This window comes from Leptosomus discolor, chromosome 12 (assembly GCF_034619465.1).
Source record: "Leptosomus discolor isolate bLepDis1 chromosome 12, bLepDis1.hap2, whole genome shotgun sequence".
Taxonomy (NCBI): Eukaryota; Metazoa; Chordata; class Aves; order Leptosomiformes; family Leptosomidae; genus Leptosomus; species Leptosomus discolor.
The window spans coordinates 706646-843855 of NC_141402.1; the positions used below are offsets into that span (position 1 = coordinate 706646).

The 137210-nt window shown below is 53.5% G+C and overlaps 7 protein-coding genes, 1 non-coding gene and 1 pseudogene across 9 annotated transcripts; 4 read left to right on the forward strand and 5 right to left on the reverse strand.

The window, feature by feature from the left end:
- The first annotated feature begins 205 nt into the window (after positions 1 to 205).
- On the forward strand, positions 206 to 30760 carry RMDN3 (regulator of microtubule dynamics 3). 2 transcript variants are annotated; one of them, XM_086472400.1, is made up of 12 exons: positions 206 to 389; positions 2280 to 2475; positions 3339 to 3485; positions 7467 to 7734; positions 9299 to 9401; positions 10483 to 10543; positions 21159 to 21234; positions 21862 to 21939; positions 24145 to 24243; positions 26596 to 26649; positions 28479 to 28559; positions 30385 to 30760. In XM_086472400.1, exons 1-12 carry the CDS (start codon positions 206 to 208, stop codon positions 30436 to 30438), a joined length of 1401 nt encoding a protein of 466 aa, XP_086328526.1. In that variant the 3' UTR covers positions 30439 to 30760. The 2 variants fall into 2 exon arrangements, with proteins under 2 accessions (XP_086328526.1, XP_086328527.1); XM_086472401.1 differs by lacking the exon at positions 206 to 389 and having other exon boundaries at positions 2147 to 2475; positions 9257 to 9401.
- Positions 30761 to 37083: 6323 nt separating this feature from the next.
- Positions 37084 to 38619, reverse strand: LOC147414564 (cytochrome P450 1B1 pseudogene; annotated as a pseudogene).
- Positions 38620 to 47907: 9288 nt separating this feature from the next.
- RAD51 (RAD51 recombinase) lies at positions 47908 to 57294 on the reverse strand. Its single transcript, XM_086472120.1, has 10 exons — positions 57287 to 57294; positions 56151 to 56263; positions 55542 to 55679; positions 54322 to 54439; positions 53682 to 53773; positions 52721 to 52815; positions 50190 to 50303; positions 49349 to 49478; positions 48310 to 48431; positions 47908 to 48031 (listed from the first exon to the last, which is right to left on the reverse strand). Exons 2-10 carry the CDS (start codon positions 56235 to 56237, stop codon positions 47908 to 47910), a joined length of 1020 nt encoding a protein of 339 aa, XP_086328246.1. The 5' UTR covers positions 56238 to 56263; positions 57287 to 57294.
- Positions 57295 to 59432: 2138 nt separating this feature from the next.
- KNL1 (kinetochore scaffold 1) lies at positions 59433 to 83603 on the reverse strand. The gene is made up of 26 exons (XM_086472079.1): positions 83569 to 83603; positions 83103 to 83142; positions 82160 to 82219; positions 80549 to 80610; positions 80036 to 80085; positions 79534 to 79573; positions 78380 to 78417; positions 77982 to 78034; positions 74631 to 76520; positions 71271 to 73814; positions 70375 to 70519; positions 69498 to 69565; positions 69273 to 69371; positions 67882 to 67997; positions 67015 to 67105; positions 65404 to 65520; positions 64700 to 64787; positions 63955 to 64023; positions 63506 to 63545; positions 63290 to 63391; positions 62702 to 62802; positions 62341 to 62409; positions 62099 to 62208; positions 61448 to 61566; positions 60665 to 60787; positions 59433 to 60553 (listed from the first exon to the last, which is right to left on the reverse strand). Exons 1-26 carry the CDS (start codon positions 83601 to 83603, stop codon positions 60448 to 60450), a joined length of 6375 nt encoding a protein of 2124 aa, XP_086328205.1. The 3' UTR covers positions 59433 to 60447.
- A 3379-nt stretch (positions 83604 to 86982) lies between these two features.
- Positions 86983 to 87064, forward strand: TRNAS-GCU (transfer RNA serine (anticodon GCU)). The gene has a single exon. It is a non-coding gene; the product is annotated as a tRNA-Ser (tRNA).
- A 3859-nt stretch (positions 87065 to 90923) lies between these two features.
- On the reverse strand, positions 90924 to 92456 carry RPUSD2 (RNA pseudouridine synthase domain containing 2). Its single transcript, XM_009952011.2, has 2 exons — positions 92379 to 92456; positions 90924 to 91733 (listed from the first exon to the last, which is right to left on the reverse strand). Exons 1-2 carry the CDS (start codon positions 92454 to 92456, stop codon positions 90924 to 90926), a joined length of 888 nt encoding a protein of 295 aa, XP_009950313.2.
- CCDC32 (coiled-coil domain containing 32) lies at positions 92443 to 104898 on the forward strand. Its single transcript, XM_086472083.1, has 4 exons — positions 92443 to 92714; positions 100359 to 100608; positions 102752 to 102908; positions 104706 to 104898. Exons 1-4 carry the CDS (start codon positions 92478 to 92480, stop codon positions 104842 to 104844), a joined length of 783 nt encoding a protein of 260 aa, XP_086328209.1. The 5' UTR covers positions 92443 to 92477; the 3' UTR covers positions 104845 to 104898.
- LOC104341247 (protein-L-isoaspartate(D-aspartate) O-methyltransferase) lies at positions 94420 to 99700 on the reverse strand. The gene is made up of 8 exons (XM_086472114.1): positions 99678 to 99700; positions 98815 to 98942; positions 97806 to 97910; positions 97276 to 97307; positions 96687 to 96791; positions 95884 to 96004; positions 95218 to 95303; positions 94420 to 94998 (listed from the first exon to the last, which is right to left on the reverse strand). The coding sequence occupies exons 2-8, from the start codon at positions 98927 to 98929 to the stop codon at positions 94825 to 94827; spliced, it is 738 nt and encodes a 245-aa protein (XP_086328240.1). The 5' UTR covers positions 98930 to 98942; positions 99678 to 99700; the 3' UTR covers positions 94420 to 94824.
- Positions 104899 to 112613: 7715 nt separating the features above from the next.
- Positions 112614 to 113705, forward strand: LOC104345317 (prolactin-releasing peptide receptor-like). The gene has a single exon (XM_009949710.2). It carries the CDS (start codon positions 112614 to 112616, stop codon positions 113703 to 113705), a length of 1092 nt encoding a protein of 363 aa, XP_009948012.1.
- Positions 113706 to 137210: the final 23505 nt, after the last annotated feature.

Here is a 137210-nt window from a genome sequence, read left to right on the forward strand (position 1 = left end):
GCACACACGCACGCGCGCACGTACCGGTCCCGGTACCGCCGCGGCTCCCGCCCTGATGCCGCCCCGGGCCCCGCCCCGCCGCCGGGCCCCGCCCCTCTGTCGCTCGGCAATGACGCACTCGCCGGGCGCCTCTCCGGCGCGTCACCGCGCGCGCCGCCCGGGCCGCGGGCCGCCAGTGGCCGGTCGGGTTCCCGCCGGGGCGGCGATGGCGCGGCCCGGCCCCGGCCCCGGGCGGCTGGCGCTGGCGCTGGGCGCCGCGGCGGTAGCGGCGGCGGCGGCGGGCGCCGGCCTGGGCCTGCTCTGGGCGCTGCGGCGGCGGAGCGGCGGGCGGCCCTGGCGGCGGGGCAGCGGCCGGGAGGCGGAGGAGGCGGCGGGGCGGCGGAGCCAGGGTAGGGGGGCGCGGCGGGGCCGAGGGGGGCGGGGGGGGGCGCGGCGGGGCCGGGGGGGGGGGGGGGGATGAGGATGGGGATGGGGATGGGGATGGGGATGGGGATGGGGATGGGGATGGGGGGGGGCGCGGCGCCCCGTCCCGTCCCGTCCCGCCCTTCCCGGACCTCGGGCTGCGGGCAGGGCGCGCGGTCACCGCGCTGCGCCGGGCGGCGTAGCCCCCGGGGCGGGGAGGGGGCGCCCACCGGGCCGGGGCCTGGGCCTGGGCCTGGGTTGGGCCCCTGGAACCCTTGGGGCCCGGGGAACGGCTCTGCCCGCGCCGTGTTCCTTTAACCCCCAAGGCCGCCTTCAGCTGCGGAGCCGCCGTGGGGCCTTTGCCGGGGCGGTTCCGATTCACCCGCTCGGCGCCGAGCTCTGGCGGGTTCAAGTTTTGAGCTTTTAAAAAGGCCGATTTGGGAAACCCGAGGCTGCTTTTCTGTCCCCGAGTCTGTGCCCAGCGTCTGCGGGCAGTGGCCCCACGCTCGGGTCTCACAGCGAGGCGGGTGGCACAGGGCTGAGCAGGCCAGCGCCGGTGTCGCCCGTTAGTACGACGTACGGTCATGAAATAGGAAGAAAAATAAAATTGCATGTAAGGAGGAACTGCAGCATCTTTACGGGGGTATCCAAAGGCTTCTCCGCTCCTGTGCTGGGGCGGGAGTAGTTTGGGAACGGTATTTTAACCCGCGGCGTTGCAGCACCAGCTTTAGCTCCCTGTGCCTCGGTGTTTCCCCGCGTGTACAGCCCAAGCACCACGGCAGGAACGGGAGAGCGGCTCTGGCAGCTGGTAACTATCGCGGCAGTAAACGGCTGCCCCTGGTTGCCGGCCGTCTGGCTTAGAAGGAATTGGTTCCTCCAGTTTCACCAGTGTTGCGGGTCTCTGCCCTGGAGCAGCAGGTCCTGAGCAGAAGCAGGGAGGACGGGAGTATCGTCCGCTGCCGGTGGGACAACGGGAACAGCGACAAACGCTGCTGGAGCGGGGCAGGGGCTTGGAAACGCCACGTTGGGGTCCTGTCCAGCCCCTTCTTGGGAAGATAGCAAGGCAAACGGCGTGGTTTCGGAGGAGCAAAAGAAGAGTAGGGGAAAGGTCATGGTGCTGCTTCACTTTGGAGAATTTACATTTTTATCTCTGAGTTTGGGGGTAGCCTGGAAGATAAGCCCTTTGTTTCTGCGAATCTGGCTGCTTTTTTGAGAGTGATTGTCTTTTTTCACTTGTTAATATAAAAAGAGTGTTCCTTCTTAATTACTTAACTGGTAGTATATTTATTTATCATATTTATGAGCTTTCAAGAAAATATGTTTAAAATCCACGGGTGTAAATCTGTTCTTAATGCTGGTCGATGCCGCTGTGTCTACAGGAAAGCTCAATGGTCGGACTGGTGACGGTTCTAGACACTCGGTGGAAGGCAACGACACGGCAGTGACTCGAGTGCTGTTTCAAGGCTGCTGCCTCCTCTTTGGGTTTCTGTGGGGTTTTTTCCCCTGAAGGAGAATAGAGGTTTTTGGTGGTTTTGTTTTTTTTTTTAAAGAATAGGTCTTTTTTGGTCCAAATTAGCTTCCATCGCCCTTGTTCATTGCCACGTGTTCTCCTGGGAGCTGGTTGCTTTCCTGGCTGATGGCCTCCTGACTTGATTGCGATTCGGGAGAAAATCAGAGCTTTCAGCAAGATGTTCATACAGAAGTGCAGAGGGAGGGAGGGAGGGAGCAGTAAGGCAGCCGAAGAACCAACAGCCTCGGGCCAGGCCAGGCAGCAGGACCTGAGAAGGGAAGCCTCGGGCCCTCCGGCCTCTGAAAAGGAAATCCTCAGATTTCCCGTTGGCATCTAATGAACCTTTTCTCCTCTTGTCGTCTGCAAGTCGTGCCCGGAGCGCCGGTTCCTGCCGAGGTGGGGGATGGTGCCGTGTACACACCCCTCCTGACGCACGACGAGCCCGTGGATGTGCTGGAGCGCCTCGACTTCGTGTTGAGAAACATTTCAGAGCTCAGAAAAGAAGTGGAGGAGCTACGGAGCAGCCTGCAGCGCTTGGCTGCAGAAATCGTTGGGGAAGTCAGGTATCGACGTGCCCCTTTCTGCCGTCTTCTACGGTCGCGCGTGTTTACTCCATAGCCTGGTGGAACGGCCGTGACCCAGTGGGTTAAATTTAAAGTCCAAAAGCAGAAAGAGGGTGTCTGTGGTTTCCACGGGGGGTGAGGTCTCGGCCTCCGGTGAGAGCAATGCGAAACAAATGGTGTGTTTGGCCAGGGTTGGTGTTTTCTTGTGGAGTATCAAGTCGTGACGCTTGCTTCATGGTCGAGGCTGGAAGGTTGTTTGGGGCAACGGGTGCAAGCTGGAGCACAGGAGGTTCCACGGTAAATAAGGAAAAACTTTCCCTGTGAGGGTGGCAGAGCCCTGGAGCAGGCTGCCCAGGGAGGCTGTGGAGTCTCCTTCCCTGGAGATATCCAAGGCCCACGTGGGTGCAGTGCTGTGTGACCTGCTCCGGGTGGTCCTGCTCTGGCAGGGGGGTTGGACCAGATGATCTCCAGAGGTCCCTTCCCACCCCTGACATCCTGTGATTTGGTCTGTAAATGTTTGCCTCTTGCTGCTGCCGCATTCTCCCCGACTGCTTTTGGCACAGAAGGAAAGGCCTCTGTTCTGCCAGGGGTCTGAGGATCCCTGGTTGGCTGGGGGAAGGGGAGGGGTGCGTGCGGGGCCGTCGCCCCCCGGTGCGTGCACACCTCTGGGCTCAGACTCGCTTTAACGGGGCAGGAGGACGGTTGGTGTGTGGCAGCGGGAGGTTTGTGCAGGCAAGAGCCAGGCACCTGGTGGGCTCTCGGAGATGGAGCGAGTTGGACAGAAGCTGCTAGAGAGCAGGAGGGAAGGGGCAGACGTTTCGCTAATAAAAGGTTTATTTGCTTCTCTTTTGGCCGCCTCGAAGGTCCCACCTGGAAGAAACCCAGAAGGTAACTCGCCGGAGGCGGTTCCCGTTCCCGAGAGAAAGAAGCGATTCCACGGGCTCCAGCTCGATTTATTTCACAGCCAGCTCGGGAGCAGCCAACACGGACGACGGCGAGAGCGAAGGAGGGTGAGCAGAGCAGGGGGCTGCGAGCCGCTCTACGGCCGTCGCTGCCGGTTCCTTACGACCCAGCAGTTGATAACATAGCGGGGGGTTTTCCCCACCGGGTGTCCATCATCCCGGGTTTGTTTGCTCTTCTTACTGCAAGTCATCTGCTCCCAGGGCCAGACTGAGGGAAGTGCAACAATGCTGACTTTTAGAGAAAGGGGGGAAAGAAAATAGATAAATAAATTTATAGCTCTTAGGGGGTTTTTTGAGCAATAATTTGATTAGGGAACCTTGCAGGAAGAAGAGAAGTAGAAGTCCAGCCTGGGACTTGAGTGAGAGAGCTTATAAATGAAATTTTCATGCAATAATGTATTTAGAATGTCTGGAAAACTTGAGAAAGTTAAAAATACATTTCAGTCAGCTGAAACGCCTTTGGCTAGGGCGTCTCTTACAGGTTTTTGTCAGCGTGTTGCGCTGATCAGTTGTTGCTTGAGTTCTTACGGTTTAAAAACAGGTGAAAAGTACCCCGTAGTTTAAGAACATCAGTAAAAATGACACTGTGGATGCGGGTATTGTGATAGTAGATGGATTGTGAGAGTCTGCTGCCTGTCTGGTGAAACGCTTCTGAGCCTTCATGGGACAAATCCGATCGCTTGTGAGGTGTGTCCGTGCGTCCTGCAGCGGGCAGCGCTGGCCCCGTACGTTTTCCCAGGGAAGCTGAAACGAAAGGTGGTTTAAAGGGAGGAGTTAATGGCAGCGCCGAGAGCAAGGCAGGCGCTGGGCACGGCCCGCCGGTCGGTGGCGGCTCGGTGCGCAGTCGGCTGGCGCAGGCTGACACGGGCTTGTACGCGGGGCCAGAGCAGAGCCGGCCGTGTGCCTGCCCTGGCACCGCGCCCCGTGAGGCGCTTCTCTCCGGTAGCTGGAACAGGCGGTGCGGGAGGGGGCTGGTGCGATCCCACAGGTTACGGAGCTGCCTCGTCCGTCCGAAGCGGGTGTCCGCGTGAAAGCAGCACGAGGGCGTGAGTGACCCGCGGGGTGTCGTAGGGCACGAGGCTGCGGGACGCGCTCTGCTGGTCCTGAAGAGGAGACCTTGCTCTCGAGGTGGCAGCAGATGCGTTGAGCCATCAGGGTGCCCGTGCGTTCTGCAGAGCGCGCTGAAAAGGAGGGGTTGGCAGCAGACCCCAGCCCCGCGTGTCCTCTGGTCGTTGGGACGTTGCGAGTCGTGACAGAGGCCGACAGCAGTTCTGAGGTTTGGAGCAGGCGTCCTCCTTAGGGGACCTCAGGTGGCTGTGGAGCGGGGATGTGCTTTACTGCAAATCCTCCTTACTTTATTGGGAACCTAGTGATGGTTGGAGGAGTTCTTACATTTTATTTAAAGTCTGTAATTAGGTTTAGTGACTAGTGCGGAGGATTGTGAGTAAGCAGCTCCCATCTGGTTAAAAAAAAAATCAAATAGTGTAATTTCTCACTCTGGTATTGTTCCTGTACAGATAGGTGTGATATTAACCTCTTCAGGACCAGCTGCCTTTAGTATGGTGATGTTGTCTTTTAGAGATGTAAGTACTGACGTTTTCTGGAAGAATATCAGGGTAGGACATGCAAATTTTGCAAAAGACTATTAAAGCTCTTTAGCAGCCACTGGGAGGAAGAATGAGACTGTTCCCAACAGATAAGTTTCAGCTGTGTGTTCGTTTCTGGCAGTTGTGTTCTTCTAATGAAGCTCAGACAGAAGAACTCGCGTTTCAGCTTTAATTTGCAAACCACACGGACATCAGCATCTTCTCTGATTTCATGTACAATTCACAAAAATCGTCACGAGCTTTCAGGAGCCCAGAGGTCTTGGGCTGTGCAATTTCCCTATATTGCTTTGGCACTGCGTTGGTCTTTTGGGCTTCTTTGCCTCCTCTTTCCATGTGCTTTTTTGTTCCAGCTAGTCTGTTTTCATTTTCGTTCGGGATGTGGCGTGCCAGAGGCCTCACCATACTAAAGCATTTAAGAACTTTCCATCATTGTGAACTCGAGAAAACAGGCTGATAACATCTAAATCCCTTAATCTTTCTGAAAACTCGGAGTTTATGAGGTTATACATGGTATTGCTTTTCTTTTTTAAACTGGCAGCACCTTGTGTGAGCTGTCTTGGGGAAAACACATTTTTGTGGTGGAAGGAAAAGAAGTGCAGGGGAGCCATCCGTTGCGCCTGGTTTTAAGGACCGTGTTGTGTTTCCGGGGCCTTGCACGCGGGAAGCGTTTCTCAGCTGAAGTGCTGAAGCCTTCGCGGCTGCCAGTGAAGGGTGTAGTGGGACAGTGTCCCAGCGGCGTAGCCCACGGCGGTGCTGCGCAGGGGGTTAGGGCGGGAAATAGGAGAATTTGAGGAGGAGTTTGTGTTGAAGTACTGAAAAGGAGGTAGTCTGGAGAACGAATGGTATCGTTCATCTCAAGAGAACGTCAAGAAATGAAGCTTCTACTCTGAAACTGAGCCGTGCCAGGGTCGCCCACCACCGCGTTGCTGCGTTACCCGTTAACTGAGCGCTGCCTGCGTCATCTCGGGCGCGTCCTCGTGTGGTGCTTCTGTCCTGGCTCTGCGGTGACAAGGCTGACTCGTACGTCATTTCTTGTCTTAAAATGTTTCGGTACCAAGTGGCACGTTCTCAAACTCGGGGGTGAGGGCTGGAGGCTGTGGTGAGTGGGGGTGTTTGTTCACCCTCGACCAGCGGGGGAAACGCTCGAGCGTTACTGATGGCTCAGAAAGGCGAAGCTTCGATAGCCAAACGTGTCTCGTTATCTGCGCGCGGCCCGCTTGCGGCAGCTGCTGTCTTCAGATAGGGGCTCCGGTCCCGTATCTCTGCCTCCAAAGGCAGCTTCACCCGCAGAGCCACCCTCGGAACAGGGCTTCCACCGGAACAAAGGGAATTACCGCGGGCCCTCAGACTGCAGTGACGCCTAATTCCAGCAGAACTTGTGAAGCTGCCTTGGGCACAGATTAATTGGGTAACAATTGCAAACATCCCCTAGAAGTAGCGCTGCTGAAGTAGCTCGCTTCAGGAAGAGAGCTTTCCTTCAGAGAGACCAACAAAACCTGAATACAGAAGCGCAGACTCTTGAGTGACGGGCTGCCTCGCGCTCGTGCTTCAGTCAAGAGCTTGTGGACAAGTGTGAGGGGGACAAATAGAGAATCTTCTTTAAAAATAAACTACTTCTGCAGGTAGACACCCGCTGCAGTGTCACTGCTCAGTGTGTAGTGCTGTTTCACATTTCCAGCTTAGGCGCCTCTATATGATCTGAGGGAGCTTAATTTTAGCCATTTTCAGTGACTTTGATCTGAGCTTTATCCTGGTTCATTGGACTAAGTTAGCAGCTAATCATTGCCTGGGGTTTTGTACGTGTGGTGTCTTTTTGTGGCTCGTCTGCCGTCTCCTTGCTGCCCTTCTTGCTCACGTGCAGTCCTTCTGGTGGCTCTCCTGCTGCTTTGCACCTTTCCACATGTCAGTGTGAACAAGCTGGGTCGTGTTTAGCGCTCAGACAAGATGCTGGAGGTACCAGATACTGCCCAAACAGCTATTGTGTCTGAAATTTCCTGGAACAGGCTCAAGACCTCAGGTTCTATTTTCCACATGGATGAATGTGTCGGATTTTTTGTTGAAGTTCTCTTTCACAGTCTGTACCTTTAACTGAATTGTCCTGGCTCTGTGCTCAGTTGAAGGCAGAAGGCCTAAGAGAAGCTGTGAGGGTACGCAGGGGAGATGTGGACGCTCGTGGCTGGTTCTACTTAACTTTCGGGGGCCCTTCATTCTTCAGCTCCTTGAGGTTGTGTGCATGACGTGAGAATTAACAGTTGGTGGGTTGCCTGAGACGCTTGGATTGCGCGGTGTTCTCCAGGACAGACGAGATACTTCTCTTCCTCGATTAGGAAGGGCTGTTTTTCTGTACTCTGTGTATAAAGCTGTCGTAAGCTGCACAGCATCTCCTCCAACGGATTTCTCGTTGTGTTTTTCTTTCTCAAAGGTACACCACAGCCAACGCCGAGTCTGATTACGACCGGGAGTCCGAGAGAGAGAGCGAGGAAGGGGAAGATGAAGTGAGCTGTGAAACAGTGAGAACTGTGCGACGGGATTCCCTGGATCTCGTCAACGAGGATGAAACACATTTAATCTTGGATTCCTCGCTGGAGGAAGGGCTGGGTCAGCTACTGCAGCAGGCGGACCGCTTGCACAGCGGAGATGAGCAGGAGAAGAGAGAGGGCTTCCAGCTGCTGCTGAACAACAAACTGGCGGTAAAGGTTGCCTTTTTATATTTTCCAGCAGTGATTTGTGTTTTCAGCTAAATAGCTGGGGAAGAGGAAATTGTGTATCTTAGCAGGGCCCGGGTCCTGCACAACAGCCGGGCCAGCTTCCAGCAGCCCCTTCCTCGGGAGCAGCTTGGGAGCGGGCCGAAGGCCAAAACTGTTGGGGCTACAGCCAGTTCCCGGTCGCGCTCTGACTTGGAGCGCTGTGTCTCGTCGTGTCATCGCCTGGCCTGAGCGAGCACACTGTCCGTGTGTGAGGTGACAGCGGGGGGGAGTGTGCAGGGAACTCAGCAGGCGTTTTGCAGATGGCTCGAGCTGTGCTGGGGAGACGCGGTGCTCCCGCGGGCTGCCCGGTGCGCGGGGGTGGTGGCTCCCAACGCGCTGCAGGTTCGAGGGTGAGGCAGCGCTTCCGTGCGGGTTAGCTGCTGAGGTGAAAACCCTGGGTGCTGCAGGGGTTTGGCCACCCTAGCGGATGTGTCTCGTTATGTGGTATAGGCGTGTGACTCGATCCCCCGATCCGGTGAGCGTCGGTGCTGCCGTGGGGGCGCAGCGAGGGGCAGGGACAGCTCTCCTCTGGCTGTTGCAGGTCGCTGGCCGATACCTCCGGCCACACGCAGCGGTGCAGCCGGCACTGGAACGTGTCTTGCTGCAGCTGTGGTGACCTCCAGCCGCCAGTGCAGGCGTGCCTGGGCCTGCTGCAGCTGCACCGGCAGCCTCTGCGGTGTCGCCGAAGGGCTGCAGAGCCAGCACGGAAAATGTTCTCCATTACCTGCCTTCTAAAGAGCAAAACCTTTTTGGCTCCTGGGTTTCCAGGAGAAACAGAAGGAAAGAAGTGACACATAACTTGACCAGTTCTAATTTCAAGTCGGCTGGGCTTTTTTCCTTCTCCTGGGAGAAATGACAGGCCTGTCAGCTTCCGAAATTCTCTTGCGTGCTTCTTCCTCGTGATTCTCCCGCTTCCTTGCAGTTACAGTACTGTCACAAAAGAAACCAGACTGTTGGGTGGTTGTGTTTTAATTTCCTACTTTTTTTTTATTTTTAAAGTAAGATTGTCAGAACATAACCTACTTCAAATTCAGCAGCACACCTACGGTACTGCCGCAGGCTTAAGAAGGAGGCAGGCTGTGAAGCTGTTTGAACGTGGACTGGAGTATGAAAAAAGTAAAATTCGGTTTGTGAATTTTAATGGAAGTGGTGAGGTTTAGGGTCATTTCCCACACCCCCCCCACACCCCCCCCCAGGGTTTTGAGGTTAGTGGAGACTGCTGAAGAACTGACCCCAGTGTGGCCACTGAAGTGGAGGGGTTCCTTGTTAGAAGGTGGCAACTATCAGACCCGTACCGGTAGCGTAGCATTGTAAGCTCGATTCCACATTTGGCCACCGAGTTTGCTCTCCTGTGGTTCTGCTTCCGTTCTTGCAGAGTTGGGGCCTTTTAAGGTGTCAGAAAATAACCTGTGTGACTTCTAGTGTATGCCCCCGGGTGATTGGTCTTTCTCATGCCCTTCGTCAGCGGCAGAACAGTCTCATACAGAACATCTGTGTTTCGCTGCAGTACGCGGACCAGCAGGACTTCCTCTGGCGCCTGGCCCGAGCCCACGGCGACATGTGCGAGGTCACGGACGACGCGGATGAGAAGAGATCCTACGCGGCCGGCGGTAAGGGGGAGCTGGATGGTGGAGGCGATGGCGGGGGGGTGCTCAAAGCTGACAGTGCTCGTCAGATTTATAAACCCTACACTTGCAAACAATCTGGTGGGTTCTTTTTTTTCCCCTTGTAATCTTTTTTTTCAGGTGAGTAGCTAGCAGTGCCGTGGGGGTATGTGTTTGAAATTTTGACTTTCTGAAGGGTAGTATAGGTAGACCAAGGGCTAGTTAAAAGTGTAAAAGTTTGGTTCTCAAACCTGTTGTTCATATCCTGTGTGGCGTTAAGGTAAGTAAGTTTTGGCTGTAACGCATTGAATTTTTTGTGTTGCTAACACAAAAAAGAAATGTATTTTTAAATGTGCATTTACTCAGAGGAAACAGTTTAGTTTCGTTCCCTCATTGTTCTTCACTGTCCCAAGTGTGGTTCGTTTGCAAGATTGCAGGTGGGTCAGAATAAGATAAAAAAATCATCTTTGTCACAGTTAAGGTGTGCGACAGAAGATACTCTTCTGAATAATTTCTGTCCTGTTTATTATGCACATAACTAGATATAGTTAGTTAATACTCTAATATAATTATTCTTTTCTGGAAAACAGTGTAGCTGTCCAGAACATGAAATTTTAAGTTTTGTTTTATAGTCCTTTGAGCCTTCAGAGGGCACTTAGTGTTCAGGTTTTTGAGACTGCAGGTCCTTGGAGGAGTGAGGGGGAGGTGGGGCCGGTCCTAGATCTGAGGCTGTGAAACGCCTCAGAACAAACCCACTGAAAGCTCCGGTTCCCTTTTCTTACCTTGGTGCGGAAGGTGTTTTCATTGCTGAGAACTGCGCTTCCAAACGAGGTGAAGCCACGTTGACAGGTCAGCACAATCTGCTGCCGTACCACAACGTTGTGTGATCTCCTCGAGTGGTCTTGGATGTTCCCTGTCACTGCAAGAGCTTGAAATTATTTACCAGACATTTTCAAGCCAAATGTATTATAAAATGAACAAACATATGACTTCTGTGCCGTTCCATTATTGTACTCTTAACAGCCTCAAAGAAAGAAGTTAAGAGAGAAAGCGGCTGAATTTCTTACCTCTGACCCCTTGTTTGCAGGGAAAGACGAGATGGAAACTGCCTTACAGAAGTGGGACCAAAGTGCTGAGTGCCATCAATGGTATGTAACTTCTCACTTCTTGCTTTACAAGCATGGGAAAAGGACTCGAGAGTGTTGTGAGCTGAGCTCCATTTAAAAAAGGGAAAAAAGGCTTACTTGCTTTTGCTGGGCATGTACTACATTTGTGTTATTTTCGGTAAAAAGCCATTTTTAACAGCATTGGTGAACTGGCATAAGTAATGGCCTGTCAGACAGTAGGTTTGGTTGTGATGATGACAATAAACGTTGCCTTGCTTACGCCAGTTTAATTATGAATTTCTCCCGGAGACGAGATGGCCAGAAGCGTTCGTGAGCGAAAGCTCCCGGGTAGAATAGTGAACTTCTCTGGCTGCTCGGAACAGGTTGTATCAAGGCTTCTGAGAGTCTGCACCTGACAGGCCGGTGAACTTCGGTGGTGGTAGTGAAGGACGAACTTCCCGACGAGGCCTGGACAAACCAGCTGTTGCCAAAAGGAGTTTGAGACGGAGGAGGGCAGTGAGCTCCGTTGGGTGTCCGCCAGGCCAAATGTAGCAGACCAGGCTGCGTGTCCTTTGGGCTACGCACGGCTTAAGCGCGTATACTTGGAAAGGGTGAAGTGAAGGAAAGTTTATTTAGAAGATTTCCTGGGAATTGTGCAATTTCCCTTTCCGAAAGCGGCAGTAATTCGCTCAGCAGCTGCCTTTCGGCCCCACGTGTGCGCCTGGGCGGGATGCTGCGAGCCTCTTGGCACGGGAACGAGCCGAGCGCCGTCGGCCGCGCGCTCGATTGTGCCGACCCTGGGAAAGTGTGTGTCGGGGCGCCCGCTCCATGCTGGGGGGGGGTGGGCTGCGAAAGAACGCGTCTCACGCCGATAACGTGCAGAAAGCTCGTTCCTGAGTTGGAGAGCTCCGGGGGGTGAGGCTGTCTCTGTTTTCTTTCGCGAGCCCTCTCCTGCCTTTGGCCCCCTCGGCCCCCTGTAGAGCCGAGCTCGCAGCCGTGGGGGTGAGGTCTTAGGAGGGATGTACTGAACATGAACGAGGTTTTTCCTGTGCGTCCCTCCAGCGCTCTGGGGTTAATGGTTGGGTTTTGCTCTGTTGCTGACATTTCGATACCGCCCTGCTGCGCAGAGATGCTTGCTTTGTGTCACGGGGCGATACATTTGCCTGTCAGCTAGGCCTGTGAGCGTGGGCTTGGTGCTGGGCCAATGTTCTTATGTTCATCCTAATTCTGGAGTAAGTAGAAACGTCATTCTTACCAGACAGCCTTTTACAGCCTTCTGGAGAGTGTCTTCTGGCCTGGCACTGCTGTCTTCTGCCCGTGATGCTGCCTGTCATGCTGCAAAGCACTCTGGCTTTGAAATGACTTGAGATAGCAGCATAGGGCTTTTTTTTTTTTTTTTTTAATAACAGAGATATTTTATATATTTTCATGATAACAGATGAAATGATCTGCAGTTTAGCCGAGCGAGGGGAGCCGTGTTTGTGTAAATCCTACAGCTGGTTAGGATGTCAGTGAGGAGGCTGGCGGGAGGGAAGGTACCTGCTCTCTTCAGCAGCCTGAATGGACAGGCTTTGGTGGCAGCTCATGTGTGGGACTGAAAGGATGGCTCTCCTGTTTCAAAAGCACACCAAGAGGGTTTGTAGAGTGGTACGGGTGTTTGTAGGGGTACAGGAGTGCGCTTTTCTGGTGTTCTGGGGAATCCCGTGATGGACAGTGTTTATCAGCAGGTACTCTGAGGGACTGACAACATGTAAAATAGAATGAAAGAGAAATGCTTTTTTAAATGGAAGTTACTGGGAAAACAGGATGCTGAATATCTTTACTGAATAAATAAATTTATTTTACTCTGGTGCCCTAGCTCTTGATTTGTGGAGAATTGAACAGAGAATTATTCACACTTCCTTTGTAAATTCTGGTTTTATTCTGCTGTGCTTCTCTCTTCAGTGCCTGTTTCCCTCGCTGAAGAACCCTGATCTTTTGTTATCTCTTTTCATAGGCAATCATTTCGCTAGCTCTTGTCACCCATGTTGTCTTTCCCGTGTTATTCTCTTTCTACCAGATCTCTCTTCAGACAAAAGTGCAGGAATTCCCTGCAGAACTCCAGTTGTGGCAGCAGCATGGATTTGTGTCGTACTAACCTGATGATCCTTTTCATTCTCTCGTCCATGTACAGTAGCCAACATGGTCTTTCTCTTTTCCACAGCATGCTAAATGGACATTTTCATAGAAATATTCCCAAGGATTTTAATGTCTCTTATGTGTGGTACAGGCTGTGCGAGGCTGTGACTGTGCAGGTATCATCAGGGCCGCATTTTTTCCTGTGTGCATTGTTTCATGTTGACCGTAATTTTATGTTTTATCAACTGCTACTTCATGCTTATGGGTGGCTTAAGATGCAGTTGTGCTGGTTTTCAGTGCTCATTCCTTGTTCTCTGTGCTGTATTATCTCCTTCTGTTGCACAAATCATTCCCAGTTTTGTTGGCTTTAAGGGGCAATGCTTGTCAAGCAGGACAGAAGGTACTTTGCATACAATTGTTGCTGCAGGGAAAACGTTTTTTCCCCTCTCTCAGTGCCTCATCGTTACTGCAGTCGTGAAGTCATGACTGGCATTTTGAAGCCACAAACAAAGAAAATAACTTTGTGAAGGAGAAGGGGTTTCTGAGTGCCGGCGCAGGCAGCACTGAGCGGAGCGTGACTGGCTGCAGCTTCGGAGCGTTTTGTGGGTGGGTGGTTTGGAGGCTTTGGCAGCGGGACAGTAAGTGGTTTCTCAAGAATGGCAGAGAAAGCAGCGAGTGTCTGGGACTGTGTCTGGACTAGCTTTGGGATCGGCCCAAGTGTGGAGGAGAGGCCTTTCATGGATCTCTTGGGTCTTCCCCACGTTGGATTTGGTTACAAAGCTGCTGCTGTAGTCACTTGCTCTTGGAAGTGCTGGTCCCGAGGGAGCCGTCTCCGCAGAGCTGGTTGAAAGGGCGCTGGGGTTTGATGAGGGCCACAGACGAGCCAGCCCTTGTGCCGCGGGGCCGATCCCCGGCTGCGCTCTCCTTGTCGGCACCGCTGAGGAGTACGGGAACGTGTGAGGGTTGGGGGGGGGGTTGGTGTCTTTAGTACCTTTGGGGTAGATCTGTGCGTTGTACCAGGAGTGCTTAGTGCCGTATACTCCTGTCTTCTAACTGCCCCATTCTTCCTCTTGATGCAGACCTCAAGCTCTGCTTTCATTGTCGAAGATCTCTGAACAGATCGGTACTGTGTCCAGCTGAATTCCTTGCTCCTCAGCTGGTTTGGGCTCGTGAGTAGGAGGACAGAGCAAGTCCGTAGCTCTGTTCTTGCTCGCTTTTAGGGGTGGATGGAAGAGGCATCGATCCTTGCACAAACCTGTTCCGTTTGCTGCTTAGACGTGGGTATGTGACATCCTCACAAATGAAGGAGAGGAACAATCGTGGCCTTGTTAGAGTCCCCTGTCCGTTTCGGTGGGGCTGGCTGCAGCGCAGCTGCAGGCACGTAAGAGCAGCGCTCGGGACCGGGGCAGGACAGCGAGCTGTCTGTTTGCCTTGGCTTCCGCTCCTCTGGTTAAAAGGAATATTGGCCGTACCGCCAGAGCAGCGAGGGGTTTCAGAGGTCTCTCTGGGGAAAGGTTTGCAGGTGCTGTGTTAGCAGCTGTTGTTTGGGTTGAGTGTTTCACGTTGGAAAGGAAATACTGTTTGCTGGCTGCTGAAAGCTGTCGCTGCAGGGGAGGCAATAAGCTTTGGCCCTCTGGGAGATACTGTCCATGTTGCAGGGAAGCGGGAGGAGGGGGCGTTCTCGGGCTGGGTGAGCCTCCGAAACGTGCCCTCTCTTCTCGAGTCTGTCACTTCGGTGGAGCACCTTGCGCTGGTGTGTGGCAGCCCTTTCTGGTGCTGTCGGTACCGCTGGCTGCTGGGGGTAGGTACAGCTTTTTGAAAAGCGACAGCCTTCTGGCTGGGACTCGATGGTAGCTTTCATCTCAACACCCGGCGGTATTTCAGCACTTAACGCGGCACGGATTGCTGCCCAGGCCTGGCCAGGCTTGAGCTGTGTCTGGATTTGTGAGCCAGGCGGGAGTCAGAAAGTCAGAAAGTCACCTCGCCCATCTCGCCGTGGTGCGTGCCGGGTGTACCGAAACTGTCCCTGCTGCCTAGAAACTTCTAGGGGTGGGGTTCGTCCTGTCCCCATCCCTCCCCTGCGCCTGTTTTATCAAGTAGTGTCTTTAAGTATGGAGGTATAATCTATATAGTAGTACATATGATATATATAACTGTATGGATTTTTCCCAATACCAACCTAAGCCTTGTTTTTACTTCTGTCCTCTCTAGACAAAAGTTTAAGATGAGGAACCATTTGTCAGAGAACACGATAGCTGTTGTATTCATCCAGTGTTTTGAGAGAAAGCAGACCCACTTGTCACAGCCCTTCAGTGTGGTGGTGTTCTGCAAACCTCCTGTTCTCAGTGCGGTCTTGGGGACTCTATCCAGTCTTTTTTTTTTCTTTCTTTCCTTTTTAATGTGTTACTCCAAGATTGTATATAGTACTTTAGCTGAGGCTTGCTAGTACAGCGTCATGTCATTGCCTTGGGCTGCTTATGATGTACTGTAACCTTTAAATTCAATTCTCTGCAGTCACCCCCTGGTAACTGATGAATTTCCTAGCATATCCTAGTCTGCAGCCTATTTACATTTAATCTCTACTAAGTTACCCAACTTAATGGAGTTATTTAATAGCATCAGTGTTGTGGACGGGGGATTTTTTTGCCACTCCATTCAATGTCCTTTCGTTCACAGGAATTTTCAGAGAACAGTTAATCGTGGAAGAATTAGGGTAAGGGAGATTCGGGTAATTTACTCGCTGCAAAACAAGGTCATGTTCTTCCTGACGGGTACTTTTCAGAGCAGACCAGACCGACCTCCAGCGGTGAACCTCCCACGTTCACCCTTCCGTGAACTGCAAACCAGCTTTCTCCCGGTTGCAGCTGCAGCTCATTGCCCTTTGTTTGCTTACAGGAGTTTCACAAAAAGGTTGTGAGCGATCCTGAAACTTAATACACATCACTCTGTCTCTTTCGTCCTCGTTCCCTTCTCCAAAAGCAGGAGATTTAGGTTATTTTGGCGTTTTGTTCTTGTCCCTCTTGTTGGCGAGGCTGGGAATTCAGGTTGCTAGAAATGCCGGCATCCCCTCTGTTGCGAAGGCTTCTGCCTGAAGCCCGTAAAGCGGTGTAGGAATTACTCGTTTGAGCGTGTTGGGCTCCTGCTTTCATCTTGCTGTGACTTGGTCAGATAAAGTAGTCTTTGTGGAGCCTCTGGCCCTTGGGAAGGGTGAGGCTTTGCTCGTAGCAGGCTCTGGCTGCTTCCGCAGAGGGACGAGAGTCGTCGTGAGTTGCTTCGGTGGTCATGTGTCCTTGTTGGCTCCAGTGGAGCGAAGCTGAGACGTTTGTTACTTGGCAGACATGAGCCATAATCTGCCTCGACTGTGCAACAAGTAACAAAAATAAAAAGAAAAAATCCAGTATTGTCTCAATTTTAAAAATTACAGTTGTTTTCACAGAAAATATGAAGACTTTCATACAAATGTCTGGGCGTTCAGGAATTTTATGGCTTGGCAATGGGTTAATGTTCGTGTTGCCATAACCATGGCTCTTGTGGATTCTACTAATGAGTCAAACTCATATGAGGTCTCCTGCAGTTGTGTAAGTAACGCTGAAGTCGTTCCCAAACTCATCCCGAGCAGTCACGAGAAGCCTGCAGAGAGCTTTTTGCATAGTTTTGCTCCCAGTTGCCATATCACTTCAGCTAGAACTGTGTATCCTCTTGCTGTTTCCACCAAGTTGTGCAAGCCCGTGGTGGAGGACAGCTGCTTAAAGGTAAAAGCTTTGCAGCAGGTCTGTGGCAGTTTTAAGAAATGAGAATTTCTTGTTTTCACTTGCGTACCTGTGTGCACACCTGCGGCTAAAATCGAGGTACCAGTCTCTGGATTAGGAGTTAAACAGTTTAATTATAGTCGGTTGAGGAAAAAGTTCCCACATGCAAGTAAAATAATTTTAAAAACCCCCAAACAAACAACCTGCAGACACAAGTCTGGGGCTTAGGAAGTGGCTTTTTTTAAGCCATATATTAGTCAACTTACTTGGCATTATGCAGTTTTAAAACTCCGTAAGGGGAATTAACAGGCGGAAAGCTGTCAGTTTTGTTGTTTCACCAGAGCTGATGGTCTGCAGCTAAACCAGTAAGTGTTCCTGTATACATCCTTGGTTACTTTTTTCCACAATTTAAGAGCAGCTGCAAATGTTTTTGTGAGTTGGAGCAGGGATGAAGCCGATGTTCATCACTTCAGGTTTTTGATGTGATCCCCTAGTGTGAAAATACACATATAAAATCTTAATCCCCATGGAAAACTGAGACAGTGACAGTAGAAAATTAGTGGTGCTTTAATCCAGATTATGATTTATTGTGCTTCAATTTCTAGCATCCAGGCCTTCATCCTCGAGTACCCTTTTCAGGTAGTCTGTACGTACAGATTTGTTATCTCCACGTAAATCTTGGCTTTTTTTCGGGCCTCGTGCTGGGCTTTTGTCTCCCCTGTCAAGCCAGCAGGGCTCCTGATGGATTCTCACCCTTATCTGGGAAGGCGTGTGACCAGCAGTGACATGGCTTTCTGCAGAGCAGGTGGCATTGTTCAGCGCGGAGCTGGCCCGCAGCCCGCAGCCTTCTGCTGCTGGAGGGGCAACGCCAGGCTGAGCTCGGGGCTCGCGCGCACTGGGAGCTTAATGGGGCGACTGGGTGGTACGTCGGGGTGTGGAAACCCTCCTGCGTGGGCGCTGGTGGCCTGTAAGGAAGGGGCATCTGCTGGCAGTGCTGCGAAGTCCATCCCGATGGGGAATTATTTCAGCCTACCTGGTGCTCTGTGAATTTGCACCCCGACCTCCTCGCTGAGCTCTCTGGGCAGGCAAGCCAGGAGGAGGCTTCTACTTCTGCCTTCCTCGTTTGTCCCTTCGACCTTGTCTCCCCTTAGAAAAGCCAAAGCTTTTTCCCCAAGCTCTCTGTGACCAGCCGGTCATTAATTTCAGGTTAAGTCACTGGGAATTCTGCTGTCTCTCCCAAGGTACTAATTCCTAAATTAATGATGATTTTCATCTTTGGCGTGGCACCCTAAATACCTGCTAATTATCTGTCTCCTTCCCTTACTCAAGTGAAGAGACTGACCTATATCTACTCAGTGCACAGGAAGGTGCAACACTGGTAATGCTCATAAAATAGTGGGAAAACTTCTAAATTCTTTATCAAGATGGATATTTTGGAGCTCTGTTTCTCCGTATTGTTTACCTGGTTAGAAAAGTGTGTATTCTTCTAGCTTTTGTCTGACTCTGGTAACTGCAAGTTGAGCTCTGACGAGGATTTTATCTCCTTGGCTGTGTGTGACGAGACCTCTCTTGATTTAGTAGCGACGCTGCTTGAATGGCGCTGAAGGATTTGTGCAGGCGAGCCTTGCGGTGTGCAGCTCACGGCTAATGCTGGCTGAAGAGGGATATGTGGGAGCTCAGTCATTTGTTGGGTGATGCGAGGAAATGGTAGTTAAATTCGTACAGAGCAAATTTTGATGTCAATAAAAGGAAAGAACTCCCATGTCTTCCCGCTGTTGTCGCTGGTCAGACCTTCCTGTTTGCCTCGTCTCCGGCGATATTAAACACTCCGTTTCACTTTTATCGGTTGGCTGCAAAGTAGCTGCTTCTCCCCACTTCTTTCCCCTTCTCCTTTCACTCCCCCTTGCCTCACCATTTCTTTTTGATTTACTGGCTGCCTTATGCAGAAGGGAGGACCAGCACACTCGGCTGGCGCGTCTTCGAAACGGTTAAAAGAGATAAGAGATGTGTTTGGGTTGGCAAACCCCCCGGGCCGTGGAGCCGAGGTGCTGGGCCGCGCAGAGCTGTGTATTCTGTGTTCAGAGGCCAAAAGTCCTGCTGCCATGGGAGTCAGCCAGAGTGCAGCATCGAAAATGAAGTTTCTTCAAAGCTGCCTGTTCCGAGCTCGGGGATTTAAGCTGGAAGAACAGAGGGTCTCTCATCTGGTGGTATCTGCTTGCACAGAGCCTACGTTCTAATAAAGGGGAAATCCTTACTGAGCTGAGATTCCTGTGGGAACTTGCAGTTTGACCAGCGTCAGCAGCTTGATGAGCAGTTCTGGTTAATAATTAGTCAAGCGATATCCTAATATGAGCTTTCGGTAACTGCTGAGGCATCGATCTGAGCAGTGCTTCAGAGGTTGCGTGCTGTTTACAGCAGATGAAAATCCCTTTCCCCAACTCATTATTTTTAATCTATCCCGTTACTGCTAGTCAGTCAGTCCTGCGACTCGGCACTGCCCCTCGTGGCATTCGCCCCGAGGCGTTTCGCGGAATGAACGGCTCCAACCGGCCAAGGCAAACAAGCGGGAGAGACAACAGCAGAAAGCCGTGTCGGCGCTGCCGAGTGAGGAAGGGAAGTCGGGATCCGAAGAACCTCCAGAGCCTAAAATCCCAGAACTGCAGAGTCTCGCGTATGAAAGTCACCAACCGGCACCTGGCCCTGGCCCTCGGGGCGCGAGCTGGGAAGGGAGGTTCACGCAAAGGGCTGAGACCAGCAAAGCCGGCTCGGGTAGAGCCGTCTTTTCCTGGGACTGCAGTGAAAAACCAGTTCAGGCGTCTCTTACCTGGGTGTTTTTGACCCTTTGTTTCATGACACACAGGCAGCATACCTATTTGATGCACCGTTGCACCAGGCTGTTAAAAGATCTCTGGTATCGCAGGGCTTGACGTGCTGCTGGAGGGATCGGACTGAACGAGGTTGGTGTCCCGTCGGACTGACGGCTGCTCTGAAGGGGCTCGTCAGGCGTCCCTGGGAAGGACGGGGTAGCACGAAGGGAGGACGTGCAGCCGGTTAGCTTCCATGTTAAAAAGGCACAGCGTTTCCGTGGTTTGTGGCAAAACCTTAGACTTGACCTCGCTGTGTTTAATGCCTGACCGCGTATTCGGGAGCCTAAACAATGCGGTTATAGGAGCTGCGTTCTGGCAAGCTCCTACGCGTTAGACTACAGAGTACATGATTTATTGTATAGGAATATTTCATCTTGTGATCTTGGCCAATAAGCCTTTTATTGGCTTGTATTTCTAAACCCTAGTCGTTGTGGTTAGGGATATTTAGCGCAGGCTGATGTTTGTTGTGAAACAAACTGGGGGAGATCGCAAAAACACTTACTTCATCCTCTGCACGTCACAGATCGTGGCAGTGCAGCTGGCAGCTTTTTCAACTGGGGGAAAAGGGTTTTACCCAATTAAGGCATCACTCTGGCAATCTTTTCCATTATCGCAAAAAATAAAGATTTTAGAACTGAACCACAGGGTTTTTTTCACAGGAAAATTAACATGTTAAAGACATGAGATTTAATGAAAAACTTGTAATATTCAGGAGACTCAACTTTGTATTGTCACACATTGAGAATTCAGTTTGGGCGAGAGCAATGAGGTGTGAAATGTTTTGTGGGGCTTTTCGTGACACTGAAGCAAGTGTACTTGGAGATTCAAAAGACTTCCGACAGATTCCCACGCAAACGTCTGCTGTGGTTAACCATGACCAGGGGTGCTGTGGGATATCGTCTGGCGAGATGAGACGGGGTATCCCGCAGTGCTGAGCTGCAGTGAAAGGCGCCTCAGGGCAGATTTATTTGCGTCTTTCTTCTGTCCAGGTTTGTTTTTTGAAAGAACGAGGCCTGTATTACTCGTTTGTCCGTCCGCTCCACCTGACATTTTGGAGCCAAACTCAAGGAAGAGGGAGAAGCCTCTTTCCCTCCACAGCTCTTGCCTCGGCAGGGGGTGGAGGTCAGAGACCGAATCGGGGCGGGCTGAAGCTTGAATCCCCGTGTGCTGTTTGGCAGCGGTGCCCTTGCACGCCGCTGCGATTTGGGGTGTCTTGGGAAGCAGTGCGGGGGGGGGGGGAGGGGGTCTGCACCGCTGTGGTGCGGGGAGGTGAGACGGGAGGGTGCGAATCCGTGGGTCATTAACCTTCCTTGACTTTCACAGCTCATGGGAGACCTGGTTTGGCTAGGTCCTGGGCTGCTTGGGGTCAGACTTGACGATCTCTTGCCAGACAAAACCCAATGGCTTTGCACGTGCCACCCTGAAACCGTGTTGTTTTGTTTCCCGAGTTCGGTGGCCGTGCGGGGCTGCAGGACGTAGGTAGGTTTTCCCCACGTTTTCCCTCGAAGTAGACAGCGCTGTGCTCCGGGCTGGGGGTTGGCGCGGAGGGTGGCTGCGCGCCGTGGCGGGTTAGCGCTCCCCGTAGTGCGGGCTCCCGCCGCAGCAGCGGTTCCTCCCCCCTGCTGCGAGCTGAGTGCAGCCGTGTGGGGCGTAGGGCGCTACGTAGAAGGCAGGCTTTCCAGCCGGCAGGGCCCTGCGCTTTTGTGGCACATCGAACCGCGCCTGCTGACTCGCCGGCACCCTTCGAGCAAACGCCTTCTCCACGGGATTTTTCCTGCGGGTAACGGGTGTACGGTATTCCTTGTTTTCCCCAGTAAGCTGTGAAGCTTTAGTGCACCTATATAAATACACATATATCTCTTCCTTCTGAAGAGACCCACGGGATGTAAATGGTTTGGTTTCATGCCAGTCTCCTCCGTGCAGGTACGCTATTCTCTGCGGGCATTTGGCGGAACATGAGAGCATTCAGAAGCGCATTCAAACCGGGTATGTTTTTAAGGTGAGTAGAACGGGCGTGCTGGCTTCTGTGTAAGTATGGAACAGTTCTTATTTCTGCAAGTCAGGAAGGTTGGCTCCAGCTCTTGTTAGGGAAGCGGTAGGTCTGAGAGATGTCCGAGGGGGTGGTTTGGGCTGAGGAGGGTGGTTCTAGTGACGTGTGATGAGGGTGACTGGTCTGGCTTTGCGCTTTTGCTGACTATAATCTCAGAAAAAAGAAGAAGAAAAGTCTTGCAAATGAATTGTGTGTGTGTGATGAGACCGAGAACTTGAAACATGGAATTACCCTGTGGTGATAAGAGGCAGCACCAGCTCTTTTTCAGTAACTGCCTGCGAGGACGCTTGCGCCCTCCCGTAAATGCAAAGCAGTTATTTTTCAGAGAGGGATTCATCTGCCTCAGGTTCCTTTATTTGCCTTCCATCCACAGCGGGGATGCTGCAGGGTACGGGGCTGCACCTGGGACGGTTACTGCGGCACAGGCCATGTGTAGCTATTACCTCCCGTGAGCTGGTTGTGTCAAAGCTCTGAAGAGGTGTTAGAGTGAAATGAATGTCAGCTGTATTTTTGTGTGGGGGTGTTGTGTTTGCTTGTAACAGACATGTGATGGGTGTTGGTGCTGGTTCTCCGTAGGAACACATTGATAAAGCGATTGAACTGAAACCAGAGGATCCAAAGTCTTACTACCTTTTGGGCAGGTGGTGTTACCAGGTAAGACAGTTTATTACAGCTTGTTGCTGTTTTCTTCCTGCTTGGAATTTAACATCCTGTTGGAATGAAAGACAGGTGGATTCAAACCACCAGCTGTGGGGACTGAGGACACTCTTTAGTGGCTGAGCTCAGGTGTTGTATCAGGAAGCGCTGGCGTGGAGATGTCCTGGTTGCTTGAAGAAGTAGTTTAAAGGTTGCACTTGCACGGGGTCTAGAAACTCTCCAGCTCTGTCCTGAAGCAGTGCCGAGAAGAGCGCTCCACGGAGGAGACCGTAAGCGTGTTGCGTTCAGAAACCTCGTCTGAGGTAGAAGCTCGTGTTCCCGTCCGGGCAGCACCTCGGTGCTTTTATGAAAGCACTGCTGGAAGCGCCGCCTGCCAGGACACGGCGCCGTTCAGCCTCGCAGCTGCCCCCCTGAGCTGCTTTGCTGGCCTCGGGAGGCCTCAGGCAGCCCGTCTCCCGCTCGCCTGCCTCCCGGCGAACCCAAACCGCTGCCTTCGTGCCGGCGGCGCCGCTCGGAGCCCGGCATTGTGAATGGTGCAGGTTTGCAGCCAGAGTTCGTGGCAGCTCGTAGAGGGGCTGCAGAAGGAGTGAGCTGCCGGTGAGGACCCGGCCTGGCTGAGCCCGTGTCCAGCGCGTTGCTCTGTGCCCACGAGCGGAGGGCAGGGGAGGGCGGAGGAAGGCTGGTGGAGTCAAGACACACGTTTAAGAGCACAAAGAGTGCGGTTTCGTATTGGCAGTGTCGTTTGCTCTTGCTGCTGTAATACTCTTGTCCTGGAATCAACAAAAGGCTGCAGAAGTACGTGGTGTTCCTCGGTGCCATGGAGTGAAAGCTGCCGGGCTTTTTGCCGTTACGCTTGTTGAGTGCCACTGTTCTGCTCTTCATTTTTCCCCGTCTTTTGTCTCTTACCCAGAGGGAAGCTGTTTGCTAAAAGTGTTATTTCCAAACTGCTCTGAACCGGAGCTCTGAAGGGCTCGGGGCTCTGGGCTTGGTTTTTTAGTCACTGCAGGCGGCATGAAAAGGCAAAGAATGGATTAGGAGAAGCACTAGTTGCAAACTAGCTTACTGTTCCCCATGCTTTACTCCGTGAAATAAAACTACCTTCAATCCTTTAAGCGCATATGGATGTGATCAAGGACATTTCAGGGCTGGCAAGAGCTTCTGCACACAGTATATCTGTATAATCCTTTGCATGTGGTTCCTCTGCCCTTGCTGCACAGCGTATTGGAGGTATTAGAAGCAGCGTGCTGGCTGCTTTATGTTTCTTGACAGGGAAAAGCTTGGAATCAAATACCATAAATCAGATTTAGTGCCTATAAAAAGAAATAAGAGTCTGCAGTAACTATCTGCTTTTCAGTTTACACAATTTGAAAGCGCTTCGCTGCTGTCAGAGCCAAAGTCACATTGCAGAGATTGTGGCCGAGATCATTGACACCAGTAATTACAGAGTGGCAGTGAGCTAAAGCAGTGGAAGCTCCTAGCTCCCTACTCCGTTGACTTTCTACTAAGCCTTACTGCTCGTAGAGCTGCTGAAGCTATGAAATAAAACCAGATGTCTGTAGAAATATGCTAGTGCTTCTGCTGCATTGTAAGAATTGCACAGTATGAAACAAAGGAGATTTTATCCCAAGTTACAGCCTTATGCATCCTTTCCCCCACTGGAATTTCGGGGTGTTTCTCATTAGAGAGAGAAGAGAATAAGATTTCATGAAGTAATTACAGTAGCTACCTATTTCTCAAAATGTGACTCTCTGTTGGTGGGAAGGCTTCAGCCTGCCCCTCTCGAGGGATCTTTGTGGGGTCCTGTACCAGAGTTAAGCCGGGAGGTGGGAGGGCTCCACGTGTCACCCGCTGCCCTGCGTAGGGGGGAGCTGCCGGGAGCTGGTGGGGCTGCAACGGGGCGGTGTGGGGCTGGGGCCCACCCGGGTGTAGAGACAAACCGTGCTTGGAGCGTTGCGCCCGTGGCAGCTGATGGGTGCCCCGCAGAGGCTGACCTGCGGCCTAAGCTGGGGTCAGGGAAGAGCAAAGGGGGGTTAACTCCATGGCTGGCCCTGGATACTCATCCAGGATGTGCCGGCACTGCCGAGATCCCTGGCTTGCTCCCAGGCGCCCGAGCCAGCTACAAGAAACTGTTCCTTGTCTGGACACTTTTGCAGGTGCTGTGTCTCTAGTGGGTTTGACAGCTTCTTCCTACCGTCTCTGCAGGTTTCCCATCTGGGATGGCTTGAAAAAAAGACTGCTGCTGCCTTGTTTGAAGCCCCCCCTACAGCCACCGTACAGGACGCGCTGCAAAACTTCTTACGGGTAAGGCAGTCTGACCCCACGGGAGCGGCTGGCCGGGCAGCGGCAGTCCCAGCGTGGAACTGGCGTGCTTGTGTTCCGCCCAAACTCGCCGCTCCCGGGGTGCTCCCTGATACGTCTCCATTGACTGGAACTGCTGGAAGAAAAGCTGGCGGAAGCAAACATTTTGGAGGCTCTGCTGTAGAATAGCCAGAGAGAGGAGCGTGGTTTTGAAGACGTCAGGACTAGACCCAAAGTGTTCAGAGCTGGTTTTAAGGGTTTTGGTTTTCCTTTTGGAAACTGCGTAGTGGAGCTGTTCATTGCTTGATGCTGAATGCCGGGGGTCTGTGCTCTTCCAGGGTCGGTGAGATCTGTTTGGGCTCATCCCTGGGAATGCTTGCCCAGATACAGTCTGTCATTTAATTTCTCTCAGAATATTTTATTAAAAGGCTGTCTGATTAGGCCGGACTTCTCCATTTCAGACTTTTGCAGACAACTACTTCAAGGTTTCAGGGACACATTTCTTTCTAGAAAGAAAGTAGTCCTAAGAATTCCTACGCTGTAAGAGTCCTACCCTCTGAATGGCTTTTTTTTTTTTTTTTTTTTGTCCTCCTGTTGATGAAAATGAATTTAAGATGTGGCCTGAGCCGCATGGTTGAGCATGTAGCTCTTGTGGCGAGGGACTGCACAAGATGAATGAATTAAACAGACTGGCTGGGCCTGTGAGAACTACTCTTAAGCACCTCTGATGAGGTGTTACAGAGACAAACTGCCCTGGCACTTTATAACTCGTTGATTGGGCCGGCAGTTCTGCAGAGCCTCAGGGAATATCGTACTTGTTTCAGTTTCTTATTATTTTGCTGAAGTGCCGTTGTTTGAGAGGGGAGCTTGTGATGGGTATCTGCCCTAGGCAGCGCACTTTTCAGCCAAAGTGGTTAAATCATTTCAGAGGTAGGTTTGAGGCAACCTGTTTTGTTTCCTTTCGTTAGAAAGGTCGCACGTCACTTTTGTGGGTGAGGTAGAGCAGCACTGCGGTTTGAAACAGGAACTTGCATTTTTCTGGGGTTTAGCTTTGGTCAAATACAGAGAGAATTTTACAAGGACACAAAACCATCCCTCTGGAAGCTAATTACACCCTGGACAAGTGCACCTCCCGTGTGCTCAGCAGAGCCCAGTTCAGCTTTCAGCCGCACTCGCCGTGCCGGGGGGTATGGAAGTCTTCCTGCAGACTGCAGCTCGGGGTTAGGCACAGGCTGAACGAGGTCTGAGGCCAGACAACGGCGTCAGGAGGAGGAAGGTTGTGTTGTGTTGTGCTGTCAGGGCTTCCTCAGGCGCCTCGGCAGAGCCCGCTGGGAGTTGGAGTGCAGACGGGATACGGGTCAAGCCAAGGGTTCGGGGTAGGAACGTACCGGAGCAAAGCTGCTTGGAGAGTGAGGGCTGTGGCTGAGATGAACGGGAGAAGGCAGAGGCACCTGAGTAACGGGGAAGCTGGGATTTAGCAGCTGGGAAGGAGAAGATAAAAACTGGGGGAAGATTCCTGAGGTTTGGTACCAGCATATTCAGGAGAAGCCCAAGCAGATGAGGCTGCCTGGGCAGGGAGGTTAAACGCAGGGCACGCACACGTGCAGGAGGCCGTCAGGCTGGTTTGACAGAATCACAGGATGGTGGGGGTGGGAAGGGACCTCTGGAGATCATCCAGTCCAACCCTTCTGCCAGCACAGGGTCACCCGGAGCAGGTCACACAGCACTGCACCCACGTGGGCCTTGGATATCTCCAGGGAAGGAGACTCCACAGCCTCCCTGGGCAGCCTGCTCCAGGGCTCTGCCACCCTTAATGTAAAGAAGTTTTTCCTGTGCTCCAGCTTGTGCCCGTTGTCCCTTGTCCTGGCGCTGGGCACCGCTGAGAAGAGCCTGGCCCCATCCTCTTGACTCCCACCCTTTACATATTTATAAGCATGTTAAGGTCCCCTCTCAGCCTTCTCTTCTCCAGGCTAAAGAGCCCCAGTCTCTCGGCCTTTCCTCCTAGGGGAGATGCTCCAGCCCCCTCCTCATCTTGGTAGCCCTTAGCTACTAGGTTTTCCCTTGGCTTCCGAGTGCTCCGCTTCACCACCTCGCCCTTCCTCCGCGCCCCCTGCATTAGGCGAGAGGACGAAGGTTGTTCACAGAGTCACCGGCGCTTTGCGAGAATCTGAGGGCGTTACCAACCCAGCCAGGCGAGCCTGAGGGAGGCTCTTACACTGATCTAAGGGGTTTAGTCCTCTCTTCTTATTTTTCTTAAAGAGATGCCATAAGCCTGAGAGAGGCATTAACGGTGTCCTTTGCATGTCCTAATGTCTGCTTGTCTGCCTGTCCCACCCTCCCCTCTGTTCTTTGTAGGTTGAGGAACTGAGCCCAGGATTTTCCAAAGCGGGAAGGGTCTACATTGCCAAGGTAACCGGTCACTTGTTGCTTTCTTTAGGTCAATCAAACGCTTCTAGGGTAAGAAATGTTTGTATTAACAGTTCGTCGTTGGCTGTGAAGTGCTAAGCGCGTATAAGTTCCTCCATGCAGAAGCAAGATTTTATAAGATGATAAAATCTCTAAAAAAGGCCAAATCATCTAGTGCAGAGGCATTAGAGTTTTGCCTTTGGGTCATCCAGCGGAGCATCCTTCTTGGGTCTTAGCAGATCAGGTTCTGTATAAAGCAGCACTGGTAACTTGTAAACTGCAGGCTGGAGGTTTAATCCTCCCGCCACCGTGGATTTCTGTGGTGTGCACAGCGGGAGGATCGCGGGGCAAAGCAAAGGGCACCGTATGTCTCTGGTTTAGTGATGCAGGTGGGAGTCTTGAGCAATGGTCAAATCCACCATGCGTGCCTGGAGCTGGAGCTCTGAAGACCTTTGTGTTGAGGGAATAACTGGTTCTGAACTCTTCAGTGTTCAAATTGCTGCTTAATTCCTACAACCTCCTGCTGGGGTCTAGAAATATTTAAAGCCCAAATAACTTTAGAAATATTAGCCAGAGTGGGCGTAGCAAAGAGTAGCTGCAGTCATTCCCTGTGAAATTGCTGAATTCCCAGTGGCCCAAAGGATGTGAAGTTTATCAGGGGAGCGTGCAAGTCGTAGGACCTGCTCGGTCTGGAGTGCGTTACTGCTGGAACCTAGGCGCAGAATTTATGTCGCAATAAGCCTCTCGTTAAAGGAAAATGAAGGTGAGGGCAGAGGAGGAAACCCAGCAGGAGGTGGAGCGGCCTCCCCGCCAGCTGGATTTTGTCTTTGATGTGTTGCAGCTCGCTGTGTGCAGTTGGTCACAAGTCGGTTAGGTAAAATCAGCTGCCTGCTCGTCAGCCAGCCCTCTGTTTCTGGCTGCTGAGGTACCATGGTGGGGTGGTTTTTTCCAAATCCCGGGCTCCGTCACTTTGGGTCACATCCTTAATCACAAAATGTTAAAAAGTGCAATTGGCACCTAATTATTTTGCCCTGCTCGCAGCAGAGCAGGTCGTCCCCTCTCGGAGCTGTCCCACAGCGCAGGAAAACCGCCAGAGCACACGTGCTGTGGGGTGGCATTTCAGTCTGAAGCGATGGCCCAGCGGGAGATCAGCCCTTCTCCTTCCCCTGGCTGTGCTGTGGGGCGGTCACGCCAGGGTTAGGGGCGTTGCTGGGGGGTCCTTCAGCAACCGCCTCCTTCGGCCGTGCTGCTTCCGTGGTCCCCAAATGCTCCGGAAGGCCCCAGAGCCTTCCTCTTCCAGAGGGATGACTGTTCCGCTGCTGTTGGAGGAGAGTTCGTGACGGGAAATATTTCACACCTACTGCGGAGCTGAGAGGCCTGTACGTGTTGGGGGTTCCAGTGCTTGCCGCTGAACCTCATTTGTAACGGCCGTGGGAATGCAGGCTTTGGGAGGTGATGTGCTCTCCGTAGGGAGGTTTTATGGGGAGAGCGGTGTGATGAAGAGCGGCTAAGTGGAAATAAAAATAGAGCTTCAAAAATGGTGAAAATCGCAGGGACGCGTTAAAATCTCCAACCAAAAAACCAATCTCCTTGCCCAACCCAAAACCAAACCAAAAAAGGAGATCTAGTATTCCGTAACGTGATGGTGATTATAATCCTGTGTGAATGAAGGACACTGCAGGAAGCGTCAGAAGCCTGAAACCATACGGAGCAAGTGGTTAAGAGGCAGGAGTAGGTCCTTTCGGCAGTTGCCAGGGTCTGTAACTGCTCGGTTACACTTGCTGCCGTTTTTCCTGTTTCACTCTTCTCACGTCGTCCTTTTCTCCTCCCAGTGTTACAGGGACCTGGGGAACAACACCGCAGCGGTTCTCTGGATGAACCTTGCCGCCGAGCTGCCAGTCCAGACAAAAGAGGTAGAGGTCTCAGTGAGCCCATGTGGGTGATGAGCACAGATAAAATGGTCACAGAGACAAAATGGGTTTTAAAAGATGTTCCCGCTTGTAAGCCCAGGTTTTAGAGTATTTTGTTCCCTAGTGTGGACTCTCTTCTTCTCTTGGGACCTGTTATCCAACTGCCTAAAGCCATTCAGCAAAATAATGAAGAACATTCAGAAATGGAGAGGACCTCTGGTACGGGCTTAGAGGCCGAGCGCACCACGAGGCAAATCCCGGGCTGCTGCGGGGCGAGGTTAGGGACGGTCTGAAGGCCCAGCGCGTACCCAGCGCCGCAGCCCGGCACCCCAGCGGCTGCAGGACCTCCCCAGCGCCCCGCCTCGGGGAAGGTTTGTTCCCTTGGGCGCTGCCGTGCCTGGCCAGCTCCGTTCAGATGGCGCCACTTCGGCTGAGGGCTTGTCCTGGGGCTGGAGCGCTGGGTTCCCGCTGCTGGTGGCCTGCGAGGCCTCGGAGGAGCTGCCCACGTTGAACTCTGCGGGCGCCGAGTTCGCCCCTGAGCTCCCCCAGGCTGGAGCCGATGGTGCTGAGCCGTTCGGAAGTTTGTGTGAGCTGCCCGGCATCGATTTTTTTTCTTAATATCCAGGGTGTTTCAGCTCTTGTGTTACTTCTGCAGGGTTTTGGCGAGCAGACTGTACTGTGTTTTAGGAACTGCCGTCTGGCCGCGTTCCCCGGCTGGGAGCTCCTGTGCACTTTCCTTTTCTTGTGCACTTTTCCCGTTAAGCAGAAGCTGCGTAGAACGAGCCCTCGGGTTGCTGCCAGTTAGAAACTGAACAAAACCGGCTCAGCTTTTAATATTAGTCTGAGGTTCTTTGCACTGCCATGAAAATTGCAAGCGAAGTAACGTAGGCAAGGTCCTCCAGCTCTTACAGTTTCAGCCTTCGTCTGGCAGAACAGACGTTTCAGAAGGCAGAGTTGCAGAAATTCGCAGCGTTTTCAGGCCGCTCTGTTTTTAAGGCCATCGTTAGGTTTTTTCGGTTGCTGTAGCGAAAGTGTTGTGCTGGGGCTGAAACCACAGGTATGCAGGAGGTCCTGGCCGAGCGCCTGGCAAGGAGCTGCCTTGGCTGTGCAGGGCACTGCCCCGCACTGCATAAACCACCGGGCTGCTGCAGGCCTGGGGAACCAGGGCACGGGGCAGGACCCTCTCCTTTCCTGCAAAGGACGTTCCCCGGCTCTGCCTGGTGAGAGCTTCCTCGCTGGTCGGAAATCTCTCTCAGCAGAGCTGGTAGAAAGAGGATTTTTTTCCAAAAGACCGAGAAATAGATGTGTTGGAGGCATGAGAGTTTAATCAGAGAAGCCTTGAGATTTTCAGGAGAGAGCAGGCGGGAGCTCCAGGCAGAGCAGTCACGAACAGTTAATTCTCTCTCCTGCTCTGAAATGAAAAGTGGGAGCCGAGCGAGGAAGCCAGCGCTTCAGTGGCTTTGCTAAGTCTTTGCAAGTGTTGGTTCTCGTCACCAATCCAATAGCTTCCATCACGCTGAGAAGGAAAAACAAAGGCTTTTATCCAGACTGTGGAAGTCGGGAGGGAGCAGAGGTTTGAATTCTGCTGGCCCGGCTGTCGGGTCTCGTCTCTCAAAAGCAAACGTAAGAGAAACTGTCTGTGATACCTGGAAAACTTAAATAGGCTTCAAAGTGGGTAGCGTTGGGAGGAGAGTACAGGGGAGGGAAAATGTCAGGCTGGGGGTATCCGTAAAACCTGGTGTGGGGCTGGAGGAGAAAAGGGAAATTCTCTTTTTTTAATCGTTTTGATTAGGCTGTGTATTTCTCTCTTCTCTCCTTGCGTTTCCAGGATGCAGAAAGCGAGAGGGAACTTGAAGAGATGCGGTCAGTCTGGGAAGAGTGAGTGTGCGCGGGCTCGCTCCCCTTGGTGCTGCACAGACAGCGACGTTCCAGTTCGAGGGGTTTCGTGGCCCTGGCAGCTTTGGTGGCGCTTCAAGGACAAGCCACGAGAGTTTACAGGGGAAAGCCACGCGGCAGCCTCGTCAGCACGTCCAGGAACAGCTCTGGGTGGGATTTAGTCGGATATAATTTTGTATTATTTTCCCTCTTACTGCACTGCCTATGTTTGATTTTAAAAGTCCTTAAAAATGTCAAATTCCTAAAACCAGGGGTGTGTGGGTGGGGGTGTATGGGCAGAATTTGTGACATAAAAATATTTGTGATGATCTGTGTGTCAGAGATACGTGTGAGAGAGATGCTTTGTGGTATGAAATCCGTACGCAGGTACGTACAGATTCACGTAGGCCCACGGGTACTCGTGGCTCCAGCTCTACCTGCCGGCAGCCCGCGCCTCAGGCCTGCTCGCTGCTGACCCCTCTCACCCGGTGGCCGGGGACGCCTTCGCCCACAGGTTTTTTTCAGATGAACCGTTTTCTCTTTTCCTCAGCAGCATGTGTTACTGGAGCCAGGTGCAGGAGCTGATTTCACGCCTTTCACAGGCGTTCAGGGGAGAGAAGCGTCGAGCCCTGTGCTCGCCGGTCAGCGTGCCGCCGGTTTTTCCCAGCGGGATGCGCTGGGGGCCGCGGGATGTTCCCACTGCCCTCAGCCCGTGACTCCAACGGGCACGGACCCCGTGAAGGGACAGTTACAAACGAAAAAGAAGAGAGCAGCGACCCGAAATAAGCCCCTTGTCAGCCCTGCCTCCCTTGCTGCTGTCCGAAACGCACCCGTGTGGGTCCTTCCCAGCTATGCCTGAACCACCGTACTGGTGGTGTGCTGGGGGAGCAGCGCTGCCCGCCCCGGTGAGGTGCTGCCAGGGGCCCAACGGGGTCTCCCTCACGATACAGACTTTGTTTTGAAGAGGTGCAGTGCGTTTGTCAGAGAAGCGAGCCCCGAGATTCTGAGCCTCAGGGCTCCCTCCACTCCCATGAGACTGAAAACTTCCCGTGTCCCTCTAAGCTACGCTGCTGGGGTTTGGGGGTGACAACTCGGCGTGAAGGGCGGGTGTTCATCAGGGTGGCCCTGGCTCCAGGAGCAGGGACATTCGGGGGCAGAGCTGCTGCTTCCCTCTGCTGTTCTTCTGCCCGTTCCTCACCCCTCTGGCGGCGCCGAGGCGGCGGAGCTGACGGCTGACGTGTCCCCCGGCGGCCTCTGGGTCCCAGACGCAGCCAGCGAGCCCCGCTGGGCGCTGACACGGAGGGTAAGGGGAGACCACGTGCAGAAATTTCCCCAAATATTTGGCAAGGCTTTCTCGGCAGCCCTGCAGACTCCAGCGGGCAGCTAACGCGACGCTCGGTCTTTGGTCTTTGTTACGTCCTGCCGCGTTGTGTGGGGTTTGTGGAGCGTGGAGTAAAAAAGCGCGGGAGTAAAACGTTTCTCCTTTGGAGTCCCTTGCACGTGTGCGTTAAACCGGTGGGTTTGTTGCTTAGTGAAAAGAACACTGAAGGGGAAATGTAGCAAAGTTGAGCCTAAAAAATTCCCATTTTATAGACTGGGCACTTTTTAGCTTTTTTCCTTTTCTTTTTTTTTTTTTTTTTTTTTTTTTTCCTCCTCCACCGAAATTAAACTCTGACATTTTGGCGCTGAGCCCATCTCACGAGATCCAGGCCGGTGTGTGATGAGCTGTATTTGCTTAAAACGACAAAAATCGGTACTTGCAAAGGGAGAACTGAGTCCTGAGAGGCCAAAGCTGATCCCGGTGTTTTCGGGCCGAGCCCTCGCGCTGGGTGGGCGCTGAGCTGCCGTTGCAGGAGCGGTTCTTGTGTTTAACTGTGCTGCTCTGCCCGTTCTGCTGCGCGACGGTGGAGCTGCCTTGTCTGCTCGGCGTGAGCCTGTCTGCTTTTGAGAGTCTCCCAGTGGATGACCATTTTCTTCTCCCAAACATCCAGTCTTTAAACAATTGCCCAAGTTTTTCCGCTCTTTTCTTTTTGGTTGCTTAAGCCAAGCTGGGAAATCCGCACCGTCCCAGCGGGGATGATCAGCAACGTGATTCTCTCACGGAGGATTTGCAGGGTGTTTTCTGGAGGGACGTGGTCGCAGCTCTCCGCACAGTTGTGCCGTTGGCTGCGCTTGCAGTGCCTTTCCCTGCCGGTCCCAGGGCGCCGTTCGTCGCCGTGTTTGCTGGCGCGCGCGTTGCTCGGCCGGCGCTGCCTTCCAACCGCGAGCGGTCTCGGTCACAGCGAGGGTGCGAAGGGAGATTCTGACCCCACCACGAGCCCGTGGCTTTGCTGGACGCAGGCTCCTCCAGGCCTTCACCTGCTCTTTGACTTGTCCAAACACGAGCTGTTTAGAGGAGCTTTGGATTGTGCGTTCCTGGCGGTAATTCTGCGTTTCCACGGCTTTACGTTCTCCTTCGATTTTTTGGGGGGGTCCATACACCAAGAGACTGTAGGCTTGAGGGGAGAAAAGCGAGCTGGGCTGGCTTTGGCTGCCTCATCCCCTTTGTGTTCGTTACATCTCTAAGAGGGGGGTGCGAGGAGAGCGCTTTGTTAGTTGGTTAATTGCCCAGGTGCCTGTTGGTGGGCCGCAGCTCTCCAGACGAGCGGCCTCGGTTAAAGTCGTTGGGAAAGCGCTGCCGAGGGCTCTGGGTACAGACCAGCCCGCTGGGGAGCGGGCACCAAACCTCTTGGTTCTCTGACCGCGGCAGCTGAAGGCCTGTCCTCCTGGAGGGGAGAAGGCGCCTGGTGCAGTCGGGGGGGGCGACCAGGACCTTTCTGTCCCCAAGAGAGCGCGACCTGCTTCCCTGTTGGAAAGGGGTGATGGAGTTAGGGCGGTTCTCACGCCGTGTTCCTTCGCAGGCGCCTTCACACGGGTGCAGCCTCTCGGCTCCCAGTCCTTCCGTCGGCCCGTCGGTGCAGGCCTTCAGCGCTCCCTGCGCTCGGTTCCTCCACCGGCCTGGTTTTGTAACGGAGATGGGCTTTGGTGGGGGCTTAAAGGAGCAGGATCGGGCATTTCGCGTCCCCGTACCCCTCCCGTGCGCGGTCTTGCCCCTTCCTCGGGGGCTCTGCACGCCACAGGAACCGCTGCTCGGGTTCCCGTCCGGGAACGACTCCCCGGTGGCCCAGCGCCCGCCTGGCGAGCTGGGGGCGTTTGCCTGGCGTGTCGCTGTTCCTCCTCTGCTGGGACCTGGTTGACGCGTCTGTGAGACGACGGTGCCAGGCGCTGGCAGAACTCGCCGGTCCTTTCAAGTGCGGAGCTGAGCTGTGTGTTGCCGCTTTCAGCCTGGTCTCCGGGCGGTTATGACATAACCATCAAACGAACCTTTTTCACGTTGGTTTTCCCTTTTCTTGGCTTCTCGTGAACAAGAGGGATGTGACCGATGAACATGGTTCGGTTCTGCTGGCGGCGCTCGCAGGCTGAGGGGGGGAGAAGGCGAGGCTGTGTCACCACAACACTCCCAGCAGCGCTCGGGGGTGGTTTTTTCCTTTAGCAATACAACGTGCCCCCGCCTGTGGGCTCGGGGGGCCGCGTGCTGGGGAGGGGAAGCCTTCGTCCCTCCCGCGTGACAGGGGAGGGTGCTCTGCGGTAGCTGTCAGACAACACCAATCCAGACTCCTTTAACTTTCCCCGTGCTCTGCGGACTGATCCCAGCGTACGGCGGGAACGTCTCGAGCTGCCCGCGCTGTGTGCCTGCCAGGACCGCAAGCGGTTAATGTGCCTGGTGCAGCTCTGGTAGAGAGGCTCTGCCCTGCTCCCATCCAGCTGAGTTCTGCCGGACACATCCCAGGGTGAGAGAGGAGTTTCCTGGAGCTACTCTGGTCCTGATTCTAAAATGACTCCAGTCTAACTCTGAAACGTCCCTACCTGTGGTTAAATTCTGATACTGGCAAATAACTGAAGCTGTTTAACTAATTTGTCCTCCCTGGGCCGTTCTGTGTGAGATAGTGTTGATAAACAAGGAGAAGGGGACCCTGCTCGGTCACCCGCCGTGCTCTCGTGCTTTTCACGCCGCCGCACGTGTAGGTGCGGATCCCCGGCAGCAGGCGGGGGCAGCAGGCGGGTCGGCTGCGGGGCGTCGCTGTGCCGATCGCCGCGGGCAAGGACGGGGAAGCAGCGTGCGGCGTTCCTGTTCATTTGGGCAGTGCCGTGGGTCACAGCTCTCCTGTGTCGATGCAACAGCTACTGCTTGTGGTTTTAACTGCACCAAAGCAACGCGGCGGCGGGCCCTGTGCTCCCCGTGAAGTTGGTTTTAAATAAAGGTGGATCGTCAGTCGTGTGTTCTGCGCTCAGCCTTCCTCCTCCTAAAGGCCATTTTCGGTGTCCCCAGCACCGACGCCGCGAGCCAGGGCCTCGCCGGCCGGGGGCACATTGGTTCGGGGGGTTCAGACCACCTGATGTTCCGCTCGTCGTATTTCAAGCCGCTTCGCAGAGCGAAGGGTAACGCCGGCTGTGCTGCAGCGTCCCTCCCGCTCCCCTAGCGGGGGCTTCAGCGGCGGTGGTCGTGCGAAGGAGGGAGGGAAGGGGGAGACAAGGTGGGGGCTCCCTGACAGACCAGGGGGCGTAACTCCAGTTGTGTGAGTTACTTGCACGGCAGCGCGTTGCACACCCCACATCCCCCTCCTCGGGAGAAGGACGTGGCAGCCGCCGGCGAGGGCGAGCGCGGGAGCAGCCCTCTCTGGGAGGGGGCCTGAGCATCGCTCGGACGCCTCCCTCTGCCCCTGGTGCAGCATCAGGGCTGGCTGCAGCTTCTTGGCAACCTCCTGCCTTTTATTCCTTCCTCAGGGTGAAATCGTGGCGTCCTCTAGAGCCCTGGGTCACCTCAGGGAGGATTTTGATCGGCGTGAGAAGAGGAGCCGGCGCTGGTACGAGGGGCAGCCTGCCGAGGCCTGCTGCTGGGGGGAGAGGAGGACCCCGGCCGCAGAAAAGGGGGTTGTGCAGGGCCAGACCTGGGGCTCTTCGGCTCAGCCGGAGGTGCCACGCTGAGGGCGCCGCGTCGGGGACGGACGTGTTGGTGCCCTGGGGTTTAGCGTAGCGCTCTGGCTCTTGGGCCATCAGGAGTTTCTGAGTGACTTTTAGAAGGGACGTTTTGCAATCCTGGAGTGTTAACGTGGCCATGGAGGGAGCGGTGCCTCGGAGCACGGCTGGGAAAAGGGTTTTAAGCAGCTTGGACGGCTCGGAGAGGAGGTCAGCGTTGACCCTAGGGCTTGGGAGAGGGTGGCCTCTTCAGAACGAGGGCTTGAAAGCAACGGCGCTTGTGCAGTTGGGTTCCACTCCAAGGAGCATACCAGGGCCGTGAGCACCTCTCCCCTGTGCCGGGAAACGTCTGACTCAGGGTTGGAACAGAAATGTCAACATCGCTTCCACCGAGGAGCGAGACGGCCGTCCCGCCTCCCACCCCGGCTCCTTTCTGCTCAACCCCCATTTCTTTGGTTCAATGACACTGGTAATTCCTTGGAAATTCCCTGGCGAAGGCTGACCTGCCCGGGCCCTGCTGGCCTTGAGAGACAACCTGAAGCGGGAGGAGCGCGAGCGCTGCGGTCGCTGTCGGGACCCGCCGGCGGTGACTGACCCTCGGGCTGACGGGAAGGAGCGGTCGCTGTTTCAGTCCGGGTGATTTCGCAGAAGCCCACCTCAGTCTCCTAAATATTATAATAAATAAACTGCTGTGGGAGGCTTTTTGAGGGAGGAGAGGGGTATCAGAAAACACTGATAGAATTAAAATTTACGTAAGTTGACTTGTCTACTATTTCAGTATTGGGTGCAGAGCGCGTAGTAAAATCACAGAAAAGGCTGACCTTAGGGAAATGTTTTCACTGTGAAGGGAAGCTGAGGTTAATAGAGGGGAGGAGAGGGGGCAGTAAAGTTGAACACAAGTGCTGCTTCCTCCAGACCTGCCCTGCTCCTGGTGTTGCACATACCCGCAGCCAGGGCAGCAGCGGTTGTGGAACCGTGGGGCCGTTCAGGTTGGAAAGGGCCTTTGGGCTCATCAAGTCCAACCGTTAACCCAGCACGGCCAAGTCCCGCTAAACCAGGTCCCCAGGCACCGCGTGCACACAGCTGGAGCAGGGAGACTTGCGTATGGCTTCCAGCTGATGGGGCTGTCCTCCCAGCCCCCCGGAAAAGGGGCCTTAAACTCTTCTTGAGCTCCATCAACAAGACCCCCCAGCTTCCCTTAGCTCCTGCGTAGCTTTCCTAGACACTGGGAAGTGTGGTCGTGTTGTGTGTCCCCCCCCGAATATCCTCCTCCAGCCCTTTGCTGCCATGGATGAAGCAAATTCGCCCTTGCTGCACCCTGGGGCGAAGCGGGGAGGAGGGGTTTGGCCCGTCTTGGGGTGGGAGAGCTCAGGGGGACGCAGGACAGGGGCTCAGGCGTGAGTGATGCTTCCAGCCACCACCCCCCAGAGCAAAGGAGCGGAGCCAGGTCCCGTGTCAAAGGCATTTATTGCTGTGGGGACTCGCTGCCCTTCACCCCACGACCCGGGGCAGGGACACGCCGCGGCAAGATGCTCCTGTGGGCGAAGCAGGAGCCGTCCCCCACCCCCGGCCCTGCCAGCCCCAAACCAAGGGGGGGCAGCGCGGATGGGACCCCCCGCCCACCGCCGGCAGACGCTCAGGGCTGGGTGGGCAGGGGGTGCCTCTGCCGCACGGTGACGGTGAAGGGCCGCGGCTTCAGCGCCAGCCCGTGGACGCAGTCCATGGTGAGGTGCTCCGCCGGGTTGGCGTGGAAGGAGCACTGGTGGAGGAGGATGGCGGTGAAGAGGAAGAGCTGGAGCTTGGAGAGCTGGTCCCCGATGCAGCGCCGATGCCCGGCCGAGAAGATCATGACGCTGCCGGCCCGGTCGCGGTCCAGGCGCTGCTGCGCGTCCAAGAAGCGCGCGGGGTCGAAGCGTTGCGGGTCGGGCCACTTGCTGCCGTCGTGGTTGACCGACCACTGGTTGATGAAGACCACGGTGCCCTTGGGGATGTGGAAGCCCTCGAGCTCCACGTCGTCCGTGGTAGCGTGCGGGATGGTGATGGGCACGAAGCTGCTGTAGCGCAGCGTCTCGTAGATGAAGGCCTCCAGGAGGGGCAGGTGGGGCTGGTCCTCGGCCGTGGGCAATCGGGAGCATCCCACCACCCGGTCCAGCTCAGCCTGGAGGTCCCGCTGGAGCCGCGGGTGCTTCAGCAGCAGCAGGAGAACCCACGAGAGCGCCGTGGACGTGGTGTCCTGCCCCGCGCCGAAGATGTCGGTCATGGCGCCCTCCACGTCCTCGGGTCCCAGCCCCTCGGGGGGCCTGTCGCCGCGCTCCACGGCAGCGATCATGACGTCGCTGACGTCGCGGAGGGCGCGCGGGTCGAAGGTCTGGCGGTGCTGCGCCACCTTGGCGCGCACGAAGCCGTGCAGCTCCCGGTTGAGGGCTTGGAAGTCGCGGAAGACGCGGCGCACGGGGTTGGGGAAGCGCAGGAGCCAGGGCAGCACGTCCACCACGCTGCCCGCCCCCACCGTCTGCCCGAAGCGGTCGTTACGGCCCAGCAGCGCCGTGAACTCGCTGTCGGCGTGGCCGTAGCGGAGGCCGAAGCAGAGGGCGCAGAGGACGTTGGCGTTGGCCACCACCAAGAGCGGCGAGGGCTCGAAGTAGGCGCCGCCCCGGCTGCGCCGCAGGAAGAGCCGGACGAGGTCGCCCGCCTCGGCCGCCACGTGCCGCTCCACCTCGGCCGCCGTCGAGCGGGCGCGCAGGGCGGCGTGGGCCAGGCGCCGGCGAGCCCTCCACCGGGGCGAGCAGGACCCGAACGCCACGCTGCGCCCTCCGGACACCAGCTCGAAGGACGGGAAATCGGGGCGGCCGGCGAAACGGGCGCCCAGGCCCACCAGCGCCCGCCGGATCGCGGCCTCGCCGTTGAGCACCACCACGCGCCGCCGGCCCAGCCGCAGCTGGAAGACGGGGCCGTAGCGGCGCGCCAGCCGCCCGAAAGCCAAGTGGGGCAGGCGGCCCAGCTGCAGCACGTTGCCCACCAGCGGCCAAGCGAAGGGTCCCGGGGGGCTCCGGTTGCCGGCCCCCCCCCGCCTGGTGCCGGCCAGCAGCAGGAGGGCCCCGAGCAGCAGCAGCAGCGGCAGCAGCGGCGCCCCCGGCCCCGCCGCCCCGTCGGGGCTCCCCGCAGCGCTCATGGCCGCGGCCGCTCTGCCCGGGGGCGGCTGCTGGGAGCCGCTTTATGGCCGCCTGCGAGGGGGGACGAGCCTCTCCCCTCCCCCGGAGCGGCCCCGGCCGCCCCCAGCTCCGGAGGGGGCCGGGCAGAGCCCGCCCGGTGCTGCGGGAGCGGGGGGGACGGGACGGGGGAGCGGTCCCCGACGGGGCGCACGGAGCCGCGGAGCGGGGGGTGGGGGTGGGGGGGTGGGGGGGTGGGAGGAACGAGGGAAGGGGGTGAGGGGTTGGAAAAGGAGGGGGGCTGTGCTGGGCTTTCTGCCCGGCTGCGAGCTCCGCTGCGGAGATGTGGAGCGGTAACCGGCAGCCGAAATGTGTTGCGGGGGGGTGGAATTGGTACAGTGACCTATTCCCACCCGAAAAAAAATAGAGCTGCCGCCCTCCCCAAACCCTCCTGGGGCAACAGAGCGGGGGTTGCTCCGTGTCCCGTCCCCGCACCGAGCGGCCCCCCCTTTCTCCTTCCCCCACTCGGGGCTGCAGAGGCCCCTCGGCGCTTGCGGTTTCTGAGAGCCCGGCCCCACGCTGCGGCTTTTCAGTGGAATTTGGGCTCTGGGAGGGTTTCTTGTGGATTTAGCACTGGATGTCGCCTGATCCTGACAGCCCTTGGTCCCGAACGTCGCCTTGTCCACAGCATCACCTGCGGGGGTCAGAGGTGAGGCTGCGGGTACCGGCCGGGACGCGGGGATGCAGGGGCGCGTTTGGGGATGGCTGCGTTACCGGGTGGCCCAAAATCTCTTAGTCCCCTTTCCCCCTGGCACCCACGGTGAAGCAGTCACACCCGCCTGCTGCTGTCAAACAGCCCCATGGAAGCACCCGAGAAGTGACAAAAAGAGGGTTGTTTTTGTCAGAGGAGGGGGCATTTTTCTCGCGCATCCCCCGTCGCGGCTCAGCGATGCCCCCCCCCCGATGCTGAAGAAGGTCCTGCTGAGCCCAACAGGGGAACAGCCGGGGTGGTGGGGTGGTGGGTGGTGGGGATTTCTGCACTTGCTTCACCCTGGGGACGCGTCACCTTGCTGCTGAGGAGCTGTCCCCTGCCCCCCACTGCCAGAAATGGCTCGAGCTTGGGCTGGGTTGTCTGCGGGGCCATGTAGGACGGCGCGAAGCCAGGTGCTGGTGATGCCCCTGAAAGAAAAACCAGATTTCTTCTAAAAAAAGGGCTGTTGGTACTGGTGGGAATTAAAAAAGAGAGCAGCATGTAAATGGTCTGCTAAAATGGCCATAGCACTTACGTGTTCTTCTGGTGCTGGTTGGATAGACGTGCTGCTCCCCGGCTTGGTCAGAGCGAGCGAGGCTGAAGAGGAACTTCCCGGGTTTGATGCCAACAGGGATGCCCGGCGGGTGCCCCTGCAGCAAGTCCCCCAGCGGTTGAACACCGCGGATCCCACGTGGGTCAGCCGGAGCGTGGCCACGGAGGGGTAACTCATCAGTCTGTGCTCGTGCTCCGGCAGGAGCCCCGAAGCCCAAACCCACAGCCCTGGGGAGCTCCGAGCGGGCGGAGAAGAAAAAAGGTGTTTGCTCGAGCCGAGCGAAGCCAGCGGTGATGCCCGGCGCTTTGTGTGGTGTGGTGGGAGCCTCGGGATATTCACAGCGTGAAATCAGATCTCAGGCACGTGCGAGCTCAAGTGCATCAGCGTTGGGGTGAGGTGTACGGCAGAGCCTCCCAAGCAGCTGTACCGGCAGCGAGACAGTGCGGTACGGAGCATCCTCGGTATGGAGCATCCCCAATACAGGGCATCCCCAGTAAGGAGCATCCCCAGTATGGAGCATCCCCGGTACGGAGCATCCCCAGTACGGAGCACTCCTGGTATGGAGCATCCCCAGTACAGGGCATCCCCAGTACGGAGCATCCCCAGTATGGAGCATCCCCGGTATGGAGCATCCCCAGTACGGAGCATCCCTGGTATGGAGCATCCCCAGTGTGGAGCACTCCTGGTATGGAGCAGCCCCAGTACAGGGCATCCCCAGTACGGAGCACCCCCAGTACAGAGCATCCCCAGTATGGAGCATCCCCAGTAAGGTGCATCCCCAGTACAGGGCATTCCCAGTACAGGGCATCCCCAGTACGGAGTACCCCCAGTACAGAGCATCCCCAGTAAGGCGCATCCCCAGTACAGGGCATCCGCAGTACAGAGCACCCCCAATACAAAGCACCCCTGGTACAGAGCACCCCCAGTACGGAGCATTCCCAGTACAGGGCATCCCCAGTACGGAGCACCCCCGGTACGGAGCACCCTAAACGCCGGTGGAGCTGCCCCCTCCTTCGCTCCAGCAGCTTTTCTGCAGCCTCCAGGTTTCAGGCGCTGGGACACCGCACGTCGTCCCGCCTGTTGTCACGTCGTTAAACTGCCCGTCACACCGGGCTTCTGCCGGGCCAGGGGAGCCCAGCTCCGGCTGCGAGGGAAAACCTTCCCAGGGCAACCCCCCGCGGTTATGTCCTCACAGTCACAGGCGTGCATAGTTACAGTCCCGCTGGCTGCGGGACGGGGTTTGAACACCACTGCGGGGGTCTGGGGCGGTCGGGTCTGCTCCGAGCCGTCAAACCGCGTCCCTGTGCTGGGAGTGCTGGGATCTGGGGTGCTGGGACGTTGCTCCGTCTTCTGAGGACGTCCTGGGGTGGTTCTCCAAAGTACAGGGATTAGTATTATTTCATTTTTTCACTTAAATTTCCTTGGAAAAGTTCCTGGGAAAGGGTTGGGTCAGAAATCATGCTGCTTCTCGCACCCAGGCATCACCTGGCTCCCAAATACTCCATGTCCTTCCCTGCCTGATGGCGTCCAGAAGAACACAGGAGCAAACCCCTCCCAGCCCTGAGCGCAGCCCCGTGTCCTCCCCCCACAGCCAAACCTCCTGCTGCCCACGGGGGTCTCGGGGGGGGGGGTGGGTGGAAGGTGTCGTTGCAATTAAGGTCTTGCTGCTTCATTAGGCAGCACGGGGACACGGTGCTGTGTCCAGCACATCGATTCTCCCCCCCGCCCCGGACACGTGTTGGATCATGGAGCTGCTTTCTGGTCATGAACCCACCGCTCCGAAACGTTCCCTCGCCTGGGGAAGGCGGTTTTGGGGGTGCTGTGCTCCCTCCCGGGGTGTTCCCACCTCAGCACCTCCTCTTCGAGGTGCCCTTCAGCCACCTTGGCCGCTTAGAGCCTCTGTTGCTGCCCCCCCACCCCTCGGCTTTGCTGGCTGAGGGCTATCCTTAAGGAGAAAGCAGAAAGCTCTGCTCCCTTTCGGCATCGCCAACGGGATTTTAATCCCACTTTCACCTCCACGGTCTGTAGATGCAACTCAGCTGCTTAACCTGGACCAGACCCCCCCCTCCTTTAAGTGCCTGACGCTGGTGAGACGACCCACCGCCGGCCTCAGCGACAGACACACCCGTACGGGGTTTCCCTGTGAATTTAACAGCTCGGTTCTGGAGGTTTCGATGTCCTTCCCCAAGGCAAGGGGATGCTGAAGGGGACCTGGTGGTGGTGCTTTTGCAGCAGCAAAACTCGGTCCCTCTTTCTCCTTCCCGGTCGCCCTTCCCTGCCTGCAAGTGACCGTGTCGGTGTTTTGATCAACCCCATTTTCATCACACCCTTTTCCTCAGCCCAGAGCGCAGGCGCTGCCCCGGCGCAGGAGGCGCCGCACTCGGCGCCAGCTGAGGTCGGACTGTGCAGATTCCCGCTGCCGGCAGCGAGCTCTGGATCCAGGACAAGGTAAACAGAGAAACAAATATCGGAGACGGTTGGGAAATCAATCAAAGACGACAGAAACCCCAACCGAACCGAGCCCCCTGGGCTGACGGCCATGACGAGCCCTGGCCAAAAAGCGAACACACACGAATCAATTGCCCAAACAAACGCAGCGTCAGGCGGGAGGAGAGGGTTCCTTCTTCAAATTAAAACCACATTTGGAACAATAAATCTGGTGTAACATCTCATTTCCTCCCCTTGAGTTGGCTTGCCCCTTATCTGGGCTGATTTTAAATTGCGCCGAGGGGGTTTTTCACCCCACATGGGTACGGGGCGCCGGTGCCGGAGCACGACACAAACCAACAGGAAAACGGCACCAGAGGTGGCACCGGAGCCCTTGAACTGGGATTATTTTTTGGGGGTACCAAAAGCACAAGAATTGGCTTTAAGTGTGTGTGTGTGTGTGTGTGTGTGTGTGCGCGTGTCTCTCCCTCTCTCTTCGAACTCTCCCTGGGTTAATTCTTGCCCTCCCGGGTTATTCGGATGCTGGAGCTTTCTCTTCCTGCTGCCCGCCCCTCTGGATGCAGAAGCAGCCGGGGAACAGCCCCCTCTCCTCCTCGGCCGTGCTTTCTTTCATGGTTTTCAATATTATTTCAAGATAAACAGCACGTTGCTTGGTAGTGGTTCTCTTGCTAAGGGGGTTTCTCAGCCTGGCTGCAACACAGTGCAGAGAGGCTTTTTTTCTTTCTTTCTTTCCATTTACGCCCCATAAATGCAGCCTCAGGCTCAGTTCTGCTTCCCCAGCATAAACCTCTGCAATGAACTGGACTTAGATTTATTGCCCCAACGAGGGAGAAAAAACAGGTCTTGGGAAGCGCTGGGAGGTCAGTGCTGGCCCTGGGAGGCTGGAGGTGGCTCGTCCCTCGGACCAGCCTCTTACAAACCGGCTGGGCTCGGGCTCTGCAAGTGGGGTTGAAACAGTCCCAAAAGGGTCGGCACGTCTCCTGCCAGGCTGGGTGCACCACCAGCCCTCTCCCCCAGCGCCTGGCGACTTCCAGGGAAGTTAATTCTCTTCTCTGTCACCCAACAAACGGCCCCACGAGTCCCGCTCAGAGAAGCCGATGCCAGCGCTCGCGGGGACGCCACGCTCGGGCTGCCAGCCTTTCTGCTCCTGGAATTAAAAGCTGTCCAGGGGTGTTGGGGCCTGGTGGAGAGAGGGAGAGTGTCCTGCCAGCGAGGAGGGGGCTGATGTGAGAAAGTCCCCTCTGGCCCGTGTGACGGGGAGATCATCACCGCCCCTGGCTGCTGCTGGGCCAGCGCAAGTCCGGGCTGCCTGGCCGGGGACCAGCTCCCCCCGCCGCTGTCTCGCCCCTGGGAGGGAGAAGGGATCAATCCACGGCCAGTGGGGAGCAGCGCTGACAGGGGGGCTGGGGTTACACGGCGATGCGGGAGAAGCCGGCCCCGCTCCAGCCAGCGTGGTCTTCCTCGCGTGGCTGCCGTCCTCCGCTCTCCCCGCCAGCCCTCACCTTGGGACGGGCGCCGGTAACCCGTCCCTGCCCGCCGGTGGATGGGGAGCGGGGGGCTGGGGGAGATGTGGGGCAGGAGAGGAAACCTGGGGCAGGGCCAGAAGTAGAACAAAAATGCCCCAAAGCTGCTGTGTTCCGGGGGCAGCTTCGTTTGCTTGTCAGCCTTGGCGGACGCACGACCTCCCTGGACCTACAGCGTCCCCCAGCACCCGCAGCCTCCGGCGGCCTCTTGCCCGGTACCCGACACCCCCACACGCGTGCGGCAGCGGTCGAGCGCTCGGGTTTTTAGCGCAGCTGTGAACACAAACCGCTCTGCCCTCGCCTGCCCAGTGCCTCCGCTGGGAAGTCCGGGCACTGCCAGGCTTCGCCCTAAACCCCCCCAGGCTGCCCCTCCCGCAGGAGCCTGGTCCCACACAGGCGGCTCTGAGCTGCCCCTTTCCATCAGGCAGGTCACCCGCTCACCCTGACCGCCTCCTGCTCACCCTGACCTCCTCCCGCTCACCCTGACCTCCTCCTGCTCACCCTGACCGCCTCCCGCTCACCCTGACCTCCTCCCGCTCACCCTGACCGCCTCCTGGACCCTCTCCCGTGTCCCCCCCGGTGCTCTGTGCTGTACTGCGGTTCCTGTGCTTTTCCCTCCATTTCATACACTCGAGCATCCGAACCTGGTACTTCAGCAAGTCACGGAGCAAAGCGTACAGAAAAGTCAACTTTATTGTGCTTTCTGTCCCAAGACTGGTTTAACCAAATATTAAGAATATTAATCTCACTTTTCTGCCCAAAGCACAGCGCAGAATGTGACCCCAGGGGCTGCAGTCGATAGTCTGAAGCTGAAGGGCTGGAGCTCGCTGACCCTGACCAGCCTGGCTCGAGGATTCACTTTCATGTCAGAGTTTTCACTCCAGCAAAGCCTTTCCCTGGGGGGTTGGTGCTGGAGCACAATTGTACTTCTTTTTTCCCAGCAGATGGAGATGTTTTTAAAACATGTGAGGGACCCTCAGTGATTAAAGGAAGGATCGTGTTTTATACAAACCCTGGACAAAGAAACAAGTACAATTAGGTTACCTTACAAACAGGCTTCTGCGCGAGAACAATAAAAATCCTCAGGACAAATTTAAGCAGCAGCAGAACAGAACCAGTTTAATAAAAATGAATGATTTTAAGTGAAAGTTGAAGCCTTGCAGTTTATTTTCTGAGCACCACCGGCTCTTCTGGAAACTCGGACCAGGCGCGGGCGGGCAGAGCCGGCACCACCGGGCACTGCCCGGTGCCTGAGGAGCAGCGGCCGGTCCCGGCAGCCACGCAGAGCGGGGAGGAGACCAGCGCAACCCCCCCGGGAAAGGTGGGGCCGAAGGGGGCTCTGCCCGTGCCGGGTCAGTCACCCACCGCTCGCTGGGGGCAGCCGCCGCTCAGGGTAACGCACGCCTCTGCGCCCCCTGCTCTTGGGTTGTAATTTCAGGCCCAGACGGGGGTTCAGACGTAGCAAAACCCGCTGGAGGAGGGCGAGCGGCACGACTGCGCCAACCCGCACGCAAACCGCCTCAGGACTTCCCCGGGACCCTGATTTCTGACCCCACTGCGCTGCCCCGAGGGGAGCTTCGGGGCCCCACGGGGAGCCGCCTCTCGTGCCGCCAGCGGGACAGACCTTCACCACAGGCGGATCAGCGCCGCCTCCCCGACGTTCAGGCAACGCTGGCACCGAGCTCGTCCTACCGGCGCGTCACGGCGCTGCGGCACAAGCGGCTCAAACCCTCTGTGGAAACGCTCGCCCACGCAGCGGCTACAGGGACGGCGCAAGGCGACTCGAGAGAGACCTTTCGAAAAAGGCCCTGGTGTACGAGAGGGACGAGGCAAAACCCCCAAACCCCCGCCGAGTTCGGAGCCCAAGCCGCGCAAGGACTTAGGGAAGACGAACAAATATTTCCCAGTTTCTTCACCTTTGCTCTCCCACCCCCAGTTACAAACCCCTCAGCTCCCCAGAAGTACTGCAGGCTACTAGAAAAGTCGGTTTGCCTGTGAGCGTTACACAAACAGAGAGGACTCGAGATGTAATCTTCGTTGTTCGAAGACCCAAGCAGACTTTGAAAAAGAAGGAAAAAAACGTTTCTACCAGATCGACTTAGGCAGCACCGACAGACAAAGAGATTCCATCCGCAGAGGACTGTGACACCGGCACGGCCGGACCCCCTCTCCACAAGGGACGCTGAAGAGAAGCCACAGAGCAGAGAACAAACACAACATTTTGCTTTTCAGCGTAGCCCAAAGCAACAAACCGAACTGCTCCACCGTCCCGTCAGGCGTCGTTTACGCCTCCGTGGCACCGCAGGGTGTGCACGCGCTCACCCAAGCCCCCGCCTCCCCGGGAGCGGATTTCCGCAGGGACACCCGGGATGCTCCATTTCAGAGACCACCTTCTGCCAAGCGGCGGGTCTGGGATCCCCGGAGCAGGGGGGCCGGAACCCCCCACACCGCTGCACTGTCGCGCCAGGGCAAAACAGCTCCTGCTCCGGCCTCAGCCCGGAGGACACCCGAGTCTTCGCCCGGTCTCCCCCCGCCTCCCCGAAGCTCCAGGCTACGGAGCCCCCCGCCACACCAGGTCTGGGCCAACACGATCAGCCCACACCCGTCGGGTCCGACGCTGCCCTCGCAGCCGGCGCGTGGGGCGAGCGCGAGCACAGGGACGGGCTGAACTGCACCTCCGTCCCTGGCCGGGGCGGCGGCCCCAGCGCGACCCCCGGGCTCCCAGGCTGGCGAGTTTTACGTGTGAAACCCAGCTGCAGGCGCCCCACGGCCGCAAGAGCAAAGGCACTCGGCTGGGCGGGAGGCAGCAGCGGGTCCGGCGGCCTCTCCTGGGGTCCGGCGGCCTCTCCTGGGGTCCGGCGGCCTCTCCTGGGGTCCGGCGGCCTCTCCTGGGGTCCGGCGGCCTCGGCAGCCCCGGTATTTCCGTACCTGAACACACGTGGCTGCTGCCGGCCGGCCTGGAAGAGCAGCCGGGTCCCACTGTACGTCATCTTACCTGGCCAGGAAAAACTGGGCCAGACAAAAAGAACCAGGAACATATTTTTTGCTGCTGGTCACCACCATGATATTATTCTCTTTAATCAAGTTCAGAGTAGTTCACAATAGCATAGCTTATATTAAAACATTGCATAATATAAAAGAACCTTTTTAACCTCAAAGACTCCTAAAAGGCACCTACAGAGCACTCAGAGCACAGCCACACCGCACCTCTCAAACCAGGGAGGGGATGCGTTTTCTTACCATTTGGAGAAAAAAAAAAAAAAACAAACAAAACCCAGACCGAGATTCACTGAGGATTTATGCACCTTCTTCCTACCTGCAGATAAAAAACTGTCTGAATTAATGCCTGGCTGAACTCCAGAAACCTGTGATGTCGCCAATATTTTCATGGTCCTTTTTATTAGAAGCAGATTTCCACAGAGAATTAGTGAAATACAAAAAAAAAAAAAAAAGGTAATTGAAATGTAAATTAACAGTTCCCCCAAACCAGCATGTTGCAGCCTCCAGAACAAAACTAACACAAAGAGCATGGATTGTGATCCTCATCGATCCGGCAGCACCCCCGTGTTCCTCTCGGGGAACACCGTTCCGCTTTCCTTTACAATTAAAGCCATCCATTAAGTACTGGGGTCACCACTCTTCTCATTCGACAAACCTGGCGATGCTACCTCACACTCACCAAGTTACAAACTACGGTCACACCCCCTGAGATTTCACTGCGCTACGTCCCCCGGCAGAGTCCAGCTGGGGCAAGAGCCGTGAGGAAAACACAAAGGCTACGGTCCTCTGAGAACGTCCTCGAGAAACGGCGTTCATCTCACACGAGAGCAAAGCCCGAGAGGGTCGATCTCTTCCGGGCAACCTGTCCGGACGGGTCTCAAAGTGCATCCCCCGATGGCCGCGCCTGCTGAAACACAACGGGTTCCTCCGCCAGCCCTTGAACAGCAGCTGCGTCGGGAAGGGATCTGTAAGGTGCCCCAGAAAGGAGCCTTACCGACAGCTAGTCCGGGGCGACACGGGAAACGACACGGGGCCTTCAGTCTTTAGCGTCTCCCACGCCATCAGCGTTAATGGCAAACATCGCTTCAGCCTCGGGAAGGCAAGGCGAGTCGTAGATTTTACAGATCCTGGTTTCGCCTCGGCCTTTTCGCAGATACAGTCTAACAGGGAGACGGAAACAAAACCGGTAAGGGCGTGTCACGTCACCCTCAGAGTCACGGCAAGAGTCTGCGAGCACCCTGCGGAGCTGCGAGCGCGCCTGGAAGCGTCGTGCTGGTTTTTGGGCAGCTCACGGAGGGCTCAGAGCGGCACCCGCTCGAGCAGCCGGCGGGACTCGCCGGTGGCAGCTGTGCGGGGACCCGGAATCCAAAGGCGCTTTGCCAGCTTCAGAAAATCTCCCAAACCCAGGCTAACGGAAGACGATAACCTATTCGCTCACCTCGTGGTGGAAGCATGTGCTATGATATTTCCTCCAATGGGTTTTTTGGGGTCTGCAGCAAACATGGCTGCTCCATCCACTTGTGCTACCACCTGGTTAGTGATCACAACTGCCACGCCGAACTGCAGGGAGGGAAGCAGGGAATCGAAGTCAATTTAACTGCCACAGTCTGAACTGAGGAAAATGAGACAAGGGCAGGGGAAAAAAAAAAAACAGCAGAGGAAAAAAACGGGAAAAAAAAGGGCAAGGGCAGGGGAAAAAAAAAAAAAAGGGCAGAGGGAAAAAAAAAAAGGGGCAAGGGAAAAAAAAGAAAAAAAAAAGGGCAGGGGGAAAAAATAAAGGGCAGGGGGAAAAAATAAAGGGCAGGGGGAAAAAATAAAGGGCAGGGGGAAAAAATAAAGGGCAGGGGGAAAAAATAAAGGGCAGGGGGAAAAAATAAAGGGCAGGGGGAAAAAATAAAGGGCAGGGGGAAAAAATAAAGGGCAGGGGGAAAAAATAAAGGGCAGGGGGAAAAAATAAAGGGCAGGGGGAAAAAATAAAGGGCAGGGGGAAAAAATAAAGGGCAGGGGGAAAAAATAAAGGGCAGGGGGAAAAAATAAAGGGCAGGGGGAAAAAATAAAGGGCAGGGGGAAAAAATAAAGGGCAGGGGGAAAAAATAAAGGGCAGGGGGAAAAAATAAAGGGCAGGGGGAAAAAATAAAGGGCAGGGGGAAAAAAAAAAGGGCAGGGGGAAAAAAAAAAGGGCAGGGGGAAAAAAAAAAGGGCAGGGGGAAAAAAAAAAGGGCAGGGGGAAAAAATAAAGGGCAGGGGGAAAAAATAAAGGGCAGGGGGAAAAAAAAAAGGGCAGGGGGAAAAAAAAAAGGGCAGGGAAAAAAAAAAAAAGGGCAGGGAAAGAGACACACATGCACTTCTGCTGCCCCCGGCCCCTCTCTCCTGCATGGCCGCCCCGCTGGCAGCAGGCCCCGAGCGGGCAGAGCTGGACAAGGGCAGGACAAGGGCGCAGCGGCCCTCCCGGGCGCCCAGCGCAGGCCCCGGCTCACCTCATCCGCCAGGCGCAGCAGCATCCGCAGGAACCTGGCCAGGTGCATCTGCCGGGCCGAGAGCTCGCCTCTGCCCGAGTAGTCGGTGCGGTACAGGGCCGTGGCACTGTCCACTATCAGCAGCGCGTAGCTGGGGAGGACAAGCACGAGGCTCTCGTGAACCCCTCCAGAGTCACCATTTTTAACAGCACCGCCCTGACCTGCGGTGCCAGGTGACTGACCGGACAACAAAACCCAGTAAAGAAAGTTCCTGCATGGCTAAAAGCGGCTCCATCGCACTCTTACAAACTAGCCCGGCTTCAGCGTTCCGACAGCGCAGCGGTTCTGCGGGCAGGCTCCCACACCCCTCGCACCCCCTCCTTCCCTCCAAGGCGCCCGTAATCCTCGGTTTCTGACTAAAGCCGCCCGCCCAGGCCGCTTCGGGGCTCGGCGCGCTCCAAAGCAGCGCTCTTCCTGGAAGCCACAATAAACTGAGCTTTAACACCGTTCCTCAGGCTGGCACTTGGGCTCTGTAAAGTAACCCCGGGCGTCGCGGCTCACGGCGGCCGCTGTCACCCACCACCTCAAGAGCAGGAGGCACGAGCCGGCACTGCCGACACGCCCAGCTCGCCGTCCGGCTGTGCCGAAGCCCAGCCCAGCTGGGGAACAACAAAAGCTGACCCAGCGGAGCTCAGCACCGAAGCAAGGACGCAGCAAGAAAGTGAACTTCCGAAGTAAACAATTACTTTGACATTTCCGCTCGATCCGTGCCCCTCTTGCCCTCGTCCATCGCCTACAGGCAGCTTTAGAATAGGATGACGTGCCGGCCCAAAAATCCCCCCATCTGAATCAGGTTTATTACCGTGACTCAGCCATCATCGCAGACGCCTGGTACAGGAGCTGGGTCTGATGATCTGTGTTGAAACCTCGAGCGTACGCCACGTTGTCTAGGACATCGCTGCCAGACAAGCCATACCTGGAGGAAAAAGTAAATCAATCAATCTTTAAGTGACGGCTCCATCGACAGGAGTTATCCAGCAGGTTTACCTAAAGGCTAGGATAAAAATTCACATTCCTGGGACAGTCATAGAGATAAAAACAGACAGCAAAAAAAACCGCAACACGACTTGGTGATGAAGAGAACAGAATGACTGGAAACCAGTTTTACAAGAGTATTTTCCTGCCTAGGAACAATAGCGAAGCGCACCCCCAGACATCTTCCTCAAAACAAAACCACAGGCACGGAAAGGACCACTCGGGGCAGAACATTCTGGAAGCAGTATGTTGCTAACAAAACAGCGACCAACAGCCTTCCACCTGCAATACCTCTCTCGGTGTTCTACGACCAAAAAACCCCAAAAAGGTGGTTACATCCAACCTCTTACATTTAAATTATTTATACGGCATTTTCAGAAATCCCTTTGAATTTGGAGAACCAGTTGATGATCCTCCTTGGATCTGACATGTAGGAATATCTTTTCCAGTGAGAGACCCTACATAACTTTTCCTTTCACAGAATTACACCCTTAGAAGCTGGAAGGGGTCTCTGCGGGTCAACTAGTCCAGCTCCCCTCCCCGCTCACAGCGGGTTGCTCAGGACTGCGTCCAGTTGGGTGCGGAACATCTTCAAGGCCAGGACCCCACAACCGCTGCGGGGAACCCGCGCGAACGTCTGGCCACACCGAGCACTAAAACCTTCGCCCACCTCTTGCGCTCCTCAGCACGTTCAACTCCACGCAGGCTTCAGCTTCCCGCCCCCCACTCCTGCGCCCTCGGACAGCGCCTCCATGTGGGAGCGTAGCTTGCTGAAAACAGGCATGGAATGCTAGAAGGCCTGCACAGGGAAAACTGTTGAACAGTTTGTCTGAACTAACATAGTAGGCCTCAAGGACGCTTCGGCCTTGAGGGTCAGAATAGAAGGATTAGAAGCTAACATCCGTATGAGGCGGAACGCGTTAGTATTAATAGTAAAGTGATAGGTAGAAGCAGATGACTGATGTACGTATAGCACAATTGGAGTTTATGAAAAACTGCAAGTCATGATGACTTTGGAAAATTATGCTATATAAGAAAGTGCATCTGCACAATAAAACGAGTTTCCTGATATAACTCATATTGAGTCTTTTGTGGATTCTCCAACTCCCGTCTCCGCACCTCTGTACCCCTCCCGTGGTCACACCAAAACCCATCCGATGAAGAACGTGAATTAAGGCAAGGATCTTTCTGGTTTCACCATCCTGCTCTGCACAGCCGGGCTCCTAACGTCTCCCTCCCTAACTCCTGTAGAAATTAGGCTTCTGGGCGAAGCAGAGCTTTGACAGCACTTTCAGAATCACAGCTACCAATTAATTCTGCTGCCTGCACGTGTAGCCATTAATAAATCAAATAAGCCAACCTTACTAGGCTACTGGCGCCCTACGTTTGAAGGTGAGCGACAGCCCGCCCTGACCAGCGCTGGAAGCCAGACCACGCTGAAGCATTACACGTTCGAGAGTCACGCCACGGCTGGCAGTCAAGCACGTGCCAAACCCGCAGACTGCAGAAAGAAACGAGCTGAGACGCTTCGCCTCCATCCCAGCTGAGCTGCAGAAAAAGAGGGAGGGATGGCACTGACGGGAAGAAGCCCCCTCTGTGCACAGCCAGGCACAGACACCCTCTCACGGCTGCCGCAAACATTTCGCTTCCTCATCGGTGCCCGAGAGGTGCTCGTTGCCAAATACCCACCGGTGACGGGGACACAGGAGTAACCCCCCACTTGCTGCAGGAAAAGCTGGCAGGGTTAGATCCAGCTCGGCCAAGAGAGCGAGCAGGCTTGGCTGGAGCTGTCCCCAGCCCGTCGGGAAGCGTGCGCTCCCTTCCCGGAGCGAACTGTCCCTTCCTGCAGAGGGACAACCACACAATAGCTGTGGGGAGAGAAAAGCAGCAGAGGGGAGAGGAACAGCCACACCAGGCGTCTCCAAAGCGAACATCTGTCAAATTGACCTCTAGGGCCTGTGTAAAATGTCTTCCAAAGATCTGTTGGCGGAGTTGGAGAAAAACCTTTCAACGTATTTCACTACCAGGAAAACCGCATTTGAAAGAGAGGTAAGAAGCAAAGACACCACACTCCAGGGGACAACGGTGTCAGCCGCTGTCACACCTTGAACTAGAGACCTTGTTGATAAGGCCCCGCAAATGTCACGTTCCAACACACACACACAGGTGGGCAGCAACCAGAACATGGAAAGGTTTTTGTTTGGTGGTTGGTTTTTTCAGGGACAATCCTTCCTGCAACAGCCCCATGACTTTAAGGAGAGGCTGATTCACACGGTGACCAACTGCCTACATTGTCCCAAGAGTAAACGTGTTCCTTCCTTCAAGCACCGCCAGTTTACTCCCAGGCCAGGTACAGACCTCTCAGCCACAGCGAGCAGACGTTCTGGACGGAAGGTCCCTTCTGTGTCGATATACATGGCTTTGCCTTCGCCACCACCGCGGTCAATGGGGAGCTGAAGGAAAAGCAAATGAAGACGAAACCAGTATCAACAAACAACCCAGTGATTGCCTTGCGCCCTCAACTGAGATCACACACTAAATAACATACCAAGCTATTGTGGGTAAAGTCACTTTTATCTGGGAGAAGTGAGGAGAAAGATTCCCGCGTTCAGTCTCCCATACCTACCTAAGAGGACGGGTGCTTAACTCCGAGCTGGTAAGTTTAGGGGCATAAGGGTGTTAACTGAAGGATCGAACAAAGGCCAAAGCCTCTCATTTTATGAGACAGCAACCTCTAGAAATTCATAAACACTGTCAGTGGTTTAAACTATGATCAAAAAAACACGTTGCCCCAAACTGATCCACTGTTTGATAGCAAGAGCCAACTGGAGGCTTTTACAGAAGTCAAGTGAAGTAACCGCAGGGTACGTTTGGAAACACACTGCTAGCCCAAGAAACTCGTCGAGCCCAACACTGTTTCTTCTCTTTTCAACACTTTGGTGACAAGAAAGGTTCTCTGGAGCCCAGAGCACCTGAAGAGAGATCGAATGCTTCACTGCATTTAAGACCTCGAATCATGCTGGAAGGCTAACGTGCTGAATGTTGCTGTCAGAATACTGAGGAGGGAATAAAAATGCAGCTACGGAACATGTCAAACACGGGCAAAAACCATCACAAACTTAATTGCTGCTAAACTAATCCTAGCAGGCAGATCAAACACGAAACACAAGATCCTAGAAAGCTGCAAGTACAGCCCAGGGTGCTGTGAATACTCACGTTCTTTGCAGCTGTTTAGATGGCTGAGAGAAGTGCACAAATCAGCAAACATCCAAAAGCTGTGCTGTCTGAATACTTGACTTTAATAAAGCAGAATACTCACTTGACAGGTCACTGCCAGGGTATGACACAACTGTGTTTTTCCAGTACGAAACTCCCCAAATAACTCTGTTATGGACCCTGTTTCTATTCCTCCTGAAGGGAAAATAATAATAAAAAAATAATTTTAAAAAGGTCACATGCTTCAGACGAAGACCTTGTACAACGTCTGACATTTACAGGGACTCAGTGAAACACCTACTTTGGTTAAAAGCTTCAAAACTCTACTTGGAAAACCAGGTTTTCATACTGAGGTTGCCCGTGCTGCAGCCAGGAGGCTTAGGCCAGCGCACGTTTGGAGAGGCTGAAAAGCTGAAAACACTTGTTCGGATTTTTTGATTCCCAGGGGGAACGGGGAGAAGACGATACCTGGGTTTGTCATCTCAAAATGGGTCATAGACTAGAATAAACTAGAAACCTCCAAAATGAACAGCTCTGGGTATTGCACCAGGACTAAAAGGTTCTAAAACTGTTTCTGCAGCTTTTAAAAGAAAACCAGTTGTGGTACAAGAGAGCAGTACTTGGGGAGATTTTTTTATTCAACCAAAACCTGTGCGTCTTGCGTGTTTTTGTGCAAGGATCACGCTCCTGGGGGGGAGAGTGCAGATAACTGGGGCTAATCAGCAAATAAATAAAATTACTACCTTGAAGAAGTTTATCAAGTTCTTTGGACCCAGTGGTGATCTGGATGATCTCTGACCTTCGCTGGTGGAATTCCGTTGCTGTGGTGAAACCCATCGGAACCAGTTTAGCTGCTTCTGCCTGAGGAAAACCAAAGTAAGCAGTGCAAGGAGAGCTCCTCCCACGCGTTTATACGTCATTTTGTGACATGGAGAAGCACCTACATAACTCGATGCACGCCTTTTATAGGCCATGTGTTCGGTGGGACCTCTGAGTGGAACTGAAATTCGTGGAACTGAAATTCTGCTCAGAGAAAAACTGTCAACATCTGGTGTGTGTGTGTGATGGAAATCTTCCCCCCATCGTCACCCACCCTTGGCGCTCAGCTCTGTCCCTGTGAAACCCGCAACACTCGGGGCGGGCGCACGGCCTCCCAGGAACGCAGCCTTCCGAACAGCGAGTGACTCCGCGGAGCAAGGAAAGTCTTGGAGTTCGACCTGGCGCCAGGGCAGGTTTCGGTCGCGGAGAGCGCGTTTGGCAGCAACCGCCTGGCTGGAGCAGCCGCAGGCGGGAGAGGACAGCTCAGGCCTCCCTCCCGGCGCCCAGAAGCGAAGCCCAGGTCTCCTGGCGAACACCCAAGCGGAGGGGCACAGTTAATGCGCTCGAGAAGAACTTCACAGAAGAGCTGGGCCGGGCTGGGCGCGACGCCGCAGCGTCCTCTGCCTTGTCAGCTGCCGGCAGCGGCTGCGGAGGGAGGGAGAGGAACAAACGGGGAACAAGGGACCGACCCTCTGGCAAGTTGCTCCGGGTTCAGTTAGCGACCTTCTCGACCTGAGCCTTACCCACCAACGCTGCACCTGCCCCTTTTCAACCAACTGGCGCTACAGGTGGCCACCGTGTCTTGTGACAAGGAGCTCCACAACTTAATTACAGCCTGGACGAAAAGGTACTGCCGTGGCTCTGAGCTTACCGTCAGAAACACCGAGCTAGAAATAACAGTCCCCTTGGGGCTACTCTCCCTGCCTTCCACGATTTTTACAGACCTTTCCAACAGTCCCTCCCTCTTCACTTTTTGAAGCTGGTCCTAATGTTTCTTGTCTCTTCTCACCAAAAGTCATGCCACACCTCTAATCATCTTTACAGCCCTCCTCAGTACATCATTAACGGACACCTTCCAGAATCACCAGAACAATTTAAAACTTCTTGCATAACTTGGGTTAAAGCTTTTCCATAACACCCTTACCAGGATTTTGTCAGCTTTGGCTTCACTGATGCCTTTAATGTTTAGTAGCTCCTTCTTTGGTGCGTAAGCGACAGCCTCAACTGTGTGAAATCCAGCTTCTTCCAACTTCTTCACATCGTTTGCATTTATACCACATTGCTGAAAGGCAGGGGAGAAGGAAGGATGCACTAAGACACAAATACCTTAATCTGACTTCCACTGAATCCTTCAGCTGCCTTCCTCAGATCGGGATCAAACTCTGTTATTACAAGTCAGCGTACTGAGTGTTCCCTCCCCGCTCACTTACACACAAAACCCCATAAAAAATAACATCCTTTCGCCAGCGCCGTGTTTGTGTAAGCTGTTAACTGTACAGACGGCAGGGAACAGGCAGAAGATGTCATTCCCTGTTGGGTTTAACAGATGCTGGAGGTGGCCAATACACACCAGGAAAGGGTACACAGCAAAGCAACGTAACGTAAACTGAAGCTGTTACACCTTGGGGCTTTTGTTTTGCTTTTTGACGGAACACGAGATTCTAGCAACGCCATTTCCAGATACAACTTGTGTTAAAGGAAGAAGACTAGGAGATTTCTTGAAAACGTGCTCTAGAGCTCACTCCTTACCTACCTCCAACCTAGCTATGAGCTGCGGCCCAAAGCTCTCCTCCTCTGCCGACGTGTCTGCGTTTGCCTCGAACTGCGCCTGCATAGCCATTGCACCGAGGGTCCAGCACAGCCCCGCTGGAAGAAAACCAAGTAGCTCTGTGACACAACATGCAGACAGAATATATGTGCAAAGTGTTTTGAAATACGTTAACAGACCACCCAAAGTAGTGCGTGATGGTTTCCTCCCCTCCCATATCTCTCAGCTCGTGGTACACGAGCGCTGTAAGAACTACCTTCGGGGTGCTTTCCTCTGCAGCATGAAACGCTAAAACCCAAAACCCCAAACAACTCTGGTGTTACCTGGTAAGGAATAAGGAGAGGTTTAACAGAGAGCCCCACTGTATTTAGGAGCATGCTATAACGACGCTAATTCGCTGCTAGCGGCATCTCCTAGCAAGAAGTCAGGCGGTGAGGCTGGAAGGTGACCCTCGCTGGCCCAGCCCGCCTGGCCCAGCCGGCCGCCTGCGCTCCAAACGCCGCTAGCGCCCTGCCGAGGTCGCAGGGGGCTTTACTTCTCCCGCCGAGCCCTGCTAACCCCGCAACGCGCCCGCCCCACCTTCCTGCGTGAGGGGAGACACGAGCGGTCACGGGAGGAAACAGGGAACCCCCCCGCTCCCCGGGTGCGCTGCCGAGGGCCCGGCAGGAGCCGGCCGCTGACACCCCCAGCGGCACCTCCCGGTACCGGCCGGCCTCTGCGCTCCCGGAGAGCCTCCGGAGCACGGCAGCGCCGACCCCGCCGCGGCAGCCAGCCCGCTGGGCCCGGTGACCTCCACCGGAGCCAGACCCCCCAGCAGGCCGCGCGGCCCGCAGCGAGCGCACCGACCGCCGCCCGCGGCCCCCCGGCGCACCGCGGGTGACAGCTCCTCGTTCTTCCCGCACCGGGTGCTCTCACCTCGGCTAATTTGATTGTTTTTCCCAATTCCCCCTCACAACTCTGCCTCACGCGACGCCCCTCCCCGCCCCTCGGGCCGCCCGAGGCCTCCCTCGCCGGGCCGAGCCGGTCGCCGGGGCGCAGGCCGGTGCTCCCCCGCCCGCCGCCCCCACCGGAGAAGGGGAGGGGAGGCCGAGGAGGGGGCGGCGGGGCCCCGGTTCGCTCACCCCGCGGAGGGGCCGGGCCCGGCGCAGCTCCCGCCCGTTACGATCGCAGCCGCCACCGCCGCCGCCGGTTCGGAGGAGCCCGCCACCGCGTCACGTGACGGCGCGCGCGCAAAGGCTCGCCCCGAACTCGGCGGCGCCTTAAAGGGGCCGCTGCCCTCTCCCCGCGCGGGAGCGCGCCTGTGCGCGGGCACGCTGCGAGCGCGGCTCACACCTGCGGGGAGGGAGACCGCGGTGAGGGGCGGGAGATCGGCGCGGAAAGGTCAAACAGGGCAGCCTTCCCTTTTTCTTTCATTCCCCCTCCCTTTTCCCCTTTTTTATTTATTTTTTTTTTTTCTTTAAGATAAGCATAAACCTGTGTTTCTGCTGATTGAAATTATTCCAAAGGCGAGAGCGCATTGCTGAGCAATAAGCCCCTCTCGCCCTCCGTGCTGCAGCTGGTGCCCGAGGCAGAAGGGCTGGAGCCGAAGTCCCCGAGCTGAAGACAGGGGCTGGGGTCCCGGGCAGCAGCCCCGGCCTTCCCTCAGGGTCTTTGACCGAATGAAGTCCCGGTGGAGTGAGCTGGAGGAAAGCCCTGTGCCCGGCAGCCCTGCTGGGCCAGGACAGGACCCTGCCCTTCCCGGCGGGTACGAGCCCATTGGCCATCAGCTGCCGAAGACCAAATTGTGGGTCGTGGTGGGGGAAGAACGTGCCTGAGCTCGGGGGGAGCAGCGAGGCGGGGGGAGCGCTGGGAGAAGGACGTTGCACAGGGCGCTCATCAGTCAGCAGCAGCGGCTGCATTGTTTCCCCTGCCTTTCCATAAAAATCAACCAGCTACAGAACAAGCCCAGCTGAGCAGCGAAAGCTCTTCCCATGGATAAAAGAATCTGTTAAAATACCAAAAGCACTTTATACATCGCGGTTTCACTGACAGTCAGCAGAGGAGTGGAGCCCAGGGGCACCTCCCTGCCTGTAGGAAAAGCTTCTCCCAGCCTTTCCACCCTGGTCACCCTTGGAAGCAAAACGCTGGGCAAGATGGACTTGTGCGTGGCAAGTGAGGGTAACACGAGATAGGAAAACCAGCATTTCACCAGTGCCTCCCCGTCCTTCAGCTGACCAAGGACTCCCTCCTGCCCCAGCTTGGTTTATTAGCGCCAAGCCTGAGGAGAAAACGTAGCACTGTCACCACAGGGAGCTATTCTGACCTCAGACAAAGCATCGTCACCCCGGTAGCTGCGGGCCAGGCGTGTGAGAAAAGTCTTTATGCTTTTCAGTAAAATGTTTATTAAACCCATTTTAGTGTGGGCAAGCTCTCGGGAGTGTCACACAAAGGTAAAGGATGTGAGGTTTAAAAGAGGTGAATTAACACGAGATAAATGGGAAAACTAAAGGTACATTAAATATGTAGTGAGGGCATTCCCATCAAAATCTGGCTTGCAAAATAATAGTTTTTGATAGTGTGTTATCTCTGTGAAGATCCTAACAGTAATACACCCAGCCCTACAGATGACAGACGTTATGATCTTTAAGTCCTAACGCCCTGAGAGGAGTTTGAATGCGAGTGTCAGGTACAAACACAAGTTAAATACAGAACTGGAACTGCTTAATTGCTGCCTACTCCCCTTTCCCTACTGCAAGCGCGCGGCTTTGTTTTGCTTCATTCCACCGGCTGCTTTGAGTCACCATCCAGAGCAATACAATAAACTCAACCAAAAACCTCACTTCAGTCCTCACAGTTATCAGGTTCTTTAGCTTGTGAATACGCTGAAAATAACTAACCCAGATCCCCGAGAAAGGCGGCGCTGGGTCATGCTCCTGCCGCGCGGCTGCAGCACCCTCTGCTGGGTAACGACGCGGACCTGATGCCCATAGGAAAGTTAGAAGTAATTCCAGGTGTCATACCCAAGTCATCTACAACTTCGGCACTATCTTCCTAATTCAAAAAAAAAAAAAAAAAGACACCAATTCTGCACAAGCCAGGCCATCGAAAGCTGACACCAGGAAATGCAAGGGAAAACCTAAGACAAGTTCCTATTGCAAAAGGAATCCCTCCCCAATAGCCAACAAAGTCATTTTTCAGTAGTAGCAGGCAAAGTTTCAGTCACAAGTTTAACCAGAGCAGCCAATAATCGCAGCTTCACGAGGGAGGAGCAATAATTCAAATGTTTAATGAACTTCCACTTTCCAAATAGAAGGAAAATTTGTAAAAAACCAGAAAAATATACAGACAGCTAAACACGAAATATTTTTAAACTTGACGTATTTTACAGAGATACAAAAATCTGCATCTGCCTACAGACCGGACAGCCGAGAGCCGGCAGGCACTGCTGCACCATCAGCTGCCAGGGTCAGAGGAGCTCCAGCAGCTCAGCCCCCACGATACACAACACGCACCGGCCGAGGGGGAAACGGCTCCGGCTCCTCCCTACAGCTCTACCTGCAACCGCAGACCACGACCCAGAGCCAGGAGACAGCCGGGACCGGACAGGGACACGGAACATCAGAACAGACCTCTGGCTGGAGAGCGTCACACCGATGGCACCTGCTGGCTTTGAGGCTGTGGCACCAGAGTCCGTGGTCAAGCACAGGGACCTTTAGTCTTCCCGGCAAAAGTATTTTCTGACTTTGGCCACCTGGTTCGTTATGACAGGGTAATTGGTTAATCAGAAGCAGGACTGTGGTGCCTGTGTTTTGGGAGGGGATCCAGGAAACTGGGAGAGATCAAATGTGACCTGGTATGTTAAAGTGGTACACAGCAAGGAAGGGATGATAGCGGAAGTGAACCCCAGGCATGTTAATTTGGAAATCACTCGTCATCATTTTGTACGATGCCCTGTCAATAACCCAGAACAAACCCAACGTGCTATGTCGGAATAATATCCATGCTAGGAAGGACTACACAAGGAGGCCAAGACCACCAGTGACTGAACGAAGAGAAAAGGCAGACTGGATTTATAAAAGACCTAAGAAATTCTTCCTCCTCCTCTTTTAGAGACCTCTCCTTTTATAACACTTGCGGCCTACACCGAGCAGCCTGGGTATCAACCAGTTCTCAGACCAGAGTACTGAAGAGCTGAGCAGCCAACAGCACTCCCATCCTGGTGACAGACAGCTCGAATTCTTACAAGCCTAAGATCAAAGAACATCCAGTCTGACTCTTCAGCCTCGCATGCGGATCTAGTGAATCATCTGGGATCCTGGAGCAAATTTTGATGAATCAAGCTGACTATTCTCCGCAGATAGTGGTGACCAGTCGGTACGTTGGAGAGAACAGCAGAAATCTCCTCCTCCCTGGGAAAGATAAAATTATCACGCGTGCTTGAGAGGATACGGAGCGTTTCATTCCCCGTCCCTAGCTTTGACGTTCAAGTCATACGGAGTGGTTCTTTCTGTTCAACTCACCCAATATTCCCAATGTATTTTTGGACAGTAGAAGGCAGTGAAGCAGATGGGTAGTCGGCAGATAGAGACAGGGTCAACTCAAACTTTGCAAAAGCTACGGACGAGGAGAACAAAAGCTTCACTCTGTACGCGAAACAAACACAAAGATCCACACAAATTATTCAAATGCGCTGCTACCGCCTTTGAATCGGGTTCCAAAAGTGAGAACTAATGTTGGCATCGATGCAACAAGCTCAGTAACTTCTAAAGAGCTCCAGCAAAGAGCAACAGTGACTTCACAAACAAGTTTAAAAGAACCTTCCCTTGTTTTGGTGACTTAACATATTGTCTTGTTCCACTGGGACAAGCCACAAAGTCAGGAAGTAGTATGAGGAAACGCAAACTAAAGAAAACCTTTAAGTGCATTTGTCCTTCAACAACCGATTCTGCTCGGCTGAAGTGAAGATCAAAAGAAACAAAGCACTAAGCTACAGGTGAACTCTTGGCTTTGTTTCCTTTGCATTGCTACACTCTGGCCTAAAGCTTTAAGTCAAACAGGAAAATGGCAAGGAAGGAGAGGTTATGGGATAGTAAAGAAGCAGCTGAATCCAAGAACAGCTTAATTCCCATGCATTTGAATATTATAGTGCAATTGTATCAAAATAAATTAGATTGTTGCTAAAAACAGTGGCATAAAATCTCAGTTTCAAGAAAATCAAATTGAAAGTATTTCAGCATTTTGTTTCTGATTATCTAGAAACACTCGCTGAAGGACTGGTGTAAACTCCACCTGAAGTTACTCACCTTGTGTCACTGATATTGGTCTTCAGCAGATTAAATTTTCCACCCCATCTCTCCAGAAACTCAATCTCCTCTCCCAAGATCTTGCAGTGACTCACCACCAGAGAGACGTCATGAAGAACCTAAGCGGGCAATCAGAAAAGCAAACATGTTGGTACTCAGGCTAGAAAGTACACACACACACACAAAAGTGGTGTAACTCCCATCTCAGTTTGGACGTGAAAATGAAATTGCACCAGCACAACCACAGATACACATTCTTTGCCCGAAGTTTCTCCCCTCAGCTTTGTCAACAGGGGCACACAGACATGCAGGAGCACCAAGTTCGGCCTGGCAACGGAAACCATTACTCCTCTAGGCAGCAGGATGGCATTCAGCAAAATTCTTCAACTTCTACTGGCAGAAAACCCAGGATTTTAAGAAATCACTCCGACATCAATGCAGCAAACAAGGAAGCAAGCACCGCTTTTAGGACTCTTGCCTCCAGGGACAGGTACTTCCCCTCGCACCTCAGAATACTCACGAAGCAGATTTTGATTTGCATTGATGAAGCATTCCTTAAGTTGTTTTTGTTCTCAGTATCAGCCCTATTCTCTGTGACAGGAAAGATGTAATGTTTTTCCAGAATCTTGCAGGCTTTCCCTGGAACATTACCTGGGGTAAGTAGTGCAGGGTGGGACACTTTTCCTGCCAGCATCCCTGACTTTCAATAAACTGGAAGATGAGTCTTAGGACCAAACATGAGGACGGCGGAGCTTCTTCATCTGTGACACAGAAGAAAAACAGGTCGCCAGAAACCTTTTAAGAGCCATTAGAGAGAAACCACGCCTTTACAGATGTCTTCCCAAGGACAGATTATCAGGGCAGCTACTTTCAAGCTACTCAAAAAATCTTACCATCCAGGAGAGATTCGAAGTTCAGGCTAACGATCTTCCTGGAAGGATCTTCACCAAATTCGTCACCATCTGAGAAGGAAAGACGGAAACCCAAACAGTAGTTATTTCCACACTTAGTTCTGCAGCTACAGCTTCCAGCTTCGTCAGGAACAGCCGTTCATTCCATACTCTTCTGAATTTTCCTAGGAAGCACTGATAAACACACCCAAAGCCACCCCTCTCAGCTTACACACTCCTGCTGTAGTATGTTTTCTATTTCCTTTTAGCAGATCTTCACAAATATAAAAAGTTTAGTTTCCATTATGGAACTACTTAACCTCTCAAATCCATCGAACGGAAACCTACCGGTTTTGGGACTTACCTATTGGGGGTCCAAACACAACGGTGAGTTCAATAGAATCGTGAAGAAAGGTAAAGACTGCCTGCTCTTGACTCCATTCAGTAATCTCCCACTCAGTGAAGCTAAAAAGAGGGGAAAAAACCACTGTCTCCCTAAGTTTCAACCAACCAGCCAACACAATGATCCTAAGGACAAAGATGGCAGCATGCGGTGCCCCTGCAGCTACTACCACACAACACACCAACGGAGTTTTCACTGTCCCACAGAACGTCAAGGATCCGTTGGGAACGCAAGCCTACCACTGTTCCCGCTGGGAACGCAAGCCTACCACTGTTCATTTCACACAAACGCTCATTTTGGAACTGGAGGAGTGCTGGATACAGAAAGACCGAACGTGGAGTATCACTGCAAAGCTGTTAAGAGAAACTCAGCGCATCGCACATGGAAGTCCACTGGGGCGTCATTGCTTATCCGAGGCTCCCAGGAGATGGGCACCCAAAGACTTCCCAAATCAAACAGCAAGGAAAACCAAACCCAAAACCTTTTGTATGCGAATGTGAGGCCCCAGAACTAGCTGATAAAAAGAAAACCTGGAGGTCTTTTCCTTACTCGTATTTCTCCACAAGCTCCTGCCAGCATTTTGTTTCTTCCTCTAGCTGGTTTATCTCGGCGAGCATTTGCTCATTCTGAGTCTCCAGATCTGACAGTTCCCTGCACAGATCAACCAACCACATGAGACGCAGCACACTGGTTAAAAACCCACCAACCCCCACAACCTGACCGCGCGCATCATTTACAGTCTTTAGGTGCGCTTTGACATCTTACCTTTGAAGTTCCTCTTCTTGGGCTTTGATGCTTTCCAGCTCTAAGAGAAAGGGAAGAAAGCCATGAGAGAAAGGAGCGCAAAGCAAGCCCTAACGCGCTCTGCAGTCGCTGTTCTTAGCAGTATGAAAGATCTTAACTTGACGGCTGTTACTCCTACCTGGACAGATATGTGGTCAACAAAGGTTAGTAATTACCGAACAATTAAAGTGCTGGATGGGACGGCCAGCACACACACTTCAAGTCACTGTACCAAGTCCTGAACTCCATTCCTCCAGGGGAAAACCAGTCCTTTTCGTACTTTAACATCCATACAATTAGCTGTATCCAAGGCGGAAAAGAAAGCCGTAGTGTTTGCATCCGTACCAGAAAGCAGGTGTCAGGGCGGGGGCTGAGCATCACCCTCTCCAGAATATAAACCACAAAAAGTGCCATTGGGCTGGTGCCATTACCTTCCTTTAGGTGTTTCCCTCCTGCCACTTCATCACTGCCGTCTCCTTCCCGTTCTTCCCAGTCAGCATCTGTGGGAAAGGAGTATCAGCTCTGCAGAACTCCCACATTCAGGACTTGCATTCCATTTTAGTTGTCTGTGGGTTCTATACACCTCGGCAGTTCAAAGCTAACTAAGAAATAAGTACAAAAAGCAGGAAGGGTATCCACCAAAAGCCTCAAAAAGTAACAGATAACAAAGAAAATGCCTTTTACTGCATTGTTTCAAAGCTGCTACCGGGCAATTTGATGTCTGTGTAAGGCAATGCCAAGCCCTGCCGGCAGCTCGTGTGAACGCCGCTGGGCAAGTTCTAGACCGTCCAGCTACGGTGCTGAGCACGGTGCAGTCCTGGAGCACGAAGGTTAGTCCTGCCCGCCTGGAGGGTCGGGGCAGGTTTTGCAGCCATTCTGAAGCTGACTGTTACCGCTCGCAGACTCAGCCAGCTTGGTTACACCCTCACAGGCTACTACAACGCTGTATTTCGGCGCAGATATGCTCCTAGTCTTCATATGCTGTGTAAGTGACTCCCAGAAGACAAGTGTGCAGACGCAAATGAAGGCATTTAGGCCTAACAAACACTTGTAACAAAGGAACTGTAAAACTCTAAGCAACCACCAAACACAGAGTCTTGGACTGACCCTTTAAACAGCAGCTCTGCAGAAAACCAGAGAAACCAGCGTATCGGTCACCGGTTTGGAAACACATACCTACTCCCAGAGCGAGAAGACAGCTCTCTGCCTCCTTCAGCACTTCATCCACCTTCTCTATTCTTGACTGCAGCTTTCCATGCTGCTCCTGAGGTGGGAAAATTGCACTCAGGTCAATGGCATTTTTTAAAAAGCTGCACTGTCTTCTGGGACCCCCGCGAGGATCTCGGCTTACTGAGGAGCTGATACCACCTCTTGTTAGAACGAAGGGGCAGCCTGACAAGCACTGGGGCAGCAGCCATGCCTAAGAGAGAACTGGATCCTTCTCAGTGCGTCTCCCTAAGGACTTTTCTTAGGAAAGGATGAGGTAAGACATGGAAAGGAACAAACTCCCAGCGCTCTGAACACGCACGAGTTCCCCACACCGTGACAAGGCACTGCGGCTGCACGTCCTCGCTAGCTCCCAACAGCGGCGTCACTGCAGCAGGAATCGCTCATCTCTGAGGGCATTTCCCGGTTTCACTTCGTCACTTTAACTGCCAAACCCCTTAGGCAGAAGGTTCCTAGAGGGTAACTGCAAGGAAGTCACTGTCCCCGTGCGCTTTGTCTTGCCTACGAGTCAGAGGGAAGGGCACTGGCTACGAAGGACCCCTGCAAGGGGCCGCACACCTCCGTGCAGTAAGTGGGCTCCTACGCTCGACAGCCGAAATCCGGCAGAAGTTCCTTTTTTAAAGCTAAACCTCTGCAGCCTTGTGGCACGTTACCTGCGCACTCTGCAGCAACTTGCTGTACAGTGTCACCTTCTCATTGTGAGCCAAGATTTTACTCTCCTTGGTGAAACAGGATTTCATTTTGTTCAATTCTGCTCCAAAGCTCTTCAGCTGCAAGGAATGGAAAATACAGAAGACAAAGCGAATGGGAGTGCACGACAACAGATTGTTCAATCGACCCTTTCGACTCTTTCTCCCTTCTCTGCTCCTCCTGATGGCCCATTTCTCCAGCAGCAGTATTACATGACACGTGCAAATTAAATCAAAGTTAAGACTGGAAAGTCCCTGTTAATTCAAGTACAGTCGCCCACTAAAGTAATCAATTTTCTTTGCAGAGATCCAACAAGATCTTTTCTCAAATAGGGAGCCACACAAATAGCGAGAGATGCTTTTCCCAGAAAGCAGAGCACCTTCATTAAGTCATCAGACATCTCTCATCCCCGTTGTTGGAGACAGATATTCAGAACTCTTGCCCCATTATGGTTGGGGGGGGGTAACGAATGCTCACGGAGGTCCAGGCAGAACCCAAACCACACGAAGTAAACTTAAAACACTTTTTAACAGAACATAGCTACAGATCACGTGGTTCAATGTTCTCTCCGGCAGCTGTCAATCCAGAAGCTGCAGAGGAACGTACAAAGCTTTTTTCTCCAATGTTTGCCATCTGCCTATTTCCACAAGGTGCTACCGTTCTAACTGCAGTGTGTAGAGATTTGCTGAATAAGCCTCCAAAGCTTTACTCTTAGCTAAGGGTTCTAGGTGCCTTCATTGCTCATAAGGACCATTCTTCCTGAATCTAGTACATAACCTCGCCTCAGCGACGCCCGACATCAATCTAATGATCAGCTGTAAAGAATACTGTCTTTTATCAATTTTGACTCTCTATTGTCGTTCAATAGATCTTTATTCTTGGCATGAGAACCACAGAATACAGAATCTCTTGATCCACCTTCTCAGTTCTGGCTGGGATACTTTTATAACGCTCCTGGGTTTTACATGCACGTGTCTCTGGTGTGGTTTGTGGCTGTGCCCATTGTCACTCTCCTTTAAATACTCTCTGGCCTCGTCTTTTCTTTCGGCACGTGACAGCACCGCTGCACTCCAAACCCTGCACACAGTGTTGGTTTTGTGTAGTGACACACATTTTCTGTTCGTTATCCGTCTCGCAACGTCACGTGCCTTTCCGAACGAATTAAACATCTAAGTTCATGGACAATTCTGCTCCACCGGTGAAGCAACAGTCTCTGCAGTACGAGCAGTTCATGTCTTCCTTCCAAAACTGCAGTGTTTGCCGAGGCCCCTCTCAAGTTTCTCTTCTCTTTTCTGCCCTCAGCTAACTTGAATTGTCAACTTGAATTATCGAGTTTTCCCGTTTATAGCAAGACATTCCCCGCAGTACATTTTAAAGGGCGCATACCCTTGCATTCTTCTGACACCCCGGAAGCCCTCATAGCAGTTTTCCATCCAGAAAACATTCTGCCTTGTATCACTTACCTGCCTACTGTTATTCTGTGACCTTTCTGGTTCCCTTTTTATTTGCATACATAAATTAACCTTACTTCTTCATTACGTAAGAAACAACATTCTCTCTTCATGCAGCATTACCTCGTCATCAGAGCAGGTTCTCATTACTTCCCACAAAGTCTTATTCACATTCACCAGGAGCTGATCCAGGACATTTACATACGGTTTTAACCTGAAACGTGGGGGGGGAAAAAAAAAAAAATTAAAAGAAAGTCGTGTTGCAACTGCACTGAGCATGCTGGAATTTATACAAGTCATTCCCCTTTTCTAGTAAAAACATGGAGATACTTTCATTTACGTGGGTCTTACATCTTGGAGAGACCCTCTAAGCCCTGATTCAATGCGGGCCATGTTTGTTAAACTCTTGCACCCAGTAAAAGGTTCACATCCCACAGGCGTTCCGTGAGGTGGGGAGTTAGAGAGCCAACGAAATAGGAAGTGGGGTAATGAGGCTGGGAAAAATCTTGCTACTGATTTTGTATTTTATCATAACACTTGATTTTGCCCATAACTTGGAAGAGGCAGAACGAATCGGAGCAGAAGTGTCCTTCAGGTAAGAAAACAAATCCCGATAACCGCATTTCAATCGAATAAACACTGGGAAATCGGAACAAACAACAGGTTGCAGCCTGTTACGAGGCTGCTTTCTATGTTTGATCACTTTTAATACAATTTTAAAAGTTTTACTCAACTCTTCTGACGTGCAACTGAAACACTCTGTTAGTAAAAGAGAAGTTACTTGAGGAAAACCAATTCATCACCTCCATAACCACCCCTCCTCCCCAGGAGTTAGCCTTCTACCACCTAAACTGTAACAGACTGGCTACCAGCATAAGGTAGGTTAATTACCATTTTTTATTGTCCCCATATGTAATGTGTGAACTTTCTTCAGGCCACTCCACATGCAACCAGAGCCAAAAAAATAAAACTACTAATAAAAACACTTACTCCTCTATCTTCTGAGCAAGGGCCTGGCAATCTTCTTCATAAACATGCACTTTGGGGCGATAAACATACTGGCTGTAAAGGAGGTCTTCTGGAGTAGGTGGTGTGCTGACCGCACACTGGGGAAAAACAGAGGGAAGATTGTGAAGGAAAAAGATGCATCTTTTTCAGAAACAGTAACTTCCAATCAGTTCATGTACAGAAACCAGCAAAAGGCCCAGAAGCTTTATTTTTAAGGAACAGAAGTTAAAAAAAAAACCACCCAAAAACTAATGGAGGCAGCCTGACATTCTTCAACAGCTGTTTCATCCTGGACTTGTCCTATTTCATCCTGAGACAAGTTGATCACATAACCTTAGATAGTTCATTCCACTGTTATATCCCTCGTTTCCTCACTTTGGAGACAGGCCTCATCACTAGAGCTCCAAAAAAGAAGAAGAAATTAAAAGAGGTCAGCCTCCTCTTGGATGAAAGCTTGAAAAACGTGTGTGCGTTACCCAGGTAACACGTGTGCTCTGCACTAAACTCAGCTCAGCTTGATGAAGAATCCAAGTTCCCAGTTTTCACCAAGTCTTAGGCACATCAAACAGACACGACGGGGGTATTTCAGCACATAAATCTGACACTGAAAATCATCGACATTGATTCCATCCCATCAGAGAAAGCTTTCAGGGGCTTTTGAGGGGGTGGGGGTGGTGCAGCGTGGTGGGGGTGGTTGTGTTTTACCAGAGATCGGTCACTAGTGAATGGTACCAGTTTTGTAAGCCTGGTGAGCGTTTAGAGACAGCTCAGTATGAATAAATTTGCAAGCTGAAAGTGTGAAATAAACTGTAACTAAGAGAGTACAGCATTTTAAATAAAACCAGAAGAGTTTCAAAAGTCATAAAGGAAGCAATTTAATCCATACAAATTATATGAATTTAGTTGTGATTCTTTTTAATCAGTTTCCATTCTTTTGCTCTAACAGTTTTAAAGGACTTTAAACTGGACACTTTTTCCTTGCGCCTGCCAAGCTGACCCGCGGACCAGTTAATTCTAATTCTTACTTTCAAACTTATCCTTAAAACAAGTTAAAAACAAAAGAATTACCATATTTATCCAATAACAGATAATCCCGAATATATGGTGTCTCATGAAGAGATTGAAATTTATTCCGTTTTTCAGTACTGAGAGGAAAAAAGCATCAGACTTCCCAGAGGTGAACAAGCAAAGAGACAGAGGAAGCATGCAGTGTCTAACACACTTGTCAGGGTGGAACTGACTCCTGGTTTAACTCATGTAAAGGCCTTTAATACAGGCTGGTTAGTTGATAAAAATTAGTAAAACCAAAAAAAAGACAAAGGAATATAATTTAAGGTCAGTTATATTACGCATATCAGCAGACAGATACTCACACTGGCTGGAATATGGCTGTGCCGGGGCTTCTGAATCGGAACATGGACTTGAAGAAGTGTAAAAAACTCCCCAACCGTGATAACGCCATTCTGAAATTTCTGTAAAGGTTAGGAAAACCGTACAGATAAGGAAGTACATTTTTCAAGCAAGAACACTTACTTGCATATACACACACAAGTATTTTTCCTGTTAGGACAAGAAGTTGGCACCTTTCAGCTACTTACCTCCCACAAGTTATCTTCACAAATGCTATCTGTGAGAAGCCGAGACTCCATCTGACTGCTCCGCTGAACTAGCCAAGGGAAGAAAAGATATTGCTGGGGTTAACACTACCCTTACAGAAACATGAACCCAAGCTCGTCAGGTCTAGACAAAAAGCAACCTTAATGCCGAGTTTGACCCTTAGGTGTGTCTGCAGTGCTGAGTGAGGTAACTGAGGAAACAACTGCATGGGCCAAATAAGGAGGACGAGATTCAGGATCTAATGTAAACTCAAATCGGTGTCGGAGCGGTAACGACACACCCGCGTTCCCTTTCCCAGGGGAGGAAAGCTGCGCGTCACGTACGAAAAAGCTGAGAAAGCGACTCTGAGCAGTTGAGACGAAGCTTCCAAGGTAAAAACACGGCATTCATGTTCTGAGCCAACAGGGCTAGTTTCTCCCTCAAAGGACAGAGCCCAGCGTCTCCTGGAGGAGGCACATGCTTTCACGGCTGCAGGCGGCCAGAACTGGAATTGGTTTTGTGAACAGAGGCAAGATCTCACTCATCAGACGGCTTTGTCAGCTGAAAATCATCTTTGGGCCTGCAGTTTGAGTTGGGGCTTTGCTCAGTGCTCAGGTCACCCAACTGCCTCGCCAGCCCAACTTGCCCTGGAAAACAAAGCTGGACTTCAATTTGGCTCCTTCTTCCCAGCCCAGTTTTCCTTGAACGGCCTGGACTCAGCCAGAACGTAAAAGCACGTTGGCTGGCTGGGTGGGGAGCTGGGCCACAGGCATTCAAGACCTTTCCTGAACGAACTCTATAGTCCGGGTGGGGCTCTGCCTCGATGAAGAGTAGAGGACACAAGTGTCTAAGACCGTCACACCACCACACCAGTCTTACTTGTTAGTTCTGTGTCAGCCTTGACAGAATCCAGAGAGCCGCTGGTGCTGGCAGGAGCACAGTCAGGGCTTTTAGCCGACAGATTTGGAGGATCTTCACCTTCATGAACTTCTGCTTGGCTTTGAGACACAGTGCCAAAAGTAACCTAATTATTAGCAAGTTTAAAAAAAAAACATTAAAAGAGTTACATGAAACAATGTAAGTTGAGCAGTAGTTTATTTTAGCTGTTTCTTGACATTCAGAATAGTTTCATTTTTAGTATCATTTTATATCTAAGCAGCATGACAAACCAGCGTGTGGCTAGTAAAGCCACTTCCTATGATGACAGAGAAAGTAAAGCTACAAAATCATTCATTTCTCCGTCATCACAGCTCACTCTTCCAGCTTTTGGAACGAGAAAGCTTCTACTGACAATTACAAACTTATTTTAAAGGTCAGATGAATGTTCCGTATTTTCACAGATTTTCTAGATCCAGCTGTGAACTGTGCTACCTATACAAAAGCCAATTGAAACTAAACAGCCCTGTTTGGATTTTAAATCATTGCTTTAGGCCTTTCGCTGTCACTGTACCTACGCAACAACTAGAAAACCGTTTAGCTCAGAGGACCAAGAGTGTTTAGTCGAGGAAGGATTAAAAGGATACTATGGAGAGAATGATTTCAGACTGGCATATCCCTTACTCTGTCTGCTTTGCTTGGTTCAGGGAAGCGGCACCCATCAACCCGATTCTTCTCTTTTGGCAAAATAAGGCAAAACACAGGGGACAACGCAGCAAAACAACAGCAAACAGGCGGTCAAGAGAAACAGGAAAACCTACCAGTAGATCTGCTTACACCCCCAAATGGAAACAAAAGCCCATTTGTGTTCACTGTATCCTTCTAATGATTAGGCTCACCTGCAAGTCCTGAGAAGCCTCACCCTCCAAAGTTTCATCCTTCTTGACCTTCTTTGGGCTTTGAAGATCCTCCTCCTCTTGTTCCAAAGCTCTTTTCGTGTTGGAAGTTTTTGTCTCTTCAGATTGATTCTTTTCATGGTGGGAGGTTTGTTTTTTTCTCCTCTCATTGCAAGCACTTTCCATGAGTTCAGAGCTGACAGATTCATTGGAATCCATTTCTTCCAGGCAGACAGGAAGAAATTCTTCTGCTATGAACTGAGAAGGGCTGAAGTTCTGCCTACTACCCTTGTTGCTCCCTGGGGTTTCACCAGTGTTTACGCTTACTCCTGGAACTGCGGCTTCTCCTTTGTCTGAAGATTTTGCATTTCTGTCTTGCATGCTAGACACAGAAGGATTTCTTCTGCTCGGTAATTTAGGCTGGAAGATACCTAGAGGGACATTTATTCCCTGGTATTTATCCTTAAGTGCCATGCCAGAGTTTGCATCTATGAGAGCAGCTCCAGCTTCAAGACATGTGTTCTCCTGCTCTGTGGTATAAAATAAATTATTTGGGTTGTTTCCAGTGTTTTTTCCTAACCTCAAGGTATCCTCTGGCTGAGCTGATGGTTTGGGCAACTGGTCAGAAGAAACAGTTTCCGAAACAGAGGGAACTGCAGATTTCCTTCTAATATTTTTCAGTTTTGAACAAACACTTAAAATACCGGATAATTCAGGTGCAAGAGTGGGATCTATTTGATCTCTTGGACTGTCACTGACCAAAATTTGCGTAGTTTGTTCAGAGTTTATTTGAAGGTCTTTTGGAGGTGTCTCCCCACCAGCTGACAGCCCCTCATTTTCCTTTGATTCCTTGTTAGAAACTGGAACAAGGCTTGCTCCAGCCAAGCCGAAATCTGTGGCTAAATCTTCACGTCTAGATGAATCACCTTTCAATACTTGGTTTCTCCGAGTACTACGTGCCTCTGGAGAACCTTTCAAAGAATCCGACTGCTGCACGGGAAGCGAAACGCTGGATACCAACTCGCCACTTTCTTCACTGCAATCCATGGGCCTGTTACACGGGAGCCTGGAAGATAGAGTCTTTGACTTCAGGTTTTCTGGTGGTACGAGATCCTGCGTGCTGCTTACAGGGACCGAATTATCCGTGGGAAGGTCAAGATCCCGCAGTGCCCACACATCCACAGTCTTTTCTGGAAGCGAGGCAGAACAAACAGAATCTGGTGGTGTGCCAACGGGGCCTATGAAGGCTCCTTTCTCTCCAGGAAATGCTGAGGCTGATGAAGCAGAAGAGGGAATGCTGGGCTTACCCTTGGATTTTGCACAGTATTCCCCATCCAGGTCTTTCATGCGGGAGGAATCTATTTCACCTCTGCAAGAAGACAACAGGGCACCATGCAAGTCTGGTCGCAGAGTGCTTTTATGTGACACTTCTTGGTTCTCAAATCCGTTAGCGTTGTTATTAACAGCAATAGTATGGGATGCGGTTATTTCCATATCGTCTTGGCTGTGGGCAAACACAATGGTTTTATCAGCAGGAACTGCAGAAATGGCTGGAACGGACTCTCTGTCCTGTACAGCACCCTCGCCCCTTAGTACGGCTGAGTGAGTTTTGGTGATCTCCATATCCTCGGCCAAAGTGAAAACGACAGTTCTGCTACCTGAAACAGCCTCCCATCCAGCCTGCTCGGCCAGGTTTAATTCGTCCTCACAAAAGACTCTTTCAAGACTTTCATCAGAGTGCAACTTGGTCATTTCCATGTCAGCCTGGTAACTCGTAAACATAATTGTGGAAGATAAAGGAACGGACCGATGGGGTTGCCTGCCTCGCAGCGAATTCTCTTCCAAAGCTCCCTGACGGGTTTCAGTGATTTCCATGTCATCCACAGCAAACACAGTAGCTTCGCTATTCGGAAGCGCTTGCTGACCAGCCTCCTCATCCACGATCGGTTTATAATCACGCACAACTTTCACGGCTATTTTATCAGCAGAGCAAGCCTCGGTCATGTCCGTGTCCGCCCGGCCACTCGTGCCCATAACACTTTTAATAGGATGAGCCGATGAGAGAGAATGAAGCCCTCCCTCATCTTGCGAGATAATTTCATGCCCTATTGCAGCCGTATGGCTCTCTGTGATCTCCATGTCGTTATTCTCATCATTCGGTGAAAACAAAAGAGTCTTTTCCCCTGTTGTTCCCATCAAGCTTTTCCTTCCAGCCCTTTTAGCTGTGTTAAGCACCCTTTGAGATGCAGCCTTTGCCATAGACTTATCAATTGCAACAGTATCGAGTCTACTTATTTCCATGTCATCATTGTAGGAAAACACACACGTTTTATCTCCAGAAATTAAGGATACGTCATCATTTGAACTTTCATGCTGCAAAATCATTTTGTTGTCTGACAAAACTGTATGACTTCTGGTGATGTCCATATCGTCATCCTCCGAAAATACGGTGGTTTTCTCACCTGCAAAAGGCAAATGTTTTAAACCACTCATGGTTAGCATTTTCTTGCCAGATACCAAGGAGTACCCACCGCACGCGGGCTGCTCCTGACTATCGATTGTCACCATGGCTCCTTTTGTTAAGAACATTGTTTTATTGCCGCCTTGAACAAGGTATCCAGGTACTGCTTTTCCTTCTGATAAAGCCACGCTGATGGTGTTACCAGGAATCACTGCCCCGCAGTTTCCAGTCAAGTCCATGTTTTCACCAGAGGGAAACACAACAGACTTTTCTAAAGACAAAGGCAATTGGGAACTTCCCTTACGCAGTTCAGACGTGTTGGCCAGTAATGGCTCTTCAGCACCCCCCAAGTGCAGGCCACCAACAGAGCGAGGCTTTTGAAAACCCTCTTCTGAAGAAACTGTTCTACCAACTGAAAAATCTCTCTCAGAATCTACTCGAGTCGGCAATACTTTGTTTACTGCCGTCAGCGCACGGGTTTTGTCTTGCCTGTCTGAGTTTTGGCAATCTGCATTTATTCCAAGTAGCTTGCTTCCTTTCATTCCAGAGGGAGCAGGCTCAGTACTGGAATGAAAGGAACTGCTTGGAGCCAAAGGAGTAACAGTTGGCTTATTCACCTTCATTTTCAGATCCCCACGTTCTGTGGCTGCGGTCTGACTTGCGATACCTACAGCAGAACTACCAGAGGACTGGAAGGGCTGGCTTTGCAGCTGCTCGGACAGCACGTTATTTCGATTATGATTATTCTCATATTCCTGCACTGTATTGACAGGAGCAACATCCACAGCAGCAGGATGAGGTTTGGTTATGTCAGTGTTTCGATCAGCTGAAAACTTGCTTGTTTTGTCATTTGCGCAGGGAACTGCAGCGTTTAGAGGGGTTTTTGGCAAAGGTCGAGGTACATCATCTTTCTGACTTTGCGAAGCCACGAACGCGCAGGTGCTGGTGCCAGCGTTCTCAGGGACTTCTCGCTTTTGCTCTTGTAATGGACACGAGCCCTGTGCAGAGGAACTTGGACCGCTTGCCTGAAATTTTGGTTTTCCACACTTCTTATCAACCATTATCACCTCAGGATCTTTAGCATTCATCTCTACAGCCTGGCTGCTTTTAATATTCCCATCGACACTGCTCATCTCAAAATTTTCCTTGTCCACATCTAAAGAACTTGCACCTCCACTGACATTTTTGTCCTGGCTCTTTCTTGGAATTATTTTACAGTGCATTGGTTTTGCTCCTGCATTTATCCCATTGCTTTGATCATCAATGACAACAGCATGGCATTTAGTTATTTCCATTTCTTCCTGTTCATTTAAATGGAGAGATGTAGATCTGTTATCAAGAAAAGGAGGTTTGCAGGTGACAGAGGTGAACGCTCCAGCAGGAGATTCATTTTCAACATTCTTTCCATCATCCTTGACAACACAGGTTTTAGTCAATTCCATATCTTCTCCCGAGAATATTACTGTCTTCTCACCCGGCAGAGAAACGAGGTGAGAGTTCGCTAGTCTGTGCTGAAGTCCGCTCGTAGAAACACCAGCAGGCCCTGACTCTGCACAGGAATCAAAAGCAACATTTGCTGAGGCAGCCCCGTGATCTTGGGTCACTTTCTCAGTCCGTTCATCTGAGCCCGAAGACAGTCCAAGTGCACTGTTTTTATACGACACAGAAGCTGGATTATCTGAAGATGTTAGACTCCTTGTAATGTCCCTGTCCCCATGTGCTGGACGCCTGTTTTCTGCTAGCCAAGAGCGCGTATTAACTGGCTGTTCAAAAGCTTTACGATGCGAGCTGTCCCTTTCTTTGGTGCTGTCGTTATAGGTTACATCTGTATAACTCCCAGTAATTTCCATGTCAGCGTGTTTAGCAAAAACAACAGTTTTATCACCTCGGAAGACAGTCTCAGAAGAAACAGACCCTGGGATGGCAGACACTGTTCTGGCCTCTTGTTTAACAGTTCGCAACACTGCAGGATCTTGTCTGCCTTCAGCATTTACTACTTTTTTGTCTGGACAAAGTTGAGGGTCATGCTGAATAATTAAGTGCTGATTAGATGCTCCCTTTAATATCGAATTATCCAACTCTGTGGATGGGAAATCCTTTTGGAAGTTTAGATTTTGATTCCCGACACTGGAGAAGGGAAAAGACACTTTTGCAGTGTGACTAGTGGTCATATCCATTCCGTCATCTACGAATGCCTCTGTAACGTCCGCACACACCAGCTGCTCTGGTGGAGCTTCACAAGTACCAGAAAACACAGCTCTCACCTCAGAAGCCTGGCATTTTGTCATTTCCATTCCACCATCCTGCCCTCTAAAGACCTGTGTTGCATTGCAGGTGTCCGGTGGTTCATGGGAATATACAAACTCCACCAACGATTGTGCCACGTCTTCCGAGACTGGCGAAGGGACAAAAAGAACATTCTCTTTCTCAGGTCCCTCAATAGGATCGCATGCCTTTTCGTTTGACTTCAAGCTCATCAAAAATTCACTGAAATTTATTTTTTTTACAGCAGTAGCATCTTCCTTCTGTTCAAAAGACGGGCACGAATGGTCTGTAGGGTCAGAGAAAAATTGGAATTCTTTGCTTGTTTGTGCCTTTCCATTGTTTGAGTTTAACTGAGCCAGAAACCACGTGATGTCTATTTTCTCCGTTTTGTCAGCCTCATTGCTTTCCAGGTCCCGTGTAATCACTGCAGTGTGACTAGCTGTCACATCCATTTCATTTTCATCTGAAAAGATGAGGGTGGTGTCATGTCTATTTGTCCTCTGAGTGGCGTTGTCCGCATCATGCCACTAAAAAACAAAATAAAGGGACGAAATTACAGCCATGACACTTAAAACAAACAATACAACGGTTCATTCTGTTTAAAACAAAAATCAACTAATGCAGTCCTAAGGTTATAGCTGTATCTTTACATCTTTTCTTTTTGGAAAAAAACCCACTACTGATTTCAGTCCTCCTCGATAAGCAGTAATGGATTCCAGGAAAGGTTGACGACTTCCTTAAAGCATATAATGGCTTTTTTTGAAATAATGTGTCTCGGTTTTACTGTTGGGCAAAGAGTTCATACCTAGACACAGCTACCGAGTCTCATGGATCAGTATTTTCTATATCTCTCCATGTGGTTCCCACCCGCGGCCTCAACTGCAGGTCAGAACCTCGCCCAGCTTATCGGGTGCGCGCCCCAAAGCAGCAGCACCAAGCCGGGCGATTTAAAAGACTTTGCCACCACTGACGGGGGCCATTTTAGTCTCTTTATCAAACAGGATTTACAGTTTTAAAGCTCTAGGGAAAAAGTGGCCAGTAACAAGATACAATACTATATTTTACCAAATACAATGGATATATTAGTTAAGAACAGCTTCACATTTACTTCAAATTACATATGCTATTTTCTAAATGCAAGAAATAAAATATACTGGAATATACACAGCCATATACATCCCCCAAACCACGGGCAGGCAGTTTCGGTCTGACCTTTATAGCCTCACACTACGCATCTCCTCATCCGCACTAGATTTTAACCAGGTTTTTTTGGGGTTGGGTTGGGTTTTTAACATCCATTAACCAGAGCTAAGGTATGTTTTCAAGCCATATCTTTACACTCAACATAAGTCAGGAGCCACTGCAGTAAGGGAGGCTGTTTCGACCATTGCTTTGTTTAACAACACAGCGTCATAATGTCGTCGCTGAAGTGTAGCACAGTCCAGGATCTCTGTGCAGTTGTGCCTGTGAAGGTCTTGGCTAAGAATTGTGTGTGTTGGTACCTGATCGAACTGAAGAGATGGAGTTACCTTTCCGTGCCAATCACTGCAATTTGTCTAAAGCTTTTTTTAACAGCAGGAACAGAGAGTACCTTTGTGCATATCCGTTCTACCCACAGGAGAAAACAATAACCAGCAGAGTAACACAAGAAAAAAAAAAACCCATAACCAGACCCATCTGAAACACAAGCTCCTTTGCAGATTCTCAGATAAGAATTGACAAGAACGGAGGAACTAACTCAGGAACGGGAACATCAGCAAGCAATTTTAGAAGCCAGAGTTATCAATACTGCAGTATAACACCTAACAGATTGGGAAAATACTTCAAAATACAGAAGATTAGCTTTCAGAAGAATTTTAGGTGAATACAAGGATTTCTTTTTTAGGCAGTTGAGTTACAGTGTTCCTCTTTACTACACAAATTATTGGAAATATTATTTTGGACACCAATCTTTTCAGCACCAAAAAAAAATAAAAGCCTTTCCATACCTCAGTCTGCTGCACCAATGCCTGGATAGGGCCGTGAAGCAAAGTGTTCATCCCTGTCGGAAGAAAAGGAAATACTCCTTTTGTTGCACTACTGTCCTCTTTTACCGACTGAGCTGAAGATCTACGCGCTGCTTTTACAAAGATCACTGAGGAAGTAAGTACAATTAAACCCAAATATATCCTGAAAAATATTGTCATAGTACTGCCGTCACCACGTGGAAGGGCCACCCACACTCCTACGTCACAAGGCTTGTAAACAGCCTCCTGGGACAAAGCCCGCTCGTGCAACAGTCGTCTCGGTCGGGGAGATTATTCTAGGCAAGTTGAAGTTATTCAAATGGAATCAGTAGTTTTGAATAGAGAGAGTTGTTTGTTATTAAATCTATTTCCAAACTCACCAGTGATCTCACACGGAACAGCTTCAGGTTCTTCACCCCTACAAAAGGCGGGTGAGGCAAACAGTTTGTTAAAAGATTTCAAACCAGAAGCTACAGCAATATACTGAAAAGGCAGAGAATTCTGCTGCAAGCTCACACGGGGCTGGGCAGCAGATACCAGATGCTACTTCTATGTCTTCAATATATTCTAATTTGAGTTGCAGTCTTACTTTCCCGTGAGATTCTCTTATCTTAGCACGCCACAAGCCATTGCTCAACATACAGGCGGCATTTTAATTCCTCAGTGACAAGTAAAAAAAGAGAAAAGATTCTTTGTTTTTAACTCAGACCTTCCACTTTTCGTTATTCCTGTCTCTTTGCAAAGCTGAAGCTGTGTCCCTAAAGCCTGAAATAATTTCTCTGTGAAACAAAAAGCCAGATACAACGTCAGCCTGGGGGGTTTTCTGTCTAACTTGTAATGCCTTCTGCTCCCCACGGCTCTGTTGCTTGCTCTTTCAAGACCCAGGAGCCTCAGCCACAGCACCGATTTTTGTATCAGCGTGTGCACACACACACAGAGAGGTGGTTCTGTGTTGGGCCGAAACCTTCACGAGCACGAGGCCAGCTACGGCTGTACATAAGCTGTTGCCTTGCTGTGTATTTTAAGTGTAAGAAATTCCCCTTTACCCACCCAAAGCGTCTAAATCTGTTATTTTACTTACTGGGTCAGTTTAATTTTAAAAATCCCATCATTGTGTTTTATCTAGACAAGAACTATGAGGCCAGACTAACACTTTACCTACTTCCTAGGGAACAAAGTTATGCTAATAAATATCAAAGACTATGTCTATCAGATATGGAAACTGGTAGGTCTTCCTCAGCAAACATTCCCAAGCACTCAGCTTTGGAAGGAAGCAGTTTAAAGCCGTAACTGTTCAATTTTTCAGAAACCACTCTCTTTTGGTGAGTGACCAACACACCACACAGCTATAGCCTTTTTTTTTTTCTGTTGTTGTAGCCCTTCTTTCTCCAAAAGCACTGAGCAATTTTATATCTAATAAATATGTATGCTGCATTTCTTTGAGGAGTAATATTCTGATGGCTGCATGTCATGTGAAGAAACGGGTTTGCAGGACAGAGCTCTACAGTCATGGGAATGTTTCTTTCAAACTTACTGAGTAAGGAGGAGATCATTCCTCGCATCTGTTGCGCACTCTAAAAATAGAAGGAAATTAGACATTACAATGAGAGAAGTGCAATCAAACCATCCAGAGACAAGAGGAAACAGCACAGAAAAGGATGTTCTGAAGTTCTCACTCTTGTTGTGCCTTCTGACTGTGGTGAAAACCCAAGCAAAGTACTTGAAAAGGCATTCGCTTTTCAGATTCCTCCTAGGTAATCTCTGGCAGTGAATATGACGTTCTGCTCAGCCTTCTTTTGATCTAAATCCCCACAGCAGGTCTTGTTCTAGGTGCATTTGGTCCAAGAACATAATTCCTTTTCTGAGCTACAAGGGCCACAATACCAGTAGCTGATGGGTTTTCAGCCAGTCCCTGATAAACAGCTGACCACTTCGTTCTGTACCTGTGACTGACGGGCCTGACTTCTTACATTCGGGCTAAAACCTTGCTGCTAACAGCCTGCGACTCCTATCGGGAGAAGAGAAAGGAGTTTTACCTGTACTTTCTGCCGTGTTACTCTTAAGATCTTGCTGAAAGACTCTGCAGCTTAGAAAGAAACAAACAGAACAACCCAGTTTTTGCAAAACACAAGACCATCTGTTTCAAAGCAAAGGAAAAAAATTAAGTAAAAAAAAAAAAATCAGCACTAATTTCAACATGGTATGTTCTGAAATGAGCCAACAAAAGCCAGAAGCTTACTGAACCCAACCATAGTTTCCATCAGGAAGATATCATTATACTTAAGGTGAAGATCACTAAAAAATGTAACGGGAAACAAAAATTCCTAATTATATTACATTCACTGAGCTGTTTTTGTTTTCTAGCTGGGAAGAGAAAATGAATGACAGCTCTCAGGGTTCAAAATCAACCCAAGAGAACCACGGGCCCCGTTTGCTGTTGGCGTACACTCGTGACCGTTCAGCGAAGGCAACTTGAGGGGAGAGCAGCCTGTCCCCCGGGGCCTGCTGAAATAAAGGATGCGGATCTGCAGCCTCCGGATCAAACTTACCTGATGGTGTTGGCAAAGCTGACACGGCGCGAGATTTTTCTGTGTTTTTTGATATTGATATCCTGACAATAAAGAACACGACACACTGATGTACAGAGAACTGTTCTTACCCCATGAGCCACAACGTGCACAGCGTGACACCAACCCAACCCAACCCCCTGCCCCAAAACCCAGCAATCTATGAGCCAAACAAGTACAACAGATACTACCAACATCCTGAAACCACTTTACAGTTCTCCAGCCTCTCCCGACATAAAGACACCCATCTCATAAGGAGCAGGGTCTAAAGATCCCTCTGCGAGCACGGCCTGGTTTCACACACAGGCAGCAGAACACCGGTGATGAGGATTTCTGCCTGGCACACAGGGAAAATACAGGCAGTTGCTCAGCAACACAGCCGCAGGACTTTTTTTTTTCTTTAGTTTTCCATTACAAGAACTGGGAGAAAAATAGTAACAACGGTTTGTCTTTGTGGGAGAAAGGGAAGGATTCCTGAAAGAATCAAAGTCGCCGTTTTCCGATCAAAATGTTTAAATGGTGTCGCTGCCGACGTGAGCACCCTGCCGCAGCACCACGAGGGCTGTAGCAGTGCACTATGGCCCACGCTGGAAGGCTGACGGACCCTGCAATAAGCCTCCCCAGGGAAGTGGCTCAGCCTCAGGACAGTGGAACACTGGCCGCTCCAGAAGGCACGAGCACTGACATAGCAGGCGCTACCCGTTATATACACGTCACTATCACAGCCTGTAAAATACTGAGGGGTTTTTTAAGAAAAATCACGTCAGCAGCACAAGCAGTTGTGAACGCTGTCACGGCGCTGCATGTCACGGCAGTCTCGTGTCACTCGTGAGCAGCCCCGTCCATCACTGCCACCAGGCACTGGTGTTCAGAACGAAGAGGGGGAGCCGCTCCTCACACTCAGCCCAGGCTGGGAACAGACGGGTTGTGCAGGAACGTTTCCGGCTCATCGTTCCTCTTCTAAAGGAATTATTAGAGGCTTTTGCACTGAAAGCCCCCTGGGCTAAAAATGAGTTTTCAAGTTGTGTGGCCAGCAACAGACAAATCACACGAACAGATGACACCACAAGCGCATTAGTCCATAGAGCACGGCCCAGGCAGAAATGGCATTTAAGAAGAAACCCAAACTGAACAAGCCTGTAATTACAATTCCTAAGAAAAAACAGACACTACAAACATGAAACCTACTCTATATGCATTTCTGGAAGAAAATGTTTATTTTCATTTTATTCTTTAAATAAATTGGCAGGCTGGGTGTTTTTCAGAAGCAAAACCATCTTACTGACCGTACCAGTTTGTACACTGGTGGGTCACACTTCAAGTCAAACGGACTAGAGCAGGAGCAAGTTACATCTATTAATCTCTGTTTATTCCTGTTTTCTTGGCAGAAGAAATATTCTGATGTAAAAGAGAACTAAAAGAAAAACTCAATGGATTTCTTACACTCAGTACTCCAAACATTAGGCTCCTAAGCAGTCATTACAAGAGTTTTTACACCCACACTACTCCAGCGACACAGTTTAATCAATGGCAAGTTGAGGAGCAAACTGAAGATGTTAAGAGCATCAGCAAGAAAGGATTTCATAGACCTACCTGTGTCAATTCATTCCCACTTCCCAGATCATCGAGAGCATTTCGTGGAGCCTTTAAAATCTAAAAGAAAATGTAATAGTGAGAAGACCAGCTACGGCTACAAGAACTGATTACTTGGCTGGAAAGTTTATAGGAGCCACCAGTGCCCTGGTCAATCATATCACTCCAACAGGCTCTTTCTTTGCTTTTGGAACGCTCTTCTTCAACTGTGAAGAGGAAACAAGCTCCTCCTCAGAGCATCCTGTTCTTTCCTTCACCCACTGTAAGAGTCGGTCCGAAAACAGCATTGTCTCAGCCTTGTCATCAGGAATATGGACTCCAAAAGTTCGGCCGACACCTTGACATGAGTCTGCAGCGGCCTGCCTGAGAAGCAGCTGCTGACCCTGAATGCCAGGCTCGTGAGGTCCTCGTGCCCCGGACAGAGCAAGGACGAGAGCTGAGCGACTTGTTCATCTGGCAGGACACAGCAGCAGGGTGGAGATGCTGCTGTCTGCTGCTCCCTTCTAGAAACCTGGTGGGGAGGGAACAGCCGAAGGAGGGAGCCTTGCGGAGGCAAGAGGGCTCTGTTTTGCCGCAGGAGTGCCGTGCCGTTCTCCGGTGCCAGGGACGAGCCCGAGAACCGTTATCAAGCAAGGATCCCGGCCATCGGTAGGACCGGCGGGACGCTGCCTGGACCCGGGACCATCGGGACGCCTTGGACCCGCGGTGGCAGCCAAGGATCTGTCCTCTTGTCACTTTATTTCCCCTTTCCTTTCCCCCTCTTTCCCCATCGCACGCCGCTTCACGGGCAAACAATAAAGTTTCCCTGTTTGATTGTAGCGAACCCCTTTGGTGAGGTCGCCTTAATTTTGCACTTTGAGATCACAGCTGTCACGAGACCACCGAGCGGACCGTGACACTCACTCACAGAGTTTTCTTTTGAGAAATGCCTTAAGTTACTCACCGAGGACAGACGCTTCCCTCTGAAGTGCTCTGTACTATCACTGGAGGGGAAAAAATGGGAAACGGATATTAGGGCAGAAACTTGAACCAACTGTTCAAGTACTTCTTGAACAGTACTGCCACTTTTTTAAGGTTAATAAATTGATTTCTCCATTATTTTTACAAGTGTGAAATTAAATAAACAAGCTTGCTTGGAGTAGATCATTCACTCCAGCACTAGTCCCCCAAAATGAGCTTTGGAAACTTCAGCAGATTGTCTCTGAGCCCCACGGCCCGTTAGTCTCCAGACAATCCACTGCTATGAAATTTCCTCAGGGCTTTCCTACCCACAATCACAGAAACTCCCTGTTGTTCTTCACAATGGAAAGCATGTTTCAGTCAAGAGAGGCTGCAGAGATTAAGAAAAGCTTTGCCTCTAAATGATAATATTTATACCACAAGAAAATTCTTAGAATGTTTCAACTTACATTTCCATGTTAGGGTCTGCATAAATGTTGTCCATTTCTGAAGACATGCTTTTCCTGTGAAACACAAAACAGAAATCCAAAAATATTAATGAACCTCAGCAAGAGAACTGCACACAACCACAACTAGATACTAGACTTAGATGCTATGATGTTTGTCTCCATCTTTCTCTAGTCACAGAAATGCACTGAAGTGCAGTAGGCCTCTCGAGTCCCCGTTTTCCTGTTAGGTATCATGCTATAAAACAACTGTGCCAACAGTCTAAGTCTCCCTGGTTAGGCATCCCTTCATTTAAGGTTAAGGTTCTGGTAATTGTTGCCGACAAATGCGATCAAATCTTACACAACACAAAGTTTGCTAGTTTGCTCTGACACACGAGATGATTTTTCAATCACTATTCCCCCCTCCACCCCACAAATATCTGATGTCAAGGCAGATAACTCCCACTAGTGCAGAAAATGACACTTATCAAAAGTTGCACAAGGGGATAAAATTAATTAACCCACACTGCCAGGATGCCAGTGCTAACACAGACTTAACATTTCTGGTGAACAAAGTCCAGGGCTTTGAATGTCAGGTTAATATTCCTCACAACTTCAGTCTCCCCTGGACCTGACAGAGACCACCAAAAGAAGGTACCGCAGAACCAATGCCATCATAAGATCAATACACACAATTTTCTGTGCTATTTCCTAGATTCCAGTGATGACCTTTATCTATGTGCATCCCTCCATCAACAACCACGCCAGGTACGCTTACAGCAGAGCTATAAGCAGTCTGAGAGCATTTATCACCTTTATTCTCCCCTTGCTAAACCTCAGCAAGCCACGTGGTAAGAGAAACCTTTGCCTAAGCAAGTATTGAGTGGTTTGTAAAACTGACAATTAAGTTTTCCAGTTAGAAACAGAGAGATCTGCACAGAACTGCTCAGCTTTTGCATTTCACAGAAGCAGGCTCTCAGGTCTGCAGGGACCTCTGGAGACCCCGGAGCCCACCCCCTGCTCAAAGCTACAGCAGCTTGCTCAGGACGTTGCCCACCCCAGGCCTGAGTATCTGCAAGGGGAAACCCCACAGCCTCTCTGGACAACCTGTTCCATCTTCACGGCTTCTGTTTCCCCCCTTACGTTTAACTGGAATTTCTTGTCCTTCAGTTTGCGCCCACTGACCCTTCTTCCTTCACTTGATATGACTGAGAAGAGCCTGGCTCCATCTTAATTAAACCCTCCACCAGGAACTCGTACACAGTGATCATTTCCCTCCGATAAACGACACCCACTGCTCTCCCCTGGGCCACCAAGCGAGTTAACTCATTGCTGGCAATGTAAACCACAAACCGACTCTTAACTTTCCAAGCTAAAACTGAGCCTTATGTGGGAAAAGGAAAGCTCTAGATTTAGCAAAATGCTAAATCACATTAAATGCTATTCCATGTTGTCGGGATACTGCTCACAGGGCAGAGCAGAGTTTGAATTACGGTAGAATAGCGGTTTGCTCAAAGGCAGTGTTCAAGCAGGGCAGGAAAGCACGATGAGGAAACTTAACCAACAGATTTTTTTTCCCAGTAAATTTCTGTTTGCTTAAAGAGAAAAAAAGCACTATTTTGAAGACACCATTACACGTCAAGGTATAACAAGTAAGAGCCAGAAAAGTTTCCCAGAATGACATTGTATTTGTACGCAGGAACTGATTTTGCGGAAGCAAACTTTTTAAATTTCTTGCTTTATTTTTGCAGAGGAATTCCTCTCACCAAAGAAGTTGCAGGTTTACGTTAGCACCGGTCAAGAAGGGAGCTGTGAGGCTTTGGCTTTTGGGGCCTGCAGCTCTGAGGCAGCACAGCGAGACGCTGCTTTCAGGCAGGCGTTGCCAGGCTGGCTCCTCGGCTTTGGACAGAGAGCTGCTGCACGGGATCAGCCGAAACCCAACAAAGAGGTAACACAGAAGACGACCGCGCACACAGGCGTCTAGAGAAGAGGGAGGACACAGAGCACGGCTACAGAAAGCCCGGTTTAGTCTGCCAGGAGTCTGCTATTAGCAGGTCTATTAATCCAGAATTCACGTCCCAACCAACACGCTTGGTCATTGCTCCCTAATCCTTCTTTGAACATATTTACATATCTTTGACCTTCGAGCATAGAGCGGCAAGTCGAAACGCTTTGCTCTTCCGTTTACGAAAAAGCACCTCTTTTTATTCTCATATTTGATAATTAAGTATCTCCCAGTTCCACACTGGGAACATGAAAATCACTCCATGATTTTTTTCAAGTCATTCACGATAATTCATAATTTTTTCAGTTCATTCACTACCGTACAGATGCCCACTCAAGACCTCCTCGGCCTGTCCCCCCCCTTTGAGGGTAAGAATCTCGAAGATCGAGTCTCTCTTTACGATTCCATCTTGTTCTCACGCCGTTCCCTCACGGTCCCGCCTCATCTCATCCACGGCCCCCCCGACAGGGCTGGCAGCCCGGGAGCACCGTTCCGAGCCGCCAAACACTAACCTACACCTCGTCATCACTCACAGCGGCGCTTTCCCCAACGTGAAGCACTTCGCACCGATCGGGGCTGCATTTACCCGTCAGTTTACCAGGCGATTCCCCTCACGCTTCGAGGCTCCTCCCGGCTCCAGCGACCCCCGGCGCAATCTCCTCAGGTCCCGGCCCCCGCACCGCTCAACCCTCGCCCCGAGGCACCAGCTCTGCGGGGCCTCTCCTCCCAGCGGGATCGACCTCGACCTCCTCCTCCTCCTCCTCCTCCCGCCCTTTGTCTGCCTTCCCCTCACTGGTCGTTACTCCGCGGGATCCGCCCCAGCAGCAGGCGACGGCCGACGCCTCAGGCGCTTCCCGCGCTCCCCCGGCCCGGCCTCTACTCGCCTTCTCCCCGCCGGGACCCGTCCCAGGCCGCTCTCACCGGCCGGTCCGGACGAGGCCTTCACATCTGCCGCCACCGGCGGGGCACGGCCCGCTCCTCTCCGCCGCTGCGCCCCGCCTCCCCAGCGCCCGCAGGGCCGGGCCGCCGCCGCTTCGCTATTCAAACCTAACCGCCGCCTGGCGCGCCTGCGCTTCGCGCCAAACCGCCGTCGTGACGACGGCAGAGCGGCGCTGTGCAGCGGCCGCCGTACAGCATGGCGCTCCCCAGCGCTCCGTACAACATGGCGACCTCCGCGGGATCAGCCCTGTTGCCTGCCATTTCGCTATTCCCCCTCGCCAGCACGTCCCGCAGCCGCAGCGATCAGGCTGGCGCGGCGGCGGCCGGGCCGCGCGGGGTTGCTCGGTCCCCTCGCGGTGGTGTCGCTACGCGTTTTGCCAAGGCAGAGCCGAGCCGGCGGCGCCATCTCGCAGAGCGGGCGGCAGACGGGAGAGGGTGCCGGGAGCGGTCGCTTTCTTTCTTATAGGCTGGGGGAAAAGCTAGGTTGTCGTGACGAGGTGGCCGAGTGGTTAAGGCGATGGACTGCTAATCCATTGTGCTCTGCACGCGTGGGTTCGAATCCCATCCTCGTCGAAAAATTAAGTTTTCTTCTTCACTTTTTTTTTTTTTTTTTTAATTTTTCTCGGGGCGTTGAGCCGCTCTCTGACGCTGGCTCACGGCCCGCTCCGGGCGCGGCCCGCCAGCCCCGGGGCCGCGGGCAGGCCTCTCCTCAGGGGTAGGCCCCACGCTGGGCCTGGGGACACCCCTCCGGCTCCCGCCTCCCCGGGGTGACACTTTAATCGTTAACAGCAAGAAAAGGAAGCGAAGCTGCCGCCCGGGGCAGCCACGGTGGCTGTGGCGGTGCCCCAACAGTGTCCCAGGGGTTTAGGTGTCACGGCCCCGGGTGCCAGTGAGGCTGGCAGGGCGGGTAGGCCGCTGCCCGCTCTTCTCACAAACCGGGCACACCACGGAGCTGCGAACGCTGCCGGGAACAAACTGCCCCTGAAACTCTTCTTGCAGTCCCGACAAAGCGGCGCGTCCGGGCTGGCCTGGGCTGCAGCGGCAGCTCTGGGGCAATCTCTGCAAGAGCAGGGGTTGGGGGAGCTCCAGGCAAACGGATCCTGGCACCTTACTGAAACTTACATCAAGGTTTGCTTCAGAAAGATAATTATCGCAGCCGCCTTGCTTTTCATGAAGCTGTGGTGATTTAAAAAGCATAAATAATTGTACTGAAGAGATACAAGGAAGCTTTTCCTCTCTGCCTAATCCATCAGTAGTTACCTTTCTTTTAAAAAAGTCTGAAGTAGAAGTTAACGAAACAGGGGACTGGCCGGCCCCACGGGTTAAACACGCCATCGCAGCCCGGGAAGGGGCCTCTCAGACGTAATGTACCACAACAGCTCTGCGAGCCCTCCGGGCACACGCTGCGGCACGTTTAACTACACTTCAAGCCTTCTGGAAATCAGATTATACTAAATCCTGTGCAGAGAAGGGCCAGATCACGACTCCCTAGCCTCACAAGTGGCACCCAGAACGGACCAGTTAAAACACAGCGGGAAAAGGGTCAGCACGTGGAAGATGGGCATCTTGGTGATGTTTTAGGGGTCAATTCTGAGTCAGTCCTACACAACAATGTGTAAGGCACAGCAAAACTCCCACCAGTGTTTGCCAGGAGGATTTATTTGTATTGATGGTGCTTTAGCTGCTGGCAAGATGCACATTCTCACGGTCCTTTGCTGTAGCATAAAAAGCGTATCAAAAGAAAAGCGTACTAGGGAAAGGACTTCTTCCAGGACCTACACTTTGTACAGGTGACTTTATGCCCACAATCACCCCCCAGCCAGAACACAGTATTTACCTCAGACCTCATCTTCGGTGGGAATTTATCGCAACACCTCCAAGAGTAACGCCTTCCCTGTTAGCACAACAGCAAGCGCCAACTCTTGTGCATGATTACAGCACGTGGCGGCTGGACACCAGCTCTGAACTGAAATAAAATGTAATACAATAGAGTTGGTGGTGGGTTCCTTGTGAAATCAACCTTAAATCTTCATTATTCAAAGTATCTTGAAAACAGAAGCCCTGAGGTTTCTTGACCAGCAAGGTGTGATAATTAAAAGACACTAACTGCAGTCATCACGCAGAGCCAGAAAAAGGAAAAACCCAGCACTGAGCTCCAGTTCCACATCAGGCCCTTCAACCATCCAGTCTCCATCTACTGGCACAAGTCAGTAAAATCCCTTTCAGACGCTTATGTCTTAGAGAGAGGGTAAAAAAACCCCCACACCTCCCCAAACCCTCCAGATAATATAACTTGGGACACCTCAAAGTCTAATTAAAGACTGTTGCCCCTACATCTCCTACCTTTCCCGTGCACCTGGAGCTAGTGCAGCTGCAGACACCCGTATTTGTACACAAGTTTCACTTACAGTTACATGAAATATGTATTTCAGTGCATGAAAAAAACTGGATGACACTAGTTTCTAGCATGATCTCTCAACACGGGGGACCTTTTACCTCCTTTGTTTAACAAGCTGTAGCCAAGTACTAGACCTGGCCTTAATACATGATGGCATGTTAAAAAAAAAAAAATAGCTGTGGTTAAATGAGCATCACGAGACCCTTGGCAGGCTGTGGAAGAGCAAAGCTCAAGCCTGAGTGAACTTTCATGGGAACATTCAACACGTCAGCTGGATGATCCAGGAAAGAAATAAATCACTTGGCTAGTCTGAGCTACTGGAAGAAGTAAGCTCTGGTTTATGGTACACAACTGGAAGAAGCAAGCGCTGGTTTTTGGTACACAAGTCCTGATCCTGGCAACACCATCCCCAAGCGATTCCAGGAGCCTTGCCAAGGATGGAAGGTAGTCGTTCCTGCGGGCCTGGCCACCTCTAGGTCCCCAGCATCCCACTCACAGCCACCACCTGTGAAGCACAGAGCTCTCCAGTAACCCGTGTGAAATGGGCAAACTGGTAATAAAAGATCTGTGTGAAAACCACGTCTTGGGGGGCTGAGAAACAGCCAGAGCTCCTAGGGCACGGCATGACAAGGAGAGACCATCCGAGACCAGGCCATGCTCCAGCAAGGCTGCTATCACGCTTGCTGAGTAGCATCAGCTCCTCTGGATTTCTTTCTTCACCTCTGGAAAAGGTTTCCCTGATATTTCACAAGTGCAGAACACGATGCAGGTGCCCTGTGCAGGAGAGTGTGGAATGATGGGGCGAAACCCACTGTCTGCAAACAGTCCAGAAACAACACGGCTCTGCCCAGTAAAGGTTCTCATTGCCCGCAGCAGTCACTGGAGCTGGTCACGACCACCGGGATACAGAATAGAGGAAAAAATAAAAAAAGAAAGAACCTGAGACAGAAGATTATAATGACCCTCCCAGAGGCCAATAAACAACCATATAAGCACTGATGAAAATAAGAACTACAGTGGTATTTATCATCCTGGAAACATATTAATATAAAATGTATTAAAAAAAAGTCTTCTGGGGAATAAAACAGCTTTTGTTTGGTCTTTAAAGCTCATTGTCACACTGAAGGGATATTAAAAACAGTTCCACCCCAATCAGAAACAACCTGCCTACAGCACAGTTTAATGAAAACCCAAACACAACGTTGGCAGACTGACCCCTGATTTGGCTTTCTGCTCAAGTATGTTTCCAACGAGGCATAAGGGACAGAGATCCACAGGCTCTCAGAAGAGAAGCCGCCCCTTTTTGAGAAGGCACAAGATGTCACAGGGGAGGTAGAATCAGTCTCCTTATATATCTCATAAGGACAAAATCTGGGGACTAGTACCTCCAAAACCAGGCCCAATATAAAACAACCAGTCCCCAGACTTCCTAACGTTAAATTAAGCGCTTATTCGAAGGAATACTGGAAGAGGAATTTCAAAGCAAAGCCGACCCTGCTGGCAAACAGCAAGCACAAACTGCATCAGCTTGACAGAGCTCTGGTTTTACCTGACGGTGCTCTCAGGGATTATGTTTGAGTTTTAAAATCGGTCTGACAACAAAATACAGTAAAACTCGTTTTGTGTACGTGACATCCAGCACATCGAGCGACATCGCAGCAGCTCCTCCGGTAAGACACAAGAACGTCGCAGGCCGGAAGAAAAGTCAGTTGCTGACTTTTACGTGCACGTACTTAATTATCTGTGTGGATAATCAACAGCAGCCCCAGAATCCGCAGAGATCCCCGCGCCCAGCAGAGTTTACTGCCCAGAAGCGCTACTTCCCTGGAGGGCAACATAACCCCGGTGCTGGAGCCCCGTCTTCCTGCCCACCCCTGTCGGCAGCAGGACAGTTCTCCAGCCCCAACAACCCTTCCCACCCCAGCTCGAGGCACGGGCAGTCTGTTCACCTCAACCCCATGGAAAAAGTAAATCTTAGGCCTTGACAAGATGCTTCCTTGGCCAACAATGTCCAGAGGTGTCAGGTGTCCTCGGTCATTCCTCCCAGTCCTCCAGTGCCCACTCGGGCATCTTGGAGCAATACTCAAACTCGGCTCCCTTGTAGCGCAAGGCATGGAGGTACATCACCAGCTCCTTGGGAGACGGGTCCCGCCGGCTGATTTTACACTCCACGCACAAAGGGTCCTTCTCTCCTGAACTCTTTTCTCCCGTTTGCCCATCTCGATTCTCACACAAACTGAGGTCTTTATTTTTTTCAAGCGTTTCCAGGTTGGTATCTGAGTTCAGTGGACAAGCTGCTATGTCATTTCTCAAGAGATCCTTAGTGTCTGGCTCAGGCTCCTTAGTGTCCTTGGCAGGGCAGTCCTCACGGACAGGGTCAGCCCGTGCAGACTCTGGGCAGTCACTTGAATTACCAGAGTCTTTATTTTCAGCATTGGAGTTCAAGTCCTCCTCCGAAATACCCAAGATATCCAGGCTTTGTTTGGAACGATGCTCTTCTACTAGCGCCTTGAGGAGTTCTTCATCCGTTTTATCGATCTTGCCACCCCTGCCCCGCTCAGGGCCCCAGGCTTCCATGTTATAGATGGGGTCGTTGACGATGGGATGCCCCAAATACTGCAAATGGACCCGGATCTGGTGCGTGCGGCCCGTACGCGGAAGACACTTGACGACGCTGGTCTTGCCGTTGTAACTGAGTCTCTGGAAGATGGTTTTGCAGCATTTCCCTTTGGGGTCCACGCGGCACACTCCCACTTTGTAAGAAACAACCAGGATGGGCTCTTCGCAGACCACTTCGTGTTCTGGAAACTCCCCCACCACACGACAGACATACTCCTTCTCCAGCTACGGGGAGACACAAGAGGAACTCAGAAAACAGAACAGAACACTGCCTCCGTCCTGATTACACCCGAGCCTCAGCCTAACTACTCCTCTCTTTCTCTTCAACGAGATACATTTGTAGGCAACATACTGCCCAAATTACAACTGAACAAGAAAGGGAAAAAAGTAAAATCAGCTATTTAAAGCCAAGTTTCTCAGGCTTTCCCCAGCTAGTCGGGAAATCAAGAACACAAGGACCTGGTCTGTTTTCCTCATAGTAAATTCAAGAGCCATCTCTCAGTGACCTTCAGTTTAGGGCCTCGAAGCAAACCCTGGAAGGTAGTACCTTACAGCTACAGTTCTGTTTGGGTCAAGAGCCGCTGGAAAAAAGACTGCTCTCTGTTTTGCAGTCGCAGTCAGTTCCCGCAGCCCCTTTAGGGAAGGTGATCCCTTTCAATCTCCTCTTTCCAAAATCGATTAAATTTTTAGTCAGTCTTTTTCTCTTAATGCCTCTTGTGCTTAACACGGCAAGAACAGTACGGTGACTGCAAGCTGGTTTGTGAACTTGTGCTCGCTTAGACCAAAAATTTGGCTGACTTTGGGCCTAATCTCTTTCAAGAAAAGACCATGCAAGAGACTCCAAACACTACTGCAGCCCTTTGCTCTCACCTGCCTCTCCCGAACCTGCTCGTCGAGCCTCTTGGATACCTCTGCGGTCTTGGCAAACATGAGTACTCCCGAGGTCATGCGATCCAGTCGGTGAATGGTATGCAACTCCTTCAGGTCATGCTCTTTGCCCAGGATGAAGATGACCGTGTTGTGACGAAACCTGCCGCAGGGATGGACTGGCAAAGAGGAGGGTTTGTCCACCACCACCACCTCGTCATTCTCCACCAAGATCTGGATAGGCTGGGCAGTGACCGGCGGCTCGTGGCGATGCACCGTATTCCTGAGAAAATCATTATTCTGCAAGACAGACGGACAACTACCGTGACTCCAGCCTGCGTAACCACCCCACCTGACCACGCACAATGGGGGCTTGATATTGCGGGGGGGAATGAAATCCCCTTTGTCCTGGAACACGAGATCTAGCACTACTCTGCACATCGCCCCTTGAACTCCACACCCTGCCCTGAGCTGTATCTCCGTGCCTCGCCCGCTCTCGGGGGGCTGTGGGGCAGGCACAGGGCTGCAGGGTCTGCATACCCCTGACCCCGCTGGGGTAAGGATTCCCTGGGAGACCCCATGTCCCCTCAAACACCGCCGACTTTAGCATCACCGCGGGGTTATTTCGCCGCGCTCGGCGCGATGCTCATGGCCAGAGCCGAGCTGGGCTCTCCCCACGCCGGGTTACCGGCCCGCCACGCCACGCTCGCTACCAGGACACCTCCAGGGGCACCCAGCCCGGGGTGGAGGGGCGGCAGGGGAGCGCCCACCTTGAGCACGATGTCCAGGTCGCGCACGGGCTCCTCGTTGAGGCGGAGGCGGCCGGCGCGGGCGGCGGCGCGGTAGTAGGCGAGGGGCTGAGCGCGGAACTCGGTGCTGAAGACGTGCAGGAGGCTGCGGCCCACCCAGCGCCCCTTGCAGTAGGTTCGGAAGTCGAAATAGTAGGGCCGCACCTTGCGCAGCCCCCCCTCGAAGTAGTAGGAGGTCTCGGCGAAGTGCGCGGCGCCGAAGCTCACCCCCGTGCTCAGCTTCCGCGGCGGCGGCACGTAGCGCTCCCCAGCCGCCAGCCGCCGCTTCTTAGGGGCCGGCGCCGCCTCCTCCTTGTCCCCGGGGCCCGGCGCCGCCTCCGCCTTGTCCCCGGGGCCCGGCGCCGCCTCCGCCTTGTCCCCGGGGCCCGGCGCCGCCATGCCGCCGGCGCGGCGGGCGAGGAGCGGCAGCGGCGAGCGGGCCCGGCTCCGCGCCACCCAGCACAGCCGCGCTGCCCACACCGCGCCGGCGCACCGCCTCCCGCGCGGCGCACGGCGTGACGCTGCGCGACGCGGCCAATCGCCGGGTGGCCACGCCCCCGCCCCCCCCCCCCGCGCTCGCGCGGCGGTCACCTCTCGCCTTCCCGCCTCAGGTGAGGGCGGCGGCGCTGAGGGGAACGCGGCTCCATGGACCGGGCAGCGCCGGCACCGCGGGGCGCTCCCCCCCGGTAACTGCCCCAGAAAAGGCCTTTAAGTCTCACCGTGACCCCCCGCCGCCCTTCACCCTGCGATTCAGCCGCGCCCCGTCCGCCCCCCCGCCCCCCGCCGCGGGAGAAGGAAGGGCGCGTCAGGGAAAAGCCGAGAGACCGGGATTTTTCTTAACTCCCAAATTCTCAGTGTTGTTACCAGAGGGTAAATTAGGTGATGCGAGACAGGGAGAGAACACGCTGTCATAATTAAACGTTGACAAATCAGGGTAGATCGCTGCTCTCAAACAGTAATTGCGTCTGACTTTCTTCAAGCATTAGGCAGAGTAGTCAATATTAAAGAGTATTTTTAGTGAAGGTTTAAGTATTCCTGTCTGCCTTTGGAACAGATGTTATCTACAGCTCATCAGAGGGGACGGCTGGACTTGGCTGGATCCACTGACTGGCGGGAAGCAGACATGGCCTCCGAGAGCCTCCCCTGCTCCTGGAGAAACACCCTGTCCTCCAGCCCTCCGTAACGAGCTCTGCTGAAGCAGAACTTGCCTTCGCAAGCACGTCCACTCATCAAGCTTCCGTTCAAAAAGCAGAGCCGTACAGACCCATCTACAGTCATAAGTCCCGCTCATGAGCTTTTGAGGTCACTTTAGAGATATCCATCCGTCAGAATTCATCCCTGAGGCAAAGAAAAACCAACAGTTACTATTCGTGCCTTTCAGATCAACAGAATCGACACGGCTACAGTGTTTATGGAAGTGCATGGGCTCCAAAAAAAAGAAAAAAAAAAAGCTCGAGTCCTCAGTCTGCAAGCCTCATCTAACAGAAAACACATCTGGCTCTTCTGCCATGCCCTACCACAGCCAAACCTCTTTCTTCTCTGTCTTTACAAACAGCATCTGCTAGGAATCCAGGACTCTGTCAGTAAAGCCAGCAGTCAAGGAGAGCAAGCCCACAGGGACAGCTGCGAGGAAGAAACGTTCCTCAAGGGAGAGCAAATTTTTACCGAGGCCACTGCTTTTCCTTATCTGTTAGGGGAACGTAGATCACGCCCATCAGTTGCGTTTCGATGATCTGCCCGTCGATGGTTTTGTCGTACTGCATCAGGACTTGGTTTGCACCTTCGGGACCAACAGGCAGTATCAGCCGACCTCCTGGCTTCAATTCATTCAGCAACTGGCAAGCACAGAAATCAGAATCAGCAGAGCCAAAAAAAACCCAGACAACAGAAATAAGCCACACTGTGAAGGTCAGGAGACCTCGAAAAGCACAAGCTTGCGGCTCCATTATAGAACAGACAGAAAAAAAGCTTCCAGTGGTTCCCCATTATTATTTGTTTGTTGCTACTGATGCGGGCAGCCCACAGCAACAGACACCCGACACGGCCACTCTTACCTCCTTCGGCACAGTGGCTGCTGCCGCTCCAACGTGAATGGCATCATAGGGAGCCTCTTCGGGGTATCCCTGCCTGCCGTCTCCAACTACAGGGGAAAAAAAAGAGTGCAGAAAAGGCTTTTGTTCTGGCAACAACTCCATGCAAAACCAGTTCTTCCTACATCCTTTCAGCTGAAACCGGGACCATGAAAATTTTCTAACGAGATGCTGATGGGAATTTGAATTTTGTTGGTTCATTTTTAAAAAGGGGGAGAGATTTCTGGAACTGAGCCACACTAGAACAGTCAAAGCCAGGAGAGCCTTGCAATAACACAGCGGCTTTGTGCAGGCTTGAGGTTCCAGAAACAGGACAAGCTGACTCCAGTTATCCTCCCCCAAAACCACAGCAGCGTGTGCAGACCCATTCAGATCAACTAAAATGCAGACGGGGTACAAGCACTCTCCCCTGAAGAGCGTCTCTTACTGAACTAAGACAGTCCCCGCACCCTGGAGCGAGGTGTGCGATCAGACCGCCCGGAGCACGAAATACGGCTTGTTTGCGCCGTAGCGTTCGGCTCAGCGCGGCACGGTGGGGCAACACAAACTGCAACCCCAGAGCTCCTGCAGAGCTCCGCAAGAGCTAATGCTTCAAGGAGGGAACAAGCACCAGGGTCCCAGAGAGCTCACCCACGAGCTTTACGCGGCCAGAGCTGAGCAGAGTGGGATCATCTTCTTGGACGTTTCTGATGGACTCGTGCACCAGCTCTTTGATGTGCTCTACGCCCACAGCTTTCCCCGATGGGCCCATCTGAAAAGAAACCCAGCAGACACGCACCTGTACCCCTCCTGGACGGTGCGGGGATGTATTTCACAGGGCAAGTTACCGCGAGGAGTGGGGAACTTCCAGGAAGAAACCCAAGAGCAGAGTTTCTGAACAGGAGGTGCCAATACTTTGCCCCCTGGGTTTTCAGGCCGAGTAGTCCCAGTTGTACCAGCTACTTGAGGGATACGCAGACACCGCCTACGGCCACTCCCAGCAGCCTTTCATTGCCAAAGAAATAATTATTTGGTAGAATTAGCAGCTTCCGTGGCAGGGCCAGTTTTTGACTCGCCTGCCTCCTGAGAAGGGCAACCTGACCAACTTTCTAGCACTTTGCATAAAATAATTCCAGGAGTTTAGAAAAGAAAGGAACAGCCTGTGACTACTTAGGAAGCAACCTAAAAAGAGCTGACAACGGGCTGGCACAGCAGATGAACACACTCCTCTCCACCTGCCCTGGGTTAACACACAAAACGTCGCCCTGCAGATGCAGCATCCACTAAGATCCCCAAAATGACTGGTTTTGTTTTTACGACAAGCTGGTCTGGGAAGAATCCTTCTGGTCCTTCTGCCCACCTCCTCCCCTCCCCACAAAAAGCAGACACCAGCTCTGCCAAGTCCCCCGTCCCGCCCCACCTCACCGGCTAGAAGGGGAGTCCTGCGCGCTTACCATCCTGGCGAAGCAAGCCGTGAGGTAGCCGCTGCCCGAGCCGACGTCCAGCGCTTTCGCCCCTTCCACCAGCTGGTCCTTGAGCAGCTCCAGCGCGTGGGCGTGCTGCGGGGACAGCAAGGGCAGGACGGTGTGAAACAGCCCCTTCCAGCCTCCTCTCCCAAGACCTTTTCCTACGCTGAGCGCCCTCTGCTCCAGTTTAAACGCAGCACACGTGGCGTTTTGTCTGACACCTTCAGAGCGGAATGTGAGTGTTTGATCTGGGACACCTTTTTGCAGAACAGCATTTAGGAAGAGGTTCAGTAATAAGGTGTGAAGCAGCAGGAAAAGAGGTCCCAACATGAGTGGTTGGCCTCAGTGGCACAGAATTCCTGTCTAAGCGCACTCCAAAGCAACCAGAAGAGCACAGGGCGAACTCTTCTCGAAAAGAAAAAAGCCTCACGTGCACAGTGCCTAAAGAAACGAGCACGATAATCATCTCCAGGGAATCTGTTTCACCTTTCTACTTCATTATTTAAGAAAAAATAAAATAAAAAAAACGGCAAAACAATTTCCTCCATTTCTGTTAAAAGTGAAGAGTTTCACCTACCATATGCGGTGCGCTGATTGTAGCCTTGTATCCTGAAAGGAAACGAGTGACAAGAGTTACGTGATAAACGACAACTCAAATTACCAACGCGAACAGCTCGTATTTTCCCCCACTTTCCCCTAAAAAAATAGGAAAATGCTCTTTTTCGCCACGCTCCAGCGCCTCATTGACTGCAAATCCTGTGGGACTACCCGGAGCACAAGGTGCCCGCGCGTCCCAGCCCCCGGCTGGCGCCTCAGAACGCCCCGCAGCTCTCGCAGCCCGCGCGCGCTCCCCTCCCCAGGCAGCGCTCGGGGCGCTCCTCCGCATGCTGAACGCGGAAAAGCGGCTTTGTTCTTCCCTCGGGATCGACACCTGCCACACGGATGGGGTTGGCTCTACGTGACCTCCCGTCAAACCCAGCCGCTGCTCTGGGGAGAGCACCCGGCACAGGGAGCTCGGACCTGCCCCACCTCTGCCCCCGCCAGCGGGACCAGCGCAGCCCCCGTGCGCACCGTGAGAGCGGCGACCCTCCGCCTCGGGCGACTCACCGATAGACTGCGGAGAGTCCATGTACGGGAAGTACTTGATGTAGTGCCCTCTGTCAGTAGCCAACAGCACATCGAAGACTCGCTGGGATTTAATGATCCCTTTTTCTGGGAGAAGCGGGAAAACAGAGACAGAAAGGACTGAAATCCTCAGTACTGTAGCAGGAGGAGGTCTGGAAGAGGGGAGCACAGTTTGGGGCGCTAATGGAACTGGGAGAATTCAGCCTCAATAACCGATCTCCGAGGGGACAGAAGACATGACCGCGGACGGCAGCACGGCCTTTGCTGCTTCTGCCACACCGCAGGGAATCCCGCTATGGTCCCAGCCACCAGCCCAGCCTCTCTGAGGACGGTGACTTACACCCGCCGCGTTGCTGGGGCTGCCAAACGTCACAAGAGACGGACAGAGCCACCCTCCCACTCCTGAAAGCGGAGACTCTGGTTCAGGTTTCAGGAGCACCGGCACAGGGACTAAAGAGCCACGGCTGCATAAACGCCCCGTGTCCCTTCCCGCCCGATGTCCGTGGGAACTCTCCCAGGGGGAAGACGAGCCGCGGCAGCGGGGGAAAGCCAAAGCTCTTTTTCAGTGCGCTCCCCCCCTGCCCAGAGCGGAGCGGCGGCACCGAGCACGGCTGCAGCCCCAGGACACCCCGCCGGAGGGGAGGCGCAGGCCGCCACGAAGCTCAGCCGCGCCGGGCGCGGGGCGATGCCACGTCATGCAGCGTTCTAAAGGGCGTCACGCGTTTACCGCTCCAGAGGAGCGGAAGGAGAGCCATGGATAGTCTTTCCTCCCACTCTGGAGCGGAAGGAGAGCCGTGGATAGTCTTTCCTCCCACTTCTGGTGTAACATTTTGTTTCCAGTCATAAATAGAACAAGTTCAGATGGGGACAAACCCTGAAATTCAGGCAATACTCCAACATTTCAGAGCGAACAGCACCGCAACGCAGCACTAACGCCAGGCACCCTCGCGCTGACAGACCCTACCAGGCCGCGATCTGTGCCGATACTCACTGTAGAGGTTGTTGACCAGCTCAGGGTGCGTCTTCCCGCTGGAAGTCCAGGCCATCGTCCTGGCGAAGAGCAGTCCCATGAGTGTCAGCACGGCACAGGGCGGCAGGCAGCTCATCCCAGGCAGCGGCCTGCTGAGAGAGGGACCGCGGCTGCTTGACAGGCGCCCCAAAACCTAACCCACCCTCACCGTAACGCAGTCCTGCGCTCGTGGTACGACTCAGAACAGGACAGAGCCTGCGCCCTACACGGGGCCAACTGTCAGCCCCAGAGACTCGACACCTCCCGTGAGCGGAGGAGCGGAGAGCTGTACGCAGGCCCCACCGGCTGCGGATCTCCACCTTCACAGTGACAGGTCATGCCTAAAGCTTCACGCCCGGCCCTCCAAAACCCAACGACGGGGCCGGGGGGTGGGCGCAGGGCAGGGCAGGGCAGGGCAGAAGCCCTTTACGGCCGGCAGCTGCCAGACAAGCCGCCGCCGCCCGCCCAGGCCGCCGTGCGGGTCAGGGTGACATCGGCTAACGGGAGAGACGCGGGGAGGGGACGAGGCCTGCGCCCCGCGCCCCGGCGGAGAGAAGGGCGGCGCCTCCCCGGAAAGGCTGCGGCAAAGCCGAAGCTGGCAAAGCCGCCGGCGGCGGGAGCGCTCCCCGGGCACCGGCGACCACAAGACCCGTCCCCCGCCGCAGGGGAGCGGCTTCCTCCCCGGCACCGGGCGGCCACCGCCTTGCTGGGGAAAGCGGGGCCGAGAGGGCCCGGAGCAGGCCCCAGGCCGCCCCCTCCCCGCCAGGGGCCCGCGGCCATACCAGCCCCTCCGAGCCGGCACCGGTACCGGTACCGGCACCAGCCCCGCGCGCCCCGGCACTCACCGCGCAGCCGCACTAAGGCCCCCGCGGCCCGTTGCCAGGTGTAACGGCTCACTCGCCTCCTCCGCGCAGGAAAACTTCCGCCCTTCACCAAGATGGCGCCGCAGCGGAATCAGCCTCCCTCACGCATCCCGCCCGCTCCCCGCTCTAATAGGCTCCCTCTCGCTGCCGGAGGAGCGCGGCGATTGGCCAGGCCCGCGTGTCAATCGGCGCGTAGCGAGGCCCTGTCGGGGCTTCCCGTGTTTACGGTGCGGGCGGCGGCAGCGGTGGCCCAGGCGGGTGTGGGGACCGGGACCGGGACCGGGACCGGGACCGGGGCGACGGCCGCCGGATCGGCCCCTCCGTGCCCCCGGGGAGGAGAACTGCCGAGCCGAGGCTCGGGCGACCCCGGGAGCGGTGGTGCCGGGGCCTGCGGGGAGGGGGCGCGGTGGCGGCAGGGGCAGGGGCAGCGCGGCCTGCCTCCCTGCGGGGTCCCTCGGCGCCCGGCGGGCTCGCTGGGTCTGTGGGGACGAGTGCGACACGTTAGAGCGTGTCGTCGCTGTCCGGAGGGAGGCCGCGCTTCCCCGGTGGGAGGAGAGGTCCCTGAAACGTCTGGTGACATGACTTGGGCGGGGGGTGGGGGGTAGATGGGGGGGGCGCGGGGTTTTCCTGCTCGGTGTTCATCAGGTCATTCCCCCACCTCAGGACCTCACGATGAGAATGATTGAGAGCATTGACTCCGCGGTCACCAGGTCCAGCGAAGACCTCTGGGCCGAAATCTGTTCGTGTCTGCCACGCCCCGACCAGAAGGATGCTGGCCCTGCCTTCACAGACTCCTTCACGGATGCCTGCGCCGACGGAGGAAGCCAGGGCAGTGGGTCAGATGGCTCTTCCCAAACGAATCTGAAGCCCTGGGCACCCCTGAATGATTCAGAGGTGTATTTGGCATCCCTAGGTGAGTGTCTGGTAAGGCTTAGACTTCTCCACTTGCTTGGGTGCCTGGTGGCAGCTGTGGCTCAGTGTCATGACTGAGGTGGCGGTGCCCACAGCTCGGGTTGGAAAGGTGGCTTGCAGCTACTTTACAGAACATCTCGCTCGTTTGCTGCAGGTGCATGAGTGGAAATAAGAAGCACGGCCCTAGCTTCTTCAGCTGTGCCACAGAAAGGAACTTCTTATCAAGTACAAACCAAAGTATTCAGGTTTTTTCCCCCAAAATAAGTGGGGTAGGGACACTGCTGTTTGTTCTCTGAAGAGCATGGAGTTCCGCTGTAGTTGACCTGGGGAGGGGAAATGTGTTCTGAGCTTGTCCCAGAGCCTACGTGTTTCTGCGCTACCGGTGTTGGTCTCGTTCTTTTTGTGGAGCCTCGGGAGACACTTCTGAGTGGAAAAAGTGACATTTCTTCCTGTGAGCTGGTTGGAGGGGAGGGGGGCAGGTGTGGGAAGGAAAGCTCTGATGCTTTCCCAAATCGTGCCTGCTGGAATCTGTGTTGTAAGATGTCAGATCCTGCAGATCGTCCTGGTGCGGTTGCTTAATTCCTGCCCAACCTCCGAAGCCGTGAGTTGATTGTGAACAGCACAAGAGCTGCTGGGAACACCGGATCCGGGGGGGGACAGTGCTGGAGCTCACACCCGAGCACTGCTGAGCGCTGCAGCCTTTAGCTCGAAGGCTGCGGAATTTGTCACCCTCTTGTGAGTGTTTCCTACTGCCTTCAGGGCGCTCAGCCCCGGCACGGACGCTCCCATTGCCTGTTAGGAGGAAGCTTCGGGGTTCCCCTGCACTCCAGCAGTGGGGCTGCTGCTCCCAACACTCGCAGCAAAACATTCCATCTTTATGGCTCTTCTTTTCCCCTTCCTTCCCTCCTGTGGAGTTATTTTTGTCTGGAGCCAGTTTGTAACCTGGTTTGCAGCGCAGCCACGCGCGCAGTTGCCTTGGCTTGCGTAGGAGGCTGCCTGCAGAAGCGGGCCAGGAGGGAGGGGTGGCAGAAGTGGCTTTTTAAGCTTTTATTTCTGCTGGAGCTTCCCTCCTGCCTTAGCTGCTGTTTTGGACTTAGTGCACTAAGGAGAGTTCTTAGTTTCAGATCAAGGGTGCCGCAGCAACCGGACATAAACGGCTCCTCTGGCGTTAATTGCTGCCGCAGTCCCCGCCGGTTCAGAAGATGCCGGTGGGTTAGTTTTTACAAGCAGGCTTCAGACTAGATCCGTGTCTGTTCTCTCCCAGCTGGGATGAGAGCGTAACACTAGCGCAAAGTTTCCCTTGTGCATTCTGGCCAAGTCAACAGAAATGAACCCGTGTGTTCGGCCAGACACGATAATCCAAATCTTCGGAGCTGCTGGGGCTGGAGGCTCCCAGTGACAGCTCAGTCCTGTGACAGGACAACCTCCAAAAGGCTCCCCAGGTGGGCCAGGGTGGTGTGACCCGGCCCAGTTCAGCTAACGGTGACACGCCTTTCAGTGAAAAGTGTGATTACGAGTCAATGCCTGGCCCAGTTGAGGGAGGAAACGGTTATAATGGGATTTGGTGACCACAGGAATTAATGAAATGTGCTTTCTTGTAGCTTTGTGTGCTGTAGTTGGGATTACCCTGCGTCTGGTAAGGAGGCACGTTCGTCGTTCCCTGGGGCTGAGACACAAGGTCACATTCTGCTCCGAGATACCCCACTGATAACACCCCTGCGCTCCCATTTTTTCCCTCAGTTTGGGCATTATTTGGGTTCACACTAAACTTAGTGTGATTTGTGTTCCGTGCCAGTTGGCTTGGAAATTGTGGGGACTTACTGCCTGTGAGATCTGAACCCTCCTGGGTGGTCTCCTGGGGACTGAACAGTGTGAAAGTGCTGAAAACTCCCAAGGGGCAGAGCTGACCGGTTGCATAAACCTTCCTTCCTCCAGAAGCGTCACCTGGAAAACAGCGTCTTGTATCCGTGCAAGAAGTGCCGTCCTGCGGGCCTGGGATTAGGGGGGGGAATGTCTTTTAAAATAGAGCTTAGTCTTGAAAAGGTAATTTAACTTTTTTGATATACAAGTCCGGATAGTTCTTCTCTTCCCTTTCAGAAGAACGTAACAGAGGTAACAAAGACCCCTGCTTTGCCTCTTCACAGAGAGAAGGCTGATGAGAATTAAAGGCTTGTCCCAGGAGGTGACCTCCAAGGATATGCTGCGCACTCTCTCCCAGGCGAAGCAGGAGTGCTGGGACAGGTTCCTGCAGGAGAAGTTGGAGTCCGAGTTCTACACAGAGGGACGCGACTCCGACGAGAGGTGAGCAGCGCGCCGGTGCGGCGGGGTCACCGCTCCCCGCGCGGGCCGACGGCCTTGACCGCTCGGAAGCGAGAGGTTTTGCCAGGACTGCGAGGCCGACGGCACCCGCCTCGTGGCCTCGGGCGAGGCTGCCGCGGGCGCCGCGAGGCGTTTGACAGCGACCGCTTGTGTCCTGCCGGAGGGGAACGCGCGGGGCTTGAGCCTCCCCTGCTGTTCGCCTGTCCTTGCGTCCCGCCGACCCGGCGTGGAAACTCCCAGAACCTCCTCCGTAATTTCCCAGGTCGCAGCTGGGGCAGGGCAGGGCTGGAGCAGAGGAAGGGCTGTCTGCTGGGTCTCGGGTCGCTTTTTTGAAGGCTTAACTTTAGAAGTGAACCCTGGGCCATTCCCTCCATATTTGCAAGGGCCCAGTTCGGCGCTGGTTCGGACACGAGCGGGATCAGAAGTTCTTCACGGGGTTGGTCCCAGTCCCGAGATTAGATTTCTGGAGCGGCTCTCCCTTCCGTGCCCCTCGCCCGGGGCCTCTGCTCCCTCGCCCACCCCCCCTTTACAGATGAGTACGCGTTAAGGTGAGAGCCCTTTCCTTTGGCAGCCTCGCACTCCCAGTCACTTACAGTGCTCCCCATATTTCTCCTTCCTGAGCTGAGGTTTCTCATGATCGCTTCTAGCTGAAAAGGAGATTATTCTTCTCCCTTGAAGAAAATCTACTTAAGCTAGTTTGGGAGTATGAAAAATAATCCATGTTTATAAGGAGTTTTTAGATTCTTTCTCTGACAAGTTAGCTTCAATGTGATTTGTATTTAAACCCAAGCTTTTGTAGATGTATGTGCTCTTTCCGCTGGCTTTAAAGGCTGGGGGTGTTATCCATGAAAGAATTTTCCTCCCTAGAGTCTGACTGTGAAGTCGGAGGTCACTCCCGAAGGGTGCCAAAGCATTTGGTTCTCACCCACCAACGTAATTAAACAAGCCTTAACGATGAAGCACACAGATACTTTCAAGAACGTTACCAAGTGAAATGCTGCTCTTGTGAAAGAGCAAGAGCAAGTTAATTTTGTTGTGGCAGTATTGAAGGGCTTGAACCACACTTCTAGGAGGTGAGGATACACACACACACACACTTAAGAATTATGATATTAAACTCCTAGGATTACAGCCAGCATTTAAACACAAACGGGGCCAGATCCGTTCTGGTTGGACCCGTTACCGTGAGAGAGGCTGCAAGACAGGAATTAGGATCCCATTGTGATCCGTCCCCTGGTTAGCTCTGGGATGTACGTACTGCCCCGTTCTTCGTCAGCCTGGTGCTGTTACAAATGGTCTCACACTTCCAGCTGTGCTTCCTGTTGTGGTTTCGTCCCCCTCCCTTCCCCCCTGGATTTCCTAATCTTCTTCACAAGCAGGCAGTTGGGGGTTTGGTTTAACACCAGTCTTCTTGCTTCCAGCCCAGAAAGCTGGAAATTGAGTTCTGGTCTCTGGCCACTGAGAGAGACCAGCACTTCAGGGATGTCCAGGCTAAGGATTCGGGAATGGACCTGCTAAGGATTCTTTTCATCGAGAAAAATTGTAGCGTAAAGCTTTTCTAACGGCAGTTTAAAAGCCCAACTACAGCAGAAAGTCTTTGTAAATGAAAGGTTCTGCTTGTTCCCCTGGCACACGGGCCAGCCTCGGGACAGACGGCAGCAGGAATACCCACAGGGGTGCGAGAAGGACGCACGGAGGCTTTTCCTGACGCGTTGTTCGTCCCTTCCCGCGAGGCTCTCTTGCTCCCTTGTCTCACTTGGTGCCTTTGCTTTCCCTCAGCACGCTGGAACACCTGAAGCGGTGGCTGCAGCCGGATAAAGTGGCGATCAGCACCGAGGAGGTGCAGTACCTCATCCCTCCGGAGTCTCAGCCGGAGAAGCAGGAGACTGAGGAAGAGCCTCCAGCTGCCGAGCAGTGAGGGTGGCACCAGCCCCGCGGCAGAGCTGCCTCTTGTCCCAGCCCGGGGGGGCTGGAGCCGGGCACAGCCGCGGCGGGGGGCGGGGGGCAGTGCCCGTTGTCAGTCCTGTTAGAGCGAAACACCAGCACACACGGCCCCGGCTCTGCCCTCCCAGAGGTGGCGCCTGGCGCTTGCGGCGGGCAGCAGTGCCACGCCTGTGACGCGGCGCCTGCCAAACCGAAACCTTAACCTTGCTCTTCTCCCAGCCTGCAGCGGCCTCATCATTCCAGCCTGGAGGGGAATGGTCTGTAATTCATCAGGAGGCGTGGGGGACCAAAAAAAAAGCGGTTGTTCAGAAGCGTCAGAAAACGCAGATGAAACCGCTGAGTCAGTTTTGCTGCCTGGCTTGTACCTTCTTTATTACCCAATTGGGCATTTTTTGTTCTGTTTTCCTGCAAAGTCCACTGAGGTTTTCTGTAGTTGTTCAGCTGGCCCTGAGCCGTGCCCGGAGGCAGGCAGGTAATTTCCACCTCCATGAATTTGTTGCTCTGAAGGAAGCCAACATTGCAGTTGTACTGGCGGCATCGTTGACATCGGAACGATCTAACACTCCTCTCTGTGTAACTTGTACCCCCCTACGCTGTCCCACTTCATTGGCCAACTCTGTTACAGAATAGACTGGAGGGGGAGGATTTTTTTTTTGCTTCTTGGTGGTTTTGTACCTGCTCTTTATCTCCTTCAGCCATTCCAAAAGAGGTCAGATGAGATTCTGTGTCAGGAACCCAAGAGCCGTAACCAGGGAGGCTGCAAACAACTTGTTTTCATCACAGACTTGCATGGAGTTATCTGACTGTAAATGTCTCCTAGTATTTAATTGTTTTTCACCCTGTTTAACGCTGCAGAGGGTTATTTCCCATTACTAATCAAAGAATCTGTAGTCCTCTACTTGTGTAAGGCTGGTGCTTCTTTACCCCGTGCTGTGTCTTGGCACCGGGAGCGTGCAGGTCGGCAGCGGGAGGCAGCACGCGTCCTGTGGCGGGTGGAGCTCGTCGGACAACCCGTGGGGGCGGCTCTGGGCCGTGTGCGCGGGGGCTCCTACCGGGTTCCTCGTGTGTCTGTGTGAAAATCCACCTTGCAACGGGCCTGCTCGGTGGCCCTGCCTGGTCCGGGCAGCTGTAAGTGGTGCCACTGCATCCGTCACCGGCAGCTCTTGGCGCTTCTCCTCCCGTGTCACGACTCCAGGGTCGGCGTCAGCAGCGTAACCGCCCGCCCCGGCCCAGGGTCACCCTCAGCTCTCGTTAGAGCACACACGTGGCTTTTGAGACTTGAGACCTCCGGATAATCCCCTGGGTGTCGGTGAGACAAGATTTGCAAGTCTCGTGTCTTGCTGGAGGGGGGGCTTCGTCATCTTTTAAGCGTCCCTTTTAGTTTATCTCTGAAAAGAGTCTGCTTCCCTGTACAGACACGGTGCTGCAGCTGCCTCACCTGTGGTGTCAGGCCATAACAAAGGTCCTTCTGATGTTTTCCAGAGATGGTGTGTACCGGGAGGGAAAGCTGCAACTTCTCTGTCTGTACCAGGCTGTTCCGTAGTCAGCACCTTCCCTTGGTGCTGGGAAGATGCTTTGCGCTGTATCGCCTGTTCCCCTCAAAGCTGTCTGAGAAAAAGTACCTGAAGTAACTGCACGGAACACTTACAGTTCCATGTCCACATAACCTGCGTTATATGTAACTATAAACTATATAAACTGTAAACTTACAGCATCTCCCCTAGAAAAGGGACCTTCACTCTCACCAATTCATTCTCAAACATAGCTCAGAAGCCCAAGGAAAGGGTCTGGGGAAGCATTGGTGACCCAGTGCAGACTTAGCTTTGAGTTTGCATCGATGCTCTGGCAGGAGATAGGGGGTCTCTGCTGGCTGGTTGCCTGTTCCTGCCTGTGCAGGTACCCGAAGGAGGAGAAGGGCACCTGCCCTGCTCTGTCCCAGTGCGCAGCTCCTCCCGCTGCCTCCTGGCGCTGGAGGGTCTGTTTCAACGCGGCGGGGAAGCCCCGCGGCTCCGAGCCTGGCGCTTGCAGAGCCGCTCTGCCCGGGTGGCGGGGAGGGACGCCCCCAGCTGCGCCAGGAGGGCAGGCGCTGACCCTCCTCGTGGCGCCCAGGCACTGCCAGGGAAACGCCAAACCCACCAGAATCGATCCGTACCGAGGCGGCTGAAGGCCAGAGGGTCGAACAAACGCTTTGGCCTGGAGGAGGAGACCAGGACTAGTGCTGGGCGCTTCAGTGGGGGTTGAAGAGACCGTGAACAGCAACACCCGGCCCCGACAGGAGCCTCCCTCCCCGAGGGGGGGTGCCCCCACTGCGACCCCCACCCTGGCTGCGCGGCCAAAGGGGCGCCTGCCTCCCGGCAGCACCACCCCGGCTCTGCCAGCCCCGGTACGGCCCCGGGAGCCGAGCGAGCGCGGGCAGCGCAGCGTGGCTGGGCTCCGGCTTCGGGCGGGAGGGAACGCCCGTTTTGTCCGGCTGGGGTGCCGGTGGGTCACGGCAGCGCCAGGCGGGAAGTCGGGTCCTGAAGCACCGCGGCGGCAGCAGCAGCGTTTCAGCGGAGCGTCGAACCTGCCCGAGCGCCCGTGGGGCGGCCTCTAGTCAGGGGCTGCCTCCGGCTCCAGCGCCGGCCCTGGCAGCTCGCCCGCTTGCCCCAAAGTCTGGCTCAACTGGAAAACCCGACCCGGCCGCTCGGGAGCGAGCGAAAGGTCGTTAGAAAGCTGTTTGATAAGCACACAAGCCATTTTTGATCTCGTTCTAACCTGACCACGCTCCTACTGTACAGACACGGTTCCACTCGAGCAGTTTGACCCCATGTTGCCCAAGGAAAGGGACAACATCCACGAAGGCACCACAGCACCCAGGCGTTCAGGACGATCTGGGAGCTTCCACGTGGTTCACCCTTTGGACGCTGGCTCGGAACAACTCAGGCGTGGGCTGCCCTGCACCGAAATCACCGTAAGGACAGCGACAACTACGCGCCAAAAACCAGACCGCGGGGCACAAAGCCGTTACTTGGTGGCGACCTGCCCTGCCCTAACACCAGCCCGTCGCCCCGGTCAGCAGGGTGATTATCCCCGGGTTTAATTTCAGCTCTCGTTACCACCAGGCTTGTCATAACCCTCTTGCATGAGGTAATGGAAACAAAGCAATTACTGCAGTCGCTGGACACCGATATTATTGTTTGCCACTCAAATCTCCTTGGGAGTCATGCCTTATTAAATCCCTCTTGCCACTGAAATCTGTATCGAAGCAGTACTTGGGTCCTCTTTTTAATCACACGATGCAGCTCTGTTACAGTAATAAATGCCCAATTAAGGCTAATTTCTGCCAAGCCCCCGTTTCTGATGTCATTATCCACATATCAGTCGTTCACCTGGCAATTCACTAACTCGAAATAAGCTGGAAATCATTTCCGAAAGGAACAATCAGGGTGGAAAGAGCACCTCTGAGGTGGCAGAGGTTGCCAGAAAAGGTGCCCAGCGCGGTGGGAGAGAGGCTGGAAGAGAAGCCGCAGCCCATGCCCACTCCCAGCGCGTGCTGCAGAAGGAAAGGGGCGACCTGGGCGCAGCGGGAGTCACCCCGGCATCGCAGCGGGGCGAGGGGCTGCCTTGCAGCGGGGCTGCCTTCTCCCCGTTCAGCCCCGCTCCGGCTCAGCCATCCCTTTCTCTGCTCGTTTGATCACCTGCAGTTGTCGGGTACCAGCGGGCTGCCCAGCCAGGGACCCGCCGCCTCCAGCGGATCCGAACAGCTCGCGGGTGCCCGGAGCTCGCTGCTCTCGCCGCATGGCACGAGGCCGACCCGACGTGGGGGTTGTCTTTTCCAGTTCCCCTCTTATGTGCAGCGTTCGGCCGTACGAACCCCCCCCACCTGCTCTCCTGCGGCCACCCCACCACCCGGGCTGCTTTTGCCGGGCCCTCCTGCCCCCTCCAGCACTCGGCGGGGCGAGGAAGGGGACGCGGCGCCTCTGCCACCCCACGATGCCCGGGAACGCGCCCGCAGGGAGAAGCCCTGAGCAAAAGCCCGAGCGGGGGCGATGCCACACGCACGCTCGTGCGGCTGCTAAGGAGCCTCTTGGGGAAAAGCTGCGTGGTGTTTCCCCTGCGCCCCCCAGCTCACCTCCAGGCGGGTGCTCCCGGGAGAAGGACAGGTCGGCAGCGCCGGTGCTTGGCACTCACGTCTGTGGGTAACCCCTTCTCGCTCCTCTGCCCCGGTCACGGTGCAGGACGGGCATAACCAAGCTCTCCTGTGGGAGCAAAAGCTTTTACACCATAACAGCAAGGGGGTGAAACCCCCCCTCACCACCAAAGGCAGCTCCTCCCTCTCCCAATTAACAGAACAAACCTGCTCTGGGTTTCCCCCCCACTACAATTTCCCCCCCAAGCTCTGTGTAGCCCTTAAATCGCTGTTATGAGGTTTAGCAAGTTGCTTCAGCTCCGCCAGCCTGGGGGGCTCTGCAGAGCCCAGAGCAAAAAGAACAACCAGTCCCTGAGAGGAAAGGCCTGGCACCACCTTTTATATCTGATTGGGGAATTAGTTTCACCTCTTGAAGCACCTTTGGCTGCTTTAGGCCCAGCCGCAGCCTCGGCCGCCTGCCCCAGCAGCTCTGCCGGGGTCGCTGAAGTGTTTTAGCAGAGCAGCAGCCCCGGCCCCGCATGGGCATCGTTGAAGCTGCCTGACGTTAAACCTGGTTTAAAGAGCTGCTCCTGCAGCCCCGACCGCACGTGAAATCTCTGATGAACAGGAGAAAGCTCGTTAAAATGACTCCAGCCACGCTCTGGGGCTCTGCCCATGCAGCAGCCTGGGCTGAGCTGGGTGTAGCACACCAGGCACATGCTGAACTTAAGGGAGGAAGAGCTTTAGTGACTTCAGCATGTGAACCGTGCTTGCCCTAAAGCCAAAAATACTTTTTTTTTTGGTGAAACCCCGCTTTGATCGTGGCTGGATGCTGTCGTGGCTGGATGCTGTCCTGAGCCCGTCCAGCCAGCTCGCTTCGGAACCAAGGCTTGCTCCCAAACGAGCGAACACGGGTGGAAATGGATAGCAGAAGCGCACGGCTGCCATTTTAACTCCTGCCAGCTTCCCTCCAAGAGCGGACAGCGTATGGCGAGATTGGGTTTCTTTGGGTCTAAAGACATCACATAGTTTGCAAACACACACAGGAGGGAACAGTCCAGAAATGGGAAAAATCCCCCCCCGATTCCTGCGTGTCCCTAAACACTCGACGTGCGGTGCAGAAGCCTTTTCAAGTGCCTGTGCAAAGAGCCTTTTAGTGCTGCACCTTTTTCCCCACGCGCTTAAAAATGTCAATATTGACATAACCTGGAAGGTCAATGCCTGTTGATGGAGAAGGTCACGGATTTCTGGTGCCCCCACGCGATCCTGCAGGCACCGAGGTTCTTGAGTGCATCTGGGGTAAAAGGTGTATTCCTGTAAAAATGGGAAAAGCTGGTTTGGTGGAGAGAAAAACAGTCGCCTGACGGCCGGCCCTGCCTCCCGTTGGCATTTGGGGCGATTCTGCTGAATTTCCCGGCGGTGGGAAGCGGGTCCGGGGGATCGGCGGGGTACGGGGCGCACCCAGCTCCTCTCGGGTGGTGGTACCAGCGCTGCTCCCGGCGGGCTCGATCCTGCCTCGGTTTTTTTTTTTCTTCTCCACCAGTAAATAAAATGCAAAATGGCTTTTTTTTTTTAATTCCCCTGCCCCGGGGGCTCCTTGGCTGGAGCCGCTCGGTTTTGGGGACAGGCTGGTGCTGGTGTGCACCGGGGGTGCAGCTCGGGGGGGGGGGCAGGCACACGCTGCGCCCCACACCGCGGCTGGCTGGTGTGTCCCCCCCCATGGCTCGGCCACGCTCCCTCCGCACTCGGGTGCCCCTTAACCCACGGCTGGACCACCCGCACCCCACCCTGCCCTTGCCCCACCAGCACCCCATGGCGGGGCGACCATCGCCCTGCGGCTGGGCCCCCCTCGCCCCACTGCTGCCTTCCTGCACCCCATGGCCGTCTGTACCCCATGGCTGCCACCCCCACCCCCCCCTCCCCCCTCCGGGCTGGTCTCCCCTCGCTCCCCCCGGGCCGGGACCCCCGACGGGGCGGCCGCTGCCGGTGCCCGGGAGCTCCGCGCGGTCCCTGCGCCCGCCCGCCCCGTCCCCGCGTCCCCCTCCCCACCAGCACCGCCCCCTCCCCTCCCTGCCGAGGGGGGGTCTCGGAGCTGGAGCTGCCCACCCGGGGGGAGCCGCCCCGCTCCGCCCAGCGCCGCCGTCCGCGGGAGGCACCGGGGGTCCCCGCCGGGATGCGGGGCGGGGGGACGCGGGGGAGGAATGCGGGGGTGGGGGGGATGCGGGGCGGGGGGATGCGGCTCCACCTGCGGAGCGGCGGGGAGGGCTGTGCGCGCCCCCGCGAGTCCCTGGAGCAGCGGGCGCCGCGCCTGGGAACATCCCGCTGCTCCGCGGCTGACCGGCTCAGGCACCGGTGGGAAAAAAAAAACCAAAAGCGACCAAAAAAAACCCCCAAAACAACCCCCAACCGAACCCCGCGAGGGAAGGCGAGCGAAGCCCCGCGGCTGGCGGAGCCCCCGGCGAGCAGCTCCGAGCGCAGCGACCCCGCACCGCCCCGGCGGGGCCACCGGCGGGGGACGCGCAGCCCCGGGCAGGTCAGTGCGCTGCCCCCGGGGGGGACGGGGGGGTCCCTCGGAGGGTCCCGCCCTTCGGCTTGGCCCCAGCCGGACCCCAGTGACACCAGCCGGGGCTGCAGCAGGAGCCCGGCGGGGCCGGCTCGGCCCCTCGGGGGGAGCGAAGCCGAATCTTTCTGTTTTGGCATTCACGGTCGTACCGGGCTTCCCGGCTGCAAGTTCTGGGTTTGCCGTTCCGGACCCGGCGCTGCATCGCTCGCCCTGCGTGTGCAGCCGGGAAGCAGCAAACCATCGCGTCTCTTCGGTAATTACGAAGGCTGCTTAATTAATGCTGTTCTGACTCTTCCGTGGGGGCGAAGAAGACCGTCCGGGTCCTGGTGAGGGAGATGAGATGGTAACTTGGACAGCGTGGGGGCTGAGAGGAGCGTCCTGGAGGGTAATTCTTCATTTCCTTACGCTTTCTGCCAGAACGGAGGGGACATCGGCCCCTGTGCTGCTGCGAGGGGCTCCGTGGAGGTGCCTGGGCTGCAACGCAGCCCTCCCGCCCCCGGGGAAGGCAGGAGAAACCCCCGGGCAGGAGAAGCACCGTGGGTGGTGAAGAAATAACCAACGGGGTAAAATAACACTGTGGGACTGGGGAATGGTGGGGCGGGCTGGGACGGGAGGGCAGGGGGATGGAGAGGAGCCCTCGGCTGAGGCGGTGGCCGGAGGGCAGCACAGGGCTGACAGGGGAACATGAACTGCCTTTTCTTTCTGCTTTCGGCCAGCGGAGCTCCCAGGAGGCTTTCCATGAGGCATCCCGAGCTGCCGTCCCTGCCCTGCCGCTCCCGGCTGGCCCGGCTGGTTGACCACCTTGTAGCCAGGTTCCCGTTTTCTCTGTCCTGAAGCTCCCCTGTGTCTGCCACAGGGCACGTTCACTCTTGAAAAGTCACAGCACCCTTGAAGTCGGCCGGTGCATCGCTACGGGGCTGTGCGAGAGGACCGAGACCCCTGGGGTGGGTTCTTCTGCCCAGGAGTACAACCGAAGCACGGTTCTTTCCCCTTCAGGGCTGACAGTCTCACCTCCGTTCGACTTCAAAGCGTGGAGAAGCAGCGTCGGCTGCAGGAGCGACGGCAGGATAGCATGGCTCACAGCCAGCTGCCCAACGACTCCTGGCAGAACAGCTCAGCCCCTCTCTTCACCGGCCTGGACCTCCTCCTGCAGCTGAAGCCCCTCTTCATCCCGCTCTACGCCACGCTGGTGGCAGTGGCATGCACGGGGAACCTCTTCCTCATCCTCCTCATCGCTCTCACCAAGAAGCTGCACTGCACCACCAATTTCCTGATCGGGAACCTGGCGGCGGCCGACTTCATCATGTGCCTCGCCTGCGTCCCCCTCACCGTCTCCTACGCCTTCGAGGTGCGGGGCTGGCTCTTCGGGATGTTCATGTGCTACTTCGTCACCTTGATGCAGGCCACCACCGTCTTCGTCTCGGTGCTGTCCCTCACCGCCATCGCTATCGACCGGTACGTAGTGGTGGCGTACCCTATTCGCAGGAGGATAAGCCGCAGGTCCTGCATCTGCCTCGTGGCCTGCATTTGGTTACTCTCCATCATGGCCTCTGTCCCCACGTCGCTGCACACCCACTACTTGGACCTCAACACCATCGGCCATGACATGATCATCTGCGAAGAGTTTTGGAAGCACGAGGAGAGAGCGCGGCTGCTGTACTCCTGCTTGATGCTCCTCTTGTCCTACATGCTCCCACTTTTGGCAGTGTCGGTCTCCTTCTGTGCCATCACCTACCAGTTGCGGAGGAGGAATGTCCCGGGCGCTGCCCATCCCTGCCAAGACAAATGGACCAAAACGAAGCAGAAGACCTTCCGAGTGCTCACCATCTCAGTGGTGTGCTTTGCTATCTGCTGGTTGCCCCTCCAGGTAGTGAACTTCATCAGAGACATCGACGAGGAGTTCACCATCCTGGACAAGAGGTATGTCAACGTCATTCAGGTCTCATGTCACCTGGTTGCCATGAGCTCTGCCTGCTACAACCCCTTCATCTATGCCTCCCTCCACGACAAGTTCTGGTCCCACCTCAGCAGCTACTTCTACCGTAAGAAGAAGAGCTCCAGCGTTGTGGCCTGCAAGGCTTCTCGGTTCAACACCTGCTCCACCCTGGCAGAGGCTCCTACCGGGGTCTCGGATAAGATAGCCTTGCAGACGAGATCCTCTTAACTGAAGGACCTCAAGAGATCAGGTTTGCCTTTGGACCTGGTGTGCACTTCGCTCTAGGCTGGGCATGGGACCTGGTTGTTGGTTGTGGTGGGGTGTTGCTGTTCCCAGGAGAGGTCTCTTGTGCCCGGCGAGGAGAACGAGCACCAGGCAACAAACCGATGGGCTTTGCGGCCTCGAAGAGCAGCTCTTCTGAGATGTTTTGTGCTTTGGGGAAAACAACCCAGTGTGACAACAGCAGCTGCAGCCAGGCAAAGGCAGAGTGATTCGGAGCAGGACGGACCTGCTAGCCCGCGGGCAGACGTGCTGGAGCAGCAGTAGGTGTTTCCACCTGACCCAGTTCAACAGGCAGCTGGAAAGACGAGTCAATGCAACAAGAGTTGCTTGGCTCGGTGAAGGAGAATGACAAATGAGTATCCAGATTAATGACCGGACCCGCAACCAGCCCGATGCAGTTCTCTTTAAGCCTCGGTTTTCAGAAATGCCTCCGTTTCTCTGCTTGCCCCATGTGCCACAGCCCCGCAAGCGCCGGGTCGTGCAGCAAGCGCCGCGTGCTGGGGGCGGTGGGGCAGGAAAGCGGGGGCTGCCCGGGGCGAGCAAGTTTCCTGTCGGGCTTTTGCAGACCTTACCTCACATCATGGCTGGGTATGGGGTATATACCCCGTGTCTCGGCTCGTGGTTGGGTGTAGGGTATATACCCCGTGTCTCGGCTCGTGGTTGGGTGTAGCAGGCGGCCAGTGCTGTATTTGGAGCACAGAGACCTCTCCCCACGGTTTATTTAGGAGATGGGTGAGCTTCTGAGAAAGACAAGCACACACCGAGCGCGTCTGAAAACCTCTTTGGAGGGCGCACGTCTTCATTATGTGGGATGAGATTGTTCCTAAGCAACCGCCGGAGCGCCGGCTCTCGCGGGTGGCAGTTAAACTGCCGGGTGTTTTCTCTTTTAAATTGCAGTTCACTGTTGACAGGACAACGTACGCTCAGAAACACACGTCCCTCAGTCAGGGACTGTGGGGGAGCACGCGGCCACCGACGGCGGATGGCTTGTTCTGGAAGGGGGTGACTTTCATAACCTGCCTGACTTTCTGAAGAAGCCACCCATGTAAGCAGACTGGAGGGTCCCAGTTTCTCCAGCCGCTGGTGTGCAGCCGAACCGGGCAGAGGTAGCCGGGCACATCAGAGAAGTTATCGCTGTTCTTTGTAGCCGAGGAGGACTCAAGGGGATGGGGCACCCAGGAAGATCTCAGGTGATGTGTTTGCTGGGGGGGATGTCTCCACCTCCGCTCTCAGGGCGGTTGAAGATCGCACACGGCCATGCTCAGGCTCCTTGGGGGGAGGTGGGCTGCCCTAACCCAGAAACTGCTGCATAAAGGGTGGGTTTGTTCGTCAGACGCTGCTTGGTGTCTCCAGATGCCTGGTGCCTCTGTGGCCCATCAGCCGGGTCCGCGCAAGCAGCACACTGAGGAGGCAGCATCTCCTTGCACCCAGATGCCAACCTCAGTTTTAACCTCTTGATTTCCCAGGAGGAGCCTTCGGGGACAGCCCACCGGCACCAGCGTCACCGTAAGCACCAGCCTCAGGGGTCATGACAGCTTCTGTGGGCCGTGCCTTCAGTGCACCATCTGCTGCTGCGCCGAGCCGTGTATCTCCCTCCGCTCTTTGTGCGTGGGGACGGGACTTTAGAGCCCCTGGGCAGCGTGTCCTCACCGCTGCATGAAACCTGCCGGCCGCGCTGGCTGTCACTCGTGCTGTCAAAGATCAGCTTGGGGCCCTCCGGTGTGAACGCAGCCGGTCGGACCCTCGCAGGGTCCCTGATCCGCTCTCGTTATGCCCAGGCATGAGCTGCTGCCCGCTCGCCTTCCTGCTGAGACCTTCGTGGCGGTCCTAAAGGGACCACGTTATCTCCCGTGGTGCAACCAGCGGAGAGGGGGACCCGTCAAATGCAAAGTGCCGTGGGTGCTGGTGGCCTCCGTGGCGTACCCGTTGGCCCTGTTTGCTTCTGGCAGCTTTCTGGTGGCTGTGCAGGGTTGTGCTCGGGGCAGAGGGTGGGTCGCTCGTCCTGGAGTGGCAAGGCAAACCAGAAGGGGCACTGCTTGTCCTTCCCGCTAATAAAGGCTTAAGAAGCTCGGGCCGTGTGTCTGTATTGATTCAAATCGAACAAAAATAAGCCACCCTTGACTGCAGCTTAGTCACAGCCCGGGAAGCCGACCAGTTTGGACACGTTCACCTCTGTGGCTGTCGCTCAGATAAACGATTAGCAAAAGCGACCAAGTCACCCAGTCCCTTTCAGGGACGCGGGGCTCGTGTTGCCCCAGCGAGCGGCAGTGGTGCCGCCAAACACGGAGGAAGCCTCTAACGAGGGAACCGGGCAGGAACAGCAAAGCGCTCATGACTGCTGTTTTAAATTAACGCATTTCAAAGGAAACAGATTTCTGCTCCGGGATTTCGACTCTCCCAAGGCACGTAGCCGAGCCGAGGCCGCCCGCCTGCCGGCAGCTCTGCTTCCAGCCCTGCGGGCAGCATTGCCTTGGGAGGGCGGCAGCGCAGCCAGCGCCGGGCAGGGGACGGACGGGTGGGTTATCGGCCGAGCTCAGGTTCCCCAGGCAGTTTCCGCTGCTTTGCAAAGCTGAGCTTCGAGGGACGCGGCAATCGCAGCTTCTCTGCCAAGCGCAACTGCTGCCTAGGGATCAACAGCAAAAGTAAAGCCCAAACAGATGAGATTTTTTTTTCTAGATTATGAAAGTATTGCTTGTTCCAGGGTATTCTGTAGCCAACGCCAAACAGCACAAACAGGAAGGCAAACGTGCCTTTTCAGCCTCTAGATTCCAACTCCTGTTTCAAACAGAAATGTGGAGCTCCTTGTGTCTATATTCCATCGTGTGGCTTATTTGATTCTGCCACGTGGCTCGAAAGTTTTCTGCTACACAAGGAAAAATCAGGCTCAAAGCCCATGAGGAGAAAACCCCACACAAATCCTTAAGAATGTGGAAAAAGTAAATAAATATTAAAAAAACCACAGTGCTGTTGCAAAAAGGAGCTAAAGTGGCCAGGGGTGTATTGATCCAACCTTGCAATAGATATTCACACTAGTGTATTATGTGGCTTGGATTTGCAACATCCGCATGGTTCCTTACCGAGATGGTGTGGGACACCGGTGGGGTGATCACAGGGGGGTTCCCGGTGCAAGCGGGTGCTCATGGGGCTCCGCGGGGGCTGGGGTGCCCTGGGAAATTTCTTGGGTAGAGGACCAGGGTGTCTTTTCCCTTTCCCCTCCCCAATTCACCTTTTTCCTGCCTCTTTCCTTTCAAAACACAGAGTTGGAGCCCTCTCACCCAGACCTGACCTCCTCTCCCACCTAGACAAGCCCATCCCCACCTCAACCTGCCCCAGAGGGAAATCAAAGCATCCACATGTCCCACACTTCTCTGGCAGGCTTCTGCAGCTGAGGCTCAGCTTAAAAGAAAATAACACATAGAGACTTGTCCTCCGTAGGAACCATTTTCTGTGCCAGGAGCGAGGGGAGGGCGGCCCAGGGCTCTCCTTTCCCCGCCAAAACTCACTCCTCCTGGCTGGGCTGCTTTGGGCAGAGCTGCCGGAGGAGGCTTTCCTCATGCTGAATGCCACGCAGAAATCCCCCTTTCACTTCTTCTACAAGTCGAGCTAAACCTTTCGGCAACCTTTCCGCCTCTTGAAGCGCTGTGGGAACAGTGCGGGAGCATCTTCTCCCCCGTGCCCAACCTGGCCGTGCGGCATGCTCTGCCTGCCACCCTCTGCTCCCAATGCCAAGATCGCGCTGGCAAAGCCCAGGCACGCCTGCTGACAGGGGATTTTTATTCTTCTGCTTTCCCAATGAGCAAATGAAGAAGTTGGGGGCAAGTTTTGGGTCCTGCTGGGGCTGTGGGACCCACACTCCAAAGCCCTAACAAACCCTCAAGTCAAAGTCACCTTGGGGTGAAAGAGGTTGGAGCACCCTTTGCCAGGTGGAGGCTTCCCCGCTCTGGCTGTTGTTTCGAGGCAGGAGGAAGCTCTCTGGCCTTTATGCGATCGTTTCCCCCCGTGGGATGAAGTGGTCTGGAGAACATCGGTGCGCAGGACTTAGCACCACTCAGGGCTTCATAAGCCAGGCTCTCCTCCAGCTTAATCTCACAGCAAACAAGAGCCAAACCAAAATCTTTTTGACCTTTGGCTAAAGATGCAGAAAAGACAAACCAAAGCCTCTGAGCATCTGCAACGTAAAGTCTTAAATACGGAGTTTGTTTCAGCATCAGCCCTTATTTAACTTTTCCTCTTTAACCATCACCCAGCTGGAAGGAAACGGAGATGCAGCTGGGACAGGCTGGGGCTGCTGCTGCCCCCAAGGGTTTCAATCATTGTTTTTCCTTGAATGCAAACCAAAAGAAGCACAAGGAGGGACAAGAGCAGCAACAACAGAAGATGCAGGTTCTGGTTGCCATGGGGAAAGACCTGCAAAATCCCAGGAGGAAGGGGGATTTCATACAGCGTGGGGCTTGTGGGAGTGGGGAGCTGGGGGTGATGCTTTTTTAGCCATGTGCAGGTCTACGGACCAAACTTGGTCTGCTCAAGGCCTCATGATCTGGGGGGTTAACGAAGCCATCATGGCCCATGGAATCACGGGTGGCTGCTGCGATGCGAAGCTCATCCCTGTGTCCATGGTGCCCCCCAAAGGGGTGACAGCCCAACCTTGCATGGTCTTGTCCCCCGTGAGCATGATGGATTGAACCACTGCAAGAAAGGAAAAGAATCAGAGCGCAAAAGCTGCTCAGTTGTGTTCTTTCACCCAGAAATGGGCTTGTGTGGTAGCCATGGCCATGCCGGCAAGTCTAGAAAGTAAAGAAGGGTCAACTTTTTTGTGGTTTTTTTTTGGAAATCATACGGAGTTTGCCATTCTACGCACTGTCCATCTTCAGGGGATGAGGATGTGGCCAGAGATGCAAAGCCATTTCTTCCCAAAGGCTGCTGAGAAGTCCAGGCCAGTTCCCTGCCAGGTTCTTAGAGGAAAACAACATTCCACAGTTTGTTCACGGTGAGACAAATAAATGAAAAGAAGGGTCCCTCTTCAGCAGGTCCATTTTCTTTTCCTATTAATTTCACTGACTGATAAAAATCCCTGTAGTTTCAAAGTCAAATAAAGCCTCGTCTAAATTCAAGGTTGTATGAGAGACATTTACTGAATGGGCAGAGTTCACAGATTCTGCGTTTTACAAAAATTTTCTGGCTGTGAACAGACAGCAGATACAGGTTTGTATCTCCGAGTCTAGAAAATTGAAGGAACAGGGGCAGGATCCTGGCCCTGCCCTCGCACAGGGTTTGTCCGCCTACCTACTTTTTTCTCCCACTTAGCGGTAATTGAGAGAAAAGGATGGCATTTTTACTGCTTGCCTTGGGCTATTAGTCCTCCTTCGGACCAACAGCACTGGAGGAAATCACAGGCTGTTTGTTACCCAGCGTCGATTCTTTCTCTCTTCATTCCCTCCCATCGCAAGCTCTACTACTTCACTCTTAATTAAAACCCCTTAAATTGCCCTAAACAACCCTTCTTGGCCTTTTTTTTCTCCCCCAACTCTGTCTCAGAGGCACTAACGCGATGAGGTGGGCACCTTTGAACGAGGAGACCCACCACCCGTTCATTCCCATAACCTGAAACAATTTACGTGTCTCTGCAGGACCATCTCAAAAATACGTGAGTCAGTCCTGCAGAACCGATCAACAAAGCGTGGGAGGTTTCCTCTTCCGTGTTTCCAGATCAGACTAGAATTTGCAATTATGGAGCACCAGGAGGACAAGTCCCCACCCCCAGGTTCCCTGTTGAGATGTTTTGCTCATCTCCCCAGATTACGTGCAGGACATGGGAAAACACTGCTTTGCGAGGGTGAGCTAAAACCCGAGTGTCTTCTGAGAATAAATTCAGAACCACTCCAGAAATCCAGTAGCCACAGTCTCTGATTCAAAGAAACTGGAAATATAAAGAAGAACATAATTTGTTTACTTCATGAGAGTAAATTAGATAAACAGGTGATAAAAACATGTTTGAAGGCTGATTCTGCAGAGCTCTCCTCAAGAACATGCTGTAGCTTCCCCTACCAGAAATGGGCGGGCACAAAAGGGCTAATTTTGTTGAACCATCCTCAGTTATTAAGACTTTTGCTGAATATTCTGCCTAAGCACGTTTCCTCCTCGCAAATCTCTTGTCAGCTGAAATATGGTTGATAAACCAGAGCTCCTGCCAGCTTGGTGCTTGCTGCTCTTGATCTCAGCAGCAACCCGCAGGAGCTGAAGAGGTACTCAATTAGCCAAAAGGCAGCTAAAGGGTTTTTTTAATTAGCATGAGAGTCCTGAAGGCAGGGTACGACCTTCATTAAGCAGCTCACTCTGCAGTTTGTGTCCTGCTTAAATGTTTTATCAGATGACTTGATAAAACTGGTCAAGACCCCTGGGTCGGGGGTCTTCGCACGTTGGCAGTGCCCAATTGATTCACGACTGCGAGTGTCTCAGCTGCAGTTAATTCCTGTTGTAGGTGGGTGTTTAAAGGCCTCACGATCCTCTTCTCTAGGGGGATTTGGTGGCCTGTAGCTCCCCCATCTGCTAGAACACAGCCTAGGAGCATTCGAGATCATCCGGTTTGAGTTGCCATTGGCTTGCAAACCGCCAGTGCAGCATTCGGGTGGATTGCCATCTTCTTTTTGCTCACATGGTCCTCCTTAAATCGATTTTGCTCACATGATCCTCCTTAAATCGATTATGATAAGTGATTTTAACAGTTCAGGTATGTGACTTCAGCCTGTTTTGGGCAGGGATGTCTTACGGTCTGGCGTGGAAGAGCAACCACGTGTCCTCCACAGCCTCCTCAAACCCTCTCAGTTCTCATCTCTCACTGCCTCGGGCAGTCGAGAAAGTTGGGAAACCTTCTTAAGTGGAAGGAAACTGCCAACAGCGCTCTTCTTATCAGGGGCGTCCAAAAGGGAACATATTAGAGACAAACCTACAGGGGGATTTAGCAAAGCAAGAGCCCAGGCTGTTTAGCCTTAGCCTCTTTAGAGGCCTACAGCTCTGAGAGGAAGGTAATATTATTTATTACGGTGCCGTTCTTTAGGAAGCACTCGAGAGATTATCATTTGAAAGAGCTTTCCTCCATGCAAAGTATTATTACCATTATTTGATTACCATTCAGGTTTCTCCCACAGCTGCAAATGGTGAACTCCTTTGTCCTGCCTTTCCGAATAAATTGAGATGTAGCATTAGCTACAAACGCACATGAACGATCGCTGATTTTTTTCATGTGTACTGAATCACCTCTTGGAAATTTCCTCCTTTGTCTTCCAATCAGGCACGGCAAACAAAATTAGCCTGGTAATTTTCCACCGGGTTTAGCCCCCTCCTTGCTGTGTTTGTTCTGTCTTGATGTCGTCAGTGCCAAACGCGATTGCACTTGACAAGATGGCCAATAAAAGAAAACCTCCTCCGCCGACGTGGGATCTTTAGACAAATTTTGTTGCTGAAGGAACCTGGCTGAAAACGCTTAGGAAATGTTGATTTATTTTATTTTATTATCGTTGCCTGATTTATGAAGAATAACGTTATGACTCTAGCCGGGGATTCCTTCATTTCTGATTTCCTGGACAGGTCTTGCGAAATAGCCTTTGCACGGCTCTGTAAGCAGAGATTCCGTGGGCTGTACAAACTGTGCCCATCTCTTCCTCCTCTGGTCTTGGGTCAAGCTGAAGAGGCAGGTCTGGAACATGTGCATGAGTAAACTAGGCTTCGTTTCACTTCTCTTGGCTAAAACCACAGTTACTACAGCTCAGGCCTCCAGTAATAATATTTTTTCCTGGCAGAAAGGCAGCTCTTCTCCCCAGTCACCTTTCCAAGGGGTCTATTCTTCATTCCCAAGCTTAACTATTTTGAAATAATAAGCTAAGGCGAGCACAGCAGGAGGGAAATAGTTATGTATGTACCTCTGTGGAGGGGTCCTGGCCACAGCCAGAGGTAAGAAATAACGTGGGGATTAAGAAACACAGGAGCAAGTCTGGAGGGCAGGGGGCAGCTGGGGGGTATTTGGATGCTTTGAAGTGGAAATACCTGCCCTCTCCTTCCCAAGAAGTTTGGTTCAAAACCAGCGGTTGCCCACGCATGTTAGCGGACAGACACGCTCATCCTTCTCCCTCCTGCCCAAGATTTTCCTGCTGCTGTCTGTTTGCTTAGCTCTTGCCTTGTATGAAAGATTCTTCCTGGCTCTGGGCTCCAGTTTGACTTTCTTACTAACCACGAGCGCTGCAGAATAAACAGCTCCTGTGCTCTCCTCCGCGCTGCGAGGGGAGAGGCAAAGGCTCCTCGCTCAGCCGAGCCCCCAGGGAGGTCCGGGGCAGGCAGCCAGGCTTCCCCAGCCGTATGCCAGGCAGCAGATTTAAACTCTTCTTTAATGTCACTCTCTTGGTGATGCTCTTCCTGGTGGAGATGCTGCTCGCTGTGGCCTGTGGTCCATGATGGCAGCGGGACGCACGGCTGGCTGTGTCCAAAGACACTGAGTAGGGCTGCGATGCTCCCCTGGATGCCGAAAAGGCGAAGTGACGGGTCAGCTGGAGCAGGGCTTGCAGGTTTTTGGGTGATGGAGTTGCCCTAGCAAGGTCCCTCGGTGGCTGGTGCTGGTGAAGAGCCACCCCCGTGCAGACAAACACACGTTCCCCTTCTCCCCTATCTCTTCAGCTTGGGCCGAAGCTCAAAGCCCCAGCCGACCCCAGAAGCAAACGCTGCGTTTCCCAGTAAGCGCGGCTCGGCAGAATTCAATGGAAAAGTCCGATGGCCAAAACCCCTTGGAGACACTGTTCAGGTTGAATGAGAAGCAGTTAGCGACGGGGAAGAGCTGGCAGGGCTGACGGGTGCCCCACTGCTCTTGCTTCTATCACACTGATTGCAGAGGAATAAAAATAAACCCACCCCCTGCTCCATTAAGTTATTACAGAGATGGGAACGGCTGCAAAACGGTCACACCACAGAGGTGAAGAGCACCCACAAGAGCCCCATCACAGACACGAACTGACTCTGTTTTGCCCTGGCACAAACCATCACTCAGATGAGCACGGTGCTGTCAGGCTCCCTGAGGTTTGCTGTCTCCTGGAGCCCCTGGGAATAGCCAAGATGAGCAATTTCTTCAGAAATCAGGGGTAATGGCTTCTTTCTAAAGATGACTCACCTTCTGTGCATGCTGGATAGACAAGGGTGCATGCAGTTGACCTTAATCTGCAGTGGTCTGGCCCTAGCAACTTGCTGGTGCTCCCCAATACAGTCAGAGGGTTCAGCCATGGTCCCTCCTCCCACTTTTTTGGGAGGCACAGACTGTTTTGGCAGGACCTCATTGGTCCCCCCCGCACTGATTTTGGGATAGTATCCCCTTTGGGACAGCAGCAGGGCCATGGAGAGCCTTCAGGAGCCCACAGGTGGGAGAGGTCCAGGAAAGGGTCCCTCACGGCGACGACGACTTCGTGCTGGGGCTCCACCGGACAAGAAGGGCTGTCCCCTCGGCATCTGGGCTTGAATATCTCATTTTGCTCTACCAGAAATGAATCTCTGTGGCCTTGCATGTCTTACCCCTGACCTAGGGAGGTCACAGCCTCAGGTCCTGTCTTTGCTCCACCAGCAACGCCAGCCGGGACGCTTGCTCCTCGGCCACTAGCACTCGCTTCTTGGAGTCATTTCTCCCCATCCAGTACAGATGAAGAGGGAAGAGTCACATATAAACAACAGCACTTTGCTTCTCTTTACAGTCCCCGGGTCGTGAGGGCCTCTGCCAGAGGCTCAGGCAGTCAAAGGGCTGGAGTTTCCAGGAGATCACCCCTAAAGCAGCCAGTTGGCCCCATTTCTGCTTAGCTGGCATCATCAGCCAAATTGGTTTTGGACCATCTCACACTGTCAAGCTCCTCTTCCAGCAATTTGCTCCTTGCCAGACCCTGTGGGGCTTGGCAGACGGAGAGCTCCCAGTTCTACAGAAATAAGAAGCCATTTGCCCCGGGGAAAGATAAGTCATTCTTTTCGGTGGGGGATGCTCGTTGGGTCAGGCTGCACACAGACTGCCTTGCCCACCGCTGCCAGCTCCAGCTCCTTCCCGCTGCTCCCCATCGCACACCTCCTGCCTGGGGAAAGCTGCTGAGCTCGCTGCCAGCCCCCGAACACACCCAGCTGGGCTGGTGTCCCTCACCCATCTGGCTTGGTCCTCTGGTTTGTCCCCTCCAGGCACGAGATCTCGGTTAATTGAATTACAAAGCCGTTGAGGAGATGCTGTTACACAGCGTGCGGCTGCAGAGTAGGGATGCAGAGGGGTGAACGTGCTCGACAGGTGCTAGATCAGCGGTTGCCCCCATCATCTGTAGCGCCCCGGTGCTCCTTGGAGCCACAGCTTTTCCCGTGGGGACCACCGGTGCAGGTCTGCTTGAAACGCCTGTTAAAACATCAGAGCTGCCACGGCGCAATCCAGCTCCTTACGCCCTCGGTCGCCGCGGGGTGACAAGAAAGGAGCTGCAGACTGAGCAATGCACTTAGCAAATCGATGCTGATGCATCTGCACTCCCTATCTGAAACCGCACTTTTCCCCATCGGTATCACCAGTGTCGTCTTTTCGGCAGCGAGCCAGTATCTTGCGTTGGTGGGGTGAGCTGTGAACAGGCTGGCACTGCTGCTGAAATCCTGATAGAAGAAGCCATAAGAGCATCTCTCTGTAATACAGCAACACTTCGGAGGAACTGGGGTTGCAGACAGAGCTGAAGGCTGCAGAGGGAAGGGGACTCAGGGAGACCCAGGGTAGGCAACATGTTCCATATAGGCACGTGAAGTAATTCAGGGATGACCAAGTGCCAGCACATACACACCTCGACACCCAGCTATTTGTGCTTTTCTAACCCAGAGCGACCTCCGGGAGATGCTCAGAAACCAAATCCAGCATCACCCAGGGCGGTTCATAACTGATTAATCCCATCTCTGTCAAGAACTAGCAAGGAACTGGATTTATTCATCTCACGCTGAAATCTGTAGGATGAAATACCTAAAGGTTATTGCCTTTTGTGTTTCCACGTGGCTTGTACCATTCAACAGAGAAAAAGGCTTCATGCTGAAACTACAGGGATCAAGTGTTTTATCCCTCACTCGATTAATAACGTGCTAATGGCTCAGCTGCAGAGAAAAGAGACCCGCTGGGGCTCAGCCGAAGGGATCTTAGATTTCCAGGAGTTCAGGAAGAGAGACAAACCACCTCCAGGATAAGTTAAATACAGATACACCTGAGAGAGGGGAAATTTGACTAAATCACTGCTCGGCTCCAAAAAACCAGGCTGGCAAAAAGGCTGGCCCCAGGACAGCCAAAAGGCGATGGTGCAGCTCCCTGTAGTGGAAAGACCTTCCCACGTGGCCTTGGGGTGCGAAGATAAGAGCTTAAAGTATTCCAGCGGCTTTGTAAGATGCCAATTTCTGGGCAGCAAGAGCTGCGCGTCTTCCTGGGTGCTCCAGGTGCTCTTGGGGATGGGCGGGGGGGCAGGGGGCTGGGTGACCTACGGTGCTTGGGCGAAGCCCGGCGGGAGAGGTGGCAGCACGGGGGAGGCACGGGCTTTGGCCGAGAGGTTGCTGCAGGAAGCGGTTAGAGAGCAGTTGCCTCAGTGAGGGATCAGAAAGACAAACTTTAAATATTTGTACTTGGGAGAAGCGGTTATTACCTCGTTTATCTTCCCGCAGAGGCGCAGGGCTCAGCTGCAGCCGGGAGAGGTGGTGAGCGGGGCTCTGCAGCAGGAAGCCCCTGAAGGAAGAGCGAGTTCGGCCAAAGCAGCCGCTAGAGAAAGGCAGGAAAAAAAGAGGGTTTTTTCCTTCTAGTTTGCCCCAGTTCATGAATCTGAAGCCAATCTGACACAGGCAAGAAATCTCCCATTTCTCATCCAGGCGACATCAAGGCAGGAATTTACGGGATATTTTTTCCCCCCCTGCCATAAGAAGTCGAACAGATAATGGGGCAGAGCAGCGGGGAAAGGTTTTCGCTTTAACAACTCCACCTCTTGCCTTCTTTTGTCCAGGGGACCTAAAGGAAACCATCGGCGGGTCTATTTTTGGCAAGAGGTACCCCCCGTGACAGCGCAGGCTGCAGCAGCGGCTCGGTGGCCGAGCAGCGGGAACGCAGCGCTCCGCTCGTTAAGCGCCGCCGTCCTCGCTCATTGCTGGGAGTTTCCTGTTGTGCTCCCAGGACCAAGCGGAAACAAACATTATGATGGCTCCGTATTCCACTCTTTGTTCCCCGGCGCAGCTGAGTCGCCCTCGCTCCGCGGCCGCCTCGGCCGGAGGTTGCTGCGGTTTGTCAGACCCCTCGGGCAGCCCCAGACGGGCCAGCGCTGCGGTCGCACCCGCTGCAGTGCCATTGCAAGGGTTTCTCAGCGTCGTAAGGACAGTCACCACCGCACGAGCAGGAATGTTTCCAGCTCGCCAGGCGGCTGATCCCGAGCCCTGATCCATCCTCACTGCTGCTGAGGTTATTTTGAGGGGGGCCTAATCTGAGTCTCTTTTACCCACCCTGTACTTCAAACCCATCCTTTCACACACCTTTATCAAGCAGCAGACCCCTTTTGAAGCTGTTCCTCTAGTACTTTCAGACCAGCTTAGATGCCTTAGTTGCTATAAAGACATTTTTCCAGTATGAAAGACACCTCCTCTCGATAAAGGAGGTCCTACGAGCTCCAGCAGTGCTTAGCTTAGTGAAGCCCTATTGCAAGAAGCAATTCCCAGCAAAAAAAAACCCCCAAATTAATGTTGTTGGTTTTTTTATAAGCAGTATATGCACATCCAGCACATCGACTCCACCAAAAGCAGTTTGGCTTTCCTGAGTAGGTGAACCCTTAACATTTAGCTCAGCCCACAAGTTACTGCACTAAACGCACGGACTGCCTTAGCTGCACCCCGTAACGCCGACCTGCCGGCGCAATATCACCAACCAGCTCAGTCACAGCTTGTAACGACGGTCCTGGCGTTTCCACAAACGGGGAGTTACAGCAAAGACATGCTCTGTAGCACTCACGCGGTGCAAAGCGCTGTCGGTGTCCTCCGAAGTCCTCGGGTGTCTCTCTCCTGCAGGCACGGGGGTTTCTCCCAGCAAACCGCTCTCCAGGGAAGAGGAACCTGGTCTCCAGAGAGAGCTCGACCATTTCAGCGAAGTGGATTTTTTGCTACCAGCCATTAACATCGCTCACGCAGCGCCTGAGGTCAGCTTCCCAGACGTTCCTCCTCGCTGCTGCTTCATGAATCATCAAAAGCTGCGTGCGAACAAACTGTAACCTCAGGAGCGATAAGAAGAAATTCTCTCCCTAGAAGAGTTGGCTCAAAGCAAAGCCTTTTCCCCAGCCTCATTAAAACTGCAATTGCTTTTCTTGCCGCTGCAGCAAGACCCTCTTCACCTCCATCCCTTCAGCCCCCATCCCCTTCCCCACCTCTTGCAAAGGACGGGGCAGAGCCAGTGGTGGCCAACCCCATACCACAGATACTCTGTTTTTTAAGAAGAAATGGGGTTAAAGAGCTGACAAAGATGAACTACTGTTTTTTTTTCTGACAGCAGCAAGTTGGACGGCAGAAGGAAAGCGCTGGTGCTACACGGAGAGACTCGCCATACCGATGTTGAACGTGCAGCTTGTGCAAAATGTGCCCTCAACGTCTCTTATACCTTAAGGAGAACGAAAGCTGTGACCTGCAGAAGGTAACACGGAGCAGCCTTCTGACAATGAGCTTTTATGCACCACCTTTTCTTTCCTCGGTATTTTGCCGGGTGAATTTAAGGCTTGGGAACCAGCGTGGGCACCGTCACGGCCCTGGAGGCTCAGCCCTCGGCAGGGCGCACGCGGGGCTTGCGGATAATCACCTGTGAAACTCAGCCATTCGTTTGCAGGTGAAACACCCATCCAGCATCACGGCACCCAAATCCTCACCTTGGTTTTATAACCTACAAAATAATACACAGGCTTTATAACCTATGAAATAATATGTAGAATAGCCTGGGTTTGCTCCTCGAACTCCTGCTGCTGCCTTGCACGATGGACTCCCTCCAGCCCACGCGCCCCCCCGCCCCTGCTGCCCCTGCCAGCGCCGAAAAGCCTCATTTCCAAAGAGCGAGGATGATTATTTTGCTTAAGTGAAACAAATCATTGTGTTTAATTCAAAGCTATGAGCCTCTGACGATAAACCCTCTGCGGGCTGGAACCACAACCGCTGCTGGTGACTCAGTAGGTGGCAGTTTCCAGTGGGCTCGAGGTACCAGAGGTCACCACTCGTTTCAGTGCTCAGCTCAGACCAGCTTGTCCTACTTTTCCTCCGCGGCACAGAAAGGGCATGGGGGAAACGCCCAGGATCTCGCTGGAGCAGGTGAACCGAAGATCTCCCCGTGGATGTTACCTCTCCCTGACCTGCCGGATCCTTTAGCAGCGGTGAATTATTGAAAGCGCCGCAGCTGGTGTGCGCCTGTACCCGTTTCCGTCTCGTTAAGTATTCCCCCGGTACCTCCTTCTCCTTAGCTCGCTGCGAGATGGTTTTGAGAGCTCACATTTTAATTTCTTTAAACACAGCATGCTCCTGCTGCAGCAAATTAATGAAGATTCCTTAAACCCCAGTTTACTTTTCATTCAGTTCGTTTACCCTTCATTCAGCTCCTGTAGCAGATGGCAAGAAGCTCCTTAATTATGCTCCATGGTCACCACGTCCTCTCTCAGAGAGAAATCTGGCATTTGCCATACTTAGTTCTACATCCTTCCCCAAGCTGGTGATGAGAGACGGGGTGCCTTGTGCCAGTCCCCAAAAACCTACAGCCTCATCACCCAAAGCACTTGGTGCCACTGCTCGGGGCTCCCCCATGAGTCACGGAGCTGCGCTGGGAGACTCCCCCCAAGAAAATCCCACAGCCAAAGCATCGCTTTTACTGCATTTTAATATCCACCTTTTTGGGGGTGATAAGGAAGACCCAGGCATTTACTGCAGCAGGGACGGGGCCATCCTGCAGCCCCTGCTTTGCTGTCTCTGGCAGCAGCGAACTTGGGGTGATCCCATAGCAGTCGGGCCGATACCGCCATAACCATGGGGTCCTGGCAGGGGGCAACTGCTTCAGCCTCTGGATGGCTCCAGCCGATGTCCTGGCTGCTGATGGGTATAATCACGCTGACGACACGCGAGCGGCACCGCAGCGTGCAGAGTGACTGGCACTAATTTCAGAAAATGAGCGCGAGCGCTCTTTATCGTCACAAAGGTGAAAGCGGCGGCTCGTGGCTCCGTGTTGCCATAGGAACCCATCAACCCCGGGGGAAAAGCCGAACTGCTGGACCGAGGGGCTCCTTGGGAGGCGGCAGCGGGGGGGTCTTGCTGGTGACACCCCTCCTTGTCCCAGAAGAGCAGGGCAGCCGCAGGAGGGCGGGGAGGTCTGCCAGCGCCGCTCGGAGCTCTGCTGCCGTCAGCCGGCGACAACCGTGCTGCAGACCTCGCACAGCCTGAGGTACCCCTCCCCAAAATTCCGCCTCTCTGGCACAGGTGCTCGGCTCTGAGCGTGGCTGGCAATAGCCTCAGCTCTGGGTGTCAACACCTGCCCAGACGTGGTGCTCTGGAGGTGCCTCCTACTTCTGTTGGCCACAGACAGCCCGTGGAGAGCCGGTTCAGCTGCACCCATCCTTGTGACCGCCTAAATCCGGTGAAGTCCATTCCTGTTCTGGGAGGAATAGTCCCCATTCCCCTGCAAACTCCGGACACCGCAGTGAGGATGACCGAGGGTGGCGCAGGCCTCTTACCCAAAGAGACGTCCCCATGGTGGAGGTGCACGAGGGGCAGAGCCAGGACGAAGCTCAGCTCTCCAAAATCCACCGTTTCTCTTCTGCCTCAGGCAGATGCAGGGAGCCGTGTCGCCTTCCAGCGTCAGCCCCAGCCTTCCCAGTTATCCCACCAACTTGCTGCAAACTGCTTTTAAGCCCCACTCTTTGCACAGAAAGTTGCAGCATGAAGAAGCTGATGTGGTTTTGGGGCATTTTTTTAGCAGATGGACAATACAATGCTTACCTGCTGCATACAAATAGGTCCAAGGGCGAATTCTGAGGTGGTGGATGGTGACTCCTCCCCAGCTGCTCTTTCAGACAGCAACATGCCAGTGCTTTCCTGTGAGCTCCAGTGCCAGAACAAAAGGAAACTGGAGCCGTATGATAAAGGAGGTCAAAGCCTAATGGGAGAGATAAGGAGGAAGAAGCTAACGGGGAAAAAGCTCTGCATCATCACGTATTCAACTGAAATTAAATTTACGAAACATAAAGGTGCTTTAAAGGAAAAAAATTCTATAGAAAACCTGACGTTCCAGAAAATACAGACTTTGTGTATACAAAGCTCCGGTCACCCACATGGGAGGTTTCCATGAGGGTGAGAGCTTTGCTGCTGCAAACGTGGCACCATCCCCATCCACTGCATCACTCCCTGGTACTGAGCCTGAGCCTGCAGACACCCCCAGGGACCAGGAGCCCTGAGAAGCCGCCCCGAGGGCTGACAATTGTGAGCGCTCTGCTCAGCGACGGATGCAACATCCCGCCTTACGGCCATGCACAGGCTGGGAAAACCTCCAACCCCCACATTAATCATAACAGACGGGGAGAGACAAGATCAGGTCAGAACTTGGGGTGCGGAACCCCGCTGCCACGCGGGCCTCAGATCTGAGACTAAAATCTACATGAGAATTTGGCAGCTCTGCCAATTCCCACTGCTGACCAAACAAAAATATAACCCCCCTGCAAATAGCCCTCCTAACCCCTGGGGTGTCCAAATCAGGAAACCAACAGGCTGGAGGGATGCACTGGGTAAAGGTGATGGAAATCCGAGGCACGTGGACTCGAGCACATGAGATGCCACAAACTGGGCAAGGACACAGCCCACGGTCCCGGTGCGTTTTTGGGGTGCGAAGGTCGGGTGAAACCACCCTCCAGACCGATGGTAGCAGCTGGAGACACCCACGGGGTGCACAAGGCTGGTAACACGGGCACTGACCCCGGCACAGACTGGATGCAACACTTATGGTCCTGCTCTGATAGGCTCAGACAAGGAAAACCAGTATCCACCCCCAAAACTTGCCAAAATCCAGCTGGTTTATTGCAGCTCCCCCCAGGCAGGCCAGGGTTAAACTCAAAGGTGAATAAGATCGACGCAAGAGCAGCGCGGATGTGACAGGCAGCGGGGTCAGCTCACCAGCACGCCCAGCGCTGCTGATGTTTTCTTAAATGTCCTGAAAAAGGAGGGTTTGAAAGAGAAACGTGGTAGCAGCACGAGAGAACCGGGCGATGGAGATGTCAGTGTTTTGGGAGGGGGAGGAAGGGCCGCTGCAGGTTTTCTCAGGGCTCCGAAGGGCGCTGCACTCGCGGCCGGTGCGTACGTGATGCTGATAAAGGCGCAAAGTTTTGGACCAAGATTCTTGCAGCTCTTTATCCCCAAAACCACAGCAAAAATGGGTATTGCAGCGATCAGGCTGGGTTGCAAGAAGAGCCCGGACAAAGCTCGCTCTGCCAAATGGGTGGGATTGTTAAGGTTTACTCAGCCAAGGGCACAGCCTGGCCCTTCTTACCCTGGCAGGGACCGTCACCCTCCTGGGCCACCTGGAGCCCAAAGCAATGCCAGGAGACATCCAGGCAGGTTTATTGATGCTTGTGCCACCTGTATTAACAAGAAATCTTAATTTATACACTTGCCACAGGGAGTTTTCAGGCTCTTTCCTTTCACGGAAGATGACACAGTTTCTGGGTCTCCATAATTATTTACACGTGGGCTGTATTTATTGGCAATTAAACAGTTCAGTGGCTCCGAGACATTAGTCTCCTCTAAACATGTTGTCTGCCAGATTGCTTCCTGCCAGCAATCCCCCTGGGCTGGGAAATTTTGCCGAGCCCTCTGGGGCCGCACGGGTATCGGAGGGAGCAGCTGGCAGAGCCCCCCGCCACGCTCCGCTCGCCCTCGGAAAAACCAGTGCTGTAACACAGCCCCACCTTCAGCAGCTCGGGGCCGACGGGAGGGGATGGTGTTTGCTTTCAACACATTCGCAGCCGGGAGGATCCGAGCCCCGGCAGCTCAGAGAGGTTGCAGGGATGGTGCTTGCAGCATCCGTGGGAAACGGCCCGGGAAAAATGCACCAACCTGGGAAATCGTGCAGCAGTTTGGCAAAACTTGCAGTGGGAAGATAAAACGACCCAAATGCGGTGACGGGTAGATCCTAGAAAAATCTGCCGTGGTCCTGCTAAAACATGCAGCGATCTTGGCAGAGCATGAAGCCAGCCCAGCGATGTGCAGTACGCACACCGTGGCTCTGGCAAGGTGAGCGATGACCCTGGGTAAAATAAGCAGCAGCCCCAGCGGAATACGCACCAACACCGGTAAAACGCGCAGCAGCTCAGCGAGACTCGCTGTGGCTTCTGCAAAGGAGGCAATAGCTCTGATAAAGCATGTGGCAGCCCCACCAAAATAGCAACAGATCCCAGCAAAACGGGCAACAACCTGGTAAAGCACAAAGCAATCCCAGTAAAACATGCAAGAGCCCTGGTAAAGCTGTAGCAGCTCCAGCAGGACACGCAATAACCCTGACAAAACCTTGCAGCAGCCCCGGGAAATACGCAGCGACCCGGCAAGACGTGCAGCAGCCTCGGCAAAACGCGTAGCAGCCCTGAAAAAAACAGAGCAGCCCTGAAAAAAACAGAGCAGCCCCAGAAAAACACAGAGCAGCCCCAGAAAAACCCGCGGTTCCTGCAGCATCAGGCGAGGGTCCCGCTCGCCATCGCCACGGCCCAGCCTCCCGCTGCTGGTTTCCCCATTCCCGTTTTCCTCCTCACCTGATGCTCCCCAACAGGGACACAGCAACGAGCATGACTTTGCTGGTTGCTGCGAGGGTATTTCCAAGCCACTGACCGCCACACATTGGATAGGCAGTGGGAAATCCACCCCCAGCGCTTTCAGGAGAGCAGCAGGATGCATTCAAGCCCCAAAGTGTCCGGTTGGTTCCCGTTCCTTTCCTTGCCCAAGCTCCCATCAGCAAATACCACCGACAGGGGTGGTGCGGCGCGGCCGCGAGGCTGCAGCTCCCGAGAGTCGCCCAAAGGTGCCGCTCCCCGCGCTGGTCCTTGCCGAAGAGCCCCGCAGCTTGCCGACAAACCCCGCCGGTGCTTTCCGCTCAGTCTCTCTTGGAGCACAGCGAGGTTTTTGCGGCTCCGGTTGGTGCTTTGGAAAGGGATGAAGCAAATTCATGGAGCTTCTTGGCTCCAAATCGCGTCAAGCTGCGCTGAAAGCAAACAGAAGACGCATTCTCTAGTTCTGCGTTTTGGATCTGCAAAGGAAAAGCCTTTTGGTAAGTTCTAAAAACCAAAGGTGTTTTTTTTTTCCACAAGGAAAGGAAACCACTGCATATGTCTTCACAGGCAAGTGCAAACCAGACCTGGACACCAGGACAACGCCCTGGCACCAGGGAGAGGTTGGATACAACTGAGGCAGGAGGCTCCCGCCTGGTACGTGAGCTGGGATTTCAGTTTCGGTCCCCAGCCCCGCTAGCGACATCCCATGAGACCCCCAGCACCCCCAACACCCCAATCCCTCTGGCTGCTACAAGGCGCGCAGGACTTGTGTGCAGACAAGGTTCAAATCCTGCAGGAGCGACGCCACGGTCACCCCTGGGGTTATTCCCCATCCGACACTGGGCGTGAGCTGCGCTGTCGGCTGCGACACCGCACACGTTTGTGCAGAAGAGTGTGCGTCCACACAGGGTCGGCATCGCCTCGTCCCTGGTGAGCCTCATCCTGCCGCCCCGGGACGTCCCTTGGAACGCTCACGCACGGGGCATCCGAGCGGGCGTCTCGCTGCTGGTCCTGCTCACGACAGCCCCCTGCACCCCCCAGAAGAGCCGTGGAGCCGCCCAAGCGCGGGGTTTGCTCGCCTGCCTTCGAAGCACGCACCGAATACCTCCGAGCACCGTTTTGCTTCATTTGCCAAATACTTTTTCTGCTGTTTACATTAACTTTTTTGTCTCCCTTGTTAGACTGCATCCAAAACACACACAGGCACGCTGGGTGTCATAACGCCGTGGCTTCCTGCGGCCTCGCTGGGGCAGATCTGATTTAGAGCCAAAATAACCCAGGACACCTTAAATTCCTGCTAATGCTCTGGAAAGCTATCGGTGAAAACTTCGGGTGCTGCTCCTGTGCTGCAGGGCTGCCCTTCCAGCTCCTGGCAGAGACAGCCGACCCGTCAGCTCGGCGACCCGGCTGGCAGTTTAAGGGCAAACAGGGATTTTTTTGGCTCAGGCATCACCAAAGCGACGGCGCAGGCAGCACTTGCCAGCAGTCGAGGAGAAAGCACAAAAATCCAACAGCAACGGGCAGGCGGGCTGGATGCCGGGCTGGATGCGCGATGATTCATGGGCTTTACTTGCGGGAGAAAGGCAGGGCCCGGGGGCCCGTAGGGGGCTCTCGGGCTGGTTCAGCCAAGCTCTTGGCAGGCGTTACCCTGGGCTGAGCCCCACGGCCGCTCGCACCACAGATGGATGTCTCCGTGTGGCAGCCCTGGGCCGCAGCGGTGAAGCAGGCGAAGCACCTTCAGCGAGCAGAGCTGGAGCCGAGCGCCCTGGGGGCTCTGCGGTCCTCCCCACGCTGCGACGAGAAAGGGAAAAAAAATCAAAGCTCTCTTGGTGCAGTAAAACCCCCCGGCCGCAGGCACTCATCCCGGCTGCGATCTCGCTGGGAGCCTGGAAAGTATTACAGCCCTTTTCCCACGGTTGCTTCTCTATTATTCTTTTTAACAGCCTGTGACGCCGCCGGTGCATACTGAAGTCATTTGCTGAATGGGGCTCTAATATAAAGCATGCGCTGGCAGCGCTGAGGAATTTGGGATGGATGGAAAAAATCACCCTCCTGCCTATTCTTCTAAGGTGCACTAAGGAGAAGGGAAAACCCAGGAGTCAAGGAGGTAGCTGATGATAACTCCCGCTGGGAGGGGTAAGGCAATGGGTGAAACCCGCCGAGGGAGAGCAGACCGTGCTTTGGGTTGGAGCCGTGCCCGGAGACCCTGACACGACGATCGTTTCATGCTGCGAAACTGGGACTCCGTTCAGGTCATAAAAACGACATCTTTGCTCTCCAATCTCTTCCATGTGTGCGCTGGGGTCGCATCTGCTGGCATGAGAAAAAGCCGGTCTCTTCCTTCACAGCCTGGCCGCGAGGAGCCGGCTGCGGCCCTCTCCGCGTGGCCGTCAGCAGAGCTCGCTGCCCTGGAGCCAGGCGGACAACCTGTTCGAGGGAGCAGGTCCCCAGCGAGGAGAATCTGCACGTGGTGCTGGTGAAGCAACCAGACGGTGGACGGCCAAGAAGGCGTCCGTCCTGCAGAAGCTCCTTGAGCCCACCTTCATTTCAAGAGTCCAAGGGGAAGTTTGGTTGCTTAAAAGCCACTTCTGTGGGCTTATACGGGATCTGGGGTGCCAGGTAGTATCTTTTTTCCCCCCTAATGACACACATTTGGGAGCTGAGGTACTAAAACAACCCGTAAGCACACTACTGATCCCAGAGCCAGACGACCCCTCTCTTTGTGTGCTGGCAATGGCACATTCCCAGTTCCCCGAGCTGCCATAACCTGACGCTTACACTTGGCTCAACCCTGATGCAAACGTGCTGGTTCTGAAAGATGAAATTCTTCAAACTACAACACAGTTCCCTGAGATCTGGTCTAGGAGCTGCACGTCACCACCTAATCCCAAATTTACACCTCACTTGAAACCAGGATTATAACTTTTTACCCAGTGCCAACCTGGGGAAGACCAAGCTCCCTCTGAGATACTCAATCCTAAGATCCAGCATTCTTTCACCTTAACTCCAAATCCCTACAAATATATGGGTAAACGCTACCGTGAACGGGAAGCCCACGTCCGCCACCCTTGGATGCACAGTCTGTCATCCAGTTTTCTGACCACCCGGTGGCTGATCTTGGAAGTCCTAGCACTTACACTGATTCTAGCACGTGTGATTTTCTTGGATAGTCACTCCCAGAGACAAGACACGTATTTGGTTTCTTCTTTTGAGCTCGCTGCCTATTTTTAAGCATTGCATTGATGCAAAGAGGAAGCAAAGTCAACACCTCATGGCTTGGTCTACTGCCAGCCTCAATGGGTGGACAGCACACAACAGCAGGCAAGAGTTTTAGCCATGAATTTGTCCTCATTTTCCAATTCCTTCATATAGTTTCTCGAAGAGCTGGAGCATTGCTGGACAGAGTTTTCATTGACCTGAAGAGGGCTGCTTTGAATAACTCAACTGATTCAAACCCTATACAGAGGAATAAACCTGCACACAGGGCAACTCTGCTTAACTTGGTGGCACTGGCGCTGGAGAAAGAGCAGATGGGTTCGTACAAGCCCTTTCCGTTCAGTTGGTATTTCCGATTTCTCCATTTGTGGCTCTTTTGAGCCAAAACTGCCAAAAATAAGGGTATCTAAGGAAAATCGCGTGGAGGCACGTGGGCTCCCGCAGAAGTTGCGTGACCGACAAGGTGTCCCTTCCTCCTTCCCGCTGGCTCTGGGCCTGCAGATATTTTGCTCACAATGCAACTTCCATTATTTCCATAGCAACCGTCTTTTGTCAGGTCTCAAGACTGGAGATTTTTAACAACTCCATTTGCCAATTCAAGCCCCAGAAGGAAGTGGGCTGCAAAAGGAGAAAGTTCTCATTCAAATGCAAAATAGCTGCAATAATAGCTGAGGGGTGTTGGGGGGGACACACGACGACATGACACACATCGCTTGGGCACGTTGCTTTTCATCCAACCCTTCCTCCTTTGCTTGGTTTACGCCGTGTGAAAGAGCCTCATCCAGTGACACTTTTGACACTGGGAGCCACGACGTGCGTTGGGGCGCTCAGACAACGCCAAGCCCAGCTGGCATGGGCCTGAAGGAGATTTCCTTCTCCTTAATTCAAAGATATTTCTTTGCTTCAATGGGAGCTTTGATCTGGTTTTGTCAAAACCACCCAGGGGTCTCTTGGGAAGGTGCTTGATGCCTCCTGGCCCCCTGCCCCTTCCTAGGCCAAAGAGGTCCTCTGCCCTCTGCCCCCTTCTTGCAAGCAGCATCGTGTTGTACCTCAGCTCTTGACAAGCCTAAACTTCACATCTCAAACGTGCCACAAGGGGCTTGTGCCATCACACCGGGAAGAGACACCCGAGGTGCCCGTGCTGCTGCAGCTCTCTCAAAGAGCACAGTCATGCCTGAAGCACACAAATAAAAACCATGGTGGTTTTCTCCAGATTTTCATCTTGCTGTCGCATGCAGACACTATCCAACCCTTGCACATAAAAGCAGACCTGCAATAAAATTTTTACACCTGCCTGCAGAAAGAAAACAGTAGAAAGCCCTTGGAGACCCCTACTCCTGCGCTGGGCAGAGGGATCCAGGACCACTCAGCCTCTACCTGGGAGCTACACGAGGAGAATCCAGATCCTGCAGAGGGATAT

Excerpts from the sequence above, each read along its gene's own strand:
- KNL1 (XM_086472079.1), bottom strand. The coding sequence starts at position 83,603 with ATGGACAACATTTATGCAGACCCTAACATGGAAAT. Across the intron at positions 82,220-83,102 it reads GAGGGAAGCGTCTGTCCTCG|ATTTTAAAGGCTCCACGAAA; the intron begins GTGAGTAACTTA and ends ATTTTCTTTTAG. Across the intron at positions 63,392-63,505 it reads CAAGAAGAGGAACTTCAAAG|GGAACTGTCAGATCTGGAGA; the intron begins GTAAGATGTCAA and ends TGATCTGTGCAG.
- RMDN3 (XM_086472400.1), top strand. The coding sequence starts at position 206 with ATGGCGCGGCCCGGCCCCGGCCCCGGGCGGCTGGCGCTGGCGCTGGGC. Across the intron at positions 2,476-3,338 it reads GAAATCGTTGGGGAAGTCAG|GTCCCACCTGGAAGAAACCC; the intron begins GTATCGACGTGC and ends GCCGCCTCGAAG. Across the intron at positions 7,735-9,298 it reads TGCTGAACAACAAACTGGCG|TACGCGGACCAGCAGGACTT; the intron begins GTAAAGGTTGCC and ends GTTTCGCTGCAG.
- RPUSD2 (XM_009952011.2), bottom strand. The coding sequence starts at position 92,456 with ATGACCTCGGGAGTACTCATGTTTGCCAAGACCGCAGAGGTATCCAAG. Across the intron at positions 91,734-92,378 it reads AGCAGGTTCGGGAGAGGCAG|CTGGAGAAGGAGTATGTCTG; the intron begins GTGAGAGCAAAG and ends GTCTCCCCGTAG.
- CCDC32 (XM_086472083.1), top strand. The coding sequence starts at position 92,478 with ATGCAACTCCTTCAGGTCATGCTCTTTGCCCAGGATGAAGATGACCGT. Across the intron at positions 92,715-100,358 it reads CTACCGTGACTCCAGCCTGC|GACCTCACGATGAGAATGAT; the intron begins GTAACCACCCCA and ends CCCCCACCTCAG. Across the intron at positions 102,909-104,705 it reads GGACGCGACTCCGACGAGAG|CACGCTGGAACACCTGAAGC; the intron begins GTGAGCAGCGCG and ends GCTTTCCCTCAG.
- LOC104341247 (XM_086472114.1), bottom strand. The coding sequence starts at position 98,929 with ATGAGCTGCCTGCCGCCCTGTGCCGTGCTGACACTCATGGGACTGCTC. Across the intron at positions 97,911-98,814 it reads GCTGGTCAACAACCTCTACA|AAAAAGGGATCATTAAATCC; the intron begins GTGAGTATCGGC and ends CGCTTCTCCCAG. Across the intron at positions 96,005-96,686 it reads CGGCTTGCTTCGCCAGGATG|ATGGGCCCATCGGGGAAAGC; the intron begins GTAAGCGCGCAG and ends GTTTCTTTTCAG.
- RAD51 (XM_086472120.1), bottom strand. The coding sequence starts at position 56,237 with ATGGCTATGCAGGCGCAGTTCGAGGCAAACGCAGACACGTCGGCAGAG. Across the intron at positions 54,440-55,541 it reads CCAAAGCTGACAAAATCCTG|GCAGAAGCAGCTAAACTGGT; the intron begins GTAAGGGTGTTA and ends GGTTTTCCTCAG. Across the intron at positions 48,432-49,348 it reads TGCTGCGCCTGGCGGATGAG|TTCGGCGTGGCAGTTGTGAT; the intron begins GTGAGCCGGGGC and ends CCCTCCCTGCAG.
- LOC104345317 (XM_009949710.2), top strand. The coding sequence starts at position 112,614 with ATGGCTCACAGCCAGCTGCCCAACGACTCCTGGCAGAACAGCTCAGCC.